This window comes from Labeo rohita, chromosome 5 (assembly GCF_022985175.1).
Source record: "Labeo rohita strain BAU-BD-2019 chromosome 5, IGBB_LRoh.1.0, whole genome shotgun sequence".
Lineage (NCBI taxonomy): Eukaryota > Metazoa > Chordata > Actinopteri > Cypriniformes > Cyprinidae > Labeo > Labeo rohita.
The window spans coordinates 30,512,637-30,653,772 of record NC_066873.1 but is presented as its reverse complement, the minus strand read 5'-3'; the positions used below and the strand labels follow the sequence as shown (position 1 = coordinate 30,653,772).

Here is a 141,136-nt window from a genome sequence, read left to right as displayed (position 1 = left end):
TATTCATTCCAGTGTGTTTCGCTTTAAAACATGAGCTCTGTCATATCCTGTGATTATTTCTGAAGAGAGCAAATTCTCATGCATGTAATCTATAGACTGAACAGAATTTAAAAACATCCCACCGCATGATACGCAAACTACATTTTCTTGGCTGGATAAAGCAAACCAATATCTCTCTAGTAAAGTTTTGATTGTTGAGGATTGCAATTAAGGTAAAAGTGACTGCAGTGACATACAGGAGTCGTTCAGTAAGCACACGTGAGTTTGATATATTGATGCTCAAACAAAACATGAGCGCTCGATGCACAGATCATGGATTGTATTTATGCAACGACACATTTCAAAAGAATGTTTTAATTTGTCATGTGTATGTTACGGTGTTTAATCATTTTGAGTGGATCCATATGTGACCCTGGACCACAAAACCAGTCTTAAGTCGCTGGGGACTATTTGTAGCAATAGCAAAAAATACATTGTATGGGTCAAAATTATTGATTTGTTCTTTTATGGCAAAAATTATTAGGAAACTAAATAAAGTTCACGTTCCATTAAGATATTTTGTAAAATTCCTACTGTAAATATATCAAAACTTAATTTTTGATTAGTAATATGAATTGCTAAGAACTTAATTTGGACAACTTTAAAGCTGATTTTCTCAATATTTTGATTTTTTTGCACCCTCAGGTTCCTTTAAAATAGTTGTATCTCGGTTAAATATTGTCCTATCATAACAAACCACACATCAATGGAAAGATTATTTATTTATTCAGCTTTCAGATGATGTATAAATCTCAATTTCAAAAAATTGACACTTATGACTGGTTTTGTGGTCCAGGGTCACATATAGGCCTAAGCAATCAGCTTAAGGTGGTTGGTTTAGGGTTTTTTTTTTTTTTTTTTTTTCCTGTTTGGTATTGCAACTTGACTTGACTCTTTTTTTGTGTGCTTTGGTGTGCATATGTATTAAATGTATCAAATATATGAACTCATTATAACATTTTTTTCTTTGGTGTTCTTTTGGACTCTCCAAGTGTGCCTTGAGATATCTACATTTTTCTTGAAATACGCTTGCAGAAAATACAGTTTTGTGAGAATTGCAATTCAATCTTTTGGGTTACTTTATTAGATATAGTCAATAATGACAAAATGAACGTGTTAAACAAGTTGCTTAATTTCATGATCCTAAGTGTGTGATTAATGGGTTGCAAAGTTGGATTCTTAACAGAAATTTATGGGAATTTATGAGAATTCATTGGAAATTTATAGAAACTGTATCATATACAAACATAAACATAAAAATTTTATTTGGTCATAAGCTGACAATCATGTAAACTTTTTTTTAAAACATTACAATTCTAGATTTTTTTAACATTACAATTTTAGATTTTCTTTTTTGGAACTTGTGATTTTTTTTTTTTTTTTCAGGATTCATTGACGGATAAAAACCTCAAAAGAACAGTGTTTATTCAAGGTAGAAATATTTTCAATCTCTTTACTTTTATCAATTTAACACAAGAAAGAAAATGACTGAACCAAACTTTTGAACAGTAGTGTACTGTTAAAAATGATTTTCATTTTAAATAAGTTCTGTTCTTTTTAAACTTTTTTTCCCCATCAAAAAAATCCTGAAAAATTATCACAGGGTATAAAAAAATTAAGCAACAAAACCGTTTCCAAAATTGATAATAAATCAGTATATTAGAATGATATATTCTAAAGGATCATGTGACACTTAAATCTGGAGTAATGGCTGATGAAAATTCAGCTTTGAGTCACAGAAATACATTATATTTTACGGTATATTAAAACACAAAACCATAATTTTAAATTGTAATGACACTTCACAGTATTACTGTTTTGTTCTGTATTTTTGATCAAATAAATGCAGGCTTAATTAGCATGAGATACTTCTTTCAAAAACATAAAAAAATAGTAAAGTGTCCAAGCTTTTAACCAGTACTATACTTCTGCATGATAACAGAAAACTGGCTAACAGAAGGTAGAAGAAAAAGCATCACAGCTTGACCTAGCTACCTAGCCTCATAAATTGTCAATAAAATAGTGCTAACTAGCTTACATATTTTCAAATCTGATTAACTGGCTAGCTAGCTACTGCATAAACACATTTTGATATTTGCTAGTATATATACACATACATACATATATATATATATATACAAACACACACACAGACACATGTGAGATAATTAACTATTACAAAAAGCACTTCTATGGAAACAGAAAAGCAAAATTTATACCTGCACCATTCCTCAACCTAAAGTGGGCCTGACATTTCTTAGGCTTTCTCAATCAAACAAACAGTCCCACAGCAGCACAAACAAAAGGAATATGTGCTCTCCATACTAATTTCCTGCTTCCTGGAAAAATACACAAACTCTTTTACATGATTTATGAGTTGATAAACCTAAATTAATGATATTTAGGACAATGAAACATCAAGTCTCTGCTCTGAAATGCCACCAAAAAAGGCTATTTAGCAGGAAAGATTATTCAGAGCAGGTGCCACAAACTGTGCCAAGGAGAGTCAGTATCGCCCAGTCGTGGATTTTTGCAGCATACCAAATGGCCTGGGAGAGATGGGGCAAGCAGAGCCATCAAGCAGGTGTGTGGCCATAAAGAGTCATTCACCCTCACACGGAAACCTCTCACTGTCCTTTCTTTTCATCCTACGGCCATTTCATTCAAAGGTGCTCAAACAAACTGACAAAACTATTCACTGTTATCATGCCGGATCATAATGTATGTATAACAATGAGGACATTGTTTGGTACAACTATTGCCAGTGTTATGATTTGCTTACATTTTGGTACATTTCCCACAGCTGTTTAACAGCTACAAACACTGAACACAGTTTAATATGATTGCAAACACTTTTAATTGGCTTTGCTTAGACAGGCAGACAATTTTTAAATATTTTAAATTAATTAATTAAATATATTTTTAACACCTCTTAGTCTAAATGGCCAAATAAGTTTTCAGGCTTTTATTAAATATCATTCAAAGAATGCAATATTGTCCAGGGCTGTTCAAACACACTCATTTTTGCTCACTCCATAACATTCACTAGTGAATAGTGAATAGTGAATGAGTGAACGAGTCAGCGGTCTTAGACAAAATATACACATGAGTGCGCAAAATGCCTCTCTAGCTTATGTTCTCTCAAGCGTCTCGTGAGTTCAGCACTGCGGCGAGATGTCATGATAGACATGAGCGGTTTTTTGTCATCCCTTTGCATGCTGACAGCTACTCTCTTGGCATCGTGCTGATGCTTACATCATTACTATAGCAACCAACTCAGACAAACCGGATATTAACTACACCGCCTGAACAAACGGATCAGATCACATGTAAAATGAAAGTGCCGACCGTCAGACCTAAAGATCGGATTTGAAAACCAAATTGGATTTGTGTACGGTGTGAACAAAGCCTTAGTGTATGAGTGTACTAAACAGAAGCAGGCCTGAAATGAGATTCAGTAAGAGAAAAGCTTACATAATGAAGACAGTTCATTAACATATGAAATGAGTTCCAGGCAGGAGGGACTGCGGAACTTACATTCCACAGCTATTGTTCCAAAGAACTGAGGGGGGGGAAGAAAAAAAAAAAAAAAAAAACTATAGGGGAGTGATAGTTAAGGCCAAGACAAAGATGCAAAGAGAGGCGAGAGAAAAAGAGAAGCTTTAGAGACTACCCATCAAAGTAGAGTTCAAACTAAAACTTTCACCAAGATTTCCATATTCTAAAAGTGAGATATGAAAAGTTGATCAAAAAGTCACTTTATGAAGAGTTCCTTCACACAGTTCCTCTTATTAGGCAGCTCAAAAGGCAACTGACCACCCAGGCAAAATAAAATACAGAAGATAAATGAACAATTCATTTGTTTAAAGAGATGGAAGAGCACATTGAGCAGAGGATCTCAGTACAAGTTAACTTAACAAAATTAATATAAATATTTAATAAAAACAAATATACATTTTTTTTAGCATAATTTCTACAGTCACATTATCATTCTAATATTCTGATTTGCTGCTCAAAAACATTTATTATGTTGAAAACAGCTGAGTAGAATTTCTCAGGTTTCTCTGATGAATAAAAAGTTCAGAGGAACAGCATTTATCTGAAATAGAAATCTTTTTTACATGTCATTATCATGTGATTATCATTTTAACATTGTCTTTATCATCACTTTTTATCCATTTAAAGCATCCTAACTAAATAAAAGTATTCATTTACATACTTTCTTTCCCAAAAAAAGAAAATTATACTGACTCCAAGCTTTTGAATGGTATAGTGTATAATGTTAAGCTTTTCATTTGACAAATGCTGATCTTTGCATCTTTCTATTCATCAGAGAATCATGAACAAATACGTACTCAACTGTTTTAAACACTGATAATAATAAAAGTAACAATAAATGTTTCTTGAACAGCAAATCAGCATATTAGAATGATTTCTGAAGGATCATGTGACACTGAAGACTGGAGTAATGATGCTGAAAATTTAGCTTTGATCACAGGAATAAATTAGTTATTTTAAATCATTAAAAAATATTTCTAAATTTTACTGTTTTTGCTGTACTTTGGATCAAATAAATGCAGGCTTGGTGAGCAGAAGTGTACTCTGGTAATGTACTTTTTAAAAAAAAATATAAATACAATACATTACATTTCAATACATTGGTATAGAAAAAAAGTGTAATGTTTTCCTGAAAAAAGTATCACTGTTTTCATAAAAAATAATATTATATATGAATTAAGCAAAAGCTTTATAAAATAATATTAAATATTAGGCAACACAACCTTTTCAACACTGACCATAAATTTATAACAATATAACCAATGAAAAACTTAGAAACCATTAATAATTACCAGCCAATGAAAACGTACCCCAAGGCTCATCCTGTCTTCTCTGTGCAAGAGCTCTTTTTGCAAACTCAAGCTCAGCTCTGTCAGCGCTCATTCATCTGACTGGCGCAACACCACAATGTGATGAACTGCAAAATGCTGAAGAGCAATAAAAACACAAGCATACATTATATGCTCCCAACTGGCCTGCTTTGCAACACTGTTTTGTTGTTTTATGAATCTGTATAAATGCACCAAATTCTCCTTCTGATGAAAGAGGCAACGAAATGACTTCGACAGCATCCACCCTTGAATCGCATTAAAACAAAGTTTTCAAAAACATGTACAACTTATTTAAATTATGAAATGGAACAAAGAGTAGCTCTTTGCATAGAGCTGAAATTCTCCTGACAAGCAAAGCTGCTCAACGTGCCATGAATGACAGCGCTGCCTAATTTAACAAGCTCCCAGTCTCAGCTGGGGTAAGACAGTTTTAAAGAACAGAGGAACGTTAATATAGCAGAGTATCATGTTAACATGTCATCAATATGACATGAGCCTTGCCATTAAAACATCACAGCTAATAAATAAGATTTACATGCACACTTTTGTACATGCACACTATTAATTAGACAACATGCAAAAGAGGGTTGTCACAGTTATGCATCACATTAAGCCTAACTAAAGGGTGAAGGGATATGGTGCATGCTCACCTCACCTATAGAGTGTTTTCACAACACTTCATCAGTCGGCCATATTGGCAGCACTGAACGTAAACAATGAACAGAACTCACAAATTTTGCTGATTATTGCTGCTGAAAATGGTCAATTGTTGTCAAGTTTTGGGCTGTACTAATTGGTCGGATCGGGAAACATTTGGAGTACTATAGACTGCCAAAAGCTATAACAAATCAAGGAGAAGAGTGCAAAAAAACTGTCTGAGGAACAAAAGGCATTTGTAGTTGGCCAAACTGAACCAGGATTTCCCGGGCAAGAATCTTAACATTCATGTGTGTTTGTTCTTATCATTTCCAGCCAGGTAGGTGAAATAATTAGGCTAATATCTTAATTAATACTGCTTGAATGTATCTTCTTTATCACCTGATAACTTCAGTTTGTCAAACTATTACACCCTTTCCTACTTACTAAGCCTTATATGATTTAGCAGCACCCACATGTTTTTTTTTTCCTCCATGGTTTACGCAGCATAAAAATAGCAGAACAACATATTCAGTAGTACACTGACCATGCAATCAATGCTGTTGTTTACATCTGAGTATCTCCAATATGGCCATGCATCCGGGTAAGTGACTAAACCCTCTATATTTGTCCGATTTGCACATTGTTTATTAAGTGAAAGTATCTCCTTTGACCAATACTTATCCCAAAACTATGACCTTATAATTGATAATGGCATTTATAAGATACTGCAAATGCATATCACACTTCATAACATCTCACCCAGCTATGTTTTCATACTGTAGTTTGGCTTTCATACTGCACTTAACCCCTTTAAAAATTAACTATATCTTTGTAATCACTTCCAGAGCAATTTTTTTTCAGGAGATGAATGAATAAATTAATAAATAAACAAACACTGAAGACTGCCTAGAATTTAAAGTTTATGCAGCAAACATAGCATAGCAGAAGTCATAGCAGAAACATAGCATGGTGTGGATGCTATGTATACATATACTATTTTTTTATAGTTACCGTATCGTTTTTGTTGTGAAAAGGCCGTAACACTGGGTTATGAATCGAATACCATGAGTATGTATAGCGACGAATTGTAGTGTTAAGAGTAGCCTATACAGTGTGAAACACAACTGGGAGTTTATACCAGCGTTCATCCAATCATAAACTTAACAGCGCTTACCTCATTAGACATTTGTGCGTTTTGTACAGTCGGAGAAACTTCTAAATGCTGTTTAGATTTAGCTTCTACATTTTAATTTTTTTCCAAACAGGCATTACTTCAAACAGGTTGAGTCAACGTCGCAACGTACGTCTTACACCTTTTTGCGTCCAATCAGCGTTGCCGACGTCATGAATATGCAAATAAGAGCATTCTCCCACTGTTTACAAATGTATAGTACAGTGTGAATTTTTGTAACACGACTACCCGTGATTAATTACTAATGCAGTCTGAAGTGTGAAAAACCCACGGTTATGTTTATTTAAAGTTTAGAATGACCCTGGGTAACATCCTTAAATGTAAAAACGAAAAAAGAAAGAAAAGACATACATATTTGATGAACTCCAGCTGCAAAACATATTTTAAATCGCTACAGTAATGTAGACCCGCTGGGATTCAGTCACTAGATGTGCCAAAACGTGCAATTTCAATCAAACAGGATGATCCCCAAAGAAAACACTTGCCTAGACAAGTCCCAATAAGCGTTAAAATAAAAAGCAGTTGCAAAAGATCGTGACTACTCTACTTGATGCATAAAATATAAGACCAACTCTGCCAGCAGCATGGTATCTTTGCTAGAGCTGAAATCGTACCATATGTATTGACACCAGGATCCCCTTTTCTGACAGATGCCGAACCCTCCGGTTGTATTTTAAATGGTCAATTCACTTCTCATGAGAGTAACCAAATCAGAAACACTTTATTCAGATTTGTGCGCATTATTCCAAATAATCCCCTTAATTTGCTGCTCTGGGTGTGAGAACACTGATAAACGCTTCCTTCTGCATCATAAGCATAATCAAAACCATCACGGTGAAATTAAAGGGCTGCATTTCACTAGCAGCTCATTGTGCGCGCGTGTTACTATCAAGCATGACGCGCTGCCTCAAAACAACGTAGATATATATCAATTGCAGACAAGTGATACATCTTCAAACGGCTCATGATGAGATATCTACAAACGCATTAAAGCAAAATGTACCTGTAGTTACACAGCCAAGCAACTGCTCTCAACTGACAGACAGCAAATACGCGAATCGCTCGATCAGTTGAGATACGCGTGAACGCGAATGCAGTAGTACACATTTAGCCTTTTGGGGTTGCGAAGTAAGTTTTTAAATGGTCGTAGATAAAGGATATAGCTGCGAAGAAGAATGAGTAATCTTACCTGTCTTCTTTCTGTGAGTGAGTTGTAGGGACAGCAGCAGAAGCAGCAGCAGCACTCGTTCAACTTGTCAACAGTATCAGCGGATGATTCCACGATTAGCTTCATGCATCTCCGCGAAAAAAAACTCACTGCTTACTTTTTCAAATCACCCGTGTGATTATTCAAAGGAAGTGCTTTAGCTTAAATGTTAATAAGGGACTTGTAAAATGCTACGATGCTTTCCATGCAGACAACAAAAACCCTCTCAGGGTTAGTGGATTCTTCCGAGGCTGGCTTTGCACACTACTACAAGTGCGCTGATTACAGCGCTGTATCTCTCTGGTACACACTCTACAGAGATACTGCAACGTTTTTAAATAGGCAGATCTATGCGTATTGAACATGCAAAATAAATAAATAAACATAACATGACAATAATCAAATGTGCATACTGGAATACATATATATATATATATATATATATATATATATATATAATTAATAATTCTTTTTTTCTAGGTTGCTTTATTGTTCTGTATGTTTTGACCACTCCTGAGAGGCAGTTGTTTTATATATATATATATATATATATATATATATATATATATATATATATATATATATATATATATATATATGTATATATATATATGTATATACTGTGCAAAAGTCTTTCACCAGATAAAAAATGGTTCTGTTTGCCATTAATTGTAATAATCTAGTGAGATTTTTGTTTGCACAGGCAGTCTGACAACAGCCAGTGCTCCACACAGACATCTGATCTCACCATCATCCAGTCTGTCTCTGGAATGACATGAAGAAACAGAATAATTGAAACAGACTAAATCCAGAAGAACAGTTTCAACATCTCCAAGATGTTTCAAGTAACCTACCTTTTTTTGTGCATTCCAGTTAATCTCAATCAAACTGAGCTTGGGTTATTTTAATATAAAGTAAAAATAACTACACAATACAGCTAACTAACACAATATATACACACACATATGTGTGTGTTTGTGTGGGTGTGACCATGGACCATAAAACCAGTCATAAGGGTAAATTGTTTTAAATTGATATTTATAAATCATCTGCAAGTGAAATGATTAAGCCTTCCATTGATGTATGGTTTGTTAGGATAGGCCAATATTTGGCTGAGATACAAAAATGTGAAAAATTTGAATCGAATCTGAAGGTGCAAATATATATATATATATATATATATAAGGAAAATCGCCTTTATAGTTGTCCAAATTAAGTTCTTAGTGATGCATCAAAAATTAAGTTTTGATATATTTATGGTGGGAAATTTACAAAATATCTTCATGGAACATGATCTTTCCTTAATGTCCTAATGATTTTTGGGATAAAAGAAAAATCGATCATTTTGACCCATATATCCAATAATATATATATATATATATATATATATATGTGAAGACTTCAGATGCAAAACCAGCTAAAAGCTATCTCAGTCAAAAATGAGATAATGATACTGAGTGAATGCTTTTGACACATAGTATACGTCCATCAAATACTTTTACTTCAAACTCTCTAAATTAAAGCCTGAGCCTATATATATACATAATAAAAGCAGTATTATCTGAGAGTAGTATCAGTATTGTTTGAACCCCTGAACCCGTTTTGGTGAATGCTTTCAAGTATGTTTACATCACTGTCAGTATTTCTTCTGTCATAATTAGATTTAATAACAATATTAATAACAATAATGCTAAACAGTGTGTTGCAGTTCAAATCAGTGACAAAATGTAAACTTAGACATGTAAACTTAGACAAAAATGTAAACTTAGTTCATTCTTGTTCATCTAAAATAACAGTTGAGGAGTGCCCAGACTTGGTCCTGGAGTACCTCCAACTTGCCTCAACACATCTGCCAGGAAGTATGTCTAGTAAGAGCTTGATTAGCTGGTTCAGATGTGTTTAAACGGGGTTGGAGCTAAACTCTGCAGGACACCAGCCCTCCATTACCCAGTTTGGGAACCCCTTGATTATATTATTAATAATATCTGTCTATATCTGTCTTTTATCAATGGAATATAATCTTTATGGAGTCAATATGTATTAATTTAATAATATTAATTATTATTTGCACTTGCACATTTAATAAACAATAATTAGAATAGTCTAGAAACTCACAAATCCTATTTTTAACAACCGTTAACAGGTGACAACAAGCGAGCGTGGTTACGAATCTGATCCGGGTTCAGTTTCTTTTAACTTCTAAAATGTGATTGTGTTTGAAAGGCCAAATAAACGCTGTTTTGTGAACAGTTGCAATGCTGTGGGCGGTCCTGTCCTCGCTTTCAGGTCCAGTTTCAGCCAATCAGCGCCGGACTTCTCTGGAGACGTCACCGCGAGGTTGGTTTAGCCCTTTGTACAGTGTATTAGCCTGTGCTGTAAGTTGTCTCTCACAGTAACAGCACAATGAATTGTGAACATTGACAACACATGGATCCGTAAGTAATCTATCACATAACCTTTTGTAAACTGAAAAGAAAACAAGCGCGAATTTTTTGTCCGTTTTTGTCTTCAAGTTATCCGACTAGTTAGCAAGCTTGTTAGGCTACTGCTAGCCTGCTTTCAGGCTGTTTCTCTTAGCTGACACAAGCCTGACTTTAAACCTACTGGTTCATTCTCTATGAATAATGCAAACTGAGAAACAAAGACAGAAGTTTTAAGTTAATTTATGTCTAATGGAATGCATTTATAGACGTAATATTATCTTAAAACGCGTATTGTTACCTACAGGCTATGTATCTGAACACTGTCAGATTATGCCAAAAAAGTGGAAGATATGATTTGTGACGTAACTATGTGAGTGTATGACTGTTTTCATGTCTGTGTTTCTGAGCCAAGATGGTTTCAGTGTAAATGGGCTGAATTATACTATGTTCTACGATATTGATTAATTTCATATCAAAAACAAATGTGTATTTCATGTTTCCACTGCTGTCCAGCACAGTATGTTACACAATGTGGTCTGAAATATTAATAGCTGCATTATCTTTCTATTTGATTACTGTTTTATTTTATCTTCAGATTGAGGTTCTGTTAGATACAAGTGAGAGCTGTGGATGGAATAGTTTGATTGATCTCCTTCAAGGTTGTTCTCTGGCTTACAAGCACAGCTTTTGTCTCCTCTTATCCAAAATTCATTGTCTCATTCTGTCTTTCATCTCTTCCTCTAGCACCTAGCACATCCCAGCTCTGATCTTTGACCTCACTGTGATTGAAAATCTACTGCTTTCAGTAACCTCCTCATGTGCATCATCTTCTTGAAGTTTGACCCTCGGCCTGCATCCAAAAATGCCTACAGGTATTGCACCTTCTAGCAGAAACTTTAATGTCTATGTGTTTAATGCAAATAGGGATGTGGAAAGTTCTTGCACATATATGGTAACAAGGTGTTGTTTGATATTGTCAGAACACATTTTTTGAATAAATGCTGAAAAAGTGTTGACATGTACATTTAAACCGAAGCATAATCTTTTAGCACATATTTCAGCTTGTAAAGGTGCACTCATTTATTGTTGCACTGGCTGATGTGGCTGAATTTGACTTGTTTTGACACAGTCCAGTGGATGCTGAATCATGAAAAAGCAAACGTTTTTGGTTACCGATGACACTGTGTAAATGCTCACAGTGAGCCATGATTCATTTATTCCACAGAAGGAAGTGTCCAGGAAAAGAGGGGGTATTTTTCAGTTGGTCATGTGATCTGTTCCTTTTGTAATAAAACAGCTTTTATTGGGCTGCTGATAAGACTGGGGTTTTTAATCACATGATTTTTCATAAATACTAGTAATTTCCGTGTAATAATGTATTTTTATATATTATAATATTTCTTAATAATCCGGTCTTGCGTACAAATACGCTACTGGTAACAAGTTTAAAATAATTCAAAATTGTTTCATGTTGTTTAAAGCCGCATACAAATACAGTAAAAACAATAGTATTACATTTTAAAACTTACTGTTTACTATTTTAAAATATTTAAAATTGTAAAAATTAGTCCTGTAGCCATTACTTCAGTCTTCAGTGTCACATGATCCTTCAGAAATCATTCTAATAAGCTCATTTAGTGTTCATATCTTATTATCAGTTGCGTATTAGCAGTTTTTTTTCAGGATTCTTTGATAATAGAAAATTACACATTTTTATTGTAATTTATTATTATTATTATTATTATTATTCAAATTTATTTGCAGTAGACACTCAGTTGGTGAAAAGTAACATTGTGAAGAAATGTACAATGTTACAATATATTTGTTTCAAATAAATGCTGTTCTTTTGAACTTTCTGTTCAACAAAGAATCTATATAACAATCAGAGGTTGCGCTTTAACATTGTCTGTCATTTTGATGGACAGGGTCGTAAAAATTCTGTCATAATCTATCATTACCCGTCATTTTAATTTTCATATTTTAATTATAATAACACAATTTTGGTGTATGCTGTTTTCAGTTGATGAATGAACAGTACATAGTGTGCCTTCCTTCCAATAAATAGCAATTGGCTAGGCTTTGTGTTACTTTTGACATGAAACAAAGTTTCATATTTTAAATTCTGTCCATTTCATTAGGAAATTCAAGCAATAAATACCGTTTTGGTGCTCTTTAATGTGGCGTGATAGATCGTTGTAGCTTCTGTGTACTCCCATACGTGTAATCAAACGCCTAGGAAAACATTCGTGACAGTTTCATTTTTGTTCTGTATTCCGTGCTCTGCTGCCAGACTGGAGCACACTCGCCACCAACTGGACAGGGGTGGGGATTACAGCTACAATTTACAATAGAACACCTTCAGTGTAATCTGTCAAAGTGACAGACGGCCTTCAGATTTTTCCGTCACTGATCAAAAAAATTCTGTCAATGACGGAGAATTTTCGGTTTCGGTAAACTGCAATAACATTTCACAATATCACTATTTTTACTGTATATTTGGTCACATTAATGCAGCCTTAAGAGACCTTTAAAAAAATTTGTACAGTCCCTAACCCTTTAAATGGTGAATCTAGGAAAAAATTGACTAGTCTAACCATTGTTGGGCAACCAGTCAATTAACTATTGTGACACACATTTTAATTTATTTTTCATTGAATTTTCTTAAAGGGATAGTTCACCCAAAAATGAAAATAAGGTTTTTATCTGCTTACCCCCAGGGCATCCTGATGTAGGTGACTTTGTTAGAACACACAGTTTTTAACTCATATTGTTGCAATCTGTCAGTCTTTTAATGGCAGTCAATGGGGTCCATGGCTTTGAGTGTCAAAAAAACGTACACAGACAAAACCAAATTAAACCCTGCGGCTTGTTACGATACACTGAGTTAAGACGCCTTGGTCTCTGCAAGAAACTGAACAGTATTTATATATTTTTTTACCTGTGATCCACCGCAGTGTCCTGAGCACATTCACAACAGCCGGCATGTGACACGTCAACATGCTCTGGCATATACAAGAGCAAGCAACCATAGCTTCAATCGATCAGGCTCAAAAAATTGGGAGTCAGTGAAAAGTCAACACTCCCAGATGAGTTTGTGCAAGCAAACGTAATCTTTTAGTTTTTAATAGGTTGCAACAATCAGTATAAGCACAAGTAATTACCATTTTGAGTAGCTGTCGTACCCACAATCTCTGCACTGGGTAAACAATGAGTGATGTTTTATTTTTGGGTGAACTATCCCTTTAAAAGGGGGGAAAAAAAAGATTAATTTTTATTAATATTTTTAACCTAATATTATAAGTCACAATTTCTGTTCTATAGATATATAAACAAAATGAAAACATTTTTAAATACCCCTTAGATATGCTCAAGCACCATCTTAGGTATGCGTACCCCTTGTTGGGAACCACTGATCTAGGTGGATCCAAGCAAAATGCATTGTTTACTGTCACTAAATTTAATGCATCCTTGCTCAATAAAATTAACAGATTATTTAAAAAAAATCATACTCCAAACTTTTGAACGATGGTGTTCATTTTTGTTTCAAGAAAACATAATGTTACATTAAATCCCAGGTTGCTTCATTTCATCATGGCATTTATTATAACCTGTAATTTTGTTTAAGCTGTGGTGTGCACTTAATTTCAAAAAGCCATAAAAGCAATAAAAGCGGTGCGGGACTACAATAGTGTGTTGAATACCAAGCTGATGAACTAGGCCCAGGTGACCTCTACCACTGCTTTAAGCTCTTAGTCCCTAAAGAGTATGTCTCTAGGTCAGGGTTTGCCAAATGTCAGGAGTCTCTAAAGCGCTAGATAGAGCCAAGTCAGTATATTTCTCAATAGCTGTTGCCTGGTAAGCTGCGAATTGTGTGTATGTAATCAGTTTGCATGTGCTAGTGTTCTGTCTTCTTTCTCCTTCGCTGCAGAGAGGTTACCTTTGTTAATACTGTCAGATTGTAACACGCTACGCTAATCAGGATTATTGCCCAGCAAGCTGTAATTTGATTATCTAATATTGAGTCAGTCACGGTGGTTCAGAGTCACAGATGACTCAACCCAGGATGTAAAATCGAATCAATGATGCTGTCTTGAAGGTTGTCTTGCACTGCATCAGTTCCTCTGATTTAGGGGATCATCAACTTGTTTACAAACAGCGCCAAAATGTACTATAATTAAGTACTGTAATCAGGTAAATCTGCAAACAATATTACAGAATACACAGATGTTTAGAGTGCAATTCCGCTTATGTTGCATAGTGTAACCTAGCGACATTGCTTTTTGCTTGGATCCACCTAGATCACAGGTTCCCAACAAGGGGCATGCATACCCAAAAGGGTGCTTGAGCAGATCTTTGGGGTATTTAAAAATGTTTTCATTTTGTGTATTAATCCTTTTTTTTTATTTTTTATTTTAATCCTTTTGTTTTTATTTGTAACCACATTGCACAGGTAACTAAGTAACTATTTGATTGAAAAAATATGTAGTTTTACACATCCCTAATTTCAGGTTTGGTGCTTATGACGGCATGTACTGATGGGAGTATGTTGTTGCTCAGTAACTGTAATGTCACATCATTAGCACTGACCTCTTGAGCGTATTTTACCGACAGAAGCTACAGTTTGCCATCAAAAAAAAAAACAACCTCCTGCACTATGATTCACCCCATTCAGGTCAGTGGCATTAATCCAACTTAAAAGCAGCAACGCCTTTGAGATTAATGAGGGTTTCTGCCTCAGTACCCAGAAGAAGTGTGCAATTATTGCAAAGTTCATTACAGTTCAAAAGCAACCTGCCTCCCACCGCACGTGGTTGGTGGAAATAAACGCCTCTTTTTGGAACCATTTAATCTTCATCATGTTAACCTCTGACCTCACATTCCCAGCTAGCAGCTCTGAAATCCCTTTGAGAGAAAACAGGCCAGAGGTCTGGGTCAGTTTACTTATATATGGCTGTGATGACTTTGATGTCACCCAAATGGATCCACTTAGCGCTAATATTTTATCTTTGGAACAGATGGAACCTGTCAGAGAGGCTGAAAGAGTCTGAAATACAGCATAGTCTGATATTTAAGATAGAGATCATTGGATGAAATAAATTTTGTTTCTGCTAGCAATGAAACATTATAACTTAGAGCTTATATTCGTGTCTGAAACTCCCTCTCTTGACATATCAGCATTGCCCTGGTACTCATTTTTCTTTCCTTGATGATGTAGATGTTAAAAATATGACAATTTGTCAATCATGTAAACATTGTGATGCTTTGCTACACTGATATGAGATGTTAAACAGACACTGAACTTTAAAAAAAGACGCCACTTTATGTGTGTGTTTGTGTGTGTGTTTGTAAAGAAAGATAAAAGTTGTGGAGTGTGCAGTGAAATTCATGTGTAGATGGGAGTCATAAAAAGATTACTTTGAAATGCAACATACCGAAGTACACTTGGCATTTAAGTCTATAGTTTCTGAAGTATCTAAATTCAGAGAAACCTTTAAAGGTGAGGCGTGCCGTTTCTTTTATGTTAAAATGCCTAGGTCTTCTAAAAGTCAGCATGAATTGCTGTTTGTAACTCATTTTACTTCCATAATGTGACATATACTCTAGCATTTAAAAGTTTGGGGTCAGAAAATGTTTGCATTTATTCTGTTTAAATTGTTCTAATAATTTCGAGAAATAAATGTTTGTTTGTTTATAATGTGTTAAAGGAGAAGTCCACTTCCAGAACAAAGATTTACAGATAATTTACTCATCCCCTTGTCATCTGAGATGTTCTTGTCTGTCTTTCTTCAGTTGTAAAGAAATTATGTTTTTTGAGGGAAAACATTTCAGCATTTTTCTCCATATATTGGACTTCTGTGGTGCCCTGAGTTTGAACTTCCAAAATGCAGTTTAAATGTGGCTTCAAACGATCCTGAATGTGGTTGTAAATGATCCCAGCCAAGGAAGAAGGGTCCTATCTAGCGAAACGAACATTATTTTTATAAAAAAATAATACAATTTATATACTTTTTTTTAATGTCATCTCTCATCTTCTCTTACTCTCCCTGAACTCATGTTTTATTCCGGTTCATGACAGTTAGGGTATGTCGAAAAACTCCCATCTCATGTTCTCCCTCAACTTCAAAAATGTCCTATATTGGATCGTTTGGAGCTGCATTTAAACTGCATTTTGGAAGTTCAAACTCGGGGCACCATAGCAGTCCATTATATGGAGAAAAATGCTGAAATGTTTTCCTCAAAAAACAATTTCTTTATGACTGAAGAAAGAAAGACATGAACATCTTGGATAACAAGGGGGTGAGTACATTATCTGTAAATTTTTGTTCTGAAAGTGGACCTCTCCTTTAAGCAGCATAATTTTTTTTCAGCATTGATTAAAAAATAATTTGACACTGATAACTGGAGTAATGACTGCAAAAAATTTGACTTTAATTATATGAATATATTGTGAATTATATTTTTATAAAACAATTGGATTTTTTCTGACGTGCCAAAATTTTTCAACTCATTTTGGCCGATAGCCAAAGCTGATACCAATATAATTGTAAGCAAATTATTTTTTAAATTTTTATTAATTTTGGTTAGTTTTTAATAAAAACTTTTTTTTTTGTAATTACATTAACAACAATGAAGTTCTTTTGTAATTACAGTACACTGAAGCTTCAAAAATAACTATAAATAAACTGTGTATCAATTACTGTGTGTTTTTTTTCTCAGAAAAATGCAATGGTAACCTTAATTTTTATTTTAAGATTTAACCTTTATAGTCTAAAGAAAAAAGATGCAGCCTTGATGAGCACAAGAGACCTCTTTCAAAAACATTTGAAAGTTTTAACTGACCCTACACTTTTAATGTTAGTTTATTTAAAAATTAAGCAGATATTCAATGAGAAAATATGTGATGGGAGTCACATAAATCACATAAAGAGTTTGTTTGTCTGTCTACATCACTCAGGGACTCCCATCTGCTCTCCCAAAACGGCCTTTTCATCTGCCCTTGACTTCTTTTCAGGTCTTTCTGTGTCCAGTCATCTTTTTGCCATTTTTCTGTTTCAGTGAGAATGAATATCTCTCCATTTGGGCTGACAAAGAGGGTGATAACCTTGCCCAAGGTCTGGTGTAATTGACATTGTCAAGCCAGTAAGTTGTTTTCAGATGGAGAGGAGCTTTTCTGCTTTGCAAGCTGTCTCCAGTACAGAGCACGTATTCCTGGGGTGCATCAACCATTGCAGATCAATCTGCGAAGCCTCCAGGATATTTCATCACTCTTTGTCTCTCCGATTTTCTTCTTCTCTGTCAGCCCGTCAGGTTCCACAGGCTGGAAATACAGTGGACGTTTGACTCTCTATGCTGTTGTTAAGGAGTTAGTGAAATTTTTGCCTTTTCTGTAAGCATGGCCAGGAAAGCAGAATAAACGTGTGCGCCCTGAAAAATGAGCTGCGTTTTCGACTTCAAGGCTTAATGCACAGAACTTTTGACTCATGTTTTTTTTTGTCCTGACAGTTTATATTCACTCAACCAACTGTGTTTACATTAATGACCCACCAAGGTGCATAGGCTGTCAGCACTATCTAGAGTTTGACAGAACTTTTAAGAATGGCCCATTGGCCAAGAGCCAGTATTGAGACAGTTTTGGCCCAGTGCTGCATTCATTGTTGTACATCCATTTTTATGTCTTGCAGACCTAAATGTTTGATAATCTTTAATGCGTCCTGCTTTGTCGTTTTATCGACAATGCAACATTTATGAGAATGTTGTCTAGCTAGATAACACAGATGACATAGAGGCCTTAAAAGTACCAATAAGAAAGTAATTTTTTGCATCACATGGAGTCATTTTTCGTTTGATTATGAAGTTACAGTATAGCTGCAGAAGGGATGTTGCAGTCTACCGATAGTAAAGATAAAAAATTGAATATTGATATCATGGTAAATGGATAGTTCACCCAAAAATATAAATTCTGACATTAATTACTCACACTCATGTCATTCCAAAGGCCTTTTTTATCTTTGGAACACAAATTAAGATATTTTTGATAAAGTCCGCCAGCTTTCTGACCTTGCATAGATGGCAATTGAACTAAAACATTCAAGGCCCAGAAAGGTAGTAAGGACATTGTTAAAATAGTCTATGTGACATCAGTGGTTCAACCGCAATGTAATGAAGAAAACAAAAATGAACAAAATAATGACTTTATTCAACAATTTTTTCTCTTCCTATGTCAGTCTTCGACACCCGTTCACAAAAGTAATACATTGCTGCTGCTGACTAGAGCTGCCCTCAACTAAAGGTTTTTCTGGTCGACTAGTAGTCATTCCTTTTAAGCATTAGTTAACTATTAGTCGCACATTTATTAAGAAAGCATATAAATCATAATAATGAGCCTTTAATTTTCTACATAGCCTAATAAGGGCTCAAAAGTTTGCCACAGCATACCGGCAGATATAATAATTATGAATGTGTCAGGGAAAAACAGCTAATAGACTGCATTAACGTTCTAATAATTTATTGATAAACTAGTGCTTTCTTTGTTTTTGGCTTAAGAGCTGAAGCCGGAGACACTGACGTGTCATCTCTGCAGTAGTGGATGTGCCTGTATACGTGTTCCATATGAATTACATAATCTGAGAATGTTTGTTTTCTATGAATTGGTTCATTTAAAAGTATATATATTTTTCATATCTGTAAGGCAAATATACACCGTTTTGAAGAGACATGCTCAAGTCCACAGAGGATGAGATGGCAGAAAGCTGATCCTGTTTGCTTTAATTAATTTACAAAAGCACAACGTTTCGTTGTTATTGTGAGTGCACACAAAAAAACATAGAGTCTTTACAGATTTGAAAGATGCATTACTTTTATCTTTATGAGCAAAAATGCCGGAGTATTTTAAGAGTGAGTGACCGCACCAGGGCCTCCATCTGTCATGCAGTAAGCGCACTACTGTTACCCACTACTGTCCACACTCCACACAGACACTTGAATAGAGCACATTAAAGTTAACATTAGATTGAGCCGCCATGTAAAGTTGCTACTACATACATCTTTCAGATAAAAAAGCCATATTTGAAGTCAATGAATGATAGGTAATTTGTCAGGGTAATACATTGATTACGTGTGTCTAGTCAACTGCTCAGTAATAGTGGAGTGCATTAATACAAATGGGTGAAAGATCTGCACTACCTCTCCCCTGAGCGTCTAGTTAGTCAACTATTAGGGGACAGCCCTACTGCTGACGCAGGAGCCGGCATTCAAGAGAAGAAATTGTTTAATAAAATCTTTATTTTTGTTTTCTTTGTAAGCAAAAAGTATTCTCATAGCTTCATGAAATTAAGGTCGATCCACTGATGTCACATGGACTATTTTAACCATGTCCTTACTACCTTTCTGGGCATGTCAGAAAGCTCTCAGGTTTCATCAAAAATATCTTAATTTGTGTTCTGAAGATGAACAAAAGTCTTAGAAGTTTGGAACGACATGAGGGTGAGTAATTAACAACAGAATTTTCATTTTTGGGTGAACTAACCCTTTAATGACAGAGAGGCTTCTACAGAGCATCAGGCTTGAGCAGAGACAATAAAGCCACACACAGCAGCTTTCAGCATCACAGCTGAGCCTTCTCTGGGCCTTAGGTGTGTAGCTGGCACAGCAGTCAGCGCTCTCCTGGGATCAGCACGAGATAAACACATTTAGGTGCACATGTGACCTCTGAGCCCATTCAACAGTGCCAGCCTCTATTTCTCCCCCTCTCACAGGAAGCCTGACTGAAAATCAGCCCTTTATTGGTTAACACAATGTCCATTACCCACGGGTAGCACGTTACAAAGCACAGCATTACAGAATTTATTTAAGAGATGATTCAAAAGGTGGTCTGTTATAGTGATGTGTGTTATTATACAAATGATATGTTAGAAGTATGATTGTATAGGAAGGATACTGTGAAAGAGATTGTGATGTCATCCTTATTTTTTTTTTGTGCAGGCTTATTCTGGCTGCTAACAGAGATGAGGTCTACAGCAGACCATCCAAAGCTGCAGACTTCTGGGGCAGCAACAATGAAATCCTCAGCGGTAAAGATCAGTATTATTTTTCAAATATTAGACAGATATCTAATATCCAAAGTCCAGCTGTTATCTCACCAACGTTCTGAGACTTACTGACTTTGCTGTGTCACTAAGAAATTCAAATGTTGGTGTTTATGTCAGCAGAGATTGTCTGAACTGCATAAAACTGAGTTCCTACAGTTTAGGATGAACAAGAGTTTCGTCAAGAGTCTGCTTAAACACAGCTCTTATTGTGCCTCACAGAGCCAGATGTTTGACTATCTGCTTGATGTCTAGTCCATGTTGCATGTCATTCTGATCAAGAACAGCCCACTTAGACATAATAGAACTGTTGTGACCAAGCACAGATTGTTTCATTTTTTTCTAATTCATTTGCTTCAAACCAAAAATGAGATTCTGTTATTAATTACTCACCCTCATGTCGTTCCAAACCCGTAAGACCTTTTCAAATTTTTATTTTAGCTTTGATATATGCCACCCTGGCCTGGACCACAAAACCAGTCATAAGGGTAAATTTTCTGAAACTGAGATTTATACATCAATAAATAAGCTTTTACATTGATGTATGGTGTTAAGATAGGACAATATTTGGCCGAGATACAACTATTTAAAAATCTGGAATCTGAGGGTGCAAAAAATCCATATGAAAAAAGTTGTCCATATGAAGTCCTTAGCAATGCATATTAATAATCAAAAATTAAGTTTTTATATATTTACAGTGTCTTCATGGAACATGATTTTTACTTAATATCCTAATGATTTTTGGCATAAAAGAAAAATAGATCATTTTGACCCATACAGTGTGTTGTTGGCTATTGCTACAAAATATTTGTGTGACTTATGACTGGTTTTGTGGTCCAGGGTTACATATTTGTTTTACCTTTCAAAGATTTGATGCCACTGGAAAACAGCAAAATCCAATTCCTCAAACTACTTGATGCCGGTTTAATCTGCATCATGTAGTAAGTCAGTGATTATTATTTGTCAGAACATTCAGTTTTGAGAGAATTATTGAAGATTATTTTTCTTGAGGAAGCAGAATCATTTAGAAGATAAGCTGGTTGCATCTACTGCTTGAGGGGTTATGATTATGTTTAAGTCTGTTGCATCATTCCTCAGTAGTGGGAATTCAGTCATAATCAGTGTGACATTAGGAGAGGAAAAGGTAATCACCCACGTTTGATTAAGTGTCCATTGTCAGGATTCAGCTGGCCACCCTCAAGGAGTAAGAACTGTCCAATTGACTGATGACCCCACAGTCTGCTAAACAATACATCCCACAACAGAAATCAGTCATTACCTTGGCTCCACAAGACCATGGAGCTTTTGTCTTGTTTTTCTGTCTGTGTTCTACCGTGCAATCCTTGGATCAGACAGAATTGGATAGTCTTTAATTGATGGGTGATTTTATGTGTAGTGATGGAAATAAATTGTGCTGCTAACGAAGAAGCCCTTATCTGTCTGGAGGAGTGAAGTGTGAGGTATGGATGAGAAATGTTGGAGTCTTTGGGTGAAGATGAGAAGGGCAGACAGGTCGTTTGAAGGATACTAAGCTAAATGTTACCATTATTAATGGGCTGTTACTAAATATGAATCACTCTGTGGTTTTGCATGAAGATTTCTGCCACTGTTGGTTTTGGTAGAATTCAGTGATTCAGTTGTTCAGAATTTCTCCTCTTTTCAAAGCACTAGACAGATGAGTGTGCTTGGGCCTATAAAGTGCTTTGTTTTCTTTTCAGTATCAAGATGAAAAATATTATTCTGTAACTTTTAGTCCAGGTCATTCTCAGTGAACATTCCTGAGCGGTTCGGTACATCTAAATCTGATCTCCTGCTGGTTATTTTATTATAGCCAGCAGACAGGATTTTATGTCACTCCGGTGTTAAATCACAATGTGACTTTTTGTTTTCTGTCATTAGGTCTGGACCTGGAAGAGGGGAAGGAAGGTGGATCATGGCTGGGAATTAGCAAACGTGGGAAATTGGCAGCACTGACCAATTACCTGGAAGCACGGCAAAATCCAGATGCTCAGGGGAGAGGTAGTGCAGATCTTTCACGCATTTGTATTAATGTGCTCTACTATTACTGAGCAGTTGACTAGACACACTTAATCAATGTATTACCCTGACAAATTACCCTTAATAGTAGTATAATTCACCTTTGAAAAACCTTCATCATCCATGTATTTTCTGTTCAAGTAAGCAGGCATGCAGAGATTATTTTCCAGTATTTTTCATATTAAAAAAAACAGCTTGAGGAGATTGAGTCTCTCAACACAATTTGCTGTATGCAAACATATATCATGGACTAATGTACTGAAGAGTCTTATGCAACCAACACTCTATATATGCACATCTCCAATTTTTATGTATTTGCCTATAATATACAAACATAAAGCCGAAACAAATTTTACCAAAGGTAAGAAGTGCTGAGAAAGTAAAAACAGCCCGAAGGGGCTTGTACACACACTTTCTCACAAATAAAAAATAAATCAGATTTTCAAATCAGCAATAGTAATAATAGCAAGAACTAGATCTTTGCTTTTTTTTTTTCTGAAGAAAATATGAGTGGTGCTTGCCTGTGCAAAACTCACACATGATGATAGAGATGGCCACATTTTGCACAATTTCCTATAATAGTTCTGTAACATTCAAGATATGGCCAGAGACTGGACTGGAATTTTCATCCGTCTTATCAAGCTGTTGCTATACGTTGTTAGGATAGTTCACTCAAAAATTCTGTCATTAATTACTCACTCTCATGTTGTTCCAAACCGGTCATTCGTACATCTTCAGAACATAAATTAAGATATTTTTGACGAAATCTGAGAGCTTTCTGACCCTGCATAGACCGCAGTGTAATTACCATGTTTAAGGGTAGTTAGGACATCGATTAAAATAGTCAATGTGACATCAGTAATTTAGTCTTAATAAAATTATTTAGTCTTAATTTTATGAAGCTACAAGAACACTACTTGTGTACTAAGAAAACAAAACACGAAAAAAGAAGGTCTTACAGGTTTGGAACATCACCAATGTGAATAATTAATGACAGAATTTTCATTTTTGTATGAACTATCCCTTTGAGGCCTTCATAGTGTTTTTTTAGCATGTTGCCATTTTTTAGGGTAATCTGGGTGGTAATCCGTGCATTGCTAGGTGGTTTCTAGGATATGCTGGGTGGGTGTTAAACCATATTAATCGAAAGAGAGCATGATTAAGCCTCTGGTCTCTGGATAGGACTCAGGTCCCTCCTTCTATGTTGGTTTATGGCGATTCAAGTCATGGCACCCTTCACTTCTCAATAAAAACTATATGATTTGAGGTATCATTCATCAGAGGTTTAGAACAAACCTCTGACTCTAAGCAAGAATAATAGAGATACTTGTCTTTTGCAAAAACCACTAACACTAATTAAAATTAAAGCTGCAAGCAGTGTTGAAAGGGCCCTCACACCTGGGCTCACTGCCACTTGGTGACTTTAGGAAAACAGTGAACGGTGTGCAATATGCATTTAAAGTGGTAAATATAGGAGGAATATGTGTATTTATATGTGCCAAACTTCCTGCTACCAGCTGGTGATGCTATAACTATAACCGAATATTGGCATGTAACTGTCTTCAGGCCAGCAATTTTATCAAACATATGAAGTTTGGTGCTGATTGAACATGGTATGTTTGAGTTAGTGTAAAGCATGACATATCCTGTCTATAACAGGTGGCGCTATGATTATATCTAAATATTGGCATGTAGATGTCTTCAGGCCAAGACTTTTATCAAACATATGAAGTTTGGTGCAGATTGGACATTGTATGTTTAAGTTAGTGTAAAACAAGTCGTTTTCTTGTTGCTACCAGGTGGCGCTATGATTATAATGGAATATTGGCCTTTAGATGTTTTTAGGCCAGGACTCTTATCGAACGTGTGAACTTTAGGGCAGAGTACCAATAATCTCTTTTCCGATGGTAAAATTAATTGCCATTTAAAGAAAGCTCAAGATTTTCGCAATTTAATGTCAAAAAGGCCTTTAGATTAGACTGACAAAATACAATGTTGATGTCATTAAATCTCTAGGAGGAGTTTGTTACAGCGTAAAACATGTCACTTCCTGTCGCCAGCAGGTGGCACTATGACTATAACTGAGTATGGTCATGGGCATGTGTTCAGGACAGGTCTCTTATCAAACGTGAAGTTTGGGCAGATCGGACATTGTATGCCTGAATTATAACAACTTCCTTTTTCAAGGTGAAACATCAAAGTTTGTCAGAGCGCCATGGATGCGCCCTTCAATGAAAACTCAAGATATTCGCAATTTACCATGTACATTACACTCACTAAATTTGTTGCTGATCTGACTACATCTCTAGGAGTTCGTTTAAATATAACGCCTGAAAATGGAAAAAGCTGCACGAAACTTGTCGAGAAAATTCAAATTAACAGACTTCCTGTTGGGTTCAGACTTTGTTCTGAGGGACTTTTTTGTAGGTATTGGTGTGTTACATGTCTCTACCGAATTTTGTACATGTATGTGAAGCGCAGCTTGAGGGTCACCTCGTTGACACTCAATAGGCCATTTTGCACATTTTCAAATGTGATGATGTTCCAATATGTATTCAAATGATATCATTTTTGTCTGTATACTGCATGAACATTCTTACTGGAAGCTCTTTATTTGTAATGCTGAAGAATTAGCCTGAATATTAAGTGGGGCTGGTTTAATTGTGTTATTCTTAATGATTGCTGACAAGTTCGCATAAACGCGTACATATGGGTGTTGAGGCCGGAGACGCAAACAGCTGTTCACTGCAGATCTCCACTCAGCTGAACTAGACTCCTCACTGTCATCACTCCAAAGTCTGTTTAGGTTCTTCAAGGCCTCTTTATAGGTTGACACCTCACTAGCACTTACCATCAAAAGCATGTCGAACACACCCCACTCCTCTGTTCCCAAGCCATGTCACTAAATATAATGCAAACAACCCAGCTGTTATTTGGATGGTTGTACACAACAGCTGCGTGCAAGAGCTGGTGTAATATGACTCCGTACATGTTGTTTAACAAATTGCATTAATTTGGGCAATTAGTTCTCTAAATCTGCCTAAATGACATATTTGAGAGTGGTCAAAATGAAATGACCTTCACCAAGCAGTTCACAACCCATTCATTCTCTTTCACAATCCGTGGTTGTAATAAATGGCATTATTGATACACGCTTGTCTTCATTTCTCATTTTTACTCAGGTTTCCTGGTGTCCAACTATTTGACGGATAACTTGGACAGTTTGGCGTACCTCCGTAAAGTGTCTTCAGAAGCTCATTTATATAATGGCTTCAATCTTCTTACTGCTGACTTCAGGTGAGTGGTGAAATGCAAATTATGGTTTGTTCTTTTCATTACATATAACCTTGCTTAAATGGTGAATAGTTCGAATAAATCCTAAATGGTGAAGTTGTTATATTTGTTAGAGTTCTTGGTGGCAAATAGTCATAATTTAGTTAACAAGCTCAAATTTGTATCAAACTCTGATAGATCATTTAAATTAGATTTCATAAAAGGTTGTTGTTAAAATTAGCTTATAAATATAAATGCTGTCAAATAATATTGCCTCTGTTCCTTTTGTTTAAAGAAGGAAAGTTAAATGATAATGTGATGCATTCTTGCAGTCTTTCTGATAAATCCAATTAAATCATGTACGTTTCATGAACAACATTGGTTCACTAATTAAAACCACTTGCCACTAATTATAACCACTTGAGGCTGACATCATATAACAAGTCTGTTTAAAGAGACAGTGTTTTGAGAACTAACTACACATGAAGTGTAGTAAACTGCCTCTTTTTCGTGATCTCACTTTCTTTATCATTTGTTGTGAGGGTGACATGACGGTAGTGATGCTGTCTGAGCTCTGGAGTCCTTAAGAGGGACAGCAGGCACTGGTGCCACCACCTGCTCTCCATATACCAAAGCTCAAGAAATCTATTTAGAATATAGCCCGAACAGATGGCGTGTTTCCAGCAGCGTGACTTTCTCAGAACATAGTAATTTGAGGCGATTTAAGAAGATGCGTTTCATGATTCCACATACTAAAGGACAAAAATAACTTTGTTTATTGAAATAATTCATGTTTTTTTAGGTGTATAATACCATAATAGTGGTTCAGGGTAGAGGATGTCTATTTTGTTTGCGTTTACAAACTAGTAGCCTGAGAATACATTTACAATAACTGTCACATGAGAAACAGCAATAGGAGTGAACACATATAGTTGTGGTCAAAAGTTTACGTGCACCTTGTGGAATCTGCAAAATGTTAATTATTGTATCAAAATATGAGGGAACATGCAAAATGCATGTTATGTTTTTTTATTAAGAACTGACCTAAATAAGATATTTCACATAAAAGTTTACATATAGTCCACAAGAGAAACTAACAGTTGAGTTTATAAAAATGACCCTGTTCAAAAGTTTACCTACACTTGGTTCTTAATACTGTGTTGTTACCTGAATGATCAACAGCTGTTTATTTTGTGTAGTGATTGTTTATGAGAAAAATCTTTCAGGTCCCACAAATTCTTTGTTTTTTTCAGCATTTTTGTGTATTTGAACCCTTTCCAACAATGACTGTATGATTTTGAAATCCATCTTTTCACACTGAAGACAACTGAGAGACTCATATGCAACTATTACAGAAGGTTCAAATGTTCACTGATGCTTCAGAAAAAAAAACAGTGCATTAAGACAGGGTTGAAAACTTTTGAACAAAATGAAGATGTGTACATTTTTCTTATTTTGCCTAATTATCATATTTTTTTCATTTAGTACTGCCCTTTAGAAGCTACAGGAGATACATGTTTCCCAGAAGACAAAATAAGTTAGATTTACCCTGATTTTCAAGTTTAAAAAGTTTACACCCCCCAGCTCTTAATGCATAGTTTTTCCTTCTGAAGCATCAGTGAGTGTTTAAACTTTCTGTAATAGCTGCATATGACTCCCTCAGTTGTCCTCCGTGTGAAAAGATGGATCTTAAAATCATAGTCATTGTTGAAGAGGGTTGAAATACCCAAAAATGCTGAAAAAACAACACATTTGTGGGACCTGAAGGGTTTTTTTGAAGAACAGCGGGCAGTTTAACTTGGCACCCATAGCCTTGTAGTTAGTGCAACGACATTTACCGCAACTGCACTCACAGCGACCCAAGTCGAATCCCACCTTGAGGTCCTTTGCTGATCCTGCTCCCCTCTCTCTTCCCAGTACTTTCCTGTCAGCTCTCCGCTGTCCTCTCACAATAAAAGGTGTAAAAAGCCCATAAATATAATTTCAAAAAATGAACTTATTTTGGTAAAATAATTAACATTTTGCAGATTCTGCAAGGTGTATGTAAACTTTTGATCTCAACTGCATACTATAGCTGAGTAGTGTTCAGTGATCTGATTGATGCTGCCATGTGTATTTAGCTGGATATTAGGATGGATTAAAGGGATAGCTCACCCAAAAATGAAAATTCTGTCATTAATTACTTACCCTCTTGTCGTGTCAAACCCATAAGACCTTTGTTCATCTTCAGAGCACAAATTAAGATATTACTGATGAAATCCGAGAACTTTCTAACCCTGCATAGACCACAATGTAACCACTCATAATATTTTGATGATGTCCTTACTACCTTTTTGGGCCTTGAACGTGTCAGTTGCGTTGCTGTCTATGCAGGTTTACAAAGCTCTTAAATTTCATCAAAAACATCTTAATTTGTGTTCTAAAGATAAAGGAAGGTCTTACGAGTTTGAAATGACATGAGGGTGAGTAATTAATGACAGAATTTTCATTTTTGGGTGAACTATCCCTTTAAAACCCTTTGATTGTGTCTTTGGCTCTAGTGCTTAAATTTAGCATCTTCTACCTTTTATCCAGTGTTTTATGAGGATTATCATGTAAGGAGAACTGTCCGCTTTATTTCTTTTAATTCTTCCAGATACATTATCACAGTAGTTAGCCATGTACTAAAGACTAGACATCATCACCCCACCCTTTAGCTTGCTGAAAGGCTGTCTGCTAATGTAGTGATGTATTACTTAAATCCATGCTGTCAACTGGGGAACAGGAGGAATAATATTTGTCCATTCGTCTCTGTCTCTTCAAGCATTTATTTATAAACAGAAAATACATTGGACAGCCACTCAGACTTCCAAACCCAGTAATGAAACAGAAAGCGATAGCCGTAGGGAGTGTTATTCATTTGTTTACCCTTTTAATATACAAGATCATTATTGAGCTTATCGGACTCTCCCTTTCTTTTCTCGGCCACAAAGGACAAAATGATACATGTCCAGATAAACTCTGAGGAATTACAATGGGCATTTTGTGCTGAAATCAATACAACTGTCTTCTGTAAATAGAGACGGCCTTTCCAAAAGAATAAAGAGGTTTTGTTTGCTCCTCTACAAGGATGTGACTGACAACACTGATAATAGACTTGGGTTTTATGATATTTCAGCCCAATGAAACATTTTTCTGCTAGTTCAGATCAGGTTTGGTATTAAAATTCCTCTATGAGTGTACTGCTCACCGCTTTCACATATAGGCTATATAGATTCTTTCAATGGCTCATTTCATGGGGAATCAAAATTTCCTTGATCTTTGGAGATTAAAGTGTTCGTTCTGTAAATTTCAGAACTTCCTCCACAGTGGAAAAATGACAATTTATTAAAACAGGGCTGCAAAAAATTGCTCATTCTATACTTCTGCAGCTTCCTTTGGGGTAAGAAAAGTCTTTTATTCTTGCCAAAGCTGCATTTATTTGACCGAAAATGGAGTATAAATATTGTGAAATATTATTCTAAATATTATATATTGCGAATAAATATTATTTAAAATTAAGTTGTAAAATTGTAATTTAATTTTCTGTTGGCAGCACTGAATTTTCAGCAGCCATTACTCCAGTCTTCAGTGTCACATCATCCTTCAGAAATGATTCTAATATGCTGATTTGCTGTTCTAGAAACTTTTTCAATACTGAAAACAGTTGTGATGTTTAAGATTTTTGTGTTTTTCAGGATCTTTCGATGAATATAAAGTTCAAAAGAACATTTATTATTAAGAACTTTTTAATCATTGTAATGTGTCCTTGCTGAATGAGGTGTTCGGAATAAATATCTTTGGCTTTACTGACCCCAAACTATTGAACGTTTGACTCAAATTAATCAACTTTCCTTGATCTTGAGAAATGAAAGTGTTCATTTAGTACATTTCAGAACTTCATCCCCAGTGAGAATAAAATGAAATGGAGCTGCAAAAATGACTGTTCTGCTTTGAAGGATGGAGCTGTTAAAAACTTGATTTGAGCTGACAGCAAAGCTGCAGTTCACAAATAAATTGTTCTTATTTGAAATGCGAATAGGGCATTTACAATCAATGCAGTAACTACTTTTTTAATAAAAAAAAAAAAAAAACTACAATGCATAAGAATAAACAACTTTATAAACCTTCTAACAACCACATTATGGAAAAATGGGTAGAAATAAATTTTAAAAATTCATTATAATATGACCTGATAAATCGTTGTTGTAAACCTTAACTTTGTGTGTGTGTGTGTTTTCTGTATATTATAAGACTTTAGGTAATTTTGTGCATGGCATATATGGGTGTAGCTGGGTAGTGTTACTGTTATGGGTGTAGTTAAAATTAGATTCCTGAAAGTTGGTATGATAGATGGGTGTGTAACCCTAAAATTTTTGTCTGCTGACTGGTTGACTGGCTGTTTTAGCTGTGTAAGGCTTGGTCTTTCTGATCCAGACCCAAATCCAAAACCTTGGCATAGCGCTTAAACCTGGTAAAACCTGGTAAAAGTTTGCGATTTGAGTTTATTTTGCAAAATAATATTACATAAAGCGTGTCTCCTGTACCAAAATTAATTTCTAACTTGAGCTGATTGTTTGTTTTCTAGCAATTATTGTACTGCATTAATACATAATTAGAACGCTACTTGGTGCCAATGTTTAGACTCTTTCAGTGCAATTAATGCATTAGTGGCAATAGATAAGGTCATTATTTATAAGGTATTTTGTGTGTGCCAGTGTAGTTTGGCATAATGGGGAGTTATGTATATTTAAACAACAAGGTACAAGGTATAAACAGTAGCTACAGGTGTTTTGTGTCATCATAGCTTTTACTGTATCATGTATTTTAGCATGTCTGTAATGTTACATTGACCAATCATTATCCGAGGTCAGAACAAATTATTTTTTATATATATAATATAAACAATATGTTGAACATGTAGATAAGTGAAACTGAATACAGTGAAAAAATAAACTTTGTAATCACATCTCTTCAGTGCACTTAATCCTGCAAAAAAAAGTAATGTAGCTCAGCAAAATTCCATTAATAAACATTCATTTGAAGATTCCTATAACAGATGTGGTTTTACTGAAAGTCAGCATTCTGAATACTTATTCTGCATACTTGTTTTATCCCTAGTACTTATACAACGGGGTCTAGTCTCCAGAGTTCTGAGGCTTCTGAAGTCCTTTTCTCGCTGTCTGACTTTCTCTCCGTCGTGGTTTGCCATCGCTGCCAAACTGTTCCACCAGCATTATTGATGTCCTTCTCAAAGTGCTTTCAAAAACCCTAAATTGGCCATTTCTCCTTTCATAGCCGTCCTCCTGTGTCTCCTGAGCCAATAAAATGTCCTCTGAAACACACGGCTGTATCACCATAGTTCCATCAGGAGTAATGAGCTTCACTGAGGATCCATCTACTAGATTCATGTGTATGAAAACAGGAACATGTCTAATCAGAAAAATTAATGATAGTCTGACTGAGCTCATACACACAAACTGAAAGGAGAATCACTCTCTTCCTTAATTAACGGCCGATTTAGGAAGATTTCTTTCATGAGTTGACTGTCTGTCATACTATCTATCTATTTATTTATTTATCTGTTTGACTGTCTATCTGTCGGTCTATATCTGTGTCTATCTATCTGTCTGTCTATCTATCCATCTGTCTGTCTGTCTGTCCGTCTGTCTATCTGTTTGTCTGTGTTTATCTATCTGTCTGTCCATATGTCTGTCTATCCATCTGTCTGTCTATCACTCTGTCTATCTGTTTGTCTGTCTGTCCGTCTGTCTGTCTGTTTGTCTGTGTGTTTGTCTATCAGTCTGTCCATATGTCTATATCTGTCTGTCTGTCTGTCATCTTTCTGACTGCCGTCTGTTGATCTGTCTATCGGTCTATCATCTGTCTATTGTCTGTCTATCTGTATGCCTATCTATCGTTCTGTCTGTAATGTTTTCATTCTGTCTGTCTATCATGTCTGTGTATCTGTCTGTCTGTCTGTCTGTCTGTCATCTGTCTGTCTGTCTATCTATCTGTCTATCGTCTGTGTCTGTCTGTTGTCTATCTATCTATTATCTGTCTATTGTCTGTTTGTCTATCTGTCTATATATATATATATATATATATATGTGTGTGTCTGTCTGTCTATCTATCTGTTTGTCTGTCTGGTTGTCTATCTATCTATCGCCTGTCTATCTGTCTGTCATGTTTGCTTGTCTGTCTGTGTATCTGTATATCTGTCTGTCTATCTATCATGTTTGCTTGTCTGTCTGTGTATCTGTATATTTGTCTGTCATCTATCTATCTATCTATCTGTCTATCTGTCTGTGTCTATCTGTTTATCATGTTTGTTTGTTTGTTTTTGTCTGTTAATAAGAATAACAAGTTGACGTGTTGTGAAATACATGAAGACAGTTTTTTTTTTTTTATTGGCTTTATAGACAGATAAGTTGAGAGTGACTCTTGAAGGACAAGCATCACATCCTCTTGTACCTCTGATTCAAGAATTTATCTTCCAAAATCTGGCAGTACATTTTGGGAGTTCATGTTTACTCTCCTATCCTGAAAAGTCTGACTTGCAGAGATGCACTAAAATGAACTCCCAAAACTTACTGCCAGATTTTGGAAGATAAATTCTTGAATCAGAGGTACAAGAGGATGTGATGCTTGTCCTTCAAGAGTCACTCTCAACTTATCTGTCTATAAAGCCTATAAAAAAAAAAAAAAAAAAAAAAAAAAAAAACTGTCTTCATGTATTTCACAACACGTCAGATTGTTATTCTTATTAAGTCAGGGGCATTTTTAAGGATTTTTTACCAAGGAAAATCTCTGAGAACATGACACATTGTACTTCTGAAGACTCCAGGTAGGCTGCAGTTCTGGAAAATGGTGGCGCTGGAGACTAAATGGTTCCTGATGGTGTCACACCTAATTCTTCACCTTAATTCCTAATTCTTTTGCAGTTAACATGCATCTTTTCTTCTCCACCTGTTTTTTCTGACCATGCAGACTCAACAAGCATTTCGCTGTCCAATGGTCAAGCCTTAACTTTGCAAATTCTTTTAATGCATTAGTATTGCATTCTTCTCATGGGCATTTAATAATTTGGACTTTTCAGTCTGGGTTAAATATCTTTTTTGGCTCATTTTAGCTGTAAAAGAAAACATGCCTAATAATTACGCACACCTGAATATAAGGAGTTTTTCACTTCCAGCCTTCACGGACAGTTATATATCACATATAAGTGATGAAATACAAAATTAACAGTAGTTATTAAGACTGATGTGGTTTGGAATTGGTAAAATGTGTTTGGCAAAAAAATATGACCAGAATATTAACATGCCTAATAATTCTGCACACAGTGTATATATATATATATATATATATATATATATATATATATTTTTTTTTTTTTTTTTTTTTTTTTTTTTTCCTGTAATAAATGACTTGTTTTTGTGCATGTTTTGCTACTTTATTAATTATAATATGTTGATTTGCGCTGACTTATTCTACAGTTCTATATATATGCATTACATAACTATGTAAATTGTTTCTGTGTTTACAATGACAAATGATGCAAAAATAGCTGTAAATATGTGTTTAATTGTGTTTTAGCAGTGAGCACTAACTCATTTTTTTCCTCGCTGTGTTGTTGGATGCAGGGCCAATGAAGACACATTGTGTTACTATGGAAACAAGGGCAGTTCAGAGCCCATTCATCTCAAAGCAGGTTTGTTCAGTCTCTCAGTTAGTGCTCTGTTTTCAGACAGCAGTGGTCTTGCATAAAGCACTGCTGTTTGCAATGTTAAACCTACCGTCTGCAATACAGACCACTTTCACTCGTTCAGCACCAGATTGGTGGGTGTGTCTCACTCAAAGCTCACAGGAAGTGATGGATGATTGTGGTTGTTTCAGCAGGAATCTATGGGTTGAGTAACTCTCTTCTGGAAACTCCGTGGAGAAAACTGCAGCACGGCAAACGGCTGTTCACAAGCGTAGTGAACAAAACACTGCCACCTGATGGCCTAGTGCAGGAACTGCTCAATATCCTCAATAACGAGGAGCTGTAAGTGTGCACACTCCATTATAAAAATTTGTATTCTCTTGTTTTTTTCTTCTGTTTCTCCTTATATTCCATCTACCTTTGTCTTTCTTCAAACCAGCATCCGTCCTTTTTGATCCTCAAGAAGCACTTGAAACACAAAGCAAATGGATTATTAGAAAGTTACTTTGTAGAATCTTTGAAGCACAAGCAGTCTGATTTTTGAAGTGTTTCTTATTTCCTCAGGTTTTATAAGGTGTATGCAGGCAGCATATCATAATAAAATTAGATATTAAAAAGCAACTCGAGTAGGGCTGGGCAATATGGCCAAAAAAATTCACAATATTTTTTTTCATATCAGTTCATATCAATAATTGTTACGATAAATGTCAAGTTTTTATTTCTTAAATTTAAAGGTAGATTTTTGCTACAGTGTGAAAGTTGTAAAAACCAGACAGTTAATTGTGGTTTTAAACTATTCTTTATGCAGATGGATGCAGATGTAGATTTATGTTCAAAATCAGTAATATCTGTAAAAATTGTAGCAACCAAATTTTTATATGGTGAAATTGAATTATTCCAACTGTTTGAGGTGTGTGTGTGTGTGTGTGTTTTTTTTTTTTTTTTAATTAACCATTGTAGATTGTATACATTTAGATCATGATAATTACAGTTAAAACCACAAATATAGCACCTCAATACCATATTAAAAATGTAATATGGTTTCTAGGTATTTGTATGAAAAACAGTAGTCTAAATACATTTAGTATAAATTCATAAACGCTATAGTTTAATCACAAAAAATACTGTAATTATATTTCATTACTCCTCTTTCAATACATTTAATACATGTCTACATTAATAATATAATAAAGTTCAAAACAAAAATACCCACATTTGACACAATACCACATAATACCACTGTGCAGTTAGTGCAACTACAGTAAATCTACGGTAAATGATGCAGATTTGTAGATTTAAAAAGACTTCTGACTGTATCGTTGCGCACAGTGCTTCTCCTGTTTGTCAGCGCTGTCAGCCCTACTTCAGAGTCACACACTGGATGAGTCCAAACCTCACTTCCTTGCTAAAGGATTAGTTCACCTGAAAATGACAATTTTGTCATTAATTACTTACCCTCATGTTCTTCCAAACCCATAAGACCGTCATTCATCTTCAGTACACAAATTAAGATATTTTTGATGAAATCCAAAAGCTTTCTGTCCCTGCATAGACAGCAGCGCAACTACCACGTTGTGGTACTCTCATGAATGTGCATGAAGACCGACACAAAAGAGAATAAAATTGTTATTTTTGTTTTCTTAGCACACAAAAAGTATTCTTGTAGCTTCATAAAATTAAGGTTGAACCACTGATGTTGACTATTTTAATGAAGTCCTTACTACCTTTCTGGGTCTTGAACATGGTAGCTGCGTTGCTGTCTACACAGGGTTAGAAAGCTCTTGCATTTCATCAAAAATATCTGAATTTGTGTTCCAAAGATGAACAAAGGTCTTACAGGTTTGGAACGACATGAGGGTGAGTAATTAATGACAGAATTTTCCCTTTTGAGTTAACTATCCCTTTATGCATTGTTGTTGTTTTTTTATATTTTTATTACAGATCCTTTTTAATTTTAGCACTTTAAGTTTTCTTCTTAATAAATTATTTTTATGTCTTTTTATTGTGTTTGTGTTTGAAGTCATGGAAGCAAGAGCGGGGACTCCAGGGAGTTTTATAAATTTGGGACAAACAGATTGCCTACCCATATAAGCAATGACCGTGTGGATCATGTAGATGCATTAATGAGGGTGAAACAGCCATCTGATGACATTATGGACTGATTTGCTTTTATAACATAATTATGCATTCATCAATGAGAGTAATTAATGTTAAACCAGTTACGATGTTTAAGTAAATTAGATCTATCAGTTGTGTCAGTTCTTAGATCCTATATTTTCCAAGCATTTCTCTGCATTCTTAAAATGCTCAGGGCTTAATCAAAGCACCAGCATGATTTGTCACATTAGAATCATAAGAATGTCACATCTGCTCTTTACAGAAACACCCCGGACCCTGCGCAGGAGAGTCAAGGTGTGGGCTACAGTAAGGCCATGCTTCAAGCCCTGTCCGCAGTGTGTGTGCGCTCACCAGGATACGGCACAAGGTTCCATCATTCTATTCCTATTTTTACTTCTTTCTCTCTTCATGGAGAATTCTTTCTATTTTACCTCCAGTTTTGAAGTTTAACAAGTGTTATATTTATGTCTGTCTCTCCCAGGACCAATACAGTCATCCTCATTGACCGAGAGGGAAACGTGAGCTTTACGGAGCGCACCATGCTAAACTGTGACATCACCCAGTGGAGCACAAATAGCTTCCACTTCAAACTGCAAGAATGAGGGCCAGATCCCAGGCCAAGGGTAGAAGACTCTCACGCTGTGCCTTTATCCAGCCACTATCTGCTCAAGCCATGCAGCACCACTGTTTTTACCAATATAAACATCAAGACTTAATTCAGACTTTCCAGCTGAAACAGGAAAGCGGTTAATTATTGCTACTGCTCTGTTCTGAGAGGAAGCTTGTTTGCACGTTCCTTTTTTTTTTCTAGGTAATTGTTCTTTTTAATAACCAGTGGCTCAGGAGAAGGCTCACATGGAATCTGCAACCACAATCTTCAATACTGAAATCCATCCACAGAACTCTTTCAGATCAGTTCAGAAAGCAGTGCAGATTCCATCTGAATCTACTCATGAGGTGTTTTTTTTTTTTGAGTGCATGTCATTCAGTCTGCATCTATTAAAGGAGAAGTCCACTTCCAGAACAACAACTTACAAATAATGTACTCACCCCCTCGTCATCCAAGATGTTCATGTCTGTCTTTCTTCAGTCGTACTTAAAAAGTATTTAAATTGTATTTTTTTAATGAAAATAACCAATCGTTTCACTAGATGAGACCTTTCTTCCTCAGTTGGGATCATTTACAACCGCATTTGTGATCGTTTGAAGCCGCATTTAAATTGCTTTTTGAAAGTTCAAAATCGTGGGCACCATATCAGTCCATTACATGGACAAAAATGCAGAAATGTTTACCTCAAAAAATAATTTCTTTACGACTGAAGAAAGAAAGACATGAACATCTTGGATGACAAGAAGGTGAGTACATTATATGTGAATCTTTGTTTTGGAAATGAATATAGAAGTGAAGAAGTATGAAGAATGTAAAATGTTGTTTATCATCCACTGAATCCCATTTTATCACAAACTGTCACTGGCATGAAATGCTGTTGGACAGAGTCGTTTAATGAACAAGATGTCTACTGCCAAAGAATGATTGTGTCAGTCACAATCCTTATGAACAGAAGAAAATAAATCATCTTCATAATCTTGCGCGACGTATACCTGCTTTTCAGTACAGAAGTGGAATACCTTTCACTCAGGAACACGCTGAAAACTACTGCCAAAAAAAAAAATCCTTTTAACATTAAACAGCATCTTAAATTAAAAGGGCATTTTTGTCATATTAAATCAAACCATTTTGATTTCACTTTGAAAGTGTTCAAAGTTAGAAGTCGGTATGTTTGATATTTGTATGGCTGCTTTCATAATGTTACCTGAAATCTAATATCAGTGCATTTTGTCAGCTGTCAGGAATCCAATATGAGCTTGTCATTTGATGTTATGTCTTTAGTAGATAACGATTAGTTGCGTCCTCATGGCTGCTAGTCTGAATCTGATAATATGTACTGGGTACTTTAAGTATAAAGTTGTTTGCTCACCCTAGATTAGACAGAGAATAACATTCAGGGCTAATTAATGATTTAAAACTAGTGCTTGATTATTAGGTGTGTGTGTTTTGTCTTAGTTAATGACAGTGAAAACATACACATTTTAGCTAGACCCAGTTATTTTTTCTGAACTGACTTTAACAACAAGAAAAAAAATGATTTATAATGCTCCTTAATAGAGATAAGATTTACTGCACAACTTGCATGTTGTATAAGCTATTTGCAACTGTTGTTTAATAGGGATGTGACTGATTGTGGTCTGCTGCCATCTAGGGACAAGTAACATTTTTTTAAGCCCAGATGGTGAAGCTGGCATTAAATTGAACTACATTTATTTGTGCAAATTGCCTTAAATTATTTAGACAGGGACAGTGATCTTCATCCTCACACATAAAATTAATTGAGAAACATGAATAAAGAAACGAAGCCACTGAAATTGCATGTAGTCCAATAATACACTTCAAATTTCATTAAAGTTAGTTTGTTAATTTATGACCATGATAATAAATTAATTGGATTTAATATTTTCAATGTCTTGATCCATTCTGCACTTCCAAAGAGTGTAATAAAATGTATGTTTAGAGAGATTACAAACACAAATTACAAAAATGCAAGGAATCTCAAAATAATTACTTTTTCAATCATAACACATTACTATAAATTCACGATAAAACCTCTTACATGAAAATGGAAAATATTAAATCTTATGTAATGTCAGTATTTGAAATATTGCTTAAGTGTTGAGATTTTTCATACCTTTTGAACTTATTTAAATGCATTCCTTATATAACAAATTTGAATATATCATACAGAATTTAGCTTTTCAGTGCAACAGAGACTGCCAAGAAATAATAATGCATTATTTAATTCTTGCAGCAACATGACAGCCAAGATGGACAGGCATGTTATTACTTTTACATGCTTTTTGTACCATGGTTATAACAAGGAAAATTACCTGTCACTCCAGACAATGTAACCAGCCTCATCTGTGGACACAATATGAAAATATTTTTTTTTACATAACAATCACCTTGTCCTGAGAGCAAAGTTTAAAGTTGTGGTTAAAAATATTGTATAGTCTGCTTTTGCTTTAACGTGCATGTGGTAGTGTGGTTTTTTTGCTGCCAACAGTTTTATTTTTATGTATTTTTAATTATGTATGTATTATCTATGTAATAATTTTACGGTAACACATTACATTGTTTCATTAGTTAACGTGAACTAAGAATGAACAATACTTCTACATCATTTATTAATCTTATTAATCTGTTTCAGCATTTACTAATGCTTTATTAAAATCACAAGCTGTATTTGTTAACATTAGTTAATGCACTGTGAACTATTTTGAACAAACCATGAACGACTGTTTTTTTCTATACACACATTAACAAATATTAATAAATAATGTAATAAATGTATTGTTCGTTGATAGTTAATACGTTAATGTTTCCATATGACGCCTTATTGTAAAGTGTTATCAATTTTACTTATCTATTAAGTTTTTTTAACAAACCCTTTTGCACTTACGGTGCTTGCCTTCGAACGTCGCTGTATCTACAATCTTGTAGGTTTTGAGCCGCCGTACATTGGCATTGTGGGTAAAGTAGTCCAGCAAATATTGCGACACCTTCCCCCGCATTCTTTTTAAATCGACAAAGAACTACATTTACAGTGAGGCGCGAGGAGCAGGTTTAGTAACAGTGCCTTGTCTTAAAGCAACAACCAAGGTTGAGTGAGGTTGGAAGCAGGGAGCAGCAGGACTTAAGGTATGTAAATATAAACGTCTTATTTGCTTGTTAAACATAAAATTTCTCTGAATATTTCCGGCAGAACTCAGTATCATCTCTTGAACTCACTTACAAGCAGTAAGGAATTAGCTTTTCCGGCGGTAGTTGTCGTTTCAAGATTTTGGTGGACTCTATGCCTGTCTCAGAACCGAGTGAGCTGCCTACCTAGACAGAATTTTGGGACATCTCAGCCGCGTTTGAATGTTTTCCGAAATGCTATCTAGGAAGGCAGCGCACAAGATTTCGAAACACAACCACATGTTAGCTTCATTGCTAGTGAACACGGAATTGCTACCTGGGAATTGAAACAGTCAGCGAGTACACGTAAAAAACGAACCAGAAGATTTGCAAACTCTATTTGATTATACAAAAGATACAGAGAGATCAGCGAAGGCCACCTGTATGACTCTTTAGTTTTAGCTAATGCAAATGAGTGATATGAACTCAGCAGCGGTTTCACCTGCCTGAGTAGTTGATGTGAATATCAGTGGCAGCTTTGTATCTTCTGATGCTTGTAGTGTACAGTAACGTATGTCTTAAAGTTAGGTTTAGATTTTCTGATAACATACTTCTAGGCTGCCTGTCTAGACAGCATTGTAGTCATTACACCACAGCTCATTAGTGGTCTGCCACTAATCAGTATGGCTTTCCAGGTTTTTTAAACAGCATCATGTGGCAGTCATGTGTTGCAGAATCCCAGTAAAGCTTATGTTTTTACAACAAAGTTCAGTACAACACACACACTCAAACTGCAGGATTGACTTTGGACTAGAAGAGCTTTTAGTCACTTAATCAATGGGTCAAAAGGGCAAACTTCAGGTAGAAAAAAAAAGCACTAAAAGCGAGACTGGTGACTAATTCTTAGTATTAGTCATGGACATTTGCTTATTTGCTGTAGTTGACGTCAAAATCATTTCTCTCTCTTTTCTTAAAGTTTGCATGAAATTAAAATTCACCCTGTTTATTTTCTAAATGCATGTTATTGGTCTTATGCATTTGTTTAAATTTTGTTTTTACATTTTTGACCTCAATGTATAACTGGAAATGATTGAACCAACAACCAGCTCTACATTTTCTGTTTTTGATAATCTGTCACCCAAAAATGACAATTCTGTCATTAATTACTCACCCTCATGTTGTTCCAAACCCGTAAGACCATCGTTCATCTTCTGAACACAAATTAAGATATTTTTGATTAAATCTAAAAGCTTTCGACCCTCCATAGATGGCAACGCAACTGACATGTTCAAGGCCCAGAAAGGTAGTAAGGACATTGTTACAATAGTCCATGGTTTAGCCAAAATTTTATGAAGCTACGAGAATACTTTTAATGCACAGAGAAAACTAAATTAACAGGGGTGCACATAAGTGGTCCGCAGGTCTGCATGCGTGACCAAAATAAGAAACGCGCAGTGTAAATAAGTTCAGATCGCGTACAAGTTCAAGCATACAGTACTGTGCAAAAGTTTTTGGCCACTAGTATTTTCACCAGCTAAAAAATGGTTTAAAGTAAGTTATTTCTATCTTTTGCTGTAGTGTGTCAGTAAAAAATATCGGTTTACATTTCCAAACATTCTGTTTGCCATTATTTGTAATAATCTAGTGAGATTTTTGTTTGCACAAGGAGTCTGACAACAGCCAGTGCTCCACACTGAGATCTTGATCTCACCATCATCCAGTCTGTCTCTGGAATGACATGAAGAAACCGAAAAAGTGAGACAGACTAAAAAAGCTACCTGCAAAGCTACCTGAAAAACTATGCACAAGTGCACATAGGGCAAAAGCTGCTTTAAACGCAAAGGATGGTCACATCAAATGCTTATTTATTTTAGTTAATAGAAGTTCTTTGAAAATCTATTTTTGACAGCATCCTCATTTTGTGTGCCTAACTGCCTAAAATTTTAACAGTACTGTAGCTTTGTAGGTGTAGGTCTCTTAAAGCATCTTGTTCTTCTGGATTTAGTCTGTCTCTGTTTTTTCTGTTTCTTAAAACAGACTGGATTGAATGATGGAGATCAGATCTCTGTTTGCACAAGGAGTCTGACAACAGCCTGTGCTCCATACAAAAATCTCACTGGATTATTATAATCAATGGCAAAATGAATGTTTAGAAATGTAAACTGATATTTCCTACTGACACACTACAGCAAAAGACCGACTTTAACTGACTTTAAACCATTTTTTAGCTGATGAAAATACTAGTGGCCTAAGACTTTTGCACAGTACTTTAATTCAAGGTTATTTGCTGCCGTTTTCAAAGCACAGTGCAAAAAAGTGACATTTCACTCACTGACGCTCTACAATCACCTGTACTAAACCAAGCAGCATATACTTACTTGCAGGCAAACCGCAAAAAATAAAAGCTTGCTAATTTTAGGTCTGAAAATAATGAAAGTTCATATAAAAAAAGTACTATAAAATTATTGTATTTTTATTTAATACTCCCTTTTTATTTTAAAATATAATAGTATTACTACACTTCATTATTTAGTTTAAAAAAAAAAACTAAATAAATAAAGTCCAATGATATTATTGTCACTATTATTCTTTTTTTTTTTTTTTTTTTTTTTTTTTTTTTTTTTTACAGTTATGTTTAATGGGTCACACTATGTGCAGTGTGAGGACTAAACCAAATCTCCAGGTACTCTTATGAGAACCAGGCTAAAAAAATGTATGTTCACTCCTGAAAATTAACTTTATTAATCAATTTCTTCTCTTTCGTGTCAGTCTTTGATGCGTGTTCACGAGAGTACCTCGACGAATGTTGTTATTTTGGTTTTCTTTCTTTTAAAAAGTATTGTCATAGCTTCATAACGTTATGGTTGAAGCACTGATGTCACATGGACTATTTTAACAATGTCCTTACTACCTTTCCATGCCTGAAACGTGTCAGTTAGATTGCCGTCTATGCAGGGTCAGAAAGCCCTCAGATTTCATAAAAATATTTACATTTGTGTTCTGAAGATGAACAAAGGTCTTACAGTTACAGTACAACAATATGAGGGTTGAGTAATTAATGACAGAAGTTCACCCAAAAATAAATATCTCACACACCTGGTCTTATTGTGAATGATTTATTGCTGCATTAAAAAACAAATGTTAGTTTTTGTAATATTTAATGAAATTGCAACTTGCGCCATCCTGAAAGTACTTTTCTTTACGGCTAATGTCACCAATCCCTCTTGTTCTTTGACCTTTCCTCTTCATTCACGTTTTTTTAATCTTATTCTGTCTCTGCAAAATGTCACGTTGTGAAAGTAAAACAGATTTCAAAGTTTATTTCTTGTTTTTAAAGTTGACTGTTAAAGTGGTTATTGTCATTGAAGAACTTTTAATATGTTTTGTCTAAGTCTCTCTCCATTGTACACCTCCTTTGTTTCCAAAAACACGGATTAGGCCTGGATTTGGCGGCCCGAAGGAAGGAGCAGCGTGGCATCCCTCTCCTCCTCTCATGTCCCCTCCCTGTGTGTCCTTGCATGTCAGTGCCCCCTCGTCATCCCCCCTGTGTCTCACCCCGCCAGCCCTCTGTGTTCCTCCCCCTCATGCTTGGGACAGACTGGACTCACTGTCAGACCAATGACTGCTTGGATTATACTGCCTGTCAGCCTGGCTGCCTTCTCTATCACTGGAATATGGATAGTGTGAGTTTTAGCATGCATTAATTATTGTTTGTCACATCAAATAATAAATAAATAAATAAAGTTGAAATTACACAGATTTTAGTACACCGTTGCAAGCATATGCAATAATGTGTTATTTTGCTGTGTTTTCAGATATGCTATGGCTGTGATGAACCACCATGTTTGTCCTGTCGAAAACTGGTAAGTTGGGTTTGTTTCACTCAGTTTGTTAAAACATGTGATGCTTATGTTTAATTGTCAATTATATTATTTGTAAGGTCCTACAATGTAACATGCACAGAGGAAACAGCCAAGCCGGGCTTCCCAAAAATGTGTTGCACCATTCAAGATATCCCCCTCATCAGGTAGTCATGTGCGATTTATTTTAAGCTCTTCCTCTTTATTTTAAGCCTCTGTTTATTTCCTCTGTGATCTGACGTTGTCTTTGTCTTCACTTTGATTCAGTAAATGTGGATCTTACCCTCCCGAGAGCTGTCTGTTCAGTCTCATTGGTAATGTGGGAGCTTTCATGGGTAAGCTTGTTCTCATATTTCCACATATTCTACACCGGCAGTGTCACATTGAATAACTGAGAACAAAAGCATGAATGGAAGCATTCAGCATTTAGAGTGGCAGAGGTTTTGCAAAAACTGATACCTGCATGAGGCAGTCATGCTATGTATTACGTAATTCCTAATGGATGTTTTCCTGTGTCATTTCATTATGTGTTAGGTTATGAGCGATCTGAAACGTTGCGATTAGGCGATTAGGGGTTTGATTGTCCCCGTCTTGTTGAAGGTTGGCTGTCATCGGCTTCTATTTGTGTTGTGATGTGAAATCAGGGGTGTGTTATTACACACTTTTACTCACCATACTATAACTTAAGTAATAATAAGTCTTAGAAATGGAAATAAAAACCATTAGATTTGTGTGGGCAAATACAGCAAAAAAAGTAATGTATAACTATGGTCCCAAAAAAGTGTTTGGACACTAAAGCCGTGCTTCAAAATGTATTAATGGTTTTGCATTAACAAAATATTAAATTAAGTTAAAAATGTATATTTAGCATGCACTTCAGGTTTCTAACATGCATCACCACTCAAACGTTTAGAATTTTTGCAAGAAGACTCAAGGCTGCATTTAGTCGGTTAAAAGTACAATAATAACTGTAAAATATTACATTTTAAAATAAGTGTTTAATATATTTTAAAATGTAATTTATTTCTGTGCTGGCAAATTTCAGTGTCACTTGATCCTTCAGAAGTCATATAGTGGATCGGTTCTCAGGAAAAATTTCTTATCACTATGAAAATTAGGGATGCACCGAAATGTAAATTCTGGGCCAAAACCAAAAATTCTGAATGCACATGGCTGAAAACCAAAAACACTTAAATAATATAAAGTAATTTTGTAAGACTTTTTCATTTAGCTTAATCATTTTAATGCTACTGAATTTAAAGAATACATGCCAATATCAATAACCACACTTTTATTAAAAGTAAAACAATACAGTTGGACAAAAATATATTAATATTAATTAAAAACAGATTTGCTGCTTAATAATTTGGTATAAACTCTTTTTTTCCAGAATTCCAGAAAAGAACATTCAAAATAACAGCTTTACTTTGTAACATTACATTTTTTTTTTATTTCAATTTAATTTAATTTAATTTTTATTTTATATTTAAAAAAATTTGTACACTACCAGTCAAAAGTTTTTGAACAGGAAGATTTTTGTTTTTTAAAGAATTATTTTGTGATCACCAAGCCTGTGTTTATTTGATGCAAAATACAAAATCAGTAATATTGTGAAATATTTTTTACTATTCAGTATAACTGCTTTCTATTTGAATATTTTAAAATGTAAATCACATGATCCTTCAAAAATCATTCTGATATGTTGATATGTCTGGCATTTTTTTATTATGACCAATACTTAAAAGTTGAGTATGTTGTTTGTCAGGATTTTCTGATGAATAGAAAGATTCAGAGGTCAGCATTTATCTGAAATAAAAAAGCTTTTGTAACATTATGGGTCATTCCAGCTGGAATCATCAAATGGTCCCCACCTGACCCCCTCAGATTTGTCTGAAAAAAATCTATGTGATGGGTAATATGCCCAATAGATCATATACAAAATTTCAGATCTCTACTGTGCATACTTTTTTTTTTTTTTTTTTTTTTTTTTTTACAAAAAATCTGTAAAAAAAGTTTGTTTTTCACCCCGTTTTGGCATCACTGTCTGAGTGACCATGTTCAGACTAAAATATCTCCAGAACTATTTGTGCCAGGTCCATGAAATTTTCTGGGCTAAGAGTCTTAGTCCAGAACTGCATGAATTACAACTCACAGCATTGTTACTGAATTTACACCTGAATGCTGGCCCTCTACTTTTCTTTGAAACTATTACTTTAAGGGTTTTCAGATGTCCATAGAAACCTCAATTTTCAATGTATAAGCATCAAACTTGGTAAATGGTCTGATATGTACCATGTCTTTCACATCCTTTGACATTAGACAATAGAGTCTTATGGATGTTGAGATATTAAGGTCCAAAAATTGAAAAAAAGTCATTTACACCAATGTTCAGAGCAATATTTCCCATGAATGACACCAGGTGTGAACATGAAACTTTTTTTTTTGAAAGAGCATGTTCTTATTGATAAAATATAAAAAAAATTGGGATGGGGTTTTGCCTCATTTTTCTGTAATAATTTTTAAAAAATCATTGTTGTGTGACATTCACAACTACTGTAGTAGCAGCTATTTTGAACTCATATGCCTAAATTAATGCTATAATGCAGCATTCCATTGTGCTCGGGACTCGGGGAAATCCGACCTCCACCTCGGGAAAGTGCAATGGAACAGCCACTTAAGTTGGGGTTCCGAAACACACACTCGGGCCAGTTCAGTGCAGACCGAGTCGGTTGGAATTATCCATATTTTTGCCAACTGTTACAATGGAACGCATTTACGACGGACATCGGGAGAACTAACTCGGATTCACCGACTACCGACATTCAATGGAATGCAACATAAGTACCTAATCTTGATGTTCCACCCAATCCAGTGAATAATACATCCATTTTCATTGAGAAAGCAGGGCAATATTGATTAGAAATAATAATATTCAGGTGGTATGAGATCTAGCATCAATCAGTCAATCAGTCAACAATGATCAATTTTGAGGTCAGTCAAGTATCAGGAACACCAGGATTCCATGTCAACTTTGAGGTTGACCCAGTTGAACAAGGCCTTCACGTCACAGATATGGCCCCAGGACAATATGTTACTTGTGTGTATGACCGACAATGGTGGGTTGGTATCATCAGAGACGTCTCTGACACAGAGCAAGACATTCAAGTGCCTTTTTTGCATCCCCATGGCCCAGCTAGAGGCTACTTTGGGCCAAAAAGGGAAGATGTCTGTTGGGTGCCTCTCCAGCACATCATAATGAAAATTGATGTGCCAGTTACTTCCACTGGACGATGCTATGTCATAAAAGAAAATGAAAGTGAACAATAGGATCAGTGACGAAACTCTGAGTTTTAAAAAAAATCATTACAGAAAAATGAGGCAAAACCCCATCCTAATTTTTTTATATTTTATCAATAACAATATGCTCTTTCAAAAAAACAAGTTTTATGTTCACACCTAGTGTCATTCATGGGAAATATTGCTCTGAACATTGGTGTAAATGATTTTTTTTTTTTCCATTTTTGGACCTTAATATCTCAACAGACATCAGACTCTATTGTCTTATATATAAAGGATGTGAAAGACATGGTACATATCAGACCATTTACCAAGTTTGATGCTTATACATTGAAAATTGAGGTTTCTATGGACATCTGAAAACCCTTAAAGTAATAGTTTCAAAAAAAGTAGAGGGCCAGCATTCAGGTGTAAATTCAGTAACAATGCTGTGAGTTGTAATTCATGCAGTTCTGGACTAGGACTCTTAGCCCAGAAAATTTCATGGACCTGGCACAACTAGTTCTGGAGATATTTCAGTCTGAACATGGTCACTCAGACTGTGATGCCAAAACGGGGTAAAAAACAAACTTTTTTACAGATTTTTTTTGTGAAAAAAGTATGCACAGTAGAGATCTGAAATTTTGTATATAATCTATTGGGCATATTACCCATCACATGGATTTTTTTCAGACAAATCTCAGGAGGTCAGGTGAGGAACTTTTCCAAAATTTGATGTTTCCAGCTGGAATGACCCTTATACACTATACCATTCAAAAGTTTTTTTTGGTTTGGGAAATTATAGAAATTAATACTTTTATTTAGCAAGGATGTAATGTTACAAAAGATTTCTTCCTAACTTTCTGTTCATCAAAGAAAAACATAATAATAATTATAATAAATGTTTTTGAGCAGCAAATCAGAATATTAGAATGATTTCTGAAGGAGAAATGATGTTAAAAATTCAGCTTTGAAATCACAGGAATAAATTACATTTTAAAATATATTCAAATAGAAAACAGTTATTTTAAATAGTAACATTTTGCTGTAATTTGAATCAAATAAATGCAGGCTTGGTGAGCAGAAGAGACTTCTTTAAAAACATTAAAAATCTTACTGTTCACACACTTTTGACTAGTAGCGTATTTGAATACTTTCAGACTTCACTGGATTATGAGAAGGTCTAGAATCTGTTGTTTGTAGATGCTACTTTATTTCATATTTTATCTAATGCAATAAAAACTGAGGTGTCCAAATAAAAACATATACACTTCAAATATTGTCAAAGCCCAAAAACACTTAAAAAATGCTCTGCAAGAGCTCTATGGTATAAAAATGAACAGAAACTAAACAAAAAGGAACTTTGTAACCACAAGTTGCTTTACTTAGTGTTTCTGTTCTCTTTTTACATATAGTGGTGTTAGTTTGTCTACTACGGTATGCTCAGATCATCGAGCACAGGAATCACTGCTGGCTCAACACCAGTGGACTCGTGTCTGGATGCACCAATGCTGTGGGTCTGGTCATGGTGGGCAACTTCCAGGTTAGTCACACAATTCTGCCTAAACACAATTCGATGTATGATTATCATCTAATAAACACATTTAGCTCATAGTAAACTACCGCACTCACTATTCACATCACTGAAGCCAAAAATAACAAGCATTTGGGCGTCTGTAAGTGCTGTATGAGAAGATATTAAAGGCTGACTCTTCACCCTTAGTCTTCATGGGCTGTAAATTCATTGCATCAGACTGATGCGTTGATCAGCATCAGAGGGTCTCAGAGAGGCTGATGTTCTCAAAGTGATTAGTATTGATCCATGCGTGCAGTCGTCTCATTCTTCAGAATGGATTTTAGAGGGCATTTTACTCCCTCATCCCTAAAAGCTCTTCCATCTGTATGCTGAGTGTGCAATAGGCAAGTTTCTTGTTGCAGGAAGACAAATTTGTCAGTGTTTTACAGCCCACTTTTTCCAGGTTAGATGTCACACAAATGTGTCCGTCATTGGTTTTTATTTTCAATGCTTTGTTTTATTATTACACAAATAACACTGTACTGTACTGCTTTATGACTAGGTGGACCACGCTAAAACACTTCACTATGTAGGTGCGGGCGCTGCCTTCCCAGCAGGGATTCTCTTCGTGTGTTTGCAGTGTTTGCTGACCTACCGGGTGGCTGTCACCGCTCTGGATTACTGGATGGCTCACGTGCGTGTGGCTCTGGCTACCGGTGCTCTCATCGCACTGGTTCTCAGTATCCTTCTTTGTTCAGTATGACTGAAATATGATGAATAAGTGTGTGTTCATATTTTTTTTTCTTGACACGGATTGCTTATTTGTCTTGTTTATATAGACAGTATCACCTGTGTATCACAAACTATTGCAGTCTAACGGTAAGGTTCACCCAAAATGAAAATTTCATCATCCTCATGTCATACGAATGACTTACTTTCTTCTAAGGAATTGTACTGATTGCTCTTCCATGCAATGAGTCTCCCTTTAGTTCACCAAAAAATTAAATTCTGTCATTTACTCACCCACGTCGTTCTAAACCTCTGTGAATTTCTTTCTCCTGTGGATTAGATTGTTTTTCGGTCTGTATGATGGTTTGACTGTTAACATTCTTCAAAATATCTTCTTTTGTATTCCAGAATAAAGAAAAAATAGTTTGGAACAACATGAGGTTGAGTAAATGATGGCAGAATTTTCATTTTTGGTGAACTGTTACTTTAAGCTTCAAAAATGACTTAAAAGAGTTCTAAATGATTTGTGAAATATGTTTCAAGTCTTCTAAAGTCATCAAATAGCTTTGTATTCGTCATACCTATATGTAGTTATTTACGCCTGATATTTTTTCTTAGTGAGCAATTTACATCTGTGACCTAATCATTGAGTCAGTGAGTTGAACTTGAGAACCAGATTGGTTCAATTTGAGTTCAGTTTTATGAAATGGATCAGCAGATTAATTGAAAATATCAAACTCAAAAGAACAAATTCTGATAATCCAGTACACTTGGATGTACATCACAATACAGAAGACTACTGTTGCTACTAGGGATATAACAATATCAAACGATATGTAATATCACAATATGAAGTCCACAATACAGTATTTAAAAAAATAGACAAATGAAGAATTGGAAAAAAAAAATGTACATTTTAAAGTTAAATTATTCTATCTTATGCACTTTAAAAGTTTAAAATGAAGAGCTCCAACCCATGTTTTTAACTAAGAAAACTTATATAAAAAGTCAGTGAACTGACTTGTACCTGAACTTTAAAGGGGACTCAACCTTCTCTTTATTTGTGATATACTGTGTCAGTCTAAATTACATTCACACTAGTGTTTTCGGAAGCCAAACAAATTAGAATAATAATAATAACACCAATGACAGTAGGATGGCCATATATTGTAAAACAGTTGCACTGCAAAATAAATGATTAATAATTAATATTTCATAGGTTTATTAGTTTTGCTGTACAGAACAGCTGGGAAATTACAATTCTACTTTCCTATTTTCTGCACTTGAAAGAGATGTTTTGAATTGGGACTGCAGTAATGTTACCCATTTAAACCGCTAGCTATCAACAATTCATATTGCACTTTTAAGCTTTTATTTTGAAGGAAAATTCCAGTTTTAGTGAAAACAGGCTTACAAAATGTCTCACTACAAATCTAATGAAATGCTGTAATTATCTACCGCAAAAATAAAGCATAACTGGTGGCCATTGCGTTCCCAAACGCACCCTAAACTCATAGTATCTGCAGTAAATTAGTTGACCGCATTCATTCATTCACTGTGAACGGAGCCGTTCTGAGGTGCGGAAAACACCGGATCCCGAGCTGATCTCTTGAGCTGATGAAGTGCACAGTTCGCTTTGAATTGGACAGCAAAAACAGACTTTAAGCCATATTTAGTTCGGTTAGGCTCAAAACACAACTTTAAAGATCTTTTATGTTAGAATAAGAAGTTTAAAAATATTTTAAAACTACACTTTGGTTGGAAGACCTATCGTTTCATATTGTCATGTGACCATGATAATATTGAGACAGTTTTGCTTTCGCAATATCACTATATTGATAATATCGTTACAACCATAGTTGCTACTTTACATTCGAGCTGGCTCCAGAAGACTTACAGTATATGCATAGTGTGTAAGGTCTAGTTTTATAATACACTTAGTCTATTTGCAAGCTACTAATTTATCATAATTGCATTGTAAAAATACATTTTATGTTTTTCTTGTAAGTTCTACAGGTATTTAACAACATGAGGATAAGTAAAAGATGTCAGAATTGCCATTTTTGGTGAACTATCCCATTTAGCACCAGATGTTTCAAATAAAAAGGCACAGCAAAATCAGGACAATAAAAGGTCTAGTACTGAGCTTTATCGGTTTCTTTTCCTGCTGAGGCTCCGGTCACGATCATGAAGCCCCTGACTCATATAATAGTGGAGGTATAATCTAATTGCTTCGGTGTAAATGTCGGTAAGGAGACGGATGAGCCCAGCTGGAGTCTCCCGGCCTTCCTGCTTTATCGCTGCAGTGTTCATCAATGATTTATGAATATTTTTTCCCCAACCGGAGGGAAAAGGAGGTGGCTAAAGGGTTGCTGGGTGATGTAACTATGAGAACAGCTAATTAACCAGCATCTCCATTAATAATCTATGGCTTTCCTCACTGAAATACATTGAAGGGATAATTCATTCAAATTAAAATTTTGTCATTGTTTACTCACCCTCAAATTGTTCCAAACCTTGGAAACCAAATTGTTTCTGGTCACCATTGACTTTAGTAGTATTTTTCAAAATATCTTATTCTATGTTCAACTCAAAGGAGACCTATCATAAAAATCAGATTTTTTTCCCCCAGAAAAAAACGTGAAAAAGGACAACCCAGCAACTTTTCTGCAAGCATGTCAAAAAAACGGGGATATTCTTATAATATTACCGCCCGTTAATCTGCATGTTTCCACCCACAGCAGCTATTCTGGAAAAAGGGGCGGGGAGCAGCCGCTCGTTTGCATTTAAAGAGACATGCACGAAAACAGCACATTTCTGCTTCCACTCAAAGTTGGCATTTTCAAAATTATATAATAAAATGATCTGTGGGGTGTTTTGGGCTGAAACCACACAGACACATTCTGGGGACACCTGAGACTTATATTACATCTTGTAAAAAGGGGCAAAAACAAAAAAATTATTTGTTGAGTCAACTTGAAATAATTTGTTGCCCTGCTGCCTTAAAGAAGAAGTCCACTTCTAAAACAAAGATTCACATATAATGTACCCCAATTTCGAACTTCCAAAATGCAGTTTAAATGCGGCTTCAAACGATCCCAAATGTGGTTGTAAACGATCAAACTTCAAAATCGCCCTATATCGCTGTTTTACCTTTTTTGTCAAGTGTGTTTGATCTTCTTTGCTTGTTCACTTTGCAAAGACTGGGTCGGTACTTCTGCAGCGATGTAGGATGATTTTGAAATCATTTTTGAAGTTGAGGGAGTTTTTCGACATACCCTAACTGTCTTGAGCCAGAATACACAGAGTTCAGGGAGAGAAAGGCAAGACGAGTGTTTGAGATTAAAAAGTATTCAAATTGTATTTTTGTTAATGAAAATAACTGATCGTTACACTAGATAAGACCCTTCTTCCTCGACTGGGATCGTTTGCAACCGCATTTGGGATCGCTTGAAGCTGCATTTAAACTGCATTTTGAAAGTTCAAAAACGGGGCACCATATCAGTCCATTATATGGAGAAAAATGCTGAAATGTTTTCCTCAAAAAACATAATTTCTTTACAACTGAAGAAAGAAAGACATGAACATCTTGGATGACAATGGGGTGAGTACATTATATGTGAATCTTTGTTTTGGAAATTAAAAATTTTAAAAATGCTAAATTCAGTCATCTGAAGTTTAAGTTTAGTCAACTTGAACTGTTAAGTTGTACTAAGTGAAAACTTTGATATTTGAGTTTTGGTTTGTTAAACTTAAAAGCTGGGCTTGTTACCCAGCTGCCTTAAAATTTTAAGCTGAATGAACTCATATCAAAGTTGTCACTTAGTACAACTTAAAATTTCAAGTTGACTGAACTTAAAATTTTAGCCAGGTAACAAATTATTTTATGTTGACTCAACAAATAGTTTTTTACAGTGTAAGGTCTCTTTTAAAAAAGAAATTCATACAGGATTGAAATGACATGAGGGTAAATGATAACACAATTTCATTTTTAGGTGAACTAGCCCTTTAATTCCAGCTGTGCCTTGAGCTCACAAAAAAGTTTGAATCCTTGATGGACTTCTTCTCAGGTGGGATATTTTTCATTCACGAGAGCTTCGTTTTACAACACGCAGCAGCTATCTGTGAGTGGGTCTTCACTGTAGTCATCCTCGTGTTCTACGGGACTTTCACCTACGAGTTCGGCACCGTCACGACCGAGACTATGTTGGCTGGCCTCCAGCGGAACCTCACACACGGGCCCGGTGTCATGATCGGAGATGACGTTCAAGTAGACACCCTGGGAGGTGCCTCCACAAAGGGGTTGAAATCTCCAGGAGGAAGCAGCACTTCCACCCATCTGAACTGCACTCCTGAGAACATCGCAATGCTTTAAACATCAGCACACACAAAGTCACATACTGCCAGGTGGGAAGCCTCACGATGGTTGCACCCTACGTTTAAGGAACCGTCCAGTCTAAGTCGAGGCAGGTTAAGAGTTGATTGGGTTTACACGTGTGACTGTTGAATACTACCATTTCAGATTTTAAGTTTCGTCTTATACATTTGCCTTTTCCGTCCTGTTTTGCCTTGCGAGAAGCTTTTGTTGGGTTGTTCGTGGATGAGGAGGATAAAGAGCACTCCACTTTAAGGTTGTCGTTAGCACAGATCGAGTGGTGTGTGAGGTTGCTGTTTCTTGAACTATTGCACTGGGCAATGGGGTAAATTTTTACTGTCACGTTTGCACAAATGTTTCAGGGGTATCTCTTTAGTGCTTGCTACTGTTTGCCCACCCTTACTATTGCAAATGGATGATTTGCACGTAACACAATGAATGAACTTGTAGTTTTAAGTTCTTTTCACTTTTATTTGGAATTGCAGACTATCAGGATCCAAGCATTATATCATTTTTGAAACGTGAATGTCTAAGATACGGATCGAACTATAGCCTTTGAGCACCTATTATTTTAAAAATTAGTAGAAAAATACATTTTAATTGAAATCTAATTTATACAATTAAGTAGTATTCACCCATTTTTGTAATAGTGGCCTTTTTAATGATGCAGTTGGTAAGATAAATGTTTCGTCATGCTGGCTTGCTTCAGTATGGAAGCCCGTTTCCAACCCAAATTTAAAAAAAAGGGTTATTGCGATTTTTTTTTTTTTTTTTTTTTTTTTTTTTTTTTTTTTTTCTTCTCCTCACAATCTTTTTTTCTCAATTGTGAGATATAAAGTCAGAATTGCATCAGATATCTCGCAGCTATTAGAAAAAAAGTCTTATTTGCAAGTTTAAATCTCGCAATTCTGGCTTTATAACTTGCGATTTATGAGTTTATGTCACAGTTCTGACTTTTTAACTCTCAATTGCGAGTTTATATCAGTTCTTAGAAAAGAGTTTCTTGTATTTCTGACTTTAGAACTTGCCAAAAAAAAGTCCGATTTGTAAGTTTGTTTTGCAATTCTGACTTTGTAACTTGCAATTACAAGTTTATATCACACAGTTCTGAGAAAAAAAGTCAGATTTGCGAGTTTATATCTCGCAATTCTGACTTTATAACTTGCAAATACACAACTGCGTTTAGTTTTTCCACAATTCTTAGAAAAAAAATCAATTGCGAGTTTCTTGCAATTCTGAGGAAAGTCAGATTTGCAAGTTTATATCTCGTATTTCTGATTATAACTTGCAATTACGAGTTTGTCACAATTTTGACTTTATAGCTCACAATTGCAAGTTTATATCATAATTTTTATTATTATTATTTATTTTTTTTGTTTTAGAAATTAAGAATTTTTTGTGATTGTGATTTTCTCACAATTATGACTATAACTTGCAATTGCAAGTAACATGCAATTCTGAGGAAAAAAAAAGTCAGATTTGCGAGTTTGTATCATGCAATTGTGAGAAAAAAAGTCCGAATTGTGAGATAAATAGTCGCAATTACCTTTATTTTTTATTCAGTGGTGGAAACAGGCTTCCATACTTCTGTCCTGTTTCATTCTTGTTTATATTTTTGGCCGAGGTGGGTTTTGTTTATCGTTTTGAGCAGGAGAAAGTGATGTAAGGTGACACCAGCTTTAACCTTGCCTTCCTGGTCAGTTGCTAAGTTGTACAAGAAGTATTCACATTGACTGTACCTGTACCTTTTATATATATTTTTTAAAATCGTTTATTTTTTTTTATTTTTTTTATGGGCCGTAAAAAAACACTCCAAAAATGCCACAACCATTCAACATTTTACATTGTGATTTTTTTACTTACATATCTTTGATTGTGTAGATTTGTGAATCATAGGGACATAAATCAAACTGGTGTGAAAAGTGGTATTTTTTACATACTCAGCACATCAGTTTTTGTTTTTCTCTGTTGCCAAAGGATGCATTTCATTTTGCTAAACATGTACTGTATGCCTTTGATTCATCAGTTTTCTTTGTTTTGTTTTTTTTTTGTGTAGCAAGACACATAGCCACTAAGAAAATGACAGTACCGCAATATTAACAAATTCTGAAACGATTATTTGAATGAAACTGATTGGTCTCCAGGCTGGAACCTAGGAAACCGCATTTAAACTTTATGAGTGTTGAGTGGTTAAGGTGGCCTTAATGTTGCTGTAGTATTTATATGATGTTTCTAATTCAGGCTGTCAGTTAAATGGTCCATATTTAACTTGCTTTACCATTTACATTTCACACAGAAATGTGCCAGTTGTTGTCTCTGTTTTCTGCCCTTCAATGGGACAGTTACGTTTCATGCCAATGATAAGACTGTAAATTTAGATGGGGTCTCTAGGCATCATACATGTTTATCTCTGTTGACTCCTCTATTATTAGAGAGCTATTTGAAATATTGTTTCCTCTTCTCATGCAAAGGAATATTCACAGGGCTGCACTGCACAACAGAAACCATCCGTTTATTTTTTTATTGCTACCTCCACAATTTATTAGCGTCTCTTTACAAAACATATTCTTTTGCATAGCGAGTCAAACTCAACGGGTCAAACAAATACAAAAGGGCATCTTGGGTAATATAAAGCATGTGCATATGAACATAAAGTCATGTTGATGTCATTTCTTATTAATTGCCTTTTTTGCCATATCCCAGCAACATTCGGTATGAATGACATAATATAGTGCATATTATATTATCTGAATAATAGATCAGTCATTCATAGGTCACCTAAGAACAAAAGTTTGGGCAAGGATTGTTTATTGATTATTTCTTAGTTATGTTACAGTTTGGAAAACTGTCATATATTTTCATTTAATTTTGTTGCCAACTTTTGCAATGTATTTGTGCTTGTAAGACAATGTTGTGAGAGCCTACACATATTGTGTCCTTATATACAAGATTGAGGATCCCCACACTTTGAAAACAGGACTATCTGAATCTCTTCACATGAAAATGATTCAAATATAATGTGTTTTTGGTTGATGATGTTTCTTTCTTGATGTTACATGACTTTCAGCTGTTGTCTGGATAGAAGTTATTTTTCTGATGCCTTTAAATGATGTAATCAAAGTATTTTTTATCAACACATCACGTCTGTTAAGAACACAGCAAAGACGTGAGGTTCACACTCCAAAATCAAAATAAAAACAATGCAGAGAATATTTTTATTTTATAAATTACTTATGTAAATAAGTAAGATTTATGTATAATTTCAATGATTTTCTTTGACAAGAGATTTATATTGAACTACCAAAACATTGGATGGAAAATAAACAAGTGTATCTGTATTTCTGTCTGTGATCATTTAAAGAAATTCAACACGCTTGAAATAATAATACACGCTATGTTAGATAAGCTCACTTTTTATTTAAAAAATATGGAAAAGACAATTTACGAATTCAGACTTCATTACATGTTTTTCATAAGGTCTACCGTATTATATAAGGAGGGTTTCATGTGCTACACTGGTAAAGTCCTGTAGTGACCAGCGTGAATTGTTGTATTAACTATAGCATTCATACAAGTTTTTTTCCGCACTTAAAGCTTAAGAACGTAAATAAAATTATGGAGCAAACAAACTCAGTTTCACACAAAAGCAACTGCTTTAAAACATTTAATAAAATCAGAAGTGTCTATAAGGCTACATTACAGTTCCATACAAACAGTTCTCAGTGCATAGCCATACAAAGCAGTCTTAAAGGTAATAACATTAAAAACTTATTCACGCAAATGTAATCATTTCAAAGCCTGGTCCCTGCACAGTGAACTCTCACTTCCAATAAACTGAAAGTTGAATTCATATTCTAGTCTTAAAGGTCCTGAGGTCATGTGTACATGGCTCCATGTAGATCCTCTAGTCTGTGTTCTCTTTGTCTTCTCCGTTCCTGTAAATACAAACAGTATACAGTATACAACACACTAAACACTCAGGTATATTCTTAAGGTGTCATAGAAGAATACAGTAAATGAGTTGCAGAAATAAGAATTACTATGTATGACATTAAACAGAAAATAGATATTGCTAAGGCTGTACGATAAATCGCATGCGGTTTTGCGTAGGTTGTCAGTGATTTACGGCTCTGTGTATTAATTGCCGCTCCAGCTGAACGCACGTGATGGAGATTTACTACTAATCAAAGAACCGGCTTCACTGACTAAGCGCGCCTCACAATCACATGCGATTTATCGTGCAGCCCTAGATATTGCACAGTCTTACCTTGTCTTTTTTGAATTCCTCATAGTCTGGATTGTCAGTGGGTAGTTCAAGTCGACATAACGGACATGAATTGGTCTGTAATGTTGTGTAGAAACACTTGTAATTATGTCAAACGTGAAATATTATATTATTATCCATTGTAGCTTGCTGTTCAAATTTGGGGTTTGTAAGATTCTTTCATGTTTCTCTCAAGTCTCTTATTGTGTAATATTGTGAAATATCGTAACTGTTTTCTACTTTAATATATTTCATATTTACTGATACAGTTGAGGTCAAAAGTTTACATCCCCCATTCAGAATCATGTTGATTATTTTACCAAAATAAGAGGGATCATACATCATCTGATGCTTCAGAAGGAAACACGATGCATTAAAAGCCAAAGGATGAAAACTTTTTGATTTTGAAGATCAGGGTAAATTGAACTTATTTTGTCTTCAGGGAAACATGCAACTATCTTCTGTAGCCTCTGAAGGGCAGTACTAAATGAAAAAATGATATTTAGGCAAAATCTCCATTCTGTTCAAAAGTTTTCACCCCTGGCTCTTAATGCATCGTTTTTCCTTCTCAAGCATCAGTGAGTGTTTAAACCTTCTGTAATAGCTGCATAGGACTCCCTCAGTTGTCCTCGGTGTCATAAGATGGATCTTCCAAATCATACAGTCATTGTTGGAAAGGGTTCAAATACACAAAAATGCTAAAAAAAAATAATTTGTAGGACCTGAAGGATTTTTCTGAAGAACAGCAGGCAGTTTAACTGTTCAGGGCAAACTAGGGACTCGTGAACAACTATCACTAAACAAAAAACACAGCTGTGGATCATTCAGGTAACAACACAGTATAAATAATTAAGGGGATGTAAACTTTTGAACCGGGTGATTTTTATAAATTCAACTATTATTTTTTCTTGTGGACTATAAGTTAATGTCTTTTATATGAAATATCTTATTCAGGTCAGTACTAAATAAACAATAACATGCATGTTGTATGATCCCTCTTATTTTGGTAAACTAATAAACATTTTTAATGATTCTGAAAGGGCGATGTAAACTTTTGACCTCAACTGTATATATATATATATATATATATATATATATATAGAGAGAGAGAGAGAGAGAGAGAGAGAGAGAGAGAGAGAGAGAGAGAGAGAGATTTTTTTTAATTGTACCAACCTCAAACTTTTGAACATCAACGTATTTAATAATAATAATAATAATAATTCCTTACATTTATATAGCACTTTTCTGGGCACTCAAAGCGCTTTACATAGAAGGGGGAATCTCCTTAACCACCACCAATGCGCAGCATCCACCTGGATGATGCAACGGCAGCCATATTGCGCCAAAACGCCCACCACACATCAGCTTATTGGTGGAGAGGAGACAGAGTGATTAAGCCAATCAGAATCAGAATATGGGGATGATTAGGAGGCCATGATGTTCAGAGGCCAATGGGCAAATTTGGCCAGGATGCCGGGGTTACACCCCTATGCTTTTCGGAGGACATCCTGGGATTTTTAATGACCACAGAGAGTCAGGACCTCGGTTTAACGTCTCATCCGAATGACGGTGCTCTTTTGACAGTACAGTGTCCCCATCACTAGACTGGGGCATTAGGGCCCACACAGACCACAGGGTGAGCACCCCCTGCTGGCCTCATTAACACCTCCTCCAGCAGCAACCTAGTTTTCCCAGGAGGTCTCCCATCCAGGTACCAACCAGGCTCAACCCTGCTTAGCGTCAGTGGGCAACCAGACTTGGGCTGCAGGGTGATATGTGACCCAGGACAACAAAACCAGTCATAAGTGTAAATTTCTCAAAATTGAGATTTATATATAATCTGAAAGCTGAAAAAATACTGAGAAAATTGCCTTTAAAGTTGTCCAAATGAAGTTCATAGCAATGCATATTACTAATCAAAAATTAAGTCTTTATATATTTACGGTGGGAAATTTACAAAATATCTTCATGGAACATGATCTTTACTTAATATCCTAATGATTTTTGTCACAAAAGAAAAATCAATAAATTTTACTCATCCAATGTATTTTTGGCTATTGCTATAAATATACCCGTGCAACATAAGGTTTTGTGGTCCAGGGTCACATATGGCTGCTGCTTTACTTCTTGCATGGTCACCGGAGGATCATACAGAAAATGTAACCACTAAACGTACCTTACTGAGCCATGGCAGGATGCATCCTGTGTGGAACAGATGTTTACAGGGCATCTCTCTCACAGTCTCTTGCTCCTCGAACTCCAGTAAGCACACCGGACACTTTAGTGCTTTATCTGTCAAATAAAAAAAGAGAGTTTGAGAAAAGCTCAAGAAGAATGACAGTCATGGACAGCAAGGATTTAAGATCTTCTAATTCAGTCAAACCCGCTGCCAATGCCAAACCAAAATAGCAGTTTTAAGTACACTTAGATGTTCTTAAGGTTATCTTAATAAGTACTAAAGAAAAATTTGTAGTATATTAAGTACAAAATTAGTGTGTGGAAATGTATGTACATTATGGAAGTGCACTTTTTTCCGCCTGGGAATCACAAGGAAACATCTATGTAAAGTTATCACCAATTATACTGTTTCTAATATTCCTCTGTGCAATATTACTGTGTAGTTTGCAGATGATTCTGAATGACTAGTCTGTAACCTGCTTGTTCAGGGGAGATGATGACCACAGGAAGACTCTGAACCACAGCTTTGGCTGCAGGAGGGGGAAGACGCTGGTCCCAATCCGACAAATCAAATGAACCCGAGTCTATGTCAAGACCCTGCATTAGAGACCTATAGCAGCAAAAAAAAAACATAAATACAGTAAAAAAAAAAAACAACTTCCTTAAAGTAACTGTTTTGTATTTAATATATTTTACAATGTAATTTATTCCTGTGATGTCAATGCTGAATTTTCAGCAGCAATTACTTTTTCTAATATGCTAAAAAAACATTTTTTTTCTTATTAATGTTGTTGAAAAGCAGTCGTCCTGTTTTATATTTTTGCTGACACTGTGATACATTTTCTTGATTATGAATAGAAGTTCAAAAGAACAGCATTCATTTGAAATAGAAAACATTTGTAATATTATAAATGCCTTTACTGTTACTTTTGATGAATAATTGCTAAAAAAAATCGTACTGACTCCAAAGTTAATGTGTATACACCTATACACTGAAAATAAGGCATCTTTGTACACAATATTTACAATCAAAATATATCAATATTATATCAAAGGCAAGTTTGAGTTCGTCTAGATGGCGCTGTCGTGCTAGTTACCTCGCAAGCTCCAGCAGGGCGTTCTGTCGGTACTGTTCTTCTGGATTCGTGGGCTCACAGTCATGCTCATCAAAATATGATGCCATTTTCTACTTCACCTGATAAACACATAGAACGACATCCGAATGACATTTAACGGAGGGGTTGTGAAAACCTGAAGGTTCAGGATCTGTTCTAACAATGAAGTTGCTAATTCGACACTCGAGAGCTAAGCGTTTAAGCAACTATTTTAATAAAGAATGTTTATATTTTAGAAACCAGTGTTACACTGATCCAACTAAGCCATGAATTTACGATGGTTTTACTATATTTACTACATTGGTTACTGTTTACTATTCAAGAACAACCATGCTAGTCTCTCTCTCTTCTCACAGACAGACAGACAGACAAAAAGACAACATATTATGTGGACATTTGTGCTTTGAGAGATCCAGTGGCTTTTAAAAGATACAGGCTGCTGACAAAATCTGATAACAATCATACCTCCTGCTAGCTGGTTAGCATAACAATTCAAACTGCTAAATTACCAAACACCAATTAATCTCAAAAAGTATGTACTAACCTTATTCGTCTAACGCTAAATGTGTAAATATAATAAATAAAATTCCACCTACTGTAAATTCACCCACTGTTATGAAATTGCTTATCATCAGGGATGGAAACTTGTTTCAATGCACTGTCAGCGCGAACACAACAACTCTATCGCGATATTTCCGAGAGGACGGGAGTTGCCAGATTGTGGTTAAAAATCCCCCAGCAATGTCATTTTAATTATTAGTGTTTACTAATATGTCATGCATGTGAATGCTAATTGTATACATTTTTATTTTTCATTTAAAACATAGAAAAATATATAGATTTGGTAAAAATGCTTTGAATTGCGAACAAACAAACTAAATCACTTCATGTTTGTAGTCCTGCAGGCAGTTAGTGGGTGTGTGTGGTTGCCATGACACTGAAGGCCATGGATGTGTACATGTCAAACAATTTCTGCTGTTCAGACCCGCTTCTAGAGAAAACTCCGAGTGGAAACACGTTGACGTAAGTGTAAAAACGTATTTAAAAACTTAACCAATTCATGGAAAAAGTTTCAGAAGTTCTGAAACAAAGCAAAAATCTGCTTTAATTACTGATAATTAATTAAATGAGAGCTACGAATAAGACAGTGCTGCAGTATATCTGTGATTTTTGTCTTCTAATAAGAGAGCAAAAGTATTTGTGCGTTTTTCTGTTCAAATGCAACTTAAAATTTACCTAGCTACTAAATAGCATAAGTAAATAAACAAATATGCATTATCCGTTGTTTTTTTCCCAGTATGAAATCTGCTAAATGTTGATTTTCGTTAGACTGTATGAGTTTTTTTGTACGTACGAGCCCCAAGTGTTTGTTGGGGACCCTTTCTGCTGTGTTTCCTAGGCAACCATAAAACCAACAACACCCCCCTTAAATCTGGCTGCTTGCATACTAGCTCAAATGCTCTGGATTCCTAAGAGATATGTTAGTTTAACATCTCATTCTCATGCATAAATGATTTTGGTGTCTTTTTAGAGCAATCATGGAAAATGAAGGCTCTGGTGAAAACACTGATGAGCTGCTGTCTGCAGGTTAGAAATCATTGACGTTTACCTTTCATACTTATCCCGTATCTATTGCAGTACGAACTGCTGTATATCTCTTTTCTTCTCAGAGGTGGATGAGGGGGTTGATGTTTATGGGATCATACCTCTGGGATTGTCCCATGATCGCTGTGATGTACTGCTGGACGCCATAGACACGCAGCTGAGTCATCTACAGGTCAAGCACTTATAATCTGATTAAATTTTGATAACCATGGTGTATTATTTTCGTTATAGCAAGAGTAGAATGTTGTCTTGATTTTGTGTTCCACCAATAGATCCAAAGCCGAACGCATGGAGGAAACTCCAAGAGATATGAATTTCCTTTCTCGGGTAAGCATGAACCACTTTTCTGCAATAAATAATTATATAGACTTTTTAGTGCATGTTTAATGTTCTTTTTATTTATCATTATTTTATCATGTTTATTATTTGTAAATGCAGTTATTTTCCTAATTATCCATATATATTCCAGGCTATCTCGATCGGAGTCACTCTGTAAGTAAAGACACAGGCTTGGGAAGCACTGTTCCAACCACTGATAAAACACCATCCAACCTTGACGAGACTCAGTCAGGTAGTCATGTAATTATATATTTTTTATTCTCGCTCCCCTCTAGTTTAGACATTTTATAACTTATTCTATCAGCCCTCTACTGCTTTAAATCATAATTAACATTTAAACACTTGGATATGAATTTTAAAATGACCATTATTTTCATTTTTAAATTCCATCATTATCATTTCCTGTTCCAAGTATCAGATGACCAAACAGAGCATCAGACCATGGAGATAATAAAGGCTGGAGTCGCAGCTACAGATGTGTGGCGTCCTGAGGAAAGTGGCAGCTTGAGCTCCGTGTCCAGGGTAGAGCAGTGTTGTTGGAGACTGGAGAAACTTCTTGGGAGAAATGCGGAGGTGGCAGGGATGGGAAACGAGGAGGATGACCTCACTATGGACAGCATCTGCACTGAGGACTTCTCAACACGCTTTAGAGAGGAAATGCTGGTCCTGCCGGCCTCAGGTATACAGACATAGCAAGGAGAAGTAAGCAGTTACCTCTAGTCTGTTATGTGATCATCTGTGAAAGGTCAGAATGAGGAAAATGAAAAACACTGATAAGTGTGACCTTGGACCACAAAACCAGTCGTAAGGGTCAATTTTTTAAAAATTGAGATTTTGTTAGGATAGGACAACTATTTGAAAATCTGGAATCAGAGTGCAAAAAAAAGTACTGAGAAATTGCCTTTAAAGTTGTCCAAATGAAGTTCTTAGCAATGCATATTACTAATCAAAATTAAGTTTTGATATATTTAAGGTAGGAAATTTACAAAATATCTATTAATTTTGACCCATGTATGTATTTTTGTCTATTGCTACAAATACACCCATGCTACTTAAGACTGGTTTTGTGGTCCAGCGTCACATATAGCCCCAAGATAATCAGACATGTAGCAGCAGAGCACAGTAGAAAGTCAGCTTTTAGATTTCCCTGTATAAGAACCTTTCAGTGAACAGTTCTTAAAATAACCTTTTTTGTGTGTAAAGAATATTCTTATAATTTAAAAGAACCTTTTTCCAATATAAAGAATCTTTTGTGCATTTGAAAGTTTCTATGGATGTTGAAGGTTCTTTATAGAACAATCAATGCCAATATAAAACCATTATTTTTATTTACCTCACAGGTATAGCAGGACCTTTTCTTTCTGAGATTTTCAGATATATTGTATCTCCTTTGTGAATCACTGAAGCAAGACCTGCTTCAACCAAAGAAGTACAACAGAAAACATGCTTAAATAAAACCTTTTTGTCCTCTAATAGGAGTCCCTATGCAGAGTTTTGATTTAGTCACCATAGATACTGATCTGGACACAGTGTGCTCAGAACAGGTTCGACAGCACCTGAAGTCTGCACACAGTGACAGGACAAGTACAGGTGTGGGCACCATATTAACTTTTGCATGTCAAATTTTATGTGTTCTTCATGTGTGCTGAATTTTTTTGGACTCTATAATCTTTTTTTTATTGTGCATGCATGCCACAGTCACACACTTGCCAAAATATGCTGGATTATATTGGCAAATATAGTATTTTATCTTTCTTTTTGTTAAAGGGGTCATCGGATGCCCATTTTTCACAAGTTGATATGATTCCTTATGGTCTTAATGAAAAGTCTATAATATACTTTGGTTAAAAATTCTCAATGGTTGTGTAAAACAACTCCCTTTTTACCTTGTCAAAATGAGCTTTGCGAAAGTCATCCCATTCTGAGGGATTGTTCCTTTAAATACAAATGAGCTCTGCTCGCCCCGCCTGGAGGTCGGACTGTTACAGCTGATCTGAGGTAAGGCACTCATGTCAATCAACTATTGTGGGAGCGGCCTCTGTCGGTGCCAACACACACTGATGTTCAAACAACGTGTAAAAGTGAAGTTTGCATCCGATGACCCCTTTAAAATAGTCCATGTCAAAGAATACTTTTTGTACATGTCACAGTAATGTTAAAAATAATTATTTTTTTTACATGCAATTGGTCCATAATATGTTAATGTAACTGTATTTAAAATCATTTGTCTGTTCTTATGCATGCCACTATAGCCTTTCATCTGAGCAGAGAAAATGGATACTGTACAGGACAAACCAGCCAAACTCAAAATATTCATTCCTTCAGGTACTTTTCAACAATTTAACTTGAGTTCAGTTTAAGACTGGAGAAGATCTTATGACAGCTTGGATAATGTCTCATAGTGGTGTTTATTTTATGCTGCGGTTTCTGGCTGCTTAATCAGGAATGCGACTTTAGCATCCTGTGGGAACAACCCCTTATTACTGCCATGTTTGCATAGTTTCATCTGAAGTTTTTATACAGAGATGTTATCTTCCTTTGGCTCTGGTCACTAACGTTGCACAATCTTTATAAGAAAAATATGTTTAAAATTTGCAAAAGAACAGCACAGTATGTTCATATGAAACATTATGCAGATATTTCAAATTAAAACCATTCCTCACTAATACTGTGTGCGTGTGTTTTAGCTCTGATGATGAGAGAACTGTTGAGGAGACGAGTAGTGACGCTGCTGTGTCAAAGCTTGACTACAGAAGAAGGAGACATTCATCTGGCAGGAAGGGAAAGAGGAGGCGTTTGTACCAAAGCAAAAGGAACGACTCTCACGTTGTAAGAGACATCAGTGTCAGTGGAGTTAAAGGATTAGTTTACTCTGAGAATAAAAATTTCCTGATAATTTACTTACCCCCACGTTATCCAAGATGCATTTGTCTCAAAAAAAAAGTAAGGTTTTTGAGAAAAACATTCCAGGATTTTTCTCCATATAGTGGACTTCAATGGGAGCCAATGGTGTTGAAGGTCCAAACTGCAGTTTCAATGCAGCTTCAAAGGGCTCTACACGATCCCAGCTGAGGAATAGGGGTCTTATCTATCTTCTTTTGTGAGCAGTACATTTTCTCAAAAAAATAAACACTTATATACTTTCTAACCACAAATGCTCATCTTGCACTAGCTCTGTGATGCGTGTACGCGACTTCACACATTACGTAATCACACTGGAAAGGTCAAGCGCAGTTAGCTCTTTGTCTGTGTACTTCAGGTTCTAAAAGTTAGGGTAGGGTGAAAAAGACCCTTATTCCTCTGCTGTGATCGTATACAGTCCATTAAAGTCCACTATATGAAGAAAAATCCTGGAATCTTTTCCTTAAAATCTTAATTTCTTTTCAACTGAAGAAAAAAAGGCATGGACATCTTGGATGACATGGGAGTGAGTAAATTTATTCTGGAAGTAAACTAATCCTTTAAAGGAGACAACTGTCATATGCGGATATGTTTTTAATTTTTGCAAAAAACTAAAACTTTTTTTTTATATTCTTATTTTCAGAGCACGAAGAGAGATCGGGACAAGAGCAGTATAGATAGAGATCAACTCAAAGAGCTGAGCATGTCACTTACTGAACTTCAACAGCAAAAAACAGTACGAAAACCATATAAACAATTTGTAATTCCCTTATTTATTTATTAAACATGTTACTAAACTCATTTATTAAACAAATGTGGTATTATTTCCTCAGGCCACACTTCATACTCTGGAGAAGCTGAGAGAGGAAGTGGATCAAGCTAAGAGAGAGCATCTCTCTCTACAGCTCAGTGTGAGGGACAGCAGAGTCCAGGCACAGAACATTACGTATGTTCTGCTTACAGGAACCTTCACCACATTTACTTTCACTGGCACTTGTTGTTAAATTCCATGTTTAATGATCAGTGCATATGTAACAAATATTTTAAAAACAATTGTGTGCCCTAAAGGTGTGAGCTACACAGACTGCAGGCCCAGAGGGACTTATGCTTGAAGGAGGTCAGGGTTCTGCAGGAGCAAAAGGTCACTGTAGTTAAGAAACAAAAATGCAATAAAAACAGTTTGCTGAATGAATGTATTATAGATACACTGCTTGACAATCAGTCTGATTTAATGTCTTTTTTTCTTTACTGTCAGTGTGTAAGCCACAGTGTATCTGTTCTGGAAAGGGAGGAGATGGACAGACTGCTGGATAATACCAAATCTGAACTATTCTCAGAACAGAGGCGTTTCAGACACACACTGGACTCTATGCAGGAGGTTGATCACTTATATGCTACACTTTTAGACATGGAGCTTTAATATATTGGAGTAAAAGCATAGCCAAATTGTCATGTTCATATATAGAGAGAGAGAGAAAGAGAAAGTGAGAGCATCAATGAACAGGCACATAAGTACACTGACCAAAATTATAAACGCAACACTTTTGTTTTTGCCCCCATTTTTAATGAGCTGAGCTTAAAGATCTAAGACTTTTTCTATGTACACAAAAGGCCTGTTTCTCTCAAATATTGTTCACAAATATGTCTAAATCTGTGTTAGTGATCACTTCTCCATTGCTGAGATAATCTATCCACCTCACAGGTGTGGCATATCAAGATGCTGATTAGACAGCATGATTATTGCACAGGTGTGCCTTAGGCCTGGCCACAATAAAAGGCCACTCTAAAATGTGCAGTTTTATTACACAGCACAATGCCACAGATGTCGCAAGTTTTGAGGGAGCGGATGAATTCCACTGTACAGTTTTCACTGTACAGGGCAGATGGCAGATAGCGTGTATGGCGTTGTGTGGGTGAGCGGTTTGCTGATGTCAACGTTGTGGATCGAGTGACCCATGGTGGCGGTGGGGTTATGGTATGGGCAAGCGTATGTTATGGACAGCGAACACAAGTGCATTTTATTGATGGCATTTTGAATGCACAGAGATACTGTGACGAGATCCTGAGGCCCATTCTTGTGCCATTCATCCATGACCATCACCTCGTGTTGCAGCATGATAATGCACAGCCCCATGTTGCAAGGATCTGTACACAATTTCTGGAAGCTGAAAACATCCCAGTTCATGCATGGCCAGCATACTCACTGGACATGTCACACATTGAGCATGTTTGGGATGCTCTGGATCGGCGTATACGACAGCATGCTCCAGTTCCTGCCAATATCCAGCAACTTCGCACAGCCACTGAAGAGGAGTGGACCAACATTCCACAGGCCACAATCAATAACCTGACAAACTCTATGCGAAGGAGATGTGTTGCACTGTGTAAGGCAAATGGTGGTCACACCAGATGCTGACTGGTTTTCTGACCCCCCCAATACAGTAAAACTGCACATTTTAGAGTGGCCTTTTATTGTGGCCAGCCTAAGGCACACCTGTGCAATAATCATGCTGTCTAATCAGCATCTTCATATGCCACACATGTGAGGTGGATGGATTATCTCGGCAAAGAAGAAGTGCTCACTAACACAGATTTAGACAGATTTGTGAATAATATTTGAGTGAAATAGGCCTTTTGTGTACATAGAAAAAGTCTTAGATCTTTGAGTTCAGCTCATGAAAAATGGGGGCAAAAACAAAAGTGTTGCGTTTATAATTTTGGTCAGTGTAGTTTAATGGTATAATCTTTAGAAAACTTAAAGAGATAGTTCACCCAAAAAATGAAAATTCTGTCATTAATTACTCACCCTCATGTAGTTTCAAACCTATAAAACCTTCATTCATCTTCGGAACACAAATAAAGAGATCTTTGATGAAATCCGAGAGCTTTCTAACCCTCCATAGACAGCAACCCAACTGCCATGGCCAAGGTCCTGAAAGGTAGTAAGGACATTGTTAAAATAGTCAATGTAAGATTAGTGTTTCAGCATTAATTTTACGAATTTACAATAATACTTTTTGCGCACCAAGAAAACAAACATAACTTTATTCAACAATTCTTCTCCCCCGCGTCACCATCTGCTGCCATTATCGAGAGTACCACAATGAATGATGTCACCTGAACTATTTTTGCCATGTCCTTTCTACATTTCAGGGCCTAGAAACATTTCAGTTGTGTCACTGTCTATGCATCGTCAGAAATGCAGGGTCATTAAAAATATCTTAATTTGTGTTCCAAAAATGAATGAATGTCTTACAGGTTTGGAATGGCATGAGGGTGAGTAAGTAATGACAGAATTTTCATTTTTGGGTGAACTATCCCTTTAAATGCATTAATATGTTGCTTAATTTTATATTTCCAGCAAAATAATCAAAAACAACTCATCTCTTTTTTTCTCACTCAGAGGTTGGATGAGGTGAATCAGGAGCTGGAGCAGAGGGAGGAGGACTGCAGGACCCTCCGACAGAAATGCACTGAGCTGGAGGAGCAACTGACGGATACAACCAGAGAAAAAGAACAAATAAAGGAGGTTCTCACTTTTGTTACTTCTTCTTAGTGTACAATAATAGTGTTTTCAGTGTCTGATACACTTTTAATTTCAATAACTATATAGTATGTGTGCAGTCTTTACAGAAAGATCTAGAGCAACAAGTGAAGTGTTTTAGCGTGATGGAGCGAATTGTTGCCCAGAAGGAGCTGCTTTTGCAGGGGATTGAAGAAAAGAAAGAAGCTCTTCTTCAGGAACTCTGTTCACTGAGAGAGGAGCACACCTTTAAGCTAAAAGAAATACAAAAAAAGACAGTAAGATTTTTTCTTTTTTCTTTTCTTGTATCATGTGACACTGAAGACTGAAGTTATGTCTGCTGAAAATTCAGCTTTGCCATCACAGAAAAAACTAATAATAACTAATTTTTATTATTATTACATATTATTATCAATCCCTTCTCAGGAGCAAGAGTTTGAGCAAATGACATTACAGCTAGCCAAAAGTCACAAAGAGGAGCTTCAAAAGGTAATATGATTTATTCACTGAGAGTCTTTTCACTGATTATTCACATACGTAATGCCAGTCTCTGAATCTGTTTTATTTGAATGTGTGAATCCAGGTTCATCAGCAGGCGGATGAGTCGAGGTCAGCTGCTCTCAGTGAACAAGATCAGACCCACAAACAGAGCCTTGATTCCTTACACAGCTGCATCCAGGTCAGCTGTCACACCGTGTGCTCTTTATATCCAACAACACTGCAGTCTTATATACAAATTCATTTCTCTCTCTTTCAGCTGAAAGATAAAGAGATAAAGAGACTAAAAGAGACTCTAGCGCAGCATGAGGAGACGATGAGGAGGCAAGCAGAGGAGTTCAAAAGAGAAACTCAGGAAAAGGTTCCTTCCCTTAATCTGTTTTACAACAACTCTGAAGTGCCGATGACAGATTTATCAAGGATTTATGCCCTTATCATATGAGGGCGTTAACTTTCATGTTTAAATTCTTGTTCACTCTAAAGAAACTGTGCATCTCTTGTCATCTGAATGAACAGATTCGAAAGGCTGTGAAACGAGAGGAAAAGAAATGGGAGGAACAGAGAGACAAGGCTCTCAAAGAGCAGCGTGGGACTCTGGAGCAGCAAATAGTGGAGGCAGTGAAAAGAGGGAAAATAGAAGTGGAGAAGGAGAGAAGAAACACACTAGCCTTACAGAGTAAAGTGACTGAGCTTCAGAAAGTAAGTGGTATCCAAGGCTGTCTTTTTATACTTTGCATTAAAATTTTAAGTGACACAGAATGACTCAAGAACATAGTTCACCCAAAAATAAAAATTCTGTCAATAGTTACTCTCCCTCATGTTGTTCCAAACCCGTAAGACCTTCGTTCATCTTTGGAACTCAATTAAAGATATTTTTGATGAAATTCGAGAGCTTTCTGAGCTTGCGTAGACAGCAACACAACTACCACATTCAAGGCCCAGAAATGTAGTAGTAAGGACATTGGTAAAATAGTCCATGTGACATCAGTGGTTCAACTGTAATTTTATGAAGTAATGAGAATACTTTATGTGGCCAAAGAAAACGACTTTATTCAACATCTCTTTTATGTTAGTCATGGTACTCACAATAGTAAAAAACAAACAATAGAAAAAAATAACAATAGAAACCCTTACAGAAATTCTAATGGTTTCCACTACAAATACCATTACAGACATTACAATCCATCAACTTTTAACCATTAAAACCATTAAACATGGTTTCCTGTATGTGTTTTGGGACAAATACCATTAGGATTTAGTGGTGCTAACAAGCCACCAATAGAAGGCAACCAATTAGCAGTAGAAACCCAGAGGGTCCATTACAGTTTCAATTAAAACCAATACAAGTCCCATTATTACAGCAAAACCATTACAAATTCTGTGATGGTTTCTGTTGCATCACATGCATGCGTCATTGTACTCTTGTGAATGTTTTATGTGCATTCTGAGACTGACACAGACATGAAGAAAATGTTGAATAATGTCGTTATTTTTGTTTTCTTTGCACACAAAAAGTATTCTCATAGCTTTATAAAATTTAGGTTAAACCACTGATGTCACATGGACTATTTTAATAATGTCCTTACTACCTTTCTGGGCCTTGAACGTGGTAGTTATGTTGCTGTCTATGCAGGGTCAGAAAGCTCTCAGATTTCATCAAAGATATCTTAATTTTTGTTCAGAAGATGAACAAAGGTCTTATGGGTTTGGAATGACACGAGGGTGATTAATTAATGACAGAATTTTCATTTTTGGGTGAGCTGTCCCTTTAAATGAAACATAACTTGCAATATAGTATTTTTTACTGAGAATCACCACTGATTGGATTGGATTGGATTGATGGGAGTTAAAATAATCTAAGGAAAAACATCCACAACATTTGATTAGTGAAGTTTTGAAATGACAGTGTCAGAATTCAATTAAAAAATCTCAGTGGTTTTAAACAAAGGCTTAATTTTAATGATGCTAAATATAATTTCTTTCTGGTTCATTTTTGGTTTCTTGTTACAGGAGGCAGAGAAGGAGGTGGTGCGTCTGAAGCAAACTTTGCAGCGGTCTGAAAAGGAGCTTCAGGAGCTGAGGACAGTCCTCTCTGAGAAAGACCAAAAACACCAAAGAAGAACAGCCAGACTTGAGCAGCAGAATAAGCGCTGGGCGCAGGACATACACAGCGAGTGTGTTTGCTTGCAGGAGTTACTTAAACACAACGGCCAGACTGTTGAAAACAAGAACCCATCAGACAGGTGTAGTACAGTATGTTCCTGTAAAAAATACTTCTACCCATGACATAAGAATACAGAATGTCCTAATAAGAATGCAAATACAAATTTAATAGCAAGTTGTAGTATTTCAAATATCCAGTCCTTTAAACGGATAGTTCACCCAAAAATGAAAATTCTGTTATTTGTTACTCTCTCTCTTGTCATTCCAAACTCGTAAGACCTTCATTCATTTTCAAAACACGAACTGAGATGAAATCCAAGAGCTTTCTGATCCTGCATAGACAGCAACGCAACTATCATGTTCAAGGCCCAGAAAGGTAGTAAGGACATCCTTAAAATAGTCCACTTGACATGAGTGATTCAACCGTAATTTTATGAAGCTACAAGAATATATATATATATATATATATATATATATATTTTTTTTTTTATCAAAAATATCTTTGTTTGTGTCTGGAATATGAACAAAGGTCTTACGGGCTTAGAATGGCATGAGGGTGAGCAATTCATGATAGAATTTTCATTTTTGGGTGAACCAACCCTTTAAAGGAGAACTCTCAGAACAACAATTTACAAATAATTTACTCACCCCCTTGTCATCCAAGATGTTCATGTCTTTCTGTCTTCAGTCGTGAAGAAATTATGGTTTTTGAGGAAAGCGTTTCAGGATTTATCTCCATGCAATGGACTTCATTGGTGCCCTGATTTTGAACTTCCAAAATGTAGTTTAAATGCAGCTTCGAAGGGCTCTAAATGATCCCAGCCGAGGAAGAAGGGTCTTATCTAGTGAAACGATTGTTTTTTTTTTTGGAAAATAAAAATTTGTTTACTTTTTAAGCACCAAAGCTCATGTAGCACAGGCTCTGGGATGCGCATCTACGACACTACGTACTATTGAATCACGTCGAAAGGTCACGCGGAACATAGGCGGAACTACAGACCCAGTGTTTACAAAGCGAACGCGTAAAGACCAAGGAAGTGCAAGTAAGTCAAACGCTGTTTACAAACAAAAAGATACAACGATGTCGGACAATTCTGAAGTTTTTGGTAGAAAATGAGATGGAGGTTTTCACCATACTCTACATTTTTGAGCCGGAGTGCACAGACGATAAACTTGACATGATTCGTAGCGTCGTGGACACACATTCCGGAGTCTGTGCTTTGGGAGCGTTTGTGCTTAAAAAGTATAAAAATTAATTTTTCGAAAAAATGACCAATCGTTTCACTAGATAAGACCCTTCTTCCTCGGCTGGGATCATTTAGAGCCCTTTGAAGCTGCATTTAAACTACATTTTGGAAGTTCAAAATCTGGGCACCAATGAAGTCCGTTACATGGAGAAAAATCCTGAAAAGTGTCTTCACGACTGAAGACAGAAAGACATGAACGTCTTGGATGACAAGGGGGTGAGTAAATTATTTGTAAGTTGTTGTTCTGGAAGTGGACTTCTCCTTTAATCTTATACTGTTGACACTGTGTTATGTTTTATAAACAGGCATATTTAAATGTTTTCTGTTTTAGTCCTACAGTGAGTGAAACTCTTGAGACACTTCAGTCCCTCACAAAGGCCCTACAACAGCATATTAATGATCTAAAACATGAGCTCAGCTCACAGAGACGTGCTACACTGCAGCTCAGCCGAGAAAAGGTATGAAGTTACAAACAAAACACACATAATCCCAACAAAACAGCGCTTATAAGGTGACGCCGCTCACTTGTTTCAGGAGCAACAGCTACAGCTACAGAAAAAGCAGCTGATGGAGGAAAAGGAACGAGCACTGGCTGCTCTAAAAGAGAAACTCATACAGGTGTATTTACATTTGCACATACAATATGTATAATTTATTATGAATTGTTACTCAACTAACACTATGAACAAAATTCCTTTAAATGTATTAATATCTTGGTTTATGTCTGTTTTGTTCACTGCTGTGTGCAAACCTAAGGAGCACATTGAGGAAATGAGCAGTATATCTCGAGCAAAGCTGCGCATGAACGATGATACAGACAAACCGTCTGTCCATCTGCACAGGCAGCTGCAGGCTAAAGATGATGAGCTCAGACAGGTGCACAGCAACATGGCTCAGTGCAAAGACAAAAACACTGCAAGACTTGAGCTGGAGCTTAACGCAGAGCTGGAGAGGTGCGTCATATGCTCACTGAGCCAAGTGGATCTTTAATGCTTTTTTGTTTGTTTGTTTTGTTTTTTTTACTTTTTGATGTAGACCAACACTACATTATTAAAATGTCTTTTTTTCACTTCTCATTTCGCTTATGACACGGAGTGAACTGTTCAATAAATAAATTAATGAATGACACCACTTTTGGCTACTGGCTACCATGGCTCATGATTCTAAATTGTACAAAATAACTGTATAAAACAGGAGAGTCCCAAAGCCCCGAGCAGAGCTGCAGAAGAGATTGGAGAGACTGGAGAATGAGATGAGACATCTGACTGGGGTAAATGCCAGTGTTTATTTTTATATTATTTATTAGGGCTGTCAAACGATTAATCGAATACAAAATAAAAGTTTGAGTTTGCCAAATATATGTGTGTGTACTGTGTGTAATTATTATGTATATATAAATACAAACACATTCATGTATATACTTAAGAAATATTGACAAGTATATGCATTTATTATAATTATTTATATAATTTATTTTTATATATAAATAAAAATATTTTGTACATAACATATTTCTCTTAAATATATATACATAATAATTACACACACATTTATTAGGCAAACTTAAACTTTTATTTTGTATGCAAATTAATTTTTTTTTAAATAGTATTAATGCTATTTAGCTTTCATTTTCATACTTGAGCTTAAACATATTTTATTTCAGTATTTTATATTTTATTTAAATTCAGTTCTTATTATTTTTAATAAAAGAAAATATACCGTTATCATGCTGCTTGAAGCAACCTTTGCATGCTTACTTTCTCTGTAATTCCTTATGATTGTAGTAGAACAGTACAGTAAGTTCATCTCGCTGATCCTTTCTGTTTCTCTGCAGCAATGCCAAGACCACAACCAATCCCAGCCGGCCTCCACTGCTTCTCAGGGTGGCACAGACTTCCAAAATTCTCGAGTCAGCCAAGACCTGAGCTCATATAAACTGCTGCGGCACCTCCAGAGTCGCATTCGTCAGCTTCGAGCAGAGAGCCAGACCCGCTGCCCCAGTCCGGTGAAGTGGGACAGGGATCCCACAGACCTGGGTGGGTCTTATTTGGACACGGTACATCAACCAGTCTCAGATTATTAACAAATTTAAAAATATTTTAGTTTTATTTCAGTATATTTAATTAATGTTTGAATTAGCTTTTTATTTTTCAGTTTTCATTTTACTCTTAGTTTAATAGTTAATTAAGAGTTGTTCGTTTTTGTTTTTTAAAATATTCTAATATTTATGTTTTATTTTTTACACTTTATTTAATTACATTTTAATAGTTTACTTAATTGTAGTTAATTTTTTTTTTTTTTTTAATTTTCAAAGATGTGAAACTAGGTTTCAGAGCTTCTCATTTTCTTGGCAGATTGCTCCAGCTAAGGACAGCTGTAGGACAGAAGATCACTTACCAGCAAAGACCATCTTCAGTTAACATTTACTTTAAAAACTCTATCCTAGAATTTGTCTATAAACCGTTTTATATGAAGTCAAAAATAATTTCTTAAAGGATTAGTTCACTTCCAGAATAAAAATTTCCTAATAATTTACTCACCCTTGTGTCATCCAAGATGTTCATGTCTTTCTTTCTTCAGTCAAAAAGAAATTAAGTTTTTAAGAAAAAAAATTCAGGATTTTTCTCCATATAGTGGACTTCAATGGTGGCCAATGGGTTGAAGTTCCAAATTGCAGTTTCAATGCAGCAAAACGATTGGTCATTTTCTTAAAATACAAACTTATATACTTTTTAACCACAAATGCTTGTCTTGCACTAGCACAGATGTACCAACCCAGTGTTTGCAAGTGTTCATGTAAGCGAAGTGCAAAGAAGGTCAAACGCGCTTTACAAAAAAGGTACAATAACGATGACGGGTTTTGAAGTTGGAGGAGAAAATGAGATGGAGTTTTTCTCCCTACTCTAAAGCTAGCTACGCGTGACTTTTTTAACACATCACAGAGCTAGTGCAAGATGAGCATTTGAGAGCAGTGTATTCACTAGATAAGACTCTTCTTCCTCAGCTGGGGTTCTGTATAGCCCTTTGAAACTGCAATTTGGACCTTCAACCCGTTGGCCACCATTTAAGACCATTATATCAAGAAAAATTCTTGATTGTTTTCCTCAAAAACCTTAATTTCTTTGCGACTGAAGACAGAAAGACATGAACATCTTGGATGACATGGGGGTGAATAAATTATCAGGAAATTTTTATTCTGGAAGTGAACTAATCCCTCATTACCACGGTTGTGGGGCTCATAAGCAATGTTCATGGTCTGTACAGAAAAACAGAGCACTTCACTGTAAGTTAATGTGTCATTTAAGCCCATTAAAGACCAAAAGATAAACTTTGATATAAAAAGAATTCTTAGATTTAGAGTTTACTGTGAAATAATGAATGGATCTAGTGTGTAGCTAACAGTATTTACAACTGCTCATTTAACTGTTAAAGGGGTCATCAGATGCAAAGTTCACTTTTACATGTTGTTTGAACATTAATGTGTGTTGGCAGTGTATGTACAAATCTACCCTATAATGATAAAAATCCATGCAGTGGTTTTTAATTAATCTGTAAAAATAACATTCCCTTTTTCAAATCAAGCCATTCTCAGATGAGCAGGGATGTAAGTTAGACAAGAATATCTTTTGGTCGTCATTTACCCCCGACATCTGAGCCGCTGAAGATGCAGTGGGTTACGTTTGTTTGTGAAGGGAATGTGCCTCTTGATCTACATAAATGCATCTATGTTCGTGTAAATCATTTGTGATCCAGCTTCACCTATAGCAGATGTGAGTATAAGTGTTTTTTTTATGAATCTCTGCAATCACCTTTCCTAATTACGTGCTAGTTAGCAAGTTTCGCGGCAAAACGCGCTAAATGTGGCTAAAGTAAACAATCTCTCAGTGCAGCTCATCACTCCAGAGGGAAGAGAGGGGCGGGGCAAGCAGAGCTCGTTTGCATTTAAAGGAACAATCCATCAGAATGGGTTGATTTTTGCAGAGCTGATTTTGACAAGGTAAAAAGGGTGTTGTTTTACACTACCATTGAGAATTTTTAACCAGTATATTATAGACTTTTTATTAAGACCCTAAAGAATCATATCAACTTGTGGAAAATGGGCATCCGATGACCCCTTTAACTGTATAGTTTGCAGAGTGTTTTCATGTTATTTTTTTTTTAGGAATTGTAAATGTAATCGAACAACATTCCTTAAATCTGACAACATGACTTTGTATGCTTTGCAGCGTAAATAAAATGTCACAAGCAGAGAAGTATAATGCCAAACTGATTTTATTCAAAAACAAGTCTGCCTTTTTCATAGTGTGATAGTCAGTATTTACCAATTTTATATTTTGACATTTGGCAAAATGTATAAATTGCAAAAAGGTCAAACAAAAAGTTTAAACAATTATTTAAGCCAATGTTTAAACCTCAGGCAAAATGGATTTGCAGCTTATTTTACTGTTTAAAAATTACAGCCAGGCTAATAAGTGCTATTTGTTCTTCAGCTAGAGAAACAGAGCCAGGTAATATGAACGACTGAAATCAATCGATTTCAATTTGTATGGCCATGCATCTCCTCCAACAATTATTTTTCTGTTGCGGAGATAGTTTAACCGGCTAGATTAATGATTAGTGCTGCTGTCTCTGTCTGTCCAGTTCAAGAGCACATGGTGATTCATTCCTTTCATCAAATTCATCAATCATCACTTCGTAGTCCATAACTACAACATCATTTAAAAAAAAAAATCAAAATATGACACCATGAAGAACAGAATAAAAGGAGTCTCAGATTTTGACCAGTTGAATGCCTGCAAAAAAAGCAAATATTACACGTAAATAATGTGGCAGATTGTAACAAATCAAGCGCTCTGGAGATTTGTACACAGTATATTATTACACTGAAATAATACTAACTGCATATAGACAAAACTAAAAGATTTTTGCATTGTTAACCAGTAATGTGTTTGAATATTCACAGCTATCAACAGCAAACAGAGTGAGTATGAAATTGCCACTGCACATTCAACCAATGTACCGCAGGGAAAAAAAAATAAAATCACTGACCACTTTCACATAGGATACTTCCCATTTAAACTAGTGCAAATATGGTCCCACCTACAAAAAAAGCGCAGGTTGAAATAAAGAATACTTGGCACAACAGAAATCTCAAGTGAGCATTTGTCATCATGCTCTCCACCTATGGTAATTCCTCATTTGCACTGATAAAATTCAAAGCTTTTTTCCCCACACACAGGATGCAAAGAGTTTAGGTAAAGTACTTAAAGATTTCCCTTTATAACTCCATGTCTTCCTCTCCAGAGTTGAGAAGCGCAGGGCTGCTGAACAGGGGGCTGAAAGTCTGCTCGTTGGGTGCTGTGAACTGAGGCTGGGGTGGGGGGTTGCTGATAGGCGGTATAGGGGTGGGAGTCTGTCTGCTCACTGCCAACTGCTTGCGCTGCTGTTTCTGTAAAGAGTCCTTCAGCTTCTGGGTGAGAGGGTCCTCTGGGGGGCGCCACAACACCAATTCCATACAAGAGCAGCTCCTGCAGAGGTGAGTGAAGAAGAGGGTGCTAAGCTGGATTCCTTTACAATGAGCTCAGTGCTGTTGGTAGAAGCTGATGTTCTGCGGCTGGTTTGGGAACATTACTGCTTCTGTTTGTTTTCATACAATGATGAAAAGAACAAGAATCCATATCCAGTTTCACATAATCTGCTTTGATTTGCTTCAGTTGTTCAGAATGGGTCATTTAAAACCACAAGAAGAAATGAATTATATTTACTTACTTACTAAGTAGGTGTTTTAAAAGTTGTTTTTCAGAATTTTACACACCCTCTTATATATATATATATATATATATATATATATATATATATATAAACAAGTTTGGAATCAGTAAGATTTTATTATTTTTATTTTTTTAAAGAAGACTTTTCTGCTCATCAAGGCTGTTTATTTGATTAAAAATACGGAAAAAACAGTAATATTGTGAAATATTATTCCAATTTAAAATAGTGGTTTTCTATTTTAATATACTTTAAATTAGAATTTATTCCTGTGATACAATGCAGAATTTTTTTCCAGCATCATTACTCTGGTCTTCAGCATCAAATGATCCTTCAGAAATCATTCTAATATGCTGTTTTATTATCAATGTTGAAAACAGCTGTGCTGCAAAGAATCCTGAAAAAAGTATCACAGGTTCCAAAAAATATTAAGCAGCACAACTGTTTCAAATATTGATAATAAATCAGCATATTAGAATGATTTCTGAAAGATCATGTGACACTGAAGACTGGAGTAATGGCTGATGAAAATTCAGCTTTGCATCACAGAAATAAATTATATTTTAAAGTATATTAAAATAGAAAACTATTATTAAATAGTTAATATTTAATAGTATTATTAAACAGTTAATAGTATTATTAAATTGCAATAATATTTCACAATATTACTTCTTTTTTCTGTATTTTTGATCGAATAAATGGACCTTTGATGAGCATAAGAGACTTCTTTAAAAACATTCAAAATCTTACTGATCCCAAACTTTTATTTATTTATTTAATTTTTTTAAATGTTTTAAGCATGTTTGGATTTTACATTATTGTTAAAAAGTTTGGGGTGGATAAGATTTGTACCATTTTTTTGTTTTTGAAAAAGTCTCATATAGGCTGCTTTTATTTTATCAAGAATACTGTAAAAAACAGTATGTAATGTTGCGAAATATTATTATAAAATAACTGTTTTGTATTTAATAGCTGAGGCTTCAATCTTCAGTTTCACATTCTAATATACTGATTTGCAGCTCAAGAAACATTTCTTGCTATTATCAGTGTTGAAATCAGTTGTGCTACTTAATATTTTTGTGAAAACCATTATCATTTTTTCAGGATTTTTTTAAAAATAGATTTTTTATTGCTGTTATTACCTTTAAGTAAAAAAAAAACATTTATTTGAAGTAAAAAATTTTGTACCATTATTAATGCATTTTCTCTCAATTTTGATAAATTTAATGCATACTTGCTGAATAAAAGTATTCATTTCATTAAAAGAAAATCTTTCCAACCCCAACAGTAATACAGGCTTATTTTTAATGCTTGAAATGAAGCTTATTTTTGAATTTCTTTATCAACTAAAATTTAAAAGGATGTGTCGAATTTAAGCATGATGAAGCAGCCTACAATTGTTAAGCATATATGAAAACATAAAAATAAGATACATACACTGACTGTGCTACCGTATGGGGTAGAATGTCACCAATCCCACGCTGCAGCCCCTCTCTTAAGCTGTCAGACATCACCAGCACTGGTCTGCGCTGAGCTGGTTCCACATCAAGCTCTTCTTCATCGCTATCATCCTCTAAAGTTATCCTGTAACACACACAATATGTATCAGGAACTTTCATACATCTCTTTCTGAACAATGACTATAAACCCAAGCAGAGATACATGCACACGTACAGTTTGAAACTGACGTCTTCATTTCTGTCTCACCTGTCTTCTATCTCCTGCAGTCTCCTCTGAGTGGCCTCTACCTCCATGCTTGAGCCCTCTGTGGGAACTCTGGGTAGTGGAGAGGGAGTGGATGTGAAGGGCAGACCCATCTCCTCTGTCCTGGGTTCAGTTTGCAGTTGAACTGGGCTGGTCTTAGAAGGGGAAGTGGTGGAAGAGTCCACAGACCATCTTTGGCTCACTTTAGGACTTGGATACTCATCTGCTCCTTCCTCTACCATCAGCTTTCGCCGTTTAGGACTGCAGCTTCTGTAGGGGAAAAAGACATGAAAAACCCACTGCCACATATGTGACCCTGGACCACAAAACCAGTCTTAAGTCACTGGGGAATATTTGTAGCAATAGCCAAAAATACATTGTATGGGTCAGAATTATTGATTTTTCTTTTATGCCAAAAATCATTAGGATATTAAGTCTTTCATGAAGATATTTTGTAAAATTCCTACTGTAAATATAGCAAAACTTAATTTATGATTAGTAATATGCATTAGTAATAGCTTCATTTGGACAACTTTAAAGGTGATTTTCTTAATATTTTGATTGTTGTGCACCCTCAGATTTTCAAATAGTTGTATCTTGGCCAAATATTGTCCTATCCTACCAAAAAAAAGATTATTTAATCAGCTTTCAGATTATGTATAAAGCTCAATTTCCAAAAATTGACCTTTATGACTGGTTTTGTGGTCCAGGGTCACATATAGTGAATCTCATAAGTGAAAAAACAATTACTCACTCATCATCTGTCCTTCTCCTCTGTTTCCTCATGCATCTTCTATCCCAGCTTTTTAAGAATAAACACACATTCAAATGAAAATGAACAGTCTGCTTTTTAGTGCATAAATGAGGACTGTATAATTGCACAAGACACATAATACTTACGTATTTGGCATAGATCCACCTGTCAGATGACACAAGTCTCTAGTTGGCCCACTAATTGTGCCCAAATCAGAGTTACTAAAAGGAGCAAGGGGGGAGAATGTGATGAACTCCAGCTCGCTGCTTCCTGACCTGGTGCTCTGCATCATCCTCCAGCTGAAGATGAGCTGGAAACATCAGAACTGAATAGGAACTGCAGTCATGCAGTGTGAACAGAAGCGGAAGAATCTGGAAAACAGATAAATGAATAAATCAATGGTTCTGGACGTTCAGAACAGGTCATTCAGATGTTCTGTACAACATGACACGCGTTATACTATAATATATATATACACTACATATACTATAGAAGGCAAATTTAAAGGTTTTGCTTTTACCTTTAAAAATATTTACATAAATACATATACATAATTACTGGTTGTTGCTTTAAGTAGGACAAGCTGTCATTTGTTATTGTGAGTTTTATATGTAATAGCTAACTGGTTGCTAACTCGTCACTAACTTGGTAAATTCATATTTTCCTCCACCGTAGGCCATGACATTGTAATGACAGTCTTTCACGTTCTGAAAAAGTAATAGCTTATTTCAGTTTTTGTTGTAATAACCTTGTAATGACCACCTTTAAGAAATATCATGGTACTCTGGATAAGAATAACTTGAATTGATCGCTGGCTGCAGCTTGAAACATCCTCCAGTCATACGCCCCACAACATGCAAAACAAAACAGCGTCAGTTCTTCCATTAGAAACACAAACACTCACCTTTAACACGCTCCCCAAAAGCGGAAAGCCAATTTGCTTAAAAATGTGGAAAGGTCTCTGAAGACAACTGGCATGAGAAGTTGCAAGAGCGTAAATTTTAAGACGCGTTTCTAGAACAGTGTGCAAGTGAACGGCGCTTCACGGGATTTGTAGTTCGTTAGTCTTGTAGTTCTTTAACCGGAAGTGTGCTTAATAACAATAAACAAACTCACGTTTGAGGGGAAAGAGGGGAAGTTTTGTTACTGTTAAACAGTAGAAGAAACCCAGTGAAGAAATGAAAATAATTAAAGACAAAAACTGAAGATAACAGGTCTTTTAGAGCACAGGTCGACGGAAAGTTGCAAAACTACAACCTCTGTAGATGAGTAACTAACTCCGCCTCTGCTCACAGTGGTAATGTGTTAATATGTGTCAGTTGTTCATTTTTTAACTGGATTCAACAGGATACTTAACTTGGCCTTAAAATGGTAAGAACCACTACCACTTTGACCCAAAGCTCAACAGAAGTTAAAAATTAGTTTAGTGCTAGCAAAATAATAAAATGTTAATATGCTGTTTTAATAACAAATTTCACCAGTTTTCTGTGTTGTTGTTGTTTTCAGATTACTTTTGTCATTGCGAGTGCGCTGCTGGCGCTGGCTGTTGGAAAACCTTGTGGTAAGATTTAATACATCTGATAATTTAGTTTTCCTATTTTTCTATTTTTTTTATTTTTTTATTTTCTATCCTTTTTGTAATCATCTTCTGGTCATGTGGTGGGGAAATGACAGAAATCCCTTCATTGCTCAATACCCTTGTCCTATTTCTACAGTAGTACCTTTACAAATAGTACTGTACCAAAGTACAAATGATGGGTATAGAAGGCAATACCATGTTTATTTGGTATATACAAAGATAGGGAATCATTACCATAACCATATATTATTTAGGTATTTTAAATTAAAGATTGCCACAGAAATCTGATATGTCAAAAAGAATAGTAGTCTATAACTTTTTGCCATTATTTTGTTAGTGTAAGTTTAGGTGTTTCCCCAGTATGTTTTTATTGATTTTTAGTGCTTATCATCCTGTTGTAGAGACTGTTATATATCATAATCTATGCATATATCATAATAACCTGTAATGTACTATACTGCAACCAATTCATGTAACCAAAAATGTACTATTCTGTAATCCAGTTACTCTAACCAGTAACATTCTAAATATTCGTACCGAATCATTTCTGTTTGTAACGTCAGCAGAAGTTCTTTTCAGAATACCTGGAATCGTTTCCCTCTGTTCTTTGCCCTCTCTTTTGCAAATGTGACAATTCTGAGACAAAGTGTATTTTATGGAATGCATGAGTAGGTGAAAAAAAAGGTCACTGTGACCTGTATTGCTGAGACAGCAGTGGACACACAGTAAAGCAATTATACAGTGGCACTTTAAAAAAACAACAGTGTCCAATGAGAACAGTGATGCAAAGTTTATGATAGTTTGCATTTAATGTCATACTCTCTATTTTCTTGATATCATGCTTCAGCATCAGATCACGAGGCTCTTCTACTGTCCCTCAACAAGCAGCTGCTGCGCTCTGTGGACGCACAAGATACCCTGCCCAATCCCAGTGTGCACATCGCCCTGCGGCTCTCAACACACCATAATCTAGCTAAAGAGAGTGAATATCTCAACCGCCTCAAGGCAGAGTTTCATGATGATATTGAAAAGTATGGAACACTTTTTGCATCTTTCCTAAATTGCTTCAGGAACAGTTATCACTGTAGTGGAAATAAATTCCACCAGTCCTGGTCATATATAAATATTCTATTGTAGAATATTCTAGAATAATGTTCTGTTTCAACTGCTTTTGGTTCTTATTTCTATTCCATATATCTGCTTATAGATCTCTCAAAAATAATGAGTTGGTGGTTGGCCGTCTTGCCCTGTACATCTTGGCTTTAAAGTCTTCCTGTCATGATCTGGAGAGTGTACATCTCACGCATAATGAGATAAAGGAGTCTCTCCTCATTCACCTAAAGAAAGAGATGGAAGAAGAAAAACAAAACATTGCATGTAAGGAGCAAGATATTTTAACTGTTTTTGACAGAAGTCACTTGGTAATGGATTCATGTGATGGCAACGCAGATTTTTACATGAATCATTACAGTCTTCAGAATCACATGATCCTTCAGAAATCATTCTAATATACACTACCAGTCAAAAGTTTTTGAACAGTAAGATTTTTAATCTTTTTAAAGTCTCTTCTGATCACCAAGCCTGCATTTATTTGATCCAAGATACAGCAAAAGCAGTAATATTGTGAAATATTTGTTACTATTTAAAACAACTGCTTTCTATTTGAATATATTTTAAAATGTAATTTATTCTTGTGGTCGAAGCTAAATTTTCAGCACCCTTACTCCAGTCTTCAGTGTCACATGATCCTTCAGAAATCATTCTAATATACTGATTTGCAGTTCAAGAAACATTTTATTATTATTATCGATATTTAAAACAGTTGAGTACATTTTTTTTCAGGATTCTCTGATGAGTAGAAAGATCCAAAGATCAATGTTTATCTGAAATACAGAGCTTTAGTAACATTATACACTTTACCATTTAAAAGCTTGGAGTCAGCATTTTTTGGGGGGAAAGAAATGATAGAAATTAATACTTTTATTTAGCAAGGATGCTTAAATTAATCAAAAGTGATGATAAAGACATTTATAATGTTACAAAAGATTTCTATTTCAGATAAATGCTGTGCTCCTGAACTTTCTATTAATCAAAGAAACCTGAAAAAATTCTACTCAGCTGTTTTCAACATAATAATAATGTTTTTGCAAATCAGCAGCAAATCAGAATATTAGAATGATTTCTGAAGTGTTATGTGACTGGAGTAATGAAGCTAAAATTTAGCTTTGAAATCACAGGAATAAATCACATTTTAAAATATATTCAAATAGAAAACAGCTATTTTAAATAATACAAATATTTTGTTTGTATACTGTTTTTGCTGTACTGTGGATCCAATAAATGCAGGCTTGGTGAGCAGAAGATACTTCTTTAAAAAACAAAAATCTTACTGTTCAAAAACGTTTGACTGGTAGTATGTGTCATTTTGTTGTACTGTAATTCTAATTTTTAAATGAATTCTTTTCTGCAGTCGGTCACCGTCCAAAGACCAACTACTACCAGTACTCTCTGGGCATTCTGGCTCTGTGTGTGAGTGGTGTTAGAGTGAGCACACATGTCAGCCACAAGCTCATCCATGCTGTGGAACACAAACAGATCAAACATGGAGAGTCCTTATGTATCGGTGAGTTTAACTCAACTCTTTTTTTGGCATCATTCACTCACCCTCATGTAAATTCAAACCCACATTAATTTCTTTCTTTTTTTGTGTTGCACAACACATTTAAAGCAATTACAATGAATGGAAACTAAAGCCTTATTTATTCTTATCAAAGTATCCCATATTTCACATTTTCTTTGTGTGGGAAACAAACCAAATTTAATTTGGTGTAAAATTGTGTAATGTTTCAGCACAGTCAAAAAAAATTGTATTCAATTTAAGGAAATATGTTTACTTGTCACTAACCAATATGACTTCCTCCTTAACCCTTCAGACTCGCATGCGATGGCAGGCATGGCCCTGCAGTGTCTAAAAGACGAGAGAACTGCTGTTAAAGATGCTGCAGAGCTAGACAAGGCTCTTGCCACCATTAAGCAGAGGCTTCTTGACTCTAAGAGAGCTGATGGGCACATGGGCAATGAGTTCAGCACGGGATTGGCAGTGCAGGTAAGAATAAACATAGGAAATATTTGGTCAAATGAAAAAGCCTCATTTGAGTGACAGGTTCTCATGGCTATCTGTTTTACAGGCCTTGATGGCTATGGGCAGTCAGATGGAGGAATATGACTCTGCTGTGGAGGCTTTAAGGGCAGATGTGAAGAAAGGAACGTACCATAACCCTATGGGCGCGTCCCAAGTCCTGCCTGCTCTCCACCAACGCACTTATCTTCAAGTGAAGAGCCAAGAATGCCGCAATGAGGATGGTATGTACAGCAGACATACAAGTTCAATAAAGTATCAATCGGCTGAATTGTGTTTGCACAAATTGGGTTTGTTTTTTCTTAATATAAATGCCCTTTTTGTAATTTAAATTATTCAGTTGTAATTGTTATTATAAATTATTGAAATGATTTTAAAAATACGTTTAGAGTAGTTCAACGTTATATATTATATAAAAACATATGATTTATTGTTTAGCAGAAACTATACTTGAGTTTAATAAGATGTATTTTTTTAATGTCTCTGCTTTAGACACTCTTACTACTGATGCGGATTCCACTTCAGAAATCCTTCCAAGTCAAGGGAAAGTGTCTCTACAAGTGGAGGTTATTAAATCAAACGGTGCATCATCTGTGTTTTCCATTCATGTACCCAAGGGCTCTTCACTATTTGAAGCCCTCAACCTTCTCCAAGACAAACAAACTGGTTTTACGTGAGTTTGGATTTCTCAAGATTTGAAATATGTTGTCAAAACTATTTTGTGTGCTATTTTTACTGTATTAGTTACAACTATTTTTATGTGTTTTGTTTACAAACAACCCTTTTGCTCTATGTATCACAGCTTTAGCACAGAGGACAGCTTGTGGGGACCCTTCCTCAGTGTGGTCAATGAAGAACAAGCACGTCAGAGTGATCGTAGATACTGGCATATCTCCTCAGATGGCAATTCTCTGACACAGGGTTAGAGCATTTTACACAAAACTTTGGGACTGTTTGATAGTCTCTGTCTATTACTTATGTGTTAAATGCTGTGCTTTTCTCCTTAGGTATCAAAGACTATAAGATTGATTCAGCTCAAAGCATCACCATTAAGAACACTGGGTACTGATTCATCTGTTGGATGCAAGAGAAGAGATGAATAGAATGAAACCTTAATATGTTTAGGGATTTTACTGAAATAATTGTGTTTGATTTTTTTTTTTTCTTGTCATTAACTACTTTCTGTTTAATTTTTGCCTCAGTTTGCCTGGATGTTTGAAGTTTAATGAAAACAAGAATCAGAACATATTAACATTGTTTGCATTTTTCTTAGAGATTTAATACACATACTAGTCAAAAGTTTTTGAACCGTAAGATTTTTAATGTTTTTTATATTAGTAAACTTTTGAAATATTTTTGCTATTTAAAATAACCATTTTCTTTTTGAATATATTTTAAAATAAATGTATTCCTGTGATTTCAAAGCTGAATTTTTAGCATCATTACTCCAGTTGAAAACAGCCGAGTAGAATTTTTCAGGTTTCTTTAAGGTTGAAAGAAAAAAATATATATATACTGACTCCACGCTTTTAAATGGTATAGTTATAATGTTACAAAAGCTTTTTATTTCAGATGCTGATATTTGGATCTTTCTATTCATCAAAGAATCCTGAAAAAATGTACTTAACTGTTTTAACTATTGATAATAAGAGTAAAAATGTTCCTTGATCACCAAATCAGCATATTAGAATGAATTCTGGAGAATCATGTGACACTGAAGACTGGAGATAGTGAAAATGTAGCTTTTATCATAGCAATAAATATAATTTTAAAATATGTTCAAATTGAAAGCATTTATTTTAAATAGTAAAAATATTTTACAATATTATTGCTTTTGCTGTATTTTGGATCAAATAAACGCAGGCTTGGTGAGCAGAAGACTTCTTTAAAAACATAAAATATCTTACTGTTCAAAAACTTCTGACTGGTAGTGTATATCTTTTAAAATATAACATATCCTTTTGTGTGAGACTGCAGCTGCTACAAATCTAGATGAACAAATCTAAAATAAATATTACAAATATTTTACAAATGTGTGGCTTCATGTAAAACATCTCAAAACAGCACCTAACATATTTTCCCTACATGATTTTTCATGGAGAACCAAAACATAAAACCAGCTGAACCTAGATTTAAACAGTTTAGGCTGGTTTTAGAGGGGTTTTGGCCACTTCCTTAGCTGGTCAGGCTAGGAAGACCAGCTGGACCATCCTAGCCAGGAGATCAGCTTAAACCAGCAAAGACCAGCCAACCGGCTTAGGCTGGTTTTAGCAGGGAACTTTGGTACCACAGCACTTTGGTACGTGCTATACATTGTTATGATCACCAGATGGCCACCCCATACTCTATGTTGTAAAGCTTCGAGTGAACCGAGTGAACCCTTTTGCGATACGTTTGAGAGGAAGCCTCGATGTTTTGCAAAGTTCGTTTAGTCATCATCGCTAATTTGATGTACAGCCGTGCTATTGCGCTGCTAATTCAACCTTCAGATTCAGGTTTTATAGGGAACTCTGACACAACACATGTGCTGTACATGGTTTATAATAAAAATAAATAAAATAAACCAGACCGCGCATATATATGGGTTAAAATTTAAACTTTGTATAGTGTCTTTATATGACATGCGTCATATTGACATTCTCGAGGTTTTTGTTGAAATTCGTTTCTAACGGACTCGTTGAGACTTTTATTTTGAAATGTAATATTCGTGAGCGTAGCTGACCTTACCGCTACGTACTTCACAAATACTCACAGCAACATTTCAATGATTTTATTATTCATAAGCTGTAGAGGTTTTAGTACGAACACGCTGCACAGCGAGTTACAAATTTAAGATGTGGAGGGTTGGATCCAATCACTCAGTTGGTCTAGTATAGACGACAATATCACTGTAAGTACGAGAGCATCACAAATCTGACAGAAATCTGTTAAATGTACAGTTAGTCAGTTCCGCGTTAGCAGGCTAGTAGGTACAAGCAGCTGTCAAATATCACACATAACAGTCCTCCACAATAGTACGATACTTTATATACAAATTGCGTTTTTAAAAATTCTTTGAGTGGTTTTTGCGTACACTATTTTATATTATATAAACATGACGGTCATCTCTATTATGGTAGAAGTCGCAGTCTCAGGTTGTGTCTCAAAACTTAGTGAGCTGCTTAGACAGCATTTTTGGACATATTTTCCACACACTTATAGTGCTCCAAAATGTTGTCAGGGTAGGCAGCTTACTAGGTTTTGAGACACAACCTTAGGCATCGCTGCACATTGTAATTACTGCAGTGCTCTGCGCCATATCAGTCTATGAAACAGGCTTTTAATGTGTCACTTATATGTCTACAGCTGCATGTCTTCATATAATGCATTGCAGCTTCTTTCAATTTAGCTAACTGTTGTTGTTTTTTTCTTGTATGTTCTAGAAGCTGATCAGCACTTGAATGAGGGTCTTGTAATGCTGGACTGCAGTAGCTGTGTCATTCTTTGGAAAAGGATCCAGAGGTGAAGATCTAAATATGTTCTGAGAGATTATGCTGTGGACTCATTCACCTCTCAAATTAGTGTAGAAATGCTTCATGAGCATTGCAAGAAAGCTGTCCACCCACAGACAGACAACCTGGGGATGTCATAGAAGCCTATTTGAGACAAGAATATTCAATATCTGTGATATACATCTAGAGGCATAGTTTGGTCAAGATGTTTTCCGCTCTGAAGAAGCTCGTTGGCTCTGAGCCGGCTGCTCAGGTAAAGGACAAGAACATCCCTGCTGGCCTGCAGTCAATGAACCAGAGTCTGCAGAGAAGATTTGCCAAAGGGGTTCAATACAACAGTAAGTCAAATGTCTGATGAGTTAAAACCTTAAGGGAAAATGTATAATTGATGATAGATTGGTTGTAATTGTTCTAATTGTTTTGCCTTAAATTCTTACTAAGATTAAAACAAAAAAGGTCTACGTATTGGACTCGATCATACCACAGTCTCAGCATGTCACAACAAATCAAGTCTGTGTTGCTGGAGTCCATGGGCGCTGCGTGCTAGAGATAATGTTATTAACACAAGCTCTAACATGTTATGTGTGGTCTTTCAGTGAAGATAGTTATTAGAGGAGATAGAAACACTGGAAAAAGCACCCTGTGGCATCGGCTGCAGGGTAAGAAGTTCCAAGAAGAGTACATTCCCACTCAGGAGATCCAGGTCACTAGTATCCACTGGAATTACAAAAGTAAGCCTATTTTAAAATGTTTTACTTACAGGATTTTGTACTGATGAAATGAGGTTTTGATTTCTCTGATGGCTTATTTCTTTCCGTTTATGCATCTTAAATACGTCCAAATAGATTTACACCAAGGTAAATATGCAGTCTGTCAGATAGAGGATAAGTAGTTTAGATGTACAGCTTTAAATGGCCTGTATCAAACATTAGAGGCCTAGTGATTGATCTAGAGTTGTTTTTCCTATTTATTTACATCTGTCTGTCACAAGCTCGACATCATGTGATGTAACCTGTTGGCTGTAATTTACAGTGAGACTTCCTGCTTATGATAGCAGGCATGGCTCTACTTGTATCCAGTATGTTGCTGGAAAAACAAAGTGCTGTGCTTTTTGCAAAGTAAAAGCTAAAGAAATCGTTCGCCCAAAAATAAAAATCCCAAGATGTAGATAAGTTTGTTTCTGCATCAAAACAGATGTTTTTATTAGCTGTTTGGAATCTCATTCTGACGGCACCCATTCACTGTAGAATATCCAGTGGTGAGCAAGTGATGTAATCCTAAATTTCTCCAAATCTGTTCTAATAAAGAATATAACATCAAAAAATAATATAATATAAAAAATTATACCAGTCAACAGTTTTAGGGCAGTAAGATTTTTTAATGTGCTTTTTAAAGAAGTCTCTTTTGCTCTCCAAGCCTGCATTTATTTGATCCAGAGTATAGCAAAAGCAGTAATATTGTGAAATATTTTTACTTTTACTATTTAAAATAACTGTTTTCTATTTGAATATGTAATTTATTCCTGATTTAAAAGCTGAATTTTAGCATTATTACTCCAGTCACAGGATCCTCCAGAAATCATTCTAATATTCTGATTTGCTGCTCAAAAAACATTTATTATTATTATTATACTGAAAACAGCTGAGTAGAATTTTTTTCAGGTTTCTGATGAATAGAAAGTTCAGAAGAACAGCATTTATTGGAAATAGAAATCTTTTGTAACTTTACAAATGTCTTTATCATCACTTTTGGTCAATTTAAAGCATCCTTGCTAAAGGAAAGTATTAATTTCTATAATTCGTTTAAAAAGTTTTTTATTTCAGATAAATGCAGATCTTTGGATATTTCTGTTCATCAAAGAATCCTGAAAAATGTAACTCAACTGTTTTAAATATTGATAATAACAATAATAACAGCAAACAGCAAATTAGTATATTAGAATAATTTCTGAAGGATCATGTGACACTAACAACTGGAGTAATGATGCAGAAAATGTAGCAGATTATTAAAGGAGAAGGTTGTAAACAATCCCAGCCGAGAAAGAAGGGTCTTATCTAGCGAAGCGATCGGTTATTTTAATTTAAAAAAAAAAAGTACAATTTAAATACTTTTTAATCTCAAATACTCATCTTGTCTTGCTCTCCCTGAACTCTGTGTATTCTGGCCCAAGACAGTTAGTGTATGTCGAAAAACTCTAATCGTATTTTCTCCCTCAACTTCAAAAATCATTTCAAAATCATCAATGCAGAAGTACCGACCCAGTCTTTGCAAAGTGAGCATGCAAAGAAGATCAAACACCCTCAACAAAAAAGGTAAAACATGAGATGGGAATTTTTCGACATACCCTAACTGTCATGAACCGGAAAAAATGTTCAGGTAGAGTGAGACAAGATGAGAATTTGACATAAAAAAAAGTATATTAATTGTATTATTTTTATGAAAATAACTGATTGTTTCACTAGATAAGACCCTTCTTCCTCGGTTGGGATCATTTATAATCGCATTTCGGATCATTTTGAAGTACATTATATGGAGAAAAATCCTGAAATGTTTCCCTCAAAAAACAATTTATTTATGGCTGAGGAAAGAAAGACATGAACATTTTGGATGACAAGGGGTGAGTACATTATCTGTCAATTTTTGTTCTGTAAGTGGACTTCTCCTTGAAGTTATTTTAAATAGTAAAAATATTTCACAATATTACTGCCTTTGCTGTGTTTTGGATCAAATAAATGCAGGTTTGGTGATCAGAAGAGACTTCTTTAAAAACATTAAAAATCTTACTGTTTTACTACAAAACATTTGACTGGTAGTGTATCTTGGATGGCCTGAGGGTAATTTTTTTTTGTATTAGATTTTCATTTTGGGTGAACTTTCCTTTAAGAAAAAAATTCAACAAATATAATCCTGTGGCTGTGAAAATTTGTATACTGCTGTTACTTAGAATCACTGCAAAATAAATCTATTGAAGGGAAAGGAAGGAAGCAACGTCAGTTTTCTAGACCTGCTCTAATTTTTGTCATTTCTCTTCAGCTACTGATGATGTGGTAAAGGTGGAAGTTTGGGATGTGGTGGATAAAGGTGAGTTTCCTCCAGTCTATTACCAATTATTTTTTTAGCATTCAGATCAGGTGACTTTGCAGACATTATTTTCTTATTTATCTTAAGGCTGGAATACACTACAAAACTTTTGCACAGTTTTACCCTGATTTGCAGTCTGGAGGAGTCAGTGCTAATATTTGAAAGTTGACAAATTTCACAGAAAATTGCATAATGTGTGATGGGCACAAACTCAGATCGATTTATTTTTTGCTTCAGTGTGTAATTACATTCATTTAGAGGGCACCAACATTTAAAACCAATTTCAGAGCAGAGTTTTCATTTGTCTCATGCGTCCTCTAGCATCAAGGCACATGTTTGTGTTTGAGCTTGTTGAGTTCTGAATGACTTGAACATCTGACGCTGTGTGACACTCAGCTGTTTATTGTGTGATGTCCACATTTCCACTCTAGCCATTTACAAAGTCATCTGCAAGTGTATGAAGCCTAGCTTTAAAACTGTTGAGATATTAAAAGTCATGTAGTGTATTCTAGCATTTTGCATTTTCTTTAAGTTTCCAAGTTTAGTGTACAGGTACTGCATGTTGTTGTTTAATTCACATCCTCCATCTTATTCTGATGGTCATACATGAAGCCATTTCATCCAGCCCTCCTTCATCCCCAGTCATATATATATTAATGGTATTTTTCTTACTTGCTGTCCAACCAGGCCAAAAAATCCCCCTTCCAGAAGGTGTAGGTGAGAAACTTCAGAGATTGTAGAATTTAGGCTGTGACTTGCCTGTGCTTGATCCGTTTGTTGTTATCTGATTGCCAACATTTTGAGCTGACTGACTTTTCACTTACTGCGCTATTGTAGACTACAGATATAACTGTCTGTTACAAAGGTAAAAAATGAAACGTGAGATACCCAGATACCACAAAACCAACTCTTGCTTATGCCACTAATGTCGCTTCCTTTGTGAAAGAAAGAAGCCACAAAAACATCTGTTTTTGAAGTTGCTGAAAGTTGCTTTTAACTAATACGATGCAGTCAAATTTGATGTAGTCTTACAATATTTGGGCTTTGACATTTTATAGGAAAGGGGAAAAAGAGAGGTGAAACCTTGAAGTTGGAGAATGAACCTCAAGAGGTAAATTGATAATGATAACCAATCATTACAATACACTACTGTTTTCAAGACTTATAATAATGTAAAATGTACCCCAAGCACCAAATCAGCATATTCCAAGGATTTCTGAAAGATCATGTGACACTTGACACTTGACTGCTAAAAATGCAGCTTTGTCACATATATAAATTACTTTTTCAAATATGTTAAAATAGTAAGCAGTTCTTTTTTAATGGTAAAAAATATTTCACAATATTACCTTTAGCAGACGGAGAGTGAACTTGCCTTGGATGCTGAGTTTTTGGACGTGTATAAGAACTGCAATGGTGTGATCATGATGTTTGACATCACCAAGCAGTGGTAAGTGAACAAAGACAATCAGCATATCTAAAGACTACTTCACCATCGTGCAGAACTCACAACAAGCACTTTGTTTTACAAGTCTATGCTTTTTATGACCCAACAGGACTTATAATTACATTCTGCGGGAGTTGCCTAAGGTACCCACTCATGTGCCTGTGTGTGTACTCGGAAATTACCGCGACATGGGAGAACACAGAGTCGTTTTGCCTGATGACATCCGTGACTTTATTGCTGGCCTTAACAGGTTAGATCATTACAGTCAACAAAATTTGTTTATTCATTATTTCAAAGAAAAAAAAAAAAAATGTCCTAACAATCCATTCATATACTTAATTTTTCCCTCATTTATTATGGAGTTATGTCACATTATGGAAGTAAAATGGGATTTAATGCTGTTTTATATGGACATAATTATATTTTTTTCACTGGAAATAATCTCAGATTGTTCATATTTTATGCATTCAAATTGGTTAATCTTGAGTTTAAATTAGAAATAATATCAATGTTCATTAATGAGATGTGTTTAAAAGGATAGTTCACCCAAAAATGAAAATTCTGTCATTAAATACTCCTCCTCATGTCGTTCCAAACCCATAAGACCTTTGTTCATCTTCAGAACACAAATTAAGAAACTCTGAGAGCCTTCTGACCCACCATAGACAGCAACTGAACTGTAACTGAAATGTTCCCAGACCCAGAAATGTAGTAAGAACATTGTTAAAACAGTCGGAGTGACCATAATGACTCGGAAGAGAAAAAATGTTGAATAAAGTCATTATTTTTGTTTTCTTTGTGCACAAAATCTATTCTCGTAGCTTAATAAAATTACGGTTGAAACGCTGATGTCACATGGACTATTTTAACAATGGGTCGGTTAAAATAGGTTACATTGCTGTCTTTGCAGGGTCAGAAATCTCTTGGATTTCATCAAAAATATCTTAATTTGTGTTCTTACTGGTTTGGTGCGACATGAAGGTTAGTAACTAATGACAGATTTTTCATTTTTGGGTGAGCTATCCCTTAAAGGAGGATTTCATTTTCAGAACAAAAATGTACAGATAATTAACTCATCCCTTGTCATCCAAGATGTTAATGTATTTCTTTCTTCAGTCAATAAGAAATTATGTTTCTTGAGGAAAACATTTCTGGAATGTTCTCTTTATAATGGACTTCAATGGTGCCCCAAAGTTTGAACTTCCAAAATGCAGTTTAAATGCAGCTTCAAAAGGCTCTAAATGATCCCAGCTGAGGAAGGAGGGTCTTATCTAGCGAAACGATCAGTCATTTTCGAAACAAATTGACAATTTATGTACTTTTTAACCTCAAATGCCCGTCTTGTCTCATCTCTACAATGTGCATGCGTAGTCCATGTAATCTGGGTCAATACAGTTAGGGTATGTCGAAAAACTTGTTTTCTTCTTCAACGCAAAATCGTCCTATATTGCTCTTTCACCTTTTTTTGTAAAGGCCGTTTGATCTTCTTGTTCACTTTGTAAACACTGGGTTGGTACTTCTGCAGCGATGTAGGGTGATTTTAAAATTGGGGAAGAAAATGAGTTAGGGGAGTTTTTCAACATAGCGGAAAAATACAGAGTTCACGCAGACTTAGACAAGACGAGCGTTTGAGGTTAAAAAGCATATAAATTGAAAATGACCAATCATTTTGCTAGATAAGACCCTTCTTCCTTGACTGGGATTGTTTAGAGCCATTTGAAGCTGCGTTTAAACTACATTTTGGAAGTTCAGACTTGAGGGCACCATTGAAGTCCATTATATGGAGATAATTCCAGAATTTTTTCCTCAAGAAACATTTCTTATTGACTGATGAAATAATGACACGAACATCTTGGATGACAAGGGGGGAGTAAATTATCTGTAAATTTTTGTTCTGGAATTGAACTTCTCCTTTAAGATCTTGTAATATTCTCAGTGTGCTTTTATTGATGTTTGATGTCTCCATGATTTTGTAGACCGCTCGGCTCCTCTTACATCCATTATGCAGAATCTTCCATGAAGAATGGTTTTGGTTTAAAATATTTGCACCGATTTTTCAACATTCCATTCTTGCAGCTTCAGGTAAGCAGGTCATTTTTCTATCACAGTATATCTCTTCGATGCTAAAGGTTTATTCAAATCAAACCTCAACCAGCTGCCAGACAAAGTTAGTGGCCATTTCTAATTGTTAATACTGTCTAAGCTCAATAATCTGTGTCATGTGCCCAGCACAAATGAGATTAGTAATCACAGAAGTCTTTCGCTTCATGTTTGCCCATATCTCTGTTCCCATTACTCTAGTTGTTACAGCTTTCATTGAAAGGATAGTGCATGAGACATTCATTTTAAGTTCTACTGCCAACTTCCACAGAGAGAGACCCTGTTACGACAGCTAGAGACCAATCAGTTGGACATCGATGCCACGCTAGAAGAGCTAACAGTTCAGCAGGAGACAGAAGACCAGAATTATGAGATGTAAGAACTAAAAAACATCCGACACAAACTTCCTGTGGTTTAATTGACCCTTTGCAAAAACCCGCCCTCCTTAGTTACTGTTGCTATGTCTGACAAACAATGCCACTCTCACACTACTCATCATGTTTTCTCACAGAGAAAAACCCTTTGCTGAACAAAGAGGAAATTGATAAAATGCTGACAGGCAAGACAGAACAGGTTACTTCTGGTATGAAACAACGTCTTAGGTTAATACCAAGTGTAAACAGTCACATATTTACTTAAAGCACGAAATAAACACGAATGAACAACAGAATGTATTTTATTTCAACCACGGAAAGATAGGAAAGACAGTTTTTCAAGTTTAAGTCCACCAAAGTTAATCTGCTCTCCTGACTGATTTGTTAGTCGGACAAAATGGCAGATTTGGAGTTATGATTTGTCAGATCGCCTGTCAGTCGAGCTGTTTGTGAAGGGTCAAATCCATTGGCTAAACAGTCAAAACATTATTCTGATTCAAATATCAACAACATTCCATGCAAATACAGCTATACAACTGTTCAAAAATTTGGAGTCCAAAAAAAAAAAAATATATATATATATATATATATATATACTATATATATAAACTTTTTTTTTAACAATGAATGCATTAATTTTAAGAAATGGTATAATTATTTAATTTTAATTAATCGAATAAATTAAAAGTGACAGCAAAGACATTTATATATTGTATTATTACAATTTTTTTAAATTTCAGATTAAAAACTTTTGAATGTTCTATTTATTTAAAAAAAAAAAAGTTTGTAATGTTTTTTACCAAACATATGAAACAACACAACTGTTTTCAACATCGATAAGAAGACATTTTTCTTTGAGCACCAAAACAGCATATTAGAATGATTTCTGAAGGATCATGTGATACTAAAGGCTGTAGTAATGGCTGCTGAAAGTTTAGTGTTGCTATCACATGAATAATTTACATTTTAAAATATATTAAAATAGAAAACATTTTTATTGTAATCATATTTCAGAATATCACTGTTTTACTGTATTTATGATCAAATAAATGCAGCCTTGGTGATCATAAGAGACTTCTTTGAAAAAACACACACACAAAAAAACTTACCAACCCCAAACGTTTGAACAGTAGTGTACATTCATTCACAAAAGTGACATTGTTGGGCTGTTTGGAATTATGAGAACATCCACAAATGCTTATTTTTAGGTTTGTGAACTGCAGTCAGTGACGCCTGACTTTTATGATACAGTAGTGTTTGTTATAACTTTCAGTTTCCTGGAAATGAAAGACTCTCGTAGTAAAGGCTACAGCTCTCCCGGCCCTGCTAACGGACAGAGCCCATCCTCAGGCTCGCAGTCTCCCGTCGTTCCTCAAAGCGGATGCTCCACCAGCAGCTCCAGCCCCTGTAGCCCCCAGCAGCCTCCCATTCCCTCCCAGACCATCAAGTCTCCATCCCCCTCTCCGTCTCCTCCCCCTCCCCCTCTCTCCTCAGCCCAAGCGCCTGCGACCTCTCCCTCCCCTTCCCCTGCTCACCCCGGCCCGACGGTCTCCGCTCCTGCTCAGGCTTCTGCCTCTGCTCCTCAAACCCAGAAACGTAGCTTCATCTCCAGGCTCTTTGGCTCTGCTCCCACCCAGGATCCTTCAGCAGTCGCCCAGGGTGAGTTTTTGTGAGCTTTTCACATTTTTGACGTCAGCTTTTCTTTGAATATTGTGCCGCATGACAGCTGAACTAAATTTTTAGTATGCTTATGGTATTAGAAAACACTTATAGTATATAGTGTAGTGTACACTTATAGTATTAGAACAGAAGCATTGAGCTTTTATATGGGACTATTAACAGATTTTATGTCATGTTCTGTGTCTCAGTGAGTTATTGTTAAAAGACTGCCCTAATGCTATAAACTTCAAGGAGATTTGAAGGCTAAGAGGGATTCATTCTCACACACACACACACACACACACACACACACACACACACACATTCTCTCTCAAAGAGAGTTTCCCCTGAGCGAGACCCACAAAGCTGTGAAAAATGGGGAGGATTAGGACTCGTGCACATCATAAGGATGTGTTGTGGATCAATAGAAAATCACAAGACCTTGTGCATTCCTGAGTTATGGAGAGTGTTTTATTAGCTCTTGCACACCACCTAAAGGAATTAACAGTAGCTATTTCAAAACAGTAAACTGTCACTATATCTTTGTGTTTTTTTCATTTATTACCGTTCATCCTATTTTGGACCTATTTTGGACCTATTTGGACCTTATGGTAATCGCTGCTGTTTATATATTTTTAATGTAAGATGTTTTTGCCCCAGATCATGTGACTTCTTGGATTTCCACAGAGCCAGATCCAGTATCTGCAGCGCCTCCACCTACAGTTCAGAGCGTGGATGATTTTGTGCCAGATGAGGGACTAGACAAAAACTTCTTGGAGGACAGTCTCCCTTCTAACCCAAAACCGGCTATGAACACCCAGCCCTCTGCTGCAGGCCCTGCAGACAGTGACAGGTACATCAAGGGCAAACTAAAAGAAGGCATTCTTTATCAATTTTTATTATGTGATATGCTATTTTGTTAAAAATGTATTCAACGCGATATACACTACTGTTCAAAAGTTTGGGATCGGTAAGATTTTTAAAAATGGCTTTGAAAGAAGTCTCTTATGCTCACTAAAGCTGCAATTATTTGATTAAAAATAGAGTGAAAAGAATGATATTGTGAAATATTATTATAATTGAAGTAATGGTTTTAATATACACTACCAGTCAAAAGTTTTTGAACAGTACGATTTTTAATGTTTTTAAAGTTTCTTTTGCTCGCCTAGCCTGTATTTATTTGATCTAAAATACAACAAAAGCAGTAAATTTGTGAAATATTTTTACTATTTAAAATACCTACTTTGTATTTGAATATATTTTAAAATGTAATTTATTCCTGTGATCAAAGCAAAATTTTCAGCATCATTACTCCAGTCTTCAGTGTCACATGATCCTTCAGAATTCATTCTAATATGCTGATTTGCTGTTCAAGATTTTTTTTCAAGTATTATTAGAATAATTTCTGACTGGAGTAATGATGCTAAAATTGAAATCACAGGAATAAATTACATTTTAAAATATATTTAAATAGAAAACCATTATTTTAAATAGTACAAATATTTCAAAATTTTACCACTTTTGCTGTACTTTGGACTAAATTAATGCAGGCTTAGTGAACAGAAGAGACTAGCAAATTATAAATATAACTAACTTATAATCACTTAAATATAATTAAATATAATGTCATTACATTATAAATATAATATAATTAATGTCACGTCTGATGATTTGCTGAATAAGACTATTAATTTGTTTAAAAATAAGTAAAATAAAATATTTCTGTCCCCAAACTTGGGGCAGTGTACTCGTAGCCAGCGGTTTCCTTGTGGTTTGTGATCCGTACAAAAAAAAGTTTAATTTACATCTGTACCTGTAACGTTTTTTAGTGATGGGGAAGGAAAAGAGGGGAACCCCATGGTCGCTGGTTTCCAGGATGATTTGGACCCTGATGATGCAGAACTTAAACCCAGAGCTTCTGTCGCCACTAAAGACTTGGACATCATTCTCTCCAGTGATGAAGAGGGTCCAAACCCTTCTGTAACTCAGGATGAAGATCTGAACCCTGAACCTCACCTGTAAGCTTAGAATCCTGGCTATCATTATTCATAGATTAGATTAAAGGAGAAGTCCATTTTCAAAACAAAGATTCACATATAATGTACTTACCCTCTTGTCATCCAACATGTTAATGTCTGTCGTACTTGTAAAGAAATTATGTTTTTTGAGGAAAACATTTCAGCATTTTTCTTCATATAATGGACTGCTATGGTGCCCCAATTTTGAACTTCCAAAAGTAGTTTAAATGCAGCTTCGGTCTATCCCAAATGTGGTTGTAAACGATCCCAGCCAAGGAAGAAGGGTCTTATCTAGCAAAACGATCAGTTATTTTCGTTAAAAAAAAAACAATTTAAAAACTTTTTAATCTCAAACACTCGTCTTGCCTTTCTCTCCTTGAACTCTGTGTATTCTGGTTCAAGACAGTTAGGGTATGTCAAAAAACTCCAATCGTATTTTCTCCCTCAACTTCAAAAATCATTTCAAAATCATCCTACATCGCTGCCGAAGTACCAACACAGTCTTTGCAAAGTGAACATGCAAAGAAGATCAAACACCCTTAACAAAAAAGGTAAAACAGTGATATAGGACGATTTTGAAGTTGAGGGAGAACATGAGATGGGAATTTTTCGACATACCTTAACTGTCATGAACAGAGGTAAAGTGAGACAAGACGAGCGTTTGACATTAAAAAGTATATAAATTGTATTATTTTTATGAAAATAACCAATCGTTATGCTAGATAAGCCCCTACTTTCTCAGCTAGGATCGTTTACAACCGCATTTAAGATCGTTTGAAGCTGCATTTAAACTGTATTTTGGAAGTTAAAAATCGGGGCACCATAGCAGTCCATTATATGGAGAAAAATGCTTTCCTTTTTTCTTGGATGACAAGAGGGTGAGTACATTATATGTGAATCTTTGTTTTGGAAGTGGACTTCTCCTTTAATGAAACTGTATTAAACAGTGAGATCTTGATGAACTTGTAAATAATAGCTGGGGGTGTCATGATAAATCGATTCGTGGATCAATTCAATTTTTTTTTTCGAATGCGTCATGATTCTCTCTGGAATCGATTCTGAGCTTAGTTTTTAACAGCAGATGGCACTCTAGACGCAAATGCACAGACAAATGCTCACGAAGAAGAGCGATTGTGCGTTCAACTGAGTAATTTAAGTGGTAAAATGTACTTGCACCTCAACTTTTATGCTTTTATGATTCCTAAAACATGCAGTGCCATATTCTGTTAAAAAAAGGACACCCAAAATCGATTCAAGAGAGAATTGCAACGCATTTGGAAAATCGTAGAATTGATCCATTAATAAATTCATCATGACACCCCTAATAGCAGCTGAAGCAAGTTTAGAATTTTGTTTGTGTTGTGGACAAGAAGTTCATTTATTTTGTTTCCTGAACACAGTCTGGTTTTCATGGTGATTGTTAATAATATTTGATTATTCAGGGTAGCTATGGATTCATTATCACTGGAGGACAAGCCAAAACTTATCCAAAAAGAGCCATTGATCCAGGCCCAGGAGAGTGTCAGCATTCAGAATGTAGAGACTTCCATTCTTAGTCCCACTCCAGTACACAATACACAGCCACTGCAGACAGTATCTGAATCAGGAGCCCTGGCAGATCCCCAAACACAGGTTGTAAAACAGAAAGAAAAATCGGCTCAGGCAGAGTCTTCTGACACAGACCCAGAAGAGCCTGTGGCCAAACAGATGCTTTCGTTTGTCATGGATGACCCTGACTTTGAGAGTGAGGAGGAAGTCATGCAGAAAGTAACTAAGGTACTAAACTGAAGTTGATGATGGACATTGTAGTTCACGTTTGGTTATTGTATGGATCATGTAACCCAAAATGATCTTTCCTTTCTTGTTTGCTCCAGGAATCTTTCCCGGTTAGAGATGATATTCCTGATCTATCGGATGATGATATCTCAACAGCTAAAATTCCTGAGCCCATGAAACCTACTGTACTCTCCTTTAAAAGCAAAAATGACGGTGACCTCTTTGGCCTAGGAATCGAGGAAAAGTCAATCAAAAGCAAAGACAGCAGCGAGGAACAAGATGGCAAGTCAATGGAAAAATGTTGCTATTGGAAACCAATTATTTGAATAGACAATATTAGTGATAGACAATTTAACAGTAAATTTAGGCTTTCCTAGAGATTTTTTTTCCATAAATGTAAGTTTAATATTTCACAATATTACCTTTTTTTGCTGTATTTTTGATTAAATACATTACCAGTCAAAAGGTTTTGAACAGGAAGATTTTTAATGTCTCTTCTGCTCACCAAGCCTGCATTTATTTGATCCGGAGTATAGCAAAACAGTAAAATTTAGAAATATTTTTACTATTTAAAATAACTGCTTTCTGTTTAAATATATTTTAAAATGTAATTTATTCCTGTGATCAAAGCCACATTTTCAGCGTCATTACGCAAGTCTTCAGCATCACACGATCCTTCAGAAATCACTCTAATATGTTGTTTTGTTGTTCAAGAAACATATTATTATTATTATTATTATTATTATTATTATTATTTTATTTTTATTTATTTTTTATTATTATTATCAATATATAAAACAGTTGAGTAATTTTGTTTTGGGAAAGAAATTATAGAAATTTATTAGTACTGTCAAACGATTAATCGCGATCAGTCAGATCCGAAATAAAAGTTTTTGATTGCATAATATATGTGTATTTACTATGTATATTTATTATGTATATATAAATATACACACCTACAGTATATATTTTGAAAGTAATTACAAGTATTTACATGTATATATTTATTTTCATGTAACTGATATTATATATACAATTTTTTAATATATAAACATAACACATTTTTCTTAAATATATACATGAATGTATGTTTATTTATTTATACATAACAGTGTTTGTATAAATACTGTACGTCTGCCGTTGCTAAGCAACCATGACCCGCACTCTCAATGAAGACGCGGAAGTTTCAAAGGACAAACGGATTTATAACACTAAAAATCGCTTGCTGTAGCTCTGTTACTACATTTAATGTAAATCAACTCGTGCTTATTTAACTTTATTCCAAAAAATGTTGCCTAAATTCTGCAATTTGTCTTGATTTTGATCCAGTGAACAACTGAGCACTGTTTTCGCGTGGATCGTTGATTATATATGAGTCTGGCATTAAAATCTGTTCATCAAATAATTTTAATGTATTAACCAGCATTTATGAACGATGAGCAATGCATTAGTTACAGTATATTTTAATGATAACAGTAGGTAATAAAAAGACAACAGATGTTAGCTCTGGTCCAATGAAAAAATATTAACAGATAGAACTTTGGATTTTAATTAGTTCATGTATTTGTAAATGTTAGTTTAAATTAACTTTTAACTAAGATTAATAAATGTTTTGGAAGTATTTTTCATTGTTTATTCATGTTAACTAATGTTAACAAATATCTATAACCATTAGCTTAAGTTCTAAGATTAGTTAGATAATTCAGGTCATTTAAAAAAAATTTGGTCTAAAAACAAAACAAAACAAACAAAAAAAGTTTATTAAAGTTTGGCACCAGAAAGATGATAAGACTTGACCTTCAACAAAAACAACACGCTCACAACCTACACTACCAGCTGTATTTGAACAGCAAAGAAAGTATGAAGCAAACTCAAATTAAGCTATAAGAAGCTGAACAGGGCTGTAGCAGTGTAGTACCTCAAAACATTTTTGTTCATGTAAACTATACCTCATTGTCATCTTCTAGATTTGCTATATTTATCTTTAAATAAAAAAAAGTACCCCCTTAATATTGTGGCAGTTTTCGTGGTATCGAAATGGTATCGAATATCGATATTTTTCAAGGTATCGTATCGAAGTTAGAAATTCCAGTATCGTGACAACACTAATACATAAACAACACTTTTATTTTGGATGCGATTACTTGCTTTCATTTAGCGAGGATGCTTTAAACTGATCAAAAGTGATGATAAAGACACTGATGTCACAAAAGATTTTTTGTTTCAGATAAATGTTGTTCTTCTAAACTTTCTATTCATCTAAGAAACCTGAAAAAAATTCTACTCAGCTGTTTTCAACATAATAATAATAAACATTTTTGGGCAGCAAATCAGAATATTAGAATGATTTCTGAAGGATCACGTAGCTGCAGTAATGATGCTAAAATTCAGACTTGATGTCACAAAATAAATATTTTAAATTATAGTCAAATAGAAAAAAGTTATTTTAAATAGTAAAAATATTTTGCTGTGCTTTGGAGCAAATAAATGCAGGCTTATGAGCAGAAGAAACATTAAAAAACATTAAAAATCTTACCGTTCATAAACTCTTGACTGGTAGTGTAAATGCATCCTTGGCCAGAATGAGCAACAATTTGAGAAGAAATCTTCAGGCATCAATAAACGCTTTCTATTTTTCTTCTCATAGAAAAAGAAAGCAAACATTCCAAGGAAAAGAAGAAAAAGAAAAAGAGGAGTAAAGAGGTGAATTATATTCAAATAGAATCATTCATAAATGAAATGACAGACTCTTGTTTTATAACTACTTTGTATTTCATCTCAGGATGATGACAAAAGCAGCAAGAAGAAAAGCAAACACAAGAAAAAGGAAAGAGATGAGGCAGGTGTGACCACAGAGGAAAAGGAGAAGAGAAAAAGAAAGTCACGAAGCAAGAAAACTGATGACCTTGAGGCTTTTCTGGCTGGAGAAGGCAGTTCAGCAAAAAGAGAAGAGGGCGACTATGAGGAACTGTAACACTCTGTCTCTCTCTCTGCTAAAGAAAGGCGCATTGGTACCACAAGCTTGAAAATGTTTTCATTAAAAACCACAAAAACACATGCTTTCTTTAGCAGGCCAACACTTGACAACGTGTCGGATCGGACTGACAGGCTACGAAAAGCTTCAGACTGGTTTTCCATTTGCTACAAACACTTGCCAATCCACCGTCCATCCCTGAAGAGGTTGGGATGGCTGGCGTAGTTCACACCCTTTGGGCTCAAACTGCAATAAATGGAAAAGCCATGCAAAATTGTTAAGACTTGCATGTTGTGATTTGCATTTTTTGGATCGAAATGGACCATTTTCACTCATCACATTGTGTTTTCTGAATGTTTACATGCTCGCTTTTATATGGTTGCAATATTTTTGTCATTACATATGTGAACCACTACCACTCCAATACAAGGTTTTTCATTGATTTTATTGCTTTATTTGTTACCTTGTGGATGAATTGGTATTTATGTAGATGCTCAATAGATGTTCTGAGAGCTTGGCTTCATGTAGTTTTGCCGTGTGTTTAGTGTTTGAAATGAATATACTGTATTTCATTGTAGGATTATTTGTTTGCCCAAAATATATCAAGAAAACTATTTTAGAAATGTCAAGGATTTTGCTTAATAAATGCACTCGTGATATGGGAGTAGTTATGACAGCAGACAGAACTATTTTCGCAATCTTTAAATCAGGAAATGCCTTAAAGGAAATTATACTGAAAGTACAACACTTTAAAGAGCTCAAATAGACCAGTAACGAGTGTGCTTGGATAAAACATTGAGATCTATCTACTGTGTAGTTATGCAAAATTGTGTTTTACTTTTAGGTTTTTTAATTTGTCTGTAATTATTACTTTTTAATTTTTGCACTCCATCGTTTTTGTCAAACTTATTGTTTTATGATGGTAAATTACAAGAAAAGATCTACAATGTATTATTTATCATCTGTGTTTTGTTTTTTTGGTCTAATTTTTGATGAAATCACTGATTATTGAAACTGTGCTGTTTGAAACTTTAAATCAATACAAACAATATACAATTATGGTTTACTATTTTTTTGGTAACTTTTTTACATTTTTTCTGTTGTACTTGTAATGAAAGCAAGTTAGCAAAGATGGCAGACAATGTTTAACTTCATTTCAGCTTCAAGTCTTTGATGCAGACGGTGTGTGCAATGATAAAAAAAAATCAAATAGTTGGCATTCTTCAAAATTATGTTGAATTATGTGCTCTTTGTTGATTTGTTACATTGCATGATAGGCAATAATGTTTTTTAATATATGTTAAGAAAATTTATTTGATAAGTTCAGGCATATAAAGAAAGAAAAAAAAGTTTTAAAAAGAAAACATTTTAAAACTATATATATATATATATATAGATAGATAGGTAGGTAGATAGATAGATAGATAGATAGATAGATAGATAGATAGATAGATATTCTATTTATTTATTGATTATATATATATATATATGCATTTGTGGACCACAAAACCAGTCTTAAGTAGCACAAGCATATTTGTAGCGATAGCCAACAATAAATTGTATGGGTCAAAATTATTGTTTTTTCTTTTATGCCAAAATTCATTAGGATATTAAGTAAAGATCATGTTCCATTAAGATATTTTGTAAATTTTCTACAGTAAATATATCAAAACCTAAGTTTTGATTAGTAACATGCATTGCTAAGAATTTTATTTGGCCAACTTTAAAAGTAATTTCCTTAATATTTTGATATTTTTGCACCGTCAGATTCCAGATTTTCAAATAGTTGTATCTCGGGCCAAAGATTGTCCTATCCAGACAAACCATACATCAGTGGAAAGCTTATTTATTCAACTTTCGGGTGACATACACATTTCAGCATAACCTTATGATTGGTTTTGTGGTCCAAGGTCACACATATATATATATATATATATATATATATAAATACATAGAGTTCATTTGCGAAAACAGATAACTTCTTTTTAGCAATTTTCAAAAATCATGTTTTTATTAAGTGAAAACAACTAAAAAATACAGCTAAATAACACCATAAAACTATAAAAACATGATAACATAATAAATAACATTACTTTTGAAAATGTTAAAAAAAAATTTTTGCAAATAAACTCTTCATATATATATAATGAATTACCTAACAAATGAAACATAATATAATCATGCTGCTATTCTCACTGTGAGCCCTTCTGCAAATTATATATATACACACATTTATATAAAATAAGGAATAACAACAATAGAAATTTCTTTATTCTTCAGTGAATGTGACTGCCTCATTTTTCCACTGCTTTTCTTGGCATTAGATGTCATGTAATGTGTTCTTATGTCGTCTGCAAATTAGGTTAAAAATTTCAGTTAAAAACACGTTATTGATGTTATCGGCAAAGATAGAAATGAGATAAAAACGAGCCCGCACGCTCTTACCTTTGTATTTCCATGTTTCCCTGAGGTCAGCAAATAAAAATAAACATTTACAGAGGTTAAAGACATGTTCAAAGCTCAAAGTGTTTTTAGTAATTAGGTGGTTTGTGAGGACTCACTGTTTGAATAAATGTGAGCTGAGATGGTCATCACAGCGAGCAAAACAAATACAATCCAGCGGAGGATGGACCAAGCAAAGTTAAAAGGAGCTGCAATGGACATGATCGTAGATTAATAAACTGTCAAAATTATCGTATTTTAATAGTCAAAGTCTGTTGAAATGCTACTGTAAAAATCTGGTAATAAATCAAAGGTAGTGAAGTTCTGTATTCGATAAAAAACAGTAAGAAATCTAAGGGGGCATTAAATGTAACTCAGCGGTAAAATACTGTTAAGTTTACAGTAGTTGGACGTGAAAAAAGTAATCTTTTTACAGTTGGAAAACCATTCATTGAGATTCCTAAAAATTGTTTGACAGTTGACGTTTGATGTTCTAAAATATTAAAATTAGCTTATATCATTTAATAAAATATACCTACAATTTTTACTACTTTTACTACAATCTGTAAAAGCTTAAATGTTGCTATAGTGTTTTTACGTAAAGTTTAAGTAACTATAGGTTTTATTATTTTTTTATTTTTTTACTGTAAATTTCAATGATTTTTAGATTTTTAAATAGATTGTTTAAAATGAAAATTAAAACAAACTGAAAGCATTTTTAACATAGTGATCTCTTACACTCAGGAAACCATCTAAAGAAGAAGTAGTAGGCAATTTCATCTTACTATTGGTAAAATAATCCTCGGCCAGTTTAACGATGATCTTGTCTTCAGTCATGAACCCACACCAGTAGACTCCATCCCCTTGTGTGAGTGTCCTTACAGAGATGGTGAAGGACTTTCCATTGTCCTTCACAACTATGTTGCCTTGCTCCAAAACATTGACGCCTCGCTGAAACGAGAAGCCCGTACAGCAGTTTTGATCCTGGGCATCTCTTTTGCACCACACCCTGGGCCTGTTCTCAGATCCATTCTTGTTCTCATAGGGGCACAGGAGTTGCTGCAGATATTCAGATGAGCTTTGTCCTGTGGAGAAAGATTGAAGTTTGTCCACTGTTAGATGGTTGCGTTTGTCAAGTATAAAATCTGAACAAATGCTGGCCTTCGGATTGTGTTTATGTATGTGTTTTGAACTTACCTGTAAGGATCATTAGCAGGAATGCTGTTATAAGACTCATAATGACTGATGGACGACAGACAGTGTTTTGAGTCTAGAAGGATGTAGGCTACTGCTCTTAAATGGCGTTGAAGAGGAAACACATACAGGAAACAACTCGCCACAAACACATTTAGAGGGAACATGTCTCTTAGTTCTCTATTTTTATTTTAACCTAAGCGAGTCAGCAAAAATCACTAATGGTCACCGCTGAAAAATTAATAGACAATTTCATAAATCTGCCTCGTTATGCACATGGCATCTTTATTGCTTAATTTTTGTTTTGTTTTTTTAAATTGTGTTTGTTACCTACGCTAACGCTTAATGTTTTAACTTTTTTTATGTATTTATTTATTTATTTATTTATTTATTTTAGTCTCTTATGTTTCTATAATACTCACCAAGCTGCATTTATTTGGGGGGAAAATAGAAAAAATAGTAATAGGAAAAATGATAACAGGTCTATTGTGAAATATGATTACATTCTGTTTTTCACTTTAACATATTTTAAAATGTAATTTATTTATGCGGTGGCAAAACATTTACTCAGTTACTCCAGTTTTCAGTGTCACATGATCTTTCTAAAATCATTTTAATATACTGATTTGGTGCTTCAGACCAGAAACACCTTTCATCATCATCAATCTTTAAACAGTATTTTAGTATTAGTATTATATTACATAATTAATTATATTAGTGTTTTATTGAAACCATTATACCTTTCAGCACTTATAAATAATTTATTTATTTCAGGGGTGTCCAAACTAGGTCCTGAAGGGCCGGTGTCCTGCAGAGTTAATTTTTAACTTGCCTCAACACACCTGCCTGCAAGTTTCTAGTATGACTAGTAAGACTAGTAAGTTAGCTGGTTGAAGTGTGTTTAATTGTGGTTGGAGATTCTGCAGGACAGTGGCCCCCATGGACACCCCTTATTTATTTAATAACATGAATAGAAACGAACAGAAAAGAACTGCATTTACCTGAAATATTTCTAAAATAAAATGTGGTTTGTGGCCAAGGTGTTTAGATAAACTAGGGACTTTCTCGTTGCGCATCGCGGTAGTAGAAGCTTGTTATGACAAAAACTCTGGTTTACATGTAATACCTTAATCAACGGAGTTAGTGTCACTACTGATCAATTTAATGCATCCGTGCTGTAGTTTTTGTTACTTATATTATTGGTGATTTTGTGCCGCATTCTGACCCACGCACCCACATTATTAGAGCCACTTGTGAACTTTTATTTTGAAAGGCCGTGACACTTTTGTTCGCTGTCAGTGATTGGACGAGCGGATTGACCAACAGGAAGTCGTGATAGTAGTCTGTAACGCTGGATTGTCACGTGTAGTTGTTCAAAATGGTAAGTATAACATAAAGCATTTACATTTTCCTAATGAATTCAAATGTGTTAGACCTATTTAAGTTTTGCCTGTAATTTATTAATGTAGCACACGTTTCGCGCTACATAGAGCAGTAGTTTATCAAGCGAGTCATTGCTTCCCTGTGTTGTAGTGTGATCAAGCTCCATAACAAAGTGTGATTAACAGATGAACATACATTAACAGTTTGATTTGTTATATAAAATATATGTCAACTATTTTTTTAAACTAATTGCCTAATTATTCTTTGGCTTTAGTTTTGTTCCATGGGAATATAAGTACCCCTTGTTAGAGTAGCTACGTTGCTAACTAGGTCTATTATTGCTCTCATGCAGTTTAAGGCATAAGTTTAGGTTTAGTAAGATTTAATTGTGTTTTTTTTTTTTTATATTTAATTTAATTATTGAACAAGGATGTTGTAATGTTTCGATTTCTATTTAAAAAAATGTGTTTGGACTTTGTTAATCAAAGAATCCTGTCACTTTGGATCATGTAACACTGATCACTGGAGTAGTGACTGCTGAAAATTCAGTTTTGCCATTGCAGGAGTTAAAATATAATAGAAAACAGTTATTTTAATTTGTAATAATATTTCACAAAATTAGTGCTTTTTCGGACTGTAAATTTTTTCACCACAGCTTGGTGAACACGAGACTCCTTTTAAATATATTAAAAAATGTAAGTCAGAAAAGTAGTGTATTACCTCCAACTAATATTATTCCTGAACTGTATTTTGTGCTGTAGCTGCGACGAGAGGTGAGACTGAGAAAGGAATACCTGTACAGGAAAGCACAGGAGGACAGGCTGCACGCTATTGAAGATAAAAAACAGAAGCTCAAATCTGCTTTAGATGGTGAGACTCCAACCATATCTTAATCACCTTATCAAACTCTCCTGACCTATCTAATAATGCGGTTATCTCATTTTATTTCCGTAATATCATTCGCAGAAAATCGGCTTATACCCACTGAAGTTCGGAAGGAGGCTTTAGAGTTACAGAAACTGTTGGAGTTTGAAGATGAGGGTGGAGAAGGTGACTATTTTTTTCTGATCTATATCAGAATCCAGTTTTATCTGCTAGCTTATGTAAACACATTTTCTGATATTATACAGGTGTTAGTTCTCATATGGATGATGAGTACAAGTGGGCAGGAGTGGAAGACCCCAAAGTTATGGTCACAACATCCAGAGAACCCAGCTCTAGACTCAAGATGTTTGCCAAAGTATGTTAAATCCTATTATTCATATTTGACAGTACGGATAAAGTGTTTAGTTGTGTGACTGCTTGTAGGTTTATTTTGTTTAAACTCTAATCTGATGTTTTGTTCATGTTGCCGTAATGACGTAAGGGAAACCTTCTTTCAGAGGTTGTGGTTTATTTATCTGGCATTCTATTTTTTTTCTCGTTTTGCAGGAAATGAAGCTGATGTTTCCAGGGGCCCAGCGTATGAACAGAGGAAACCATGAAGTTAAAACATTAGTACACGCGTGCAAAGCTAATAATGTCACTGATCTTGTTATAGTTCATGAGACCAGAGGTCAGCCAGGTATGAACTGTTATAGAATCTGTGTTCTGTTTTTGTGCGCAGTGTATCAATACCTGGTGGACATTTGGTGTGTTATGAAAGCTTTTTCAAATCGCTCTACTTTCATATCTAGTTTGATATGCAGTTTTTATATGTGTTTTTTTTTTTTCCTTCCGTAGATGGTTTGGTGGTGTGTCACCTTCCTTTTGGGCCGACAGCCTACTTTACATTGTATAATGTGGTAATGAGACATGATGTTCCAGACATCGGCACCATGTCCGAAGCCTACCCTCACCTCATTTTTCACAACTTCACGTCACGTCTTGGCCGAAGGGTGAGATATACAGGAAATATCTTCTGGTGTCTAAACAATAATAACATTAGTTTGTCACCTACACTGCCATTTGAACGTTTAGGGTTTATTATTATTTATTTATGTATTTATTGTAATTATTATATATTTTTTAACAAAATTAGTACTTTAATGCAAAAAAATGATCAAAGGGATAGTAAAAATATTTATAATATTACAAAAAAACTACTTCAAATTAATGCTGTTCTTTAAAACTTTCTATTTATTAAAAAATCCTTAAAAATGAATCACAGTTTCTACAAAAATATTAAGTAGTACAGTTGTTCCACATTGATTAGAAATGTTTCTTGAGGACTGAATGATTTCTGAAGGATCATGTGACACTGAAAAAATGACAATTTTAATTACATTTAAATTACAATAAAATATAAAAGAGTTATTTTAATTTGTAATTATATTTCAAAATATTGCTGTTTTTACTGTTTGATCTTATAAATGCAGCCTTGGTAACTGTAAGAGACTTATTTAAAAAAAATAAAAAAAAATCATTCCAACACCAAACTTCTGAAGAGTAGTGTATAATATTTAATGTTCACTTTCCTCTTTTAATAAAATAAATATAATTATTGTCTTGCCATATGTGTAGAGAGAAATAAGCTAGGCTTTGCTGAAGATCTCTTAAAGTCTCTGGGACAGGCTTCTGAAAAGCTTCAAAATCTCAAAAAAACAAAACAAAAAAAAACAACCATTTTGAACTGTAAGATTTTGAATGTTTTTTTTTTTTTTTTTAAAGAACTCTCTTCTGTTCACCAAGCCTGCATTTATTTGATCCAAAGTACAGCAAAAACAGTAAAATCTTGAAATATTTTTATTTAAAATAACTGCTTTCTTTTTAAATATGTTTTAAAATGTAATTTAATTCTGTGATTTCAAAGCTGATTTTTTTAGCATCATTACTCCAGTCACATGATGCTTCAGAAATCATTCTAATATTCTGCTCAAAAACATTTATGATGTTCAAAACAGCTGAGTAGAATTTTTTCAGGTTTCTTTGATGAATAGAAAGTTCAGAAGAACGGCATTTATCTGAAATAGAAATCTTTTGTAAGATTATAAATGTCTTTATCATCGCTCTTTTGATCAATTTAAAGCATCCTTGCTAAATAAAAGTATTGATTTTTATAATTTCTTTCAAATAAATACTGATTTCAAGCTAGTGTATAATGTTACAAAAGCTCTTTATTTCAGATAAATGCTGATCTTTGGATCTTTCTATTCATCAAAGAATCTTGGAAAAAATGTACTCAACTGTTTTAAATATTGATAATAATAATAATAATAAAAAAAATGTTACCTGAATAGCAAATCAGCATATTAGAATGATTTCTGAAGAATCATGTGACACTGAAAACTGAAGTAATGATGCTGAAAATTCAGCTTCGATCGCAGGAATAACATTAAAATAGAATATTTTTATATCACAATATTATTGCTTTTGCTGTATTCTGGATCAAATAAATGCAGGCTTGGTGAGCAGAAAAGACTTCTTTAAAAAACATTAAAAGTCTTACTGTTCAAAAACTTTTGTCTGGTAGTGTACGTGTTAAGCTGAAAGCAAAATATTTTTTTCTATAGGTCTCCAACATCCTAAAGTATCTGTTTCCTGTACCCAAAGAGGACAGTAGACGTGTTATTACGTTCGCAAATACAGATGATTTCATCTCTTTCAGGTGAGTGATGCTCTCAACTGTTGCTCTAAAAGCTTTAAGCCAAATTATTATAAGAAGTTTGGTTTTAATGACTGTGTATATTGCAGACACCATACCTACAAGAAAACCGATCACAAAAATGTTGAGTTGACAGAGGTTGGACCCAGATTTGAAATGAAACGTAAGAGTTTTGGTTTTAGATACACATTATTATTATTATTATTGTTATCATTTATTGTTAAGTCTTAATATTTAAATGTTTTCTGTTCTCATGTCAGATATGTATGTATGCATGTTTAAACATCTTAAACAACCACAACTAATTCTTTATGTGTCTGTGCACACTTGGCGAAGAAAGAGATGAACTGAAATTAATGCAGAACAGACACATATGTTGCACTCTGCGCGTTATTCATATCTTGTGTCTAATCTTTTTTTTTTTTTTTTTTCTCAGTGTACATGATCAAGCTCGGCACACTAGACAATGAGAATACTGCAGATGTTGAGTGGCGACTACATCCTTACACACGCACTGCCAAAAAAAGGAAATTCTTAAGTGTGGAATAACCCAGTGTGCTTTTCAGAAACCTGCATTGTTCTGTCAGAATGGACACTTTCAATGTACTTCCACCTTTACAGTGGTTCTTTTTCCATTTACTTGTGACATTCAATATTATGATAATACTGTTTGCTTTTTGACACTTCCTCGAATGAAATATTTTGTACAGAGTCATCTGAACATTAAAAAACGTTCTTTACATTTGTATGCTATTATGCTTTTATTGTTCCTTGTTGCTTCATTGCTCCTTTGAAACGGCCTGTGTTGACTATTTAAACGTGTTTTTGTTTAAAACAGATTTGTTTGGGTTATAAGAACCATATAAACGTTTTGAACAGCATATTGAGGACAGTTGTGGAGGTTTCTTTAATGCTTGGAAAAACTTTACATTCGTTACCCGCAGCACACGCCCCTTTCTCATTCCCTTGCTACAAAGTACCACAATAGATGACCAATCAGTGCGTCGATTCACAGATCTCGACCAATCAGAGCGCGAGATTTCGCTGTTCCGCTTTCCCTGAAATTCTTTGCTGATCCGACTTGAGACTGAGAGAATTCAAGATGGCTGTCTCAGGTGAGTATTTACTCTGGAGCAAAAAATGCTAAGCGAGTGTCGCGAACGGGTTGCGTAGTTTGCAGAAAGAATACTCGCAGGTATAAGTCGCGGTAATTCATTCCGCCGCGGCTGAAAAATTAAGTTTAAGACTCATTTTTCAACTTTTAGACAGCATTAGCAACACTAGCTAGCTAGCAGCTAGTCGTCTAATCCCTTTCCGCCTCATGAAAACAGCATTCCCTCCTTCAATACGAAAAAGGCACCTGACAGGATTTAAGGATCTGTATTTAGCTAATATGCTTTTATACTTCAGTCATAATATTGAGTAACGTCTTGATAAACTGAGCAAGCTAGGAGTGCATGGCCTGTGTAATAGTAAAAGAGCAAAGCAGAGCAAATGATCAAGCACATCAGTCTTAGCTAAACCAAGCCAACTCATCTTCACTGCAGGCTGCTGCACATTTCTGTGGTTACACTTACAGGAGGGGAGGTGTTTGTGTAAAACATCTTTATCTTTCTGTGTCCTGCTGCGTTTCTACTGCAGTTGTAACATGGACTGTTGGGGTGTTACTTTGCCTTTCTAAATGCATTTGAACAGGGATTGATCACAGAGGACTTTAGAAGTTTAGAAAGCTGATATGCATTCTTTGCAGCTGTAATTTTGTAAATATATATTTAAAACAAGAGGGTGGATGTTTCTGAAATAATGTGTATGTGTATGTATAAACACTTATATCAAGGTCATGGGTGTTTCTGAAAGAGTACATATAGTTGTGTGTGAAAATGGTCTCCATCTGCTTGTAAAATCTGTATTTAAACTGGATTCACTGGGGGTGTAAGATCTGTACTTGTTTATTACACGCTTGCTGTAGTCTAACTGTACGACACGAGTGAAGTTTTGCACGATGGTGCAACTGCAGTGGTTTCCAGTATACACAATACTTGTGGTTTAAGGTTGCAGAGAACGTATACTGCAGTAAATATCATAAAATACTTGTTCCTACGTGTCTGGATTAAATGGCTTCATTTTAGAGTTTGATAGCCTTGAGACTTAAATTATAGTCTGTAATTATAGAACCAAATCTTAAAAGGAGTTTGAACCACATCGGATATCTTTATTTGGGTCGTTTCCTTTGACATCTGTTTCATATTGGTTTTATTACACTAAACGACCAGTATAGAAACAAAGTTTTTTTTAGGCACTGACAAGCTCCACTGACATATGGCTTCTAGTTATCAGTTTGCTTTTACTCGACATAGTGTAATTTCAAATGGCCACACCTGCAGTGTTTTTGTGTGGAATTTAAAATTGGAAATTCAGTTGGCTGCCAATTTAGAATTTGTTTTTAGCAGGTTATCCTGATTACTTAAACAGTTTCAGAGGCCTACTATGTGTTTGGACATTATGTCCATGGCATTCAGCTTATGCATTTATCGATTTTCTTATGGATGCATCAGCAATAATAAAATCTAGTGATGCTCTGACAGACGTTTTTTTTTTACTGAATCACCCTTTGGGCTTCCAGAACTATTTCAGCCTTTCTGTCCAGTTCTGTTTTTTTTCTTTCTGTTTTTTACTAATTTATTTATTACTAACTTTTTTTTAAACAAATAATTAATAAATAGTTAAATGTAAGTGAAATCATACATTTAGAAACATTTTAGTAAATTCTGAAATTGAGTACATGTTAAATAAGTGTTCATGCCATTTTGAAATTGTCATATTTAACAACAATCACACTCATACTCTCCCTTTCTGTGTGTGTGTGTCTTGTATGATAATGTGCTTCAAAGATGTGAAACCATAAGATAAAGCATTTATACTAAAAGCAGCAGGAAGACAAGGCATTGACACAGACATTAGATTAGTTCACTTTCATATTAAAAAATTGCTAATAGTTTACTCACCCCTATGTCACAAGATCTTCATGTCTTTCTTTCTTAAGTCGAAAAGAAATTTTTTGAGGTAAGCTTTCCAGGATTTTTCTTCATATAGTGGACTTTAATGGTGGCCAACGGGTTGAAGGTCCAAGTTTCAGTTTCAATGCAGCTTCAGAGGCTCTACATGATCCCATCTGAGAAATAAGGGTCTTATATGTGAAACGATAGGTCATTTTCTAAAATAAAAAGATGATTTATATACTTTTTTTTTTTTACCACAAATGCTCATTTTGCACTAGCTCAACATAGGTGGAAATACAAGAGCGACCATGCAAAGAAAGTCAAATGCCCTTTACAAAAAAGGTAAAACAGCGATGTTGGACGAATTTAAAGTTGGAGGAGAAAATGAGATGGAGTTTTTCGGCCTACCCTACCTTTTTGAACTGAAGTACACAGACGAAGAATTAACTGTGCGTGACCTTTGCCTCATCACGTACGTCATGTGTAAAGATGCACATGTGCAATGCAGAGCTAGTGCAAGATGAGCATTTGTGGTTAAAAAGTATATCATTTTTAAAAAATTTTTAGAAAATGACCAATTGTTTCACTAGATAACATCCTTCTTCCTCAGCTGGGTTCATTTACAGCCCACTGAAGCTGTGTTGAAACTGCAATTTGGACCTTCAACCCATTGACTCCCATTGAAATCCACTATATGGAGAAAAATGCGAAAATGTTTTCCTCAAAACCCTTAATTTCTTTTCAAGTGAAGAAAGAAAGACAGGAACTTCTTGAATGACATGGGGGTGAGTAAATTATTAGATCACTTTCTGAAAGTGAACTTCTGATCAGATGTGTTAAATAGGTGTGTTTTTATGTCAACGTAGGTGTGAGGGAGGTTTTTATTTATACATGTATTGACACTATTTTCCATCCCAGGCTTCAGATGAGGGCTTCTTCCTGCTTTGCCCTGGTGTGTAACTTTTTCTTGCAGCTGACTGAGTGTCAGTGCTGCCAGTCCCTCACTGCCCCTTAGGAGACACCATGTCCAACACCTCCTCCTGTTCCTCCTCGGGGGAAACCAGCCCAGATGATACACCCCGAGGTGGGGGCACCATTCGTGTCTACCTCCCCAACAAGCAGCGGACGGTGGTGAGGGTTCATTTACTGAAGTCTGATTAGTTTATTGTTCTTAGTAAAGATATGTAGTAGCTAACACAAACTTTATATAGTGGTAAATAGCAGTTGTGTGTTTGTGATCATATGTTGATAGCACTATGTGAACATGTTTTCAGGTAAATGTTCGGCCGGGACAAACTGTCTATGATAGTCTAGATAAAGCCCTGAAAGTCAGAGGCCTAAGCCAGGATTGCTGTGCTGTCTTTCGCCTTCTTGAAGGGTAGGTGTCTCTAACAGTGTGGCTTTTAACATGACAAAGTGTTTCGCTTTATGTTTGTACTCAGCTGTTGTTCTTTTGTCTTTTAACCAGCCGGAAGAGACTTACAGAATGGGACACTGACATCACACCCCTCGTAGGGGAAGAGCTTCTGGTAGAAGTGCTGGATGATGTTCCTCTTACCATGCACAACTTCGTAAGTGTACTTGCACAACAGATTCTGAGTGAGCAAAGGCAGGTTCTCATTTTAGGCCTTCATAGGGTTTTTTTTAAACTGTGCGTGTACTGGAAAATATTGCAACAAAATAATCTATGGAAATTTTATGTGGGATGATTATGATGAGCAAGTACAGATTATCTGAGCATAGATCATGCTCCGAGTTCTGTCCAGCAATTCTGGGACTACTGAACTTCTGAAGCTTTGACTAAACTGGGAGCACTTTACAAGAAGGTTACATTTGTAATATTAGAAAATGTTTAGGTAATTTGATGAACTAAAAATCAATACTAAAAATAATACTTTCTATGCTTATTTTTTATGTGTGTGTGTGTGTGTATATATATGTATATATATATTAGGGGTGTAACGATACGCATATTCGTATTGAACCGTTCAGTACGAGGCTTTCGGTTCGGTACGCATTACGAACCGAACGATTCAGAAAAATACTTTTATATTTGAAAAAAATAAAAGAGAATAAAGTTTGTAATATAGCCGCTTTTCCACTATCGTGCCGAACGGTTCTTATAACGGTCAGGTCCGGTTCCAGTTCTGTTTGCACCGGAGCCTGGTACGGCACGGCACGATTACAAACCGTTCTCGGCACGGAATTCTCGGCACGGTTAGACAACCGTGCCAAACCGTGCTCATAGACTGTGTGTGCTAAGCGAAAGCCAAGTAAACAGCTGTTACGCTGCGTTCATAGCTCATGCATTAATACTGTCAATAAATGTGTTAGTTTTCAGAAAGGTTTTACCTTCTGTGTTTGTCTCTGTTGGCATGCATATCCCCTCAGCATTTGTTGGTAACGTTATACCTGTCGTCGCCTTCTGTTTATTTTATTTTTTGCGTTGTTTATAGTTGTGTCCTTTTTTTCTGTTATTTAACGAAGTCCCAAAAACAGAAATATCTGATCATATCTCTGTTTATATTACAATTGCATTAACAAGGCAATGACTAAGGCATTTGTATTTACATTCCAAAGAGTTCCGTTATCGGCACCACAGTGGAAAATGAAACCATATCCGTGCTGACCGGCCCGGATCGGCACGGAACGGAACGGTTAAGTGAAGAGAACGGTTCGGCCCGATAGTGGAAAAACGGCTAATAATTCCTGCTTTGTACAGAAAAACAAAAGCCCAAATAGAGAACCAGTTGGCCGAAGCACCAGCGATTGTTCTGACAACAGACAGCTGGACGTCTTTCTATTAGTTTATAACTACTACAATATTACATTAATTTTTTTTATCAGGAGCTTTTTGGTTTTGGTTATAAAGGAGGTTTTGTTTTATATGCTGCTAAAAAGAAACCCCAGAAGATGGGTGAAGAATAGCTCCATCATTATTTAAAGTAAAAGAAAAAAACAAGATCATACTTTTTTGACGTTTTAATAAATAAAAAAGTGAAAAAAATCAAAGAAATTATCTGGGTTTTTTTTTTTTTTTGCTGTATCGAAAACATACCGAACCGTGACACCACTGTGTCGTATCGAACCGAACCGTGATTTTTGTGAACCGTTACACCCCTAATATATATATATATATATATATATATATATATATATATATATATATATATATATATATATATATATATATATATATATATATACACAGCACTGGCATTGTTATATATATGATTCTTATATATGATTAAATAAAAAAAAAAAGTAAAAACACTACCTGTTGAAAACTGTTGTTCTGCTTGATATTTTTGTAGACATCGTGATAAATTTTCCATGACTCTTTGATGAAAGTAGCATATACAGTTGAAGTTGCAGAATCTACAAAATGTTTATTTTACCAAAATAAGAGGGATCATACAAAATGCATGTTATTTTTTATTTAGTACTGACCTGAATAAGATTTCACATAAAAGACATGTACATATAGTCCACAAGAGAAAATAATGGTTGAATTTATAAAAATGACCCTGTTCAAAAGTTTACTTACTCTTGATTCTTAATACTATGTTGTTACCTGAATGATCCACAGCTCTGTGTGTGTGTTTTTTTTTTTTTTTTTTTTTTTTTTGTGATAGTTGTTCATGAGTCCCTTGTTTGTCCTGATCAGTTAAACTGCCCACTGTTCTTCTGAAAATCCTTCAGGTCCCACAAATTCTTTGTTTTTGTTTTTTTTTTTTTTAAGCATTTTTGTGTTTTTGAACCCTTTCCAACAATGACTGTATGATTTTGAGATCCATCTTTTCACACTGAGGACAACTGAGGGACTCGTATGCAACTATTACAGAAGGTTCAAACGCTCACTGATGCTCCAGAAGGAACAAATATGCATTAAGAGCCAGGGGTGTAAACTTTTGAACAGAATAAAGATGTGTATTTTTTAATTTAGTACTGCCCTTCAGAAGCTTGTCCTCAGTGTGAAAAGATGCATCTCAAAATAATACAGTCATTGTTGGAAAGGGTTCAAACACAAAAATGCTGAGAAAACAAGGACTTTGTGGGACCTGCAGGATTTTTCTGAAGAACAGCAGGCAGTTTGACTGTTCAGGACAAACAAGGGACTCATGAACAACTGTTACTAAACAAAAAAACACAGCTGTGGATTATTCATGTGACAACACAGTAGTAAGAAACAAGTGTAAACTTTTGCAAGGGTCATTATCAAAAATTCTACCATTATTTTCTCTTGTTGACTATATGGAAACATATTTTATGTGAAATGTCATGCATTTTGCAGATTCTGCAAGGTGTATGTAAACTTTTGACGTCAACTGTATTTCTTTACTGTCACTTTTGATCCTCCCTGAGTAAAACTATTAATTAAAGAAAGCATACTTAAAGCATACTAAAATAACATGAACTTGTGAGTCACCAAATCAGCATCACCCTTAAATGGCACACCCTTGTTTTCACAGGTACGTAAAACATTTTTTAAATTAGCTTACTGTGACTTCTGCCACAAGTTCTTGTTCAACGGCTTCAGGTGTCAGACGTGTGGGTATAAATTTCACCAGCACTGCAGCAGTAAAGTTCCTACAGTATGTGTGGATATGGACACTGTCACAAAACGGTATGTTCCGAAAGAGAATTGTCCATTTACGTGCGCTTGTCATCATTGTCCTCACTCACATGGTGTTCTGTTGCTCTCAGGTGTGTTTCTAATACAGAAGACTGCCCTTCGATAATGATATATCCGGCCACCAATTCCATATCACAGAGTGACATTCCCATATCTGCAGATTCTCTTGGGTACACATTGACTTCACCTATAAGTACATGTATCTGTTGATCCATAAGGGGAAATATAGCACTAGCTGATATGTACTATTTACCTGTTTTAGAGGAGAACAGCTGTCTCCCACATCAGGCTTCCGTGTGTTCATGCGAGGAGAGGATGGTCAGTCACTCCAGAGGCATCGCTCCACCTCAACCCCCAACGTCCACATGGTCAGCACGCTGGAGCCTGGCGCTGCTGGCCTCTTGGAGGTTAGAGACCGGACTAGAGGCTCATCAAGTCTACATACATTTGTCTCATTTTTTGTTCCAGAAATACAGTTCGCCCACAAATGAGTCACCCTCTTCACGCCAAAAAAATATTTATTGACTGAAAACCAGCATTAAAAAGTTTGTATAGAAAAGAGCAGTGTCAACATTCTGCTACACTTCTGCTTTTGTGTTTCATGGAAGAAAGGAAGTTATGCAGAATGACACAAGGGTTAGTAAATGCATTTTTGGGTGAACTGTCCCTGTACTAGAGTATTAGCTTGGCTAGATACCTAATGTAGATATATTACTTCACAGAATATGACAGTGGAGGTTCTGCATGCCTCCGTGATCATCTCTTCTCCATCGCATGTATTTATTCATTTTTTTTTTCCCCCCACTCTCATTTAGGAGCCATTCAAAATCAGCACAATGGGTGAGTTTTTTTTGTTTTTTTGTTTGTTTTTTTTTCCGTTTTCACAAGAGCACATGTTCATTTTTTTTTTTTTTTCCTGCACACCCACATTACAGTACATACATGTTTGTTTCTTATCCATCAAATCATTATACCACTCTGTGTGTGAACTGGCCTTCATATTCTAGTGTTGTCCACAGGGCAAGAGTCCTCTCCCAAGCCTTCCACTAGCCCACCTCACCTAGGTTCACCAGGAAGAAGACCTCCCAAATCCCCTTCTGAGCCCAAGGAACGGAAACAGTCCTCATCTGATGATAAAAAGAAAGTGGTGAGTGTGTGTCTTATTTGATAGGAAACCCAGTTGACTACAATCAGATACTTTAAAACCAATTTTTGTTTGTATGTGTGTTTTTTTTTTTTTTTTTTTTTTTTTTTTTTTGAAGCACCGGGGAGGTTACAGAGACTCCAGTTACTACTGGGAGGTGCACTCACGGGAGGTGAATATGTTGAAGAGGATTGGAGCAGGTTCTTTTGGGACCGTCTATAAAGGCAAGTGGCATGGAGACGTGGCTATCAAGATTCTTAAAGTGACAGAGCCAACACCGGAGCAGCTCCAGGCCTTTAAAAATGAGATGCAGGTTTTACGGTGAGTCATCTGTGCTGTTATAGCTTTAAAGCCTTCAGAGTTCTCATTAATGTTGCTTTACTGCATTAGTATTGTCATCTGCTGCTGTAATCTTCAGTTTAAATAGATCTGTAGTCATCTTCTGTTTAGTATGACTAATTTGACACTCTTGCTCCTTAGAAAAACACGCCACGTCAATATTCTGCTGTTCATGGGCTTCATGACGAAGCCTAATTTTGCCATTATCACGCAGTGGTGTGAAGGCAGCAGCCTCTACCGCCACCTGCATGTTACTGAGACCAAGTTTGACACCATGCGCCGTATCGATGTTGCTCGCCAGACTGCACAGGGCATGGAGTAAGATTTTTTTTCCCCCTTCGTATTGATAACTTGGCATAGACTACATTATAGCATGTCAACCTACATGCCAGTTATATGAGGTTAATATAATGTGATGTTAACTTTATAACATGTTAATGTACTACTGTTTAAAAGTTTGATGTAAGAAAATGTTTAGTCAGCTGTGATGCATTAAATTGGTCAGAAGAACAGACAGTGAAGACATTTGTTACGTAGATTACGGTTTTAAATAAATGCTGTCCTTTTGAACTTTCTATTAATCAAAGAATACTAAAAAAACAATCATGAAAATATTAAGCAGCAATATTACAACTTACTTGAGCTACAGATCAGCATATTAGGAAGATATCTGAAGACTGGAGTAATAGCTGCTGAAAATTCCGTTTTACCATCACTAAAATAAATCACATTTTACAACCTATTCAAAGACAAAATTTTAAAGCTGCAGTCTGTAACTTTCATGTTTATAATTTACATAATTTCTATAATATGCGAGTACATCATGAATCCATTTTCCAAACTGTGTTTTTGGCTTATCCTGAATCACTACGGTACACTTACAGTAAGTTTTTATATTCTATTTTAGACAGCGTTTTAGTGCCTTGTTAAAAAAAAAAGTAAAATTACAAGATTAAAGTTGTAATATTTTGAGAATAAAGTCAAGATTATAAGAATAAAGTTGAAATATTTCAAGAATAATATCAAAATGTTTCGGGAATAAAGTTGACATTGTGAGAATAAAGTCGACATTGCGAGAATAAACTTGAAATATTACGAGAATAAACTTGAAATTTTCGAGAATAAAGTGAAAATTTCGAGAATAAATTCAAAATGTTTAGAGAATAAAGTTAAAATGTTTTGTGAATAAAGTTGAAATTGAATTGATTGGGAGTACCAGGAGAAGTTGCCAGGCCACCAGAATTTATTTAAATATATGTGGGATTATTAGCAGAAATCATGCCATGTGTTATACTCACAGGGACAGTATGCTTGGAAGTAATGTTTCATGTGTTCGATTGCATTCATTAGGCATATTTGTAGTGCGCCAGCCACCCAATAATAGCAATAAGCTTTGTGCTTTTGGTACTTTTAATATAAAAAAAAGTCTCTCAATGTGTCTTACAATAATGTGTTTTTCACGCTCTTTAATGTGACAGGACAGACCGCTGTATTCATGTGAATCAGTCGTCTTTTAGATCGCAATGAGACATTTTTGTTTCATTAAATTATACTTTTAATGAAAATTCCACCACATACTCCGCAAAAATGTTTGTGGCATCCAATCTTTCATTCCTCACATTTATTAAACACAACAAAATGTTCTAAAGTGGAGTCTAACTTGTTAACATAAGTTATATTGCAATCCCTTCTGAAGGTATTTAAGTGACTATTCACAAGCTGTTTTATTCATGGTATAATACAGTAAGTGATTGGAAGTAATATTTAACGTCTTTCATTTATTATTTGAAGCGTGCCAGCCACCCAGTAATCGCAGTAATTTTGTGCTTTGTTGCTTTAAATATCACACAGCTCAGCTTTCAAATTCTGTCAGTTTTATCACAAAGTACAAATTATAGATGTTTTTCCTCTTTATTTTGAGTTTATAGCACAATGTAAACATGAAGGAAAATCAGAAAGAAAAAAAAACTGTATAGCCTAATTTAATTAAACGAATGTCTCATTATGGTAATCAGAAGGATGTCTGATTCACATGCCGCTTAAACTGAGGCGAATACAGCGATCTGTCACACCACATTAAAGAGCGTGAAAAACACATTATTGTAATAGACATATTGTTTGTATTTCGCTATAAAACAGATTATGAAATCTTACATTTTGGAATTTCTCCCAGTGCTTCCAATCCAGGGTTATTTTTTTAACGTGGCACCAAAACGCTGTCGTACAGGCCAACCAATAATACATCATTATATTTTATTGTCAGCTAGTGTGGTTAAATATGATGAGTACATGCACCCTGAATAAGAACTATTGTTTGTAATTTGGGTTTGTGATAACAAAGAACACCTGTAACTTCATAAAAGACATCCTGAGAAGTTGCTTACACCAGAAGACAGTGCACTTAATGGCACTCTTCATTTAGCTCTGAGTCACAAGGACACACTTGTATGGGAAATTATCACAACAATCATAATCACTAATATGATTGTACTGCCTAGTAGTAATGCTTGGATTTACTGAGCATAGATGGAGTTTAGAAACGTAATTTCATTTAAATCTCATTTTTTATGTAATTTTTTCCACTTTTCTTTCCTTAACAGTTATCTTCACGCCAAGAATATCATTCATCGGGACTTGAAATCTAATAGTATCCTTTCTATAATGTATTAGCAGTGCTCTTGTCTGTATTGTGAGAGATATCTATTGCAGGATAGATCAGATTCAACTAATTTGCTGCCAGTAGTTAGCATCATAGATGCATCTTCATGTCCTAGTAGATTACCAAGCTGCTTTTTGTGTTTTGAAATTCTTGTAATATAAAGAATTGTCTGATTTACCAAAATCATTACTGGCATAAAATCAAAGGCTAAGGCTGACACAGTACTGGAATTATAATGCTAATGCATTCTCTTTAGTGATGTTGTAGTCATTCTGTGTTCTGCGTGATTCTCCTGAGCTCATGTGTCAGATATCTTCCTGCACGAAGGCTGGACGGTAAAGATCGGTGACTTCGGGCTGGCCACAGTAAAGTCCCGCTGGAGTGGCTCTCAGCAGGTCGAACAGCCCAGTGGCTCCATCCTGTGGATGGTGAGTAATCATCACCCAGCTCACTACCTCATTCTATTAATTCATCAATGGATCTTGTGGCTTACCACTGATGTGAAGGATGAAACTACTGAGTTTATTGCTGTAAAGTAAGTTTCTACAGCTTGTTTAACTCTGCTGTTTTTTTCAGGCCCCTGAGGTGATCAGAATGCAAGACACTAACCCATACACCTTCCAGTCAGATGTATATGGATATGGAGTGGTGCTCTACGAACTGATGTCTGGGACTTTGCCTTATTCGAATATCAACAACCGCGATCAGGTCAGACATACGCCACCATCACTCTTGTCTAGGGATGTAACGATGTCAAAATCTCACAATACGAAGTCCATGATACAATATTTATTGCAATATTTAAAAAAAAAAAGACAAATAAAGAATTGGGAAAAATCAAAAATTTTGTACTTTTTAAAGTTAAATTATTCTATCTAATGCTCTTTGAGAGTTCATAATGAGCTCCAACCCGTGTTCTTAAATAAACTTAAATAAAAATAAAAGTCAGTGAATTGTACTTGAACTTTAAAAGGGGACTCAACCTTCTTTTTATTTGTGATATACTGTCTCAGTCTAAATTACATTCGCACTGGTGTGTTAAAAAGTCATACACATTAGAATATAACAATAATAATAATTAGGACGACAGTAATAGCCATATATAGTGCTTTACACTACAGTAAGAAAATTACAATACTTCTTTCCTAATTTTTTTTTTACACTTGAAAGAGATTTTTTTTTGAATTTTGAATTTGGACTGCAGTAACGTTACCCATTTAAACTTTTAAGCTTTTATTTCGATGGAAAGGGCAGTAGAGCTTTTATTTTGAAGGAAAACTCCAGCTTCAGTGAAAACAGGCTTACAAAAACACGTCTCACTACAAATCTAGTGAAATGCTGTAATCGTCTGCCGTGAAAATAAAGCTTATCTGGTGGTCGTTGCTTTCCTAAACGCACGCTAAACTCACAGCACATGCAATAAACGAGTTCACTGCATTCACTGTGAACTGAGCCGTTCTGAGGCACGGAAAACACCAGATCATGAGCTGGTCACTTGAACGAAGTGCGCGCTTTGCTTTCAAATGCCAGTGAAAACCGATTTGATGAAGGGATTAAGCCATATTGCGCTTTTGTTTTTAGTTCGTTTTTTTTTAGTTTGTTTTTAGAGACTGTGCCAAAGCACAATGACCCAAAATACAATTTTAAAGACCTTTTATGTTAGAATAAGAAGTTTAAATATATTTTAAAAATTACACTTTTTGCCCGGAAGACCTGTCGTTTCATATTGTCAGGTGACCATGCTAATATCGAGGCAGTTTTGCTGTTGTGATATCACAATATTGATGATATCGAATCAGGGATTTGTTTGTAGTTTCAGTTTGATAGATTGTCCTTTTCATCCTGGAAATCTTCTTTTCAAGCTGTGTGAACTTTTGAACGAACTTTGTTCAGTCCAAAATAACTGTTGTCATCATTTACTGTCATTTACTCACCCTCATGTATGACTTTCTTCCTTGGAGCACAGAAGGGGAAGTTTGTGTGAACACACTATGATTTCCAGATGTTCTCTTCCCGTAGATTATTTTCATGGTGGGTCGTGGGTACTTGTCTCCAGACCTCAGTAAATTATACAGTAACTGCCCTAAATCAATGAAGAGGCTCATCATCGACTGTCTGAAATTCAAACGTGATGAACGGCCTCTCTTCCCACAGGTAAGACTAAACCAAAGCCCTTATCTGCTTTCCAGCACTGTTACGTCAAGTAATAGCTTTTAATGTTTCATCTCTGCTGTTTTTCAGATCTTGGTGGGCATCGAGCAGGTCCAGGATCTGTTGCCAAAAATCGAGCGGAGTGCCTCTGAGCCCTCTCTACACCGTGCTGTACATGCCGAGGACCTGAACCCGCTTCTCCTTCACACCACACGCCTCATGCCTCTGTGAGACTGCCGGAGACGGTCCGCTCCTCACCCGAATGCCGTGCAGCATCATTCCCGAGTTCCTCTCATTATTCCACACATTCCTGAGAGCACCCTGATTATTTCATAGTCAAACACACACACATCATCCCATTTATCTACTCGTTCACACCTTCCTCTTTTCCATTCCAGCTGCTCCTCCGTAAAGCTGCCTCTAGAGAATGTCAGATTCTGTCTGGACCAGCTGCTTTCTAAAACAGAAGCAGGAAATAAACCATGCTCTCTTACTACACTTATTGGATTTTGAAATCCAAGCATCATATCAGCAATGTATCGGCACAATCTTAATAACCTCCTTTTTTGAGGTGTTGTGTTATGGTTGCTTTCACGTTACCTTTTTTACTTTGAGATCAAAGTAGCGTTTTACTTCAGAACAAGAAAACTAGCATGGAGATTTACGTTTTGTTTAATTTTTTTTCTCTCCCTGTTCTCCTTGCTTGAACCTCATTGGCCAACGATAGCACAATGTTGATGACTCTATTCATCTACATCAGTCACAGAGACTCAGTTTGCAGTCAGTTGCTTTAAGTGATGATCATAAACATGATCATATGCCCATTGGCATCTTTTTAAATTCCGTTATTTTTCAAATGGAAAATATAGCTTAAACCCTTAAATGGTGTCAGATTTGGTTGGATGTACATGTGACTTGTGCCCTTAATAATTGTGTTGTGCATTTGTGATATTTTCAAAAAAAGTCCTCTGATTTGACTATCTTTGGGCTTCTTTTGTATGTTGGTGAGCTTTAAATTGTGAAATTTAAAAAAAAATGGCACAAATCCTGTTGGTATCCTCAAAGCAGTGGTTCGCTTCCTGAAAAATTAACGTGTTGCTTTGAAATGAGTACATTTCTGGATTCATACACGAATGATTGTTCGTTTAAAACTAAGTAAAAGTCACAAACTAAACTAAAATGGCATGCGATGACCATAAGCAAGACTGGTAAACACTTCGTGCCAGTCTAACTTGTGAACTAATGCATTGTGGTAGTGTTAACTGCTCGCCATTGCTGCCCGTGCTGTTGGATGTTTGCATGGTAGTTCACATTTGGAGATACTAGTGATTTTGTTCACAGCTCTACGTTCAGAGTTTTGGAGCGTGTTGATTTGTTTTGCAGTGTCTAAGAAACAATGTCCATAAATGGCCTTTTTTTTGCAGCTTTAGGGTGGCGTTCTGGTTCACACCCTTAAGCAGTTTTCAAAGAAAATACACTTTTTAAATAAGGCTGCTAACTTTAGACCCGCTGCTGATTTCTGGTTAGTCAATTGGTTTTAGTGTTGAGTGAGATGATCAAACTAAATGTGCTCTTATAAGGGCAGGAAGAACAGAAACTTCGTAGCATTTTTTTCAGATCAAATTTGTCGCAGCACGGGGTGAGAGAGTGCTTCTGTATGCAGATTCTTCTTTCAGTTGGTTCATTTTATTCCTTAAACTCAAAGCATGTCTTTGCAAAACAGTCGTGCTTGTTTAATAGCAATATTAAAGATCTTTATCCTCCCATTCAGCTGGTTTCAATAGGACTGACTGAAACCTACAGTGATGGGGCCTTATGTGATTTTTTTTTTTTTTTTTTTTTTTTTTTCCATCTGTCCTTTTAATGGAGTCTTAATATATGTAACTTATTGATTCATAACTGACACTTGTACTAAAGGCAGAGCTTTGGATCTTATCTAGCAATATTCAAATGGGGCTGGGTCCCCCGTTGAGCTGTACTCATTCCAAATATGACGCCTATGGAAGATTCACCAGGCGATTCTTGTGTCTTTTGTTCATGAAAGATGGTTTCAGCTTCCCCTCAGTGACTATTCGAAATGAATATGTTGTATTTTTTTAGACAAACCTGCCTATCTTAATACATTTCTTTTTAGTTACACATTTCTGGACTCTTGTAGAATGATGATGTGGTACTCCAAGTTTAGAATTTTCCAAGAAACCAGTGGTAATAATATTGTTCAGTACAAAAGGAGGTAATTGAGTTGTCAAGCATTTGTAGATGGCACTATATGCTCTTCTCTATTAGTGTCGGTTGAGAAAGCAAGACTATCGGTTTATTTTTGTATAGATTTGGATGCACAGCTAGTTCTATTGAGATTTATAATACAATTGAAGCTATAAATGAATTATGTGGCTTTAAAACAACAGCCAAGAAACCTCTATAGACTCTGGTTTAGGAACTGATTTTTTTTTTCCCACCAAATTCCACACTGTAAAAGGTTTTTACCGGTTTCAACTTAAAAACTTAAATTTAGCAGCTGTATTAATTTTCAGTTAAATCAACTTAAAAGTACAAGTCATTTCAACTGAAACTTAACTTAAATTATTAAGTTAAAACTGGTGAATTTTTTTGACAGTGCAGCCTTACTTGTTCTGGTTTCTCATACTGGTCCTAGATCATTAGAACAGTAACTACTTCTGCCAACTTTGGATATTTGCAGCATTGCCTTAATGGCTTTAACGTCCCTCTGGATACACGTGGGACAGATAGTTTTTTTTCCCCTCTTGTATCTTTGTAAGCACCTCATTTGTTCAAAGCACACTTTTATAGTTTCCATTAAGCCCAAAAATATGATAATCAGTATATGAGATTCAGTTTCTGCTTTTGCACAAGGGCACGAATGCAAAAGGGTGAAACTTAGCCACCGTTTTTCAGAACAGAAAATATAACGAAAAATCAGTTTTGTTTAAAAAGATTAGTTTTGCATATTTTAGGTGAACTGCAATAATGTGTGTATAGTTGAAGAGGTCTAAGGGGTGTTTGCGAAAAATGGTGTATTCTGCCGTGTACAGTTACTTTTTGTTTTTTTGTTTGTTTTTTTTTTTAAAAGAAAAGATTACTTTAAATTGTATTTGTTTCTATTTTTTGTGTGATGGTTCAAAAAGAACAAAATTATTTTAAAACATGTAAAGGAAATCTTAGTATTTTTTAGTTTTTTGGGTCTTAAATATTGTGGAGACAGGATTTTGTTCTAAAAATAAAAGTTGAATTCTGATTGGTTTCGTGATGTTTTTTCAACACATATTTCATCTTTTCATGAACTTGAATGCAATTTCAAAAACGAAAGCATCTTTTTTCAAGCCGCCCATCGTGACCGTAACACTTGTTAGAGGAAGTGTTGCTTTGCTATTGATGGGACTTCCTCTATCACCCACAAGCATAGTGCTAGTAATTGCTTTTAATTACATTGCAAAAAGGAGAGAAAACATTTTCAAACCCTTTAGTTTAATTTACATTCTTTTTGCAAAAAAATGAAAAAAAAAAAAAAAAAAAAAAAAACCACATTATAAATGGTGTAACTGTTAAATAAGCATAAGTGGTTTCCACCCCATGCTCAAACTGGGAAATCACATGGTTTAGTCACTGCTACAGCTAGTCAGAAAAGGAAGTGATCAAAAATGAATGCTTTGCATTGTTCAACTATAGCCTATGTAACGAGTCATTTATAGTCTATGTAACGTCAATTACAGGAACATTAGGTAAAACAAAACATTGTAACATGAAAGAGAATCAGTTTTTATATACAGTGTAACATTGCATTATATATTTGTGTGAAGATGATTCATCATGGAAAATCTGTCTTTCACACTCTATAACTTGACATTCAAATGAAAGTGGCTGAATTCAGTGTCTAAAACCCCTTAGAAAGTTTCCTTTTAAGCTGTGATGGCCAAAGGTAAAATACTGCTGAGAGGGGTTTTTTTAGAATCAGTTATGGTTTAACTGCTCTAATAATTAATCACACATGCAAAATAATAATGCCGTTACAATAATTATGGGTTTGTATCATTGTTTTTAGTGGAGGACACATGCTATAAAACCAAACATCCATGTAAGACCTGCTAGCCAATTTGTCTTTTACTGGCTGTCTTTGGATATTTGTGGGATAATAGTTATTAAGATGGGATATTTCTTCTATGGAAAGTTTGATCATTTGTATCCCAACCCGCTCCGACTTATGTGGCAGAACAGGGTCATGGAGAAGCACATACCCAAGACCTACAAAAGGAGAGATTATGTTTGGTCAGTAGCGTCTAAACAAAACCGATGGCCTATAAATGATAATCATTTAGTAATTTTAAAAACTGTAGGTTTTAGTACAATTCAGTTTGAGTAGCTGAGGTAACTATGAGAAGACATAAAGCCTCAGATGGAAACCATACCTCAATAATGCAGACAACAATAACACCAATTCCTGTGTTCAAGAGGTTATTCTCAAATGAGTTCGTTAGCAATGTGAAACAACCCTAAATGCAACAACAAAAACCATACGATTAAGATTAAATCAGCTGTACAAATGTGCATATTTGTGACCCTGGACCACAAAAACCAGTCATAAGAAGCACGGGTATATGTGTAGCAATAGTCAAAATGATTGATTTTTCTTTTATGCCAAAAATCATTAGGATATTAAGTAAAGATCATGTTCCATTAAGATATTTTGCAAATTTCCTACCGTAACTATATCAAAACTTAATTTTTGATTAGTAATATGCATTGCTAATAAATTCATTTGGACAACTTTAAAGGTGATTTTTTTTTCAATATTTTGTTTTTGCGCACCCTCAGATTCCAGATTTTCAAATAGTTGTATCTCGGCCAAATATTGTCCTATCCACATCAATGGAAAGCTTATTTATTCAGCATTCAGATGATGTCTGAATGTCTCAATTTCAGAAAGAATTACACTTACGACTGGTTTTGTGGTCCAGGGTCACATTTGATATGTACTTCATGTGTGTTTCATTAATATTGTTTTGCCATATAGCGGATATAGAGATGGATGTAAGTGCTGTGTTACCTCTGACCAGTACTGTGTTTGATTTCTATGGATGTTGCATGACTCTGGTATATTTGGCTTCCAATCTGTATAGTTAGTGATGCCACAGCAATGAAACTGTTGATTTATAAGAATAACTGTAATTGATTTTTTCTTTAATGAAGAAAATGAGTTATATATAGTGGAATAGTAATGGTTTTATAAGCACCACTAGAAACACATAATCAAAATGTGCACTTACTGTCTTTTGCACTTTGTCCCAGTCATCTTCAATTGTGTAATTGTGACTTTTTCTGGTTTTTATGGATGTTTCTAAACCTTTCTTAAGATCTGTACTAATGAAGGTCTCAATCTGTGAGTAAACAAGAAGTCCGATTAATCTTTCTCACACATGCTCTGCATCCATATGCAAATCTTAATTTTTTGCCTGTTTTCTTACCTGTCTCCTCGTACATGAGCAAAAGGCAGGCAGCAGCCAGCTCGGCCAGCATTAGAATGAACAACAGTACGAAGAACTAAACCAATCAAACAAACAGAAATACTGAGTTTTATTAAAAGAACCCAAAAAGTTAAACGTATTGGACAACAGAGAATATACAAGTGTAAGTAATGACAAGCTGTGTCTCATTACGAAGGATGCACCCTCCGGAGGCTGCATTCGAAGGCTACATACGTCATAGAGGCTGTCTCATTTCAGAAAAGCAAATAGGACACTCCAAATGCGACCTTCGAATGCGTCCTTCTTTCACAGGAATTCGGAGGATACTTGCGGTGTATCCTTAGCTGCTACAGATAACCCAAAATTCTTTGCGTCGCCGTAACCAACGGTCGTTTATTTGAAAATAAATTGCGGAGCCGGCAGATGTAAACACAAGCGACGATGTGGTGTTTAAATATAAAAAGTAAAATTAATATATTTTTGTCCTTCTTTTATCTTTTTCTTTTTTCTGTAATAGATGTCAGTTGTATTTATGCTGCAGCTCCTCAAATATGCAATAAAATAAAACAAGTAAAAATCAGTTTCTTTTCAAATTACTTTCCAAGTTTAGAAATAATTTTCCTTTATTTATTTAGTGTTAGAGCGCAACTAGGCGGCCGCGGCGTGACACAACATTGTGGAGTCCAGTGTAGACTGTTAGTGTGTTGTCAAAGTAATGTGATACTTTCTTTTTCCTTTTCCGTCCGTCCTACGAAGGCCATCTCATTTAATTCTAGGCTTGAGGATACTCCGCAAACGCATCCTACAGAGGATGCGACCTCCAAAGGATAGGACCTCCGGAGGGCGCATCCTTCGAAATGAGACACAGCTACAGAGACTCACAGATATAAGCAGGCAACGATTCTCCTTCAGGGCTCCAAGAAATCCCAAGAAGGACACACATGTGATAATGATCCCAGTGATGAAAAGTGTGTTTGCTATGTTCATAGCCTGAAGACTGGGGAGTAGGGAAGAGAACCTGGAGATTGTCATCAAGTAGATGCCCAATCCAAAGACGGCAGCCCCACAAATCTGTAAAGGTAATTTTAACCGAACAAGAGAGCCTTAATACTTGTGTTTCATATATTTGGAGTATGTCTCATAAAAACAGAAATAAAAGTCTTAGTGCTAATTATCCTACAGTGTAATAGAGTCGTGATGTTGCAACTCCAAGAAAATATACTTGGGGGTCCCCTGGTTTTTCAATAATTTAATAATAATAATAATAATTTTATTTATTTAATTTAATAATAATTTTTCAAACATGAAACTAGTGAAAATGAAAATTACATGAAAATATTCATTGCTGTATTAAATTTAGACCTGCTCACGTGCTCACGTTAATTCATATTTTATTTTTGCGCGTTTTTACAGCGTTGCTCATTACGACCAATCACACACGACTCTGTTGAGTTTAGAATGCAGTGGCCAATCAGAGGCGACCAGAATAGTCATAGCTGAAACCCGGAGTCTTGTTGCCCTTGCGAATTCCCTCAACAAATTGCAGATGTTCGTACTATGTAAGTAAGAGTTTCGTTTATCATACAGTGTATGGACAGCTTAATTTATTGTAAGAGGAGTTATGATTGCTTAAACAATAGCTAGACTGACTGTGCTCGTTTAAGAGCGCGTTCTTTCACTGCGTGATTCAGTCTAATTAAATATAATCACACGAAGAGTGCCATTTTTTTTTCGCAAAAATCACTAATGTGATATTGATTTTTTACACAACAGTTCAATGAACTATAAGTAAATATTAACGTTACGTTTCAAACACCATATTGCTTATTTTTGCTGTACTTCGCCAACAAAAATGGTTCTAAACACAGCAACAGCACTATTTTACGTCTCTGAACAACATGATGGTTTTTCTTTCGTAAATGAATCAACAATTTAAATGACTCGGTTCAATCGCAATTACTTATTAATAGTGACTTACTGCCACCTACTGACGTTTTTAATTTCAAATTTAAAGTCCCTTATAAATTTTTACAAATAATTTCATATATCAGCATTCAGCGGTTTAGGATTAAAATATAAAAACATTATTTAATCAGAATCAGAACAGCTTTATTGCCAAGTATGCTTACGCATACAAGGAATTTGTTTTGGTGTCACAGGCTTCCAGTGCACAGAGACGACAACAACACAGAGAAAATAAAATAAGTTGAGAATAAAACAAAATACACATATGTATAAACAGACAAAAATTGCAATATAAGATTTAAGTAAATAAATAAATTGTATATACAGTTGTGCTACAGATGATAGAATAGAATAGAATAAAATAGAATGGAATAGAATAGAATAGAATGAGATGCCGGGATGTAACTGAGTTGGGTGGTGTATAGGTGGTAACAAATAAATATAAGATTGGTTACCACCAGGTAAAGCCAAAACAAACTGACCCTTCGCTAACGGCTTGATTGACAGGCGATATGACCAATCATAACGCAGAATCGGCCATTCTGTCGTCAAACAACTCAGACAGGAGAGTAGATTAATTTCGGTGGACTTAAACTTGAAACATTGTGTGTATTGACGTCCGCGGTTAAAATAAAATAAATTCTGATATTCATTCATGTTTTTTCGTGTTTTAAGTAAAGAAGAAAAGACAATCGGTTCACGTATCATTGATCTAATAAGGCAATACAGTGATCTGTCACAGATTAAATAGCCACAAAATGACTGATTTTAAAGCATTTTAAAGCTGAGACCTTGTTTCATACCAGAAGTAACCTGCTCTGTCTGTCGGCATGTTTTCAGTTTTCCCTTTGCTCCGCAATGCATTTTTTACTGCATGAAAACATGATGTGTTGTGTGAGAATAGCATTATTTGTCGGCCATAGTAACAGTAACTAAGGAGGGCGGGTCAATTTTGCGAAGGGTCAATTGTGATTTTAAAAGGGGGTTAGCGTCGTTTTTGCGGGATTAATTTGCCAAATTTGTACTTTGTCAAACGACTGCAAGTTGTAGCTTCCAGTTGTTTTAGCAACAAACAACCAATCACAAACTGAACAGCGCTTACCTTATTAAATATTTATACACCTTACGTCATCGGCAACAGAAACACGCTGTAATCACTGATCTATAACGACTCTATTATAGAGCAGTGGCTGTAATTCGTTTTGGCGTTTGAGAGGAAATCAAACCTCGACGATAACTGAAGTGAGTATAAACAAACACTATAGAAATATATAAACTAAACTAAAAGAAACTAAAGTCCTTGAAAGGGACTTTAGTATAAAATCGCTTTGTTCTTGCTGTTTGACCCGAAAATAGTCCATTTTCCTCTTCAGGACAAACTGGGTGTTACAAGCAGGAAAAAGCCAGTCCAGTAATATTTTCATTATAGGTAAGTTCTGTTTACAAAATATATATTTGTTTAACTGTTTGTAGATTTAGTTTCATTTATAATTTGCTTTATTTTTTCTCTGTTGTTAACTGTTTTGTTTATACACTATCAGTCAAAAGTTTTTCAAAGAATTCTCTTCCGCTCACCAAATCTGCATTTATGTGATCCAAAATACAGCAAAAGCAGTAATATTGTGAAATAATTGTGCTATTTAAAATAACAAAATATATTTTTAAATGTAATTTATTCCTGTGATCAAAGCTACATTTTCAGCATCATTACTCCAGTCTTCAGTGTCACATGATCCTTCAGAAATCATTCTAATATGCCGTTTTACTGTTCAAGAAACAATTATTATTATTATTATTATTATTATTATTATCAATATTTAAAATAGTTAAGTACATTTTTTAAGGATTCTTTGATGAATAGAAAGATCCAAAGATCAGCATTTATCTGAAATAAAAAGCTTTTCTAACATTATACACTAACCCATTCAAAAGCTTGGGGTCAGGGGAGACTAAATTATAGAAATTAATATTTTTATTTAGCAAGGATGCTTTAAATTGATCCAAAGGGATGATAAAGAGATTTGTAATGTTAATTTCTATTTGAGATAAATGCTGTTATTCTGAACTTTCTATTCACCAAAGCTGTCTATCCACTCAGCTGTTTTCAACGTAATAATAGTAATAATAATAAATGTTTTTTTGAGCAGCAAATTAGAATATTAGAATGATTTCTGAAGGATCATGTGACTGGAGTAATGATGCTAAAATTCAGCTTTGAAATCACAGGAATAAATTACATTTTAAAATATACTCAAATAGAAAACAAAATGGTAAAAATACTTCAACATTTTACTGATTTTGCTTATTTTAAATGCAGGCTTGGTGAAAAAGAGACTGATTAAAAATCTTACTGTTCAAAAACTTTTGACTGGTAGTGTATATAAGGTTATGCCTGTGTGTTTTTTTCCCGGTAAGAGGTTTCATGAAGGTCAACCTGCTCCCCAACCAATAAGTGAAAATATGCAAATAAGAATGCTAATATGGGATTTACCGATGTGAAACCTTGAAACCTGAATACACTGGGTTAATTCCCACGGAAAAGTCTGAACATTTTAAACCTAAAAATATAGGCCAAACCCAGAAATGTGTTAACCTGGGATTTAGAATGGCCTGAGATAAACAATTGTAAATGTGAAAAGCCATTGTATATCATGATATTACAGTCTGAAAATGGATACGTACAAAAAAGATGAAGTTCACCACACACATGGTGTACTTCAGGCACTTCAGGCACGACATCTTCCACTGCCTTCTGCGAAGATATCAAACACACAGGACCCGAGGTTAAATTGTTATCTAACATTAAGACCTTTTGTTCTTTCCCAAACTGCTTGCATCCACAACATAAAGATTACTGACTTTCCTGTCAGAAAAAAACTTCCCTGTTTTTCCCCCAAACTGAAGGTGGAGCTGACAGAGTGGAATATATCTAACACATGAAACTGCTAAATGGAGCCCTATGTAGAATTTGGTCTGTCATGCATTTCCTGTGTAACTTCCTTCACCAAAAGAAACAGTAGTTTACTTCTTTCCAACAGATTATTGGTGAAAACAAACAAAGATTACAGACAGGACTGAAAAAAAGAACATTTAAATCGTGCTTCTTTCAAATACTATTTATTTAACACTTTTATCAAGTAAACAACGATTCAAAAATTAATTAGACTACCCAATAAATGGTCATTTATATACATAAAATGACATGAAATATTAGCTAAACATTAGAGGACATTTCATGAAAACATATTAAGACATTCATTAAAAAGACCATATTTTAAATAAGCAATAATGTGAGTACAGTAACAACAAAAGCATTACTACACAAATTAGAATGAATATAAAAGTCAAGAATATTTCATAGATTTCATATTCTTACCTTTAATTTACTCTGTAAAGATGCTCCAAAGAATAATCCTCAATTAAGACAGTTGGACTCGCCCTTTGTGGCCGTGTTGTTCTTAAAGTCTGTATCAGTGGCAGTGGGAGTGCATCAGATCTTACTTCCTCTATGAATGACGCAGTGTCTAACTGACAGTGCAGGGGTGTCTTAAAACACCAATGACACAAAGAAAGAAAGAGGCGCTATGAAAAAAGTGTGATTCACTGTCATTATACCACATGATTTACATGTACCAAAATACCTCTGCTACTGAGAAACATGAGAAGCAAATCAACCTGTTCTGTTTTTGTACACACATTGTTGCAATGCTTCATGCTAAAACCACCCACCACATTACACTTTCCATTTACCAACAAAATGACAGACTAAATGTGCACGATAGAAAGAAATATAACATGAAACATTTGACTAGCCATTTCGAAAAGGATATCTGCTGTACAAATAGTAAAGATGCAATTGTAAATTCAATAACAGACCGGCACATATGTGTTTGAGTTTACACTTTTGGGGACTTTTAGAAAACGTATTGTTTTGAGTCTCTGTGTAACATTAAAACCCTCATGGAAACCCCCATTATTTAGTTAAAAATGTCTCGCCCAATCACCTACATTAAACATCTTCCCAAAGACAAGAACAAATGATTCTTAATATATTCCAGACACATATTGTCTCATCATGTATCATCATGGCAGATTTTTTGAGTAATTTGGATGCTTAGCCCTCCAACTGTTTTTTTCCTTTACTGGTAACCAATAGACGGAACGGTACAGTAAAGTCAGAGAAACTAAAGAAGAGGAAATGAACCATATTTAAAGGAGAAATCCACTTCCAAAACAAAGATTCACATATAACGTACTCACTGCATTGTCATCCAAGATGTTCATGTCTTTCTTTCTTCAGTCGTAAAGAAATTGTGTTTTTTGAGGAAAATATTTCAGCATTTTTCTTCATATAATGGACTGATATGTCCATTATATACCAGTCCATTATATGAAGAAAAATGCTGAAATATTTTCCTCAAAAAACAATTTCTTTATGATTAAAGAAAGAAAGACAAACATCTTGGATGACAAGGGGATGAGTACATTATACGTGAATCTTTGTTTTCAAAGTGGACTTCTCCTTTAAGCCTGATGAGAGAAAAATATGCATATTTTGGCGCCAAGTCTGAAATTTCATATTAAACCTCAGTTTTAGGTGCAACCATGAGAATTGCAAACTCATTATCTAGTACCAAACGCAGGGTGTTAAAATGGAGAAATAGATATACGTAAGCACAGTGGTACATGTCCGCAGTTTTGGTTCCTCAGACTGAAATGAGCCATGAACCTGTCAGTCATAGGCTAATGAAAACAACACAGGAAAGAAAAATGACTCAACGCATTTCACATGCTCCTTTAGAATGTATGAACTTAAATACATTTTAATTCATTGATTGAAATAAACCTTTTAAGTTGCAAACATTATTTTGATCATTGTAATTTAAATTCATTTAGGCTGAAACGTCTGCATTAATTTTTTTTAATAAGTCCTAGTGCGTTAATGAAAGAGTCTTTTTTCCAGCTATAAGGAGGATAAGCATAAGGAGAATAAATTTTGAAATCGAGTGTTGTTTTATGTTTTAGTAAAGACCTGTTAGTGTTAAATGCTGTTATGTTTGACATTTAAAAGAGTATGTTGGCGTTTTTGTGGTTACCATTGTGCAGAAGAGCTTGTGGTTAGGTTGTGGGTAGCTACATCGAGTTATGCTCAAAACTGACCAGATGAGCTATTATTGCACTAATGTTGCTGAAGACTAACACATTACTTGTTCATAAACTATATACAGTTGAGGTCAAAAGTTTACACCTTGCAGAACTGGAAAATGTTAATTATTAACAAAATAAGAGGAATCATACAAAATGCATGTTATCTTTTATTTAGTACTGACCTAAATAAGATATTTCACATAAAAGACGTTTACATATAGTCCACATTTAACTGTCCTGAACAGTTAAACTGTCTGCTGTTTTTCAGAAGAATCCTTCAGGTCCAACAGATTCTTTGTTTTTTCAGCATTTTTGTGTATTTGAACCCTTTCCAGCAATCACTGTATGATTTTGAGATTCATCTTTTCACACTGAGCACAACTGAAGGACTCATATGCAACTATTACAGAAGGTTCAAACACTCACTGATGCTTCAGAAGGAAACACAATGCATTAAGAGCAAGGGGTGAAAACTTTTTAAATTTGAAGATCAGAGTACATGTAATTTATTTTTTCTTCTAGGAAACATGTAAGTACTAAAAAAGTACAAATCAAACGTTTACACCCCTGGCTTTTAATGCATTGAGTTTCCTTCTGGAGCAGGGGTCACCAAACTTGTTCCTGGAGGGCCGGTGTCCTGCAGAATTTACCTCCAACTTTCCTCAACACACCTGCCTAGAAGTTTCAAGTAAACCTAGTAAGACCTTGATTAGCGGTTCAGGTGTGTTTGATTAGGGTTGGAGCTAACCTCCGCAGGGACACTGGCCCTCCAGGACAGGGTCTGGTGACCCCTGATCTGGAGCATCAGTGAGCGTTTGAACCTTCAGTAATAGTTGCATATGAGTCCCTCAGTTGTCCTCAGTGTGAAAACATGGATCTCAAAATCATACAGTTGTTGGAAAGGGTTGAAATACACAAAAATGCTGAAAAACCATAGAATCTGTGGGACCTGAAGGATTTTTCTTAAGAACAGCAGGCAGTTTAACTCATGAACAACTATCACTAAACATTAAATAAAAAAAAAAAAAAAAAAAAACACAGCTGTGGATCATTCAGGTAACAACACAGTATTAAGAATCAAGCATATGTAAACTTTTGAACATGGTCATTTTTATAAATTCAATTATTTTCAATTATTTGTAAACATCTTTTATGCAAAATATCTTATTCAGGTTAGTACTAAATAAAAAATAATATACAT

The 141,136-nt window shown here is 35.3% G+C and overlaps 12 protein-coding genes and 1 long non-coding RNA gene across 32 annotated transcripts in view; 7 read left to right on the top strand and 6 right to left on the bottom strand.

Annotated features, from left to right (window-relative positions):
* Positions 1-8,223, bottom strand: part of arvcfb (ARVCF delta catenin family member b) — a 273,519-nt gene extending 265,296 nt beyond the window's left edge. For 11 of the 12 annotated variants that reach the window (XM_051108695.1, XM_051108689.1, XM_051108697.1 and 8 more), the window contains exon 1: positions 7,949-8,223. The gene's annotated coding sequence lies outside the window, so the exon portion shown is untranslated. Of the gene's footprint in view, positions 1-6,741; positions 6,888-7,948 lie in introns of those variants that run through there. The other variant, XM_051108702.1, reaches the window with a different exon arrangement.
* Positions 8,224-10,297: 2,074 nt separating this feature from the next.
* tango2 (transport and golgi organization 2 homolog (Drosophila)) lies at positions 10,298-37,215 on the top strand. Of its 3 annotated transcripts, none has more exons than XM_051110260.1 (10): positions 10,298-10,401; positions 10,985-11,048; positions 11,134-11,261; positions 20,371-20,459; positions 22,374-22,493; positions 25,694-25,808; positions 33,446-33,513; positions 33,702-33,849; positions 35,888-35,992; positions 36,107-37,215. In XM_051110260.1, exons 3-10 carry the CDS (start codon positions 11,206-11,208, stop codon positions 36,225-36,227), a joined length of 822 nt encoding a protein of 273 aa, XP_050966217.1. In that variant the 5' UTR covers positions 10,298-10,401; positions 10,985-11,048; positions 11,134-11,205; the 3' UTR covers positions 36,228-37,215. The 3 variants fall into 3 exon arrangements, with proteins under 3 accessions (XP_050966217.1, XP_050966215.1, XP_050966216.1); XM_051110258.1 differs by having other exon boundaries at positions 33,699-33,849; XM_051110259.1 differs by lacking the exon at positions 10,985-11,048 and having other exon boundaries at positions 33,699-33,849.
* A 2,075-nt stretch (positions 37,216-39,290) lies between these two features.
* On the top strand, positions 39,291-56,452 carry tmem150aa (transmembrane protein 150Aa). The gene is made up of 8 exons (XM_051109716.1): positions 39,291-39,379; positions 42,797-43,041; positions 43,174-43,221; positions 43,299-43,385; positions 43,486-43,553; positions 47,910-48,037; positions 48,573-48,750; positions 52,810-56,452. The coding sequence occupies exons 2-8, from the start codon at positions 42,977-42,979 to the stop codon at positions 53,112-53,114; spliced, it is 879 nt and encodes a 292-aa protein (XP_050965673.1). The 5' UTR covers positions 39,291-39,379; positions 42,797-42,976; the 3' UTR covers positions 53,115-56,452.
* A 57-nt stretch (positions 56,453-56,509) lies between these two features.
* On the bottom strand, positions 56,510-61,389 carry rnf181 (ring finger protein 181). Of its 2 annotated transcripts, XM_051109717.1 has the most exons (6): positions 61,268-61,387; positions 60,654-60,751; positions 60,033-60,166; positions 59,555-59,670; positions 57,382-57,456; positions 56,510-57,049 (listed from the first exon to the last, which is right to left on the bottom strand). In XM_051109717.1, exons 2-6 carry the CDS (start codon positions 60,737-60,739, stop codon positions 56,990-56,992), a joined length of 471 nt encoding a protein of 156 aa, XP_050965674.1. In that variant the 5' UTR covers positions 60,740-60,751; positions 61,268-61,387; the 3' UTR covers positions 56,510-56,989. The 2 variants fall into 2 exon arrangements, with proteins under 2 accessions (XP_050965674.1, XP_050965675.1); XM_051109718.1 differs by lacking the exon at positions 57,382-57,456 and having other exon boundaries at positions 61,268-61,389.
* An 82-nt stretch (positions 61,390-61,471) lies between these two features.
* Positions 61,472-75,461, top strand: si:ch211-102c2.8 (golgin subfamily B member 1). Of its 3 annotated transcripts, none has more exons than XM_051109713.1 (26): positions 61,472-61,694; positions 62,203-62,258; positions 62,342-62,448; positions 62,549-62,603; positions 62,746-62,847; positions 63,028-63,294; positions 64,092-64,205; positions 64,868-64,940; positions 65,303-65,444; positions 66,160-66,252; positions 66,350-66,462; positions 66,585-66,657; positions 66,772-66,894; positions 68,920-69,045; positions 69,141-69,317; positions 69,466-69,528; positions 69,623-69,718; positions 69,797-69,898; positions 70,054-70,236; positions 71,548-71,780; positions 73,279-73,405; positions 73,482-73,565; positions 73,704-73,900; positions 74,142-74,217; positions 74,782-75,003; positions 75,302-75,461. In XM_051109713.1, the coding sequence occupies exons 1-26, from the start codon at positions 61,603-61,605 to the stop codon at positions 75,365-75,367; spliced, it is 3,162 nt and encodes a 1,053-aa protein (XP_050965670.1). In that variant the 5' UTR covers positions 61,472-61,602; the 3' UTR covers positions 75,368-75,461. The 3 variants fall into 3 exon arrangements, with proteins under 3 accessions (XP_050965670.1, XP_050965671.1, XP_050965672.1); XM_051109714.1 differs by having other exon boundaries at positions 74,782-74,983; positions 75,302-75,421; XM_051109715.1 differs by lacking the exon at positions 69,141-69,317.
* On the bottom strand, positions 63,218-74,837 carry LOC127165289 (uncharacterized). Its single transcript, XR_007827761.1, has 4 exons — positions 74,705-74,837; positions 68,916-69,006; positions 68,323-68,448; positions 63,218-63,351 (listed from the first exon to the last, which is right to left on the bottom strand). It is a non-coding gene; the product is annotated as an uncharacterized LOC127165289 (long non-coding RNA).
* A 1,740-nt stretch (positions 75,462-77,201) lies between the features above and the next one.
* Positions 77,202-82,263, bottom strand: ccdc117 (coiled-coil domain containing 117). The gene is made up of 6 exons (XM_051110309.1): positions 82,079-82,263; positions 81,321-81,545; positions 81,175-81,222; positions 80,424-80,690; positions 80,154-80,300; positions 77,202-78,475 (listed from the first exon to the last, which is right to left on the bottom strand). The coding sequence occupies exons 2-6, from the start codon at positions 81,464-81,466 to the stop codon at positions 78,226-78,228; spliced, it is 858 nt and encodes a 285-aa protein (XP_050966266.1). The 5' UTR covers positions 81,467-81,545; positions 82,079-82,263; the 3' UTR covers positions 77,202-78,225.
* A 133-nt stretch (positions 82,264-82,396) lies between these two features.
* tcn2 (transcobalamin II) lies at positions 82,397-87,059 on the top strand. The gene is made up of 10 exons (XM_051110308.1): positions 82,397-82,545; positions 82,681-82,735; positions 83,601-83,784; positions 83,961-84,130; positions 85,224-85,376; positions 85,687-85,859; positions 85,942-86,116; positions 86,385-86,565; positions 86,695-86,813; positions 86,900-87,059. The coding sequence occupies exons 1-10, from the start codon at positions 82,543-82,545 to the stop codon at positions 86,959-86,961; spliced, it is 1,275 nt and encodes a 424-aa protein (XP_050966265.1). The 5' UTR covers positions 82,397-82,542; the 3' UTR covers positions 86,962-87,059.
* Positions 87,060-88,605: 1,546 nt separating this feature from the next.
* Positions 88,606-105,878, top strand: rabl6b (RAB, member RAS oncogene family-like 6b). Of its 4 annotated transcripts, none has more exons than XM_051110442.1 (17): positions 88,606-88,782; positions 89,315-89,721; positions 89,980-90,114; positions 92,417-92,464; positions 93,152-93,181; positions 93,523-93,575; positions 93,823-93,914; positions 94,021-94,161; positions 95,888-95,993; positions 96,283-96,386; positions 97,659-98,044; positions 98,732-98,897; positions 99,874-100,062; positions 101,505-101,838; positions 101,937-102,120; positions 104,486-104,541; positions 104,621-105,878. In XM_051110442.1, exons 2-17 carry the CDS (start codon positions 89,589-89,591, stop codon positions 104,810-104,812), a joined length of 2,349 nt encoding a protein of 782 aa, XP_050966399.1. In that variant the 5' UTR covers positions 88,606-88,782; positions 89,315-89,588; the 3' UTR covers positions 104,813-105,878. The 4 variants fall into 4 exon arrangements, with proteins under 4 accessions (XP_050966399.1, XP_050966398.1, XP_050966401.1 ...); XM_051110441.1 differs by having other exon boundaries at positions 93,820-93,914; XM_051110444.1 differs by lacking the exon at positions 93,152-93,181.
* A 926-nt stretch (positions 105,879-106,804) lies between these two features.
* On the bottom strand, positions 106,805-108,588 carry si:ch211-102c2.4 (uncharacterized protein LOC568178 homolog). The gene is made up of 5 exons (XM_051110457.1): positions 108,452-108,588; positions 108,040-108,339; positions 107,374-107,463; positions 107,258-107,277; positions 106,805-107,163 (listed from the first exon to the last, which is right to left on the bottom strand). Exons 1-5 carry the CDS (start codon positions 108,489-108,491, stop codon positions 107,155-107,157), a joined length of 459 nt encoding a protein of 152 aa, XP_050966414.1. The 5' UTR covers positions 108,492-108,588; the 3' UTR covers positions 106,805-107,154.
* Positions 108,589-109,670: 1,082 nt separating this feature from the next.
* Positions 109,671-114,156, top strand: imp4 (IMP U3 small nucleolar ribonucleoprotein 4). The gene is made up of 9 exons (XM_051110455.1): positions 109,671-109,829; positions 110,593-110,701; positions 110,798-110,881; positions 110,962-111,071; positions 111,263-111,395; positions 111,554-111,708; positions 113,323-113,417; positions 113,504-113,577; positions 113,851-114,156. The coding sequence occupies exons 1-9, from the start codon at positions 109,827-109,829 to the stop codon at positions 113,961-113,963; spliced, it is 876 nt and encodes a 291-aa protein (XP_050966412.1). The 5' UTR covers positions 109,671-109,826; the 3' UTR covers positions 113,964-114,156.
* A 335-nt stretch (positions 114,157-114,491) lies between these two features.
* araf (A-Raf proto-oncogene, serine/threonine kinase) lies at positions 114,492-130,598 on the top strand. The gene is made up of 16 exons (XM_051110446.1): positions 114,492-114,529; positions 117,332-117,544; positions 117,688-117,791; positions 117,882-117,984; positions 120,886-121,040; positions 121,121-121,219; positions 121,312-121,456; positions 121,865-121,889; positions 122,069-122,196; positions 122,312-122,514; positions 122,674-122,850; positions 125,133-125,179; positions 125,501-125,619; positions 125,768-125,899; positions 127,211-127,345; positions 127,433-130,598. Exons 2-16 carry the CDS (start codon positions 117,437-117,439, stop codon positions 127,571-127,573), a joined length of 1,821 nt encoding a protein of 606 aa, XP_050966403.1. The 5' UTR covers positions 114,492-114,529; positions 117,332-117,436; the 3' UTR covers positions 127,574-130,598.
* A 252-nt stretch (positions 130,599-130,850) lies between these two features.
* zgc:64051 (leukocyte surface antigen CD53) lies at positions 130,851-138,328 on the bottom strand. The gene is made up of 8 exons (XM_051110458.1): positions 138,164-138,328; positions 137,470-137,539; positions 133,705-133,893; positions 132,830-132,898; positions 132,625-132,741; positions 132,405-132,500; positions 131,767-131,850; positions 130,851-131,602 (listed from the first exon to the last, which is right to left on the bottom strand). The coding sequence occupies exons 2-8, from the start codon at positions 137,524-137,526 to the stop codon at positions 131,534-131,536; spliced, it is 681 nt and encodes a 226-aa protein (XP_050966415.1). The 5' UTR covers positions 137,527-137,539; positions 138,164-138,328; the 3' UTR covers positions 130,851-131,533.
* Between the last annotated feature and the right edge of the window lie 2,808 nt (positions 138,329-141,136).

What these genes read in the sequence shown, in the direction of transcription:
- tango2 (XM_051110259.1), top strand. Translation starts at nt 11,206, where the DNA reads ATGTGCATCATCTTCTTGAAGTTTGACCCTCGGCCTGCATCCAAAAAT. An exon ending in GCCCATTCATCTCAAAGCAG is followed by an intron (nt 33,514 to 33,698) that starts GTTTGTTCAGTC and finishes TGGTTGTTTCAG; the next exon opens with CAGGAATCTATGGGTTGAGT. An exon ending in ATCCTCAATAACGAGGAGCT is followed by an intron (nt 33,850 to 35,887) that starts GTAAGTGTGCAC and finishes TGCTCTTTACAG; the next exon opens with AAACACCCCGGACCCTGCGC.
- tmem150aa (XM_051109716.1), top strand. Translation starts at nt 42,977, where the DNA reads ATGACTGCTTGGATTATACTGCCTGTCAGCCTGGCTGCCTTCTCTATC. An exon ending in CAAGATATCCCCCTCATCAG is followed by an intron (nt 43,386 to 43,485) that starts GTAGTCATGTGC and finishes ACTTTGATTCAG; the next exon opens with TAAATGTGGATCTTACCCTC. An exon ending in TCTCATCGCACTGGTTCTCA is followed by an intron (nt 48,751 to 52,809) that starts GTATCCTTCTTT and finishes ACTTCTTCTCAG; the next exon opens with GTGGGATATTTTTCATTCAC.
- rnf181 (XM_051109717.1), bottom strand. Translation starts at nt 60,739, where the DNA reads ATGGCATCATATTTTGATGAGCATGACTGTGAGCCCACGAATCCAGAA. An exon ending in GCCCTGCTGGAGCTTGCGAG is followed by an intron (nt 60,167 to 60,653) that starts GTAACTAGCACG and finishes TTGCTGCTATAG; the next exon opens with GTCTCTAATGCAGGGTCTTG. An exon ending in AGGAATTCAAAAAAGACAAG is followed by an intron (nt 57,050 to 57,381) that starts GTAAGACTGTGC and finishes TTGTATTTACAG; the next exon opens with GAACGGAGAAGACAAAGAGA.
- si:ch211-102c2.8 (XM_051109713.1), top strand. Translation starts at nt 61,603, where the DNA reads ATGACACTGAAGGCCATGGATGTGTACATGTCAAACAATTTCTGCTGT. An exon ending in GTCCAGGCACAGAACATTAC is followed by an intron (nt 66,463 to 66,584) that starts GTATGTTCTGCT and finishes TGTGCCCTAAAG; the next exon opens with GTGTGAGCTACACAGACTGC. An exon ending in AAAGAGAAACTCAGGAAAAG is followed by an intron (nt 69,899 to 70,053) that starts GTTCCTTCCCTT and finishes CTGAATGAACAG; the next exon opens with ATTCGAAAGGCTGTGAAACG.
- ccdc117 (XM_051110309.1), bottom strand. Translation starts at nt 81,466, where the DNA reads ATGATGCAGAGCACCAGGTCAGGAAGCAGCGAGCTGGAGTTCATCACA. An exon ending in GGTGGATCTATGCCAAATAC is followed by an intron (nt 81,223 to 81,320) that starts GTAAGTATTATG and finishes ATTCTTAAAAAG; the next exon opens with CTGGGATAGAAGATGCATGA. An exon ending in CATACGGTAGCACAGTCAGT is followed by an intron (nt 78,476 to 80,153) that starts GTATGTATCTTA and finishes TCACCTCTGCAG; the next exon opens with GAGCTGCTCTTGTATGGAAT.
- tcn2 (XM_051110308.1), top strand. An exon ending in AGAAAAACAAAACATTGCAT is followed by an intron (nt 84,131 to 85,223) that starts GTAAGGAGCAAG and finishes TCTTTTCTGCAG; the next exon opens with TCGGTCACCGTCCAAAGACC. An exon ending in AGAATGCCGCAATGAGGATG is followed by an intron (nt 86,117 to 86,384) that starts GTATGTACAGCA and finishes TCTCTGCTTTAG; the next exon opens with ACACTCTTACTACTGATGCG.
- rabl6b (XM_051110441.1), top strand. Translation starts at nt 89,589, where the DNA reads ATGTTTTCCGCTCTGAAGAAGCTCGTTGGCTCTGAGCCGGCTGCTCAG. An exon ending in TTTGACATCACCAAGCAGTG is followed by an intron (nt 93,915 to 94,020) that starts GTAAGTGAACAA and finishes ATGACCCAACAG; the next exon opens with GACTTATAATTACATTCTGC. An exon ending in TCATGCAGAAAGTAACTAAG is followed by an intron (nt 101,839 to 101,936) that starts GTACTAAACTGA and finishes TGTTTGCTCCAG; the next exon opens with GAATCTTTCCCGGTTAGAGA.
- si:ch211-102c2.4 (XM_051110457.1), bottom strand. Translation starts at nt 108,491, where the DNA reads ATGAGTCTTATAACAGCATTCCTGCTAATGATCCTTACAG. An exon ending in CCTGCTAATGATCCTTACAG is followed by an intron (nt 108,340 to 108,451) that starts GTAAGTTCAAAA and finishes CTTTCTCCACAG; the next exon opens with GACAAAGCTCATCTGAATAT. An exon ending in CGAGGATTATTTTACCAATA is followed by an intron (nt 107,464 to 108,039) that starts GTAAGATGAAAT and finishes TGTCCATTGCAG; the next exon opens with CTCCTTTTAACTTTGCTTGG.
- imp4 (XM_051110455.1), top strand. An exon ending in TGAAGATGAGGGTGGAGAAG is followed by an intron (nt 110,882 to 110,961) that starts GTGACTATTTTT and finishes GATATTATACAG; the next exon opens with GTGTTAGTTCTCATATGGAT. An exon ending in TGAGACCAGAGGTCAGCCAG is followed by an intron (nt 111,396 to 111,553) that starts GTATGAACTGTT and finishes TTCCTTCCGTAG; the next exon opens with ATGGTTTGGTGGTGTGTCAC.
- araf (XM_051110446.1), top strand. Translation starts at nt 117,437, where the DNA reads ATGTCCAACACCTCCTCCTGTTCCTCCTCGGGGGAAACCAGCCCAGAT. An exon ending in CTGATGATAAAAAGAAAGTG is followed by an intron (nt 122,197 to 122,311) that starts GTGAGTGTGTGT and finishes TTTTTTTTGAAG; the next exon opens with CACCGGGGAGGTTACAGAGA. An exon ending in GTGGCTCCATCCTGTGGATG is followed by an intron (nt 125,620 to 125,767) that starts GTGAGTAATCAT and finishes TGTTTTTTTCAG; the next exon opens with GCCCCTGAGGTGATCAGAAT.
- zgc:64051 (XM_051110458.1), bottom strand. Translation starts at nt 137,526, where the DNA reads ATGTCGTGCCTGAAGTGCCTGAAGTACACCATGTGTGTGGTGAACTTC. An exon ending in ATCGTTGCCTGCTTATATCT is followed by an intron (nt 132,899 to 133,704) that starts GTGAGTCTCTGT and finishes TGATTGGTTTAG; the next exon opens with TTCTTCGTACTGTTGTTCAT. An exon ending in TTGTTGTCTGCATTATTGAG is followed by an intron (nt 131,603 to 131,766) that starts GTATGGTTTCCA and finishes CTCCTTTTGTAG; the next exon opens with GTCTTGGGTATGTGCTTCTC.